The sequence below is a fragment of the Thermobia domestica genome, chromosome 8 (assembly GCF_964235325.1).
Source record: "Thermobia domestica chromosome 8, izTheDome1.hap1.1, whole genome shotgun sequence".
Classification (NCBI taxonomy): Eukaryota; Metazoa; Arthropoda; class Insecta; order Zygentoma; family Lepismatidae; genus Thermobia; species Thermobia domestica.
Window position 1 is genome coordinate 242,219,767 of NC_137461.1, and position 144,179 is coordinate 242,363,945.

The following is a 144,179-nucleotide window of genomic DNA, read 5'->3' on the forward strand; positions in this document are numbered from 1 at the left end:
ACATATACTATACGGGTACTGTACGTGCATTGTGCTGTCTGGGATATTCTTCGAATCAAATAGATATTCTAACCGTTAATTTACATTCAAAATATTCACAATATTTTTTTATTTTTTATTTTATTTATTATTATTATTATTATTATTATTATTATTATTATTATTATTATTATTATTATTATTATTATTATTATTATTTACTTTTACTCATTGATGAAACGTATTAACAATCTCTTTAGCTCTTTTCTTCGTTTCCAATTCTTGTGTTAATGGTGTTGTGTTAATTCTATATTTTGTGACATTATTAATCTACATAGTTTCAAATAGATGGAATGTTGTGTTACATTTTTACTTTCACCAGTTTAATTGGTACTTCTTGCAACTTTATGATCAGCTAAATTCTCCATAATGTAATAGCTATGACACTACAAGTTTGCCGTGTACGGCCCAGGGTTGAGTCAGAAGCTGGATAATAAGGGATAATACGCCGTCAAGTTCTGTGTGATATTTTGAGAAGCTTTGCAGGTGTAACTTGAGTGAAAGTTTGTTTGACAGCTTCTGTCAGTTTGGCAGTAGTATCGTAATGATTTTGTGCAACCATACCTTTTATGAACCCCCGTAGTGCATTATCAGTGGTGGTGGCCAGGAAAGTGCTGCGGGTAGATCCGGATTACCACGACCAATCCAAGATTTCCGTAAGACATTCACGTACGGAGAGGGAATGATGGACAGGTGCCCCATCATGTCTCTTTGATTCCGTGCTCCTCCAAAAAAGTTCTGCAACATGTGCAGATTAGTGGTGGGCACAAAAACCGATTTTTCGGTTTTCGGTTTTTAGAAAAACCGAAACCGGGCTTTGAAAATTTTCAAAAACCGGTTTCGGTTTTCTTCAAAACCGGTTCGGTTTTCTCGGAAACCGGTTATCGGTTTTCTTCAGAACCGGTTTGGTTTTTCAACTGATCCGGTTTCGGTTTTCTTCAAAACCGATTCCGGTTTTTTTCCAAAATTTGTTCTATTTCTGACCAGAATGGTGTTTGGTTGTTCTCCGGAAACCGAATCCATTTCCACAGAAATAGTTTTATGTGTTTTCGAAAAGTTTTCACCGAAACCGGTGAAAACCAAACCGGTTTTGGAGAAAAACCGAACCGTTTTTGGAGAAAACCGAACCGGTTTTTGGAGAAAACCGAAATGTCGGTTTTTGGGGTTTCGGTTTTTATAGAAACCGGTTTTCGGTTTTTATAAAAACCGGTTTTGCCCATCCCTAGTGCAGATATCGCTGGTGATTGATAACACCCCCGAACATGCGTCTACTGCCTACGCCTGCCCACATCATCACTACAGGGGATTCTGTTCCAACTCTTCATAAGAAGTTGATTGTCCTTCAACCAAAAAAAAAAAAAAAAAAGTGCCCGAGAACTGCGTAAATTGCACACTCATCGATAAAGATCCCTTTTTTTCGTTTTTTTATTGTGTCGAACGTCTGAAGGAGTGCCTTCAGTCTCCAATCCATGTCTGGGTCCTACAATTCTTGCACGGGGGTAGGTCGATATGGGTGCAGGCTTAAGTCTTGTTTTATGTGAATTTATAGAGGTGTAACAGGAAAACTTAAATTAACATTTATCAGGGTGTAAGGGGACTTAGTGTCCACCTTGTACACAGCAGAGGAAGCAGCTATACTTTGCGAGAACGCTAGCAATGTTCTGGTTGTGCGACTACAGGCTTGTATTTCTAGTAAACTAGCGATAAAACATATTCTTGGCAATAAGTAGTAAAAATTTTGACATTTTTCCAACTATACGAATCTTGATCTTATTTCTGTATTAAAAGACAGTAACAATCATAAAATCTTTCGAGAAACTTTCTCTGCACTGATACACAAAGTTACACTGGTGTTTTTCATTAACATCTCTGTAAATTATGGCCAAAACCTATCCAACTTCTTAAGTAGAACCATGCTTTGTCCGTTGTTGTCAGAGGCGGAATATTATCCTACAAATGCAGATTGTGCTTCCCTCAAGTTTAGGTAAAGTAGACATCATTAAACTTCAGGAAGAAGGCCAGCATGAAAAATATTTCTAGCTTATTTATATCTTGCTAAATTATTCTAGATACAAAAGAAATAAATACACTGAATCAAATTTTCAATAGAGGACATTTTTTCTTCACGTTTATTGATCTTGAAAGGTTCCATAGATGGCCGAGTCCTCAAATATTGCGGGGTTTTGTTGTATAGTTACCAAAATGAACAGTTCCATACACAATTGGGCTCACTCAGGTGAAACAAGAATTTTCGATTTTTCCATCAAAAGTATTTTTGAGATAAACGCTTATTTTAGAAACGACAATTCTGCAGCTAAAATTTCCATTTATGTTCAATAAAACAGAATGTTATTTGTCAGCTGACAAGTTGTTATTATCTCTTTTCCTAAGATCAGCTCACTAGAAAAACTGCCTAATTTTATTTTAAATCGGAAAGATGGATTGGGAAAAAATTAGAGTATTTTGCATGAAACTTGAATATTTTTTTCTTTCCTAACGGAAGTTCTCGTGGGGCATAATTTTTGTAATCATAGTGGGGAAGCAGGCCCTTGCTGGCCCACCGGGACACCGGGACGTGTCCCGGTGCGCCCTCCGAAATATCACAGTATAAATAAAGGTACAAGTTTTTAGTAATAAATTCTTACAGTTTTATTGGTAAAGAACCCGTGAAAGGTGCAGTGCGCCCTTTACATTAGGCGCCCTTCCGAGACCAAATCAAAGATGAACGATTTTTTTTACTCTTCTGTATAGCACAGTTCTGTACAATAAATACACACAGTTACTGTTGGCGAAGAACCCGTGAAAGGTACAGTGCGCCCTTTACATAAGGCGCCCTACGAAACATCACATTATAGATAAGTGTTTTTAGTTATCCTGTATACCAGCTTTGTTTAATAAATTCAAAGACTGACTGCTAGTACAGAACCTGTGAAGAATACAAGGCGCCCTTTACATAAGATGCCCTCCGAAATATCACATTATTATTATTTTTTTTTTTTTATTCGTCTGTATTTCAGTTTTGTATTATAAATGCATACAGTTGCTATTGGCAGCACTTACAAAAATATTATAAAGTTATATAGCTATAAAACGAAACACTGTGTCGGATAGTCAACGTACGATGCATTTATGTAATACTACACTGACACTAGTCTCTAATTTAAGATATTTACGGCATCGTAGCTTTCACAGCCTTAAGATGCATTCATATATCCGAGCATATTGATTGTTCCAGTGTGTTTTAAAGCAGTGTTCGGATAATCAGTACCTGTTGTATTTCTGAAATATAGCTGTATTAATTTCCGTAAAATGCGGTCTTCCTGTCACCACGGCACGGCGCGTCCTCAGGTTGAGGATCGAGGAGAAGGTCTCTGGGATATAGAGGTTAGCTGCGAATATACTGAGTAAGCAGTCGCGGACAGACAAGGGGTGATAATCCAGCTTGAGAATTTGGTGTGAGGCTAACAACCTCATCCTGTAAAAAAAGGATTGTTCAGATAAGTTCGCAGAATCCTCGGATCAGAACTGATAACTTGGCACGAACTCCGCAAAGTAAAATCGACATGACATTTGGAACATGAAATATAAGAAGTCTCTATAGGGCAGGCGCGTTAAAATTTGTAAACAATGAGTTTAAAAATAGAGGTTGGACCTAGTGGGATATCAGGAAGTTAGATTAGAAGGAAATGGAGGAGTCAAGTCGGGAAATTTTAACGCGCCTGACCTATAGAGACTTCTTATATTTCATGTTCCTTATGTTTCTTATAGTTCTTTTACGGGCAACAAATTAAAAATTACCAACTAGAAACAGGGCTTTCCGTTCACAAACGAATACGTAATATCGGCAATTACATAGGTTGAATTTGTTAATAATAGATTTTCTTTTACGTCTCTTAAGAGTCGGTTGTGTAATATTATTGTTTTAAATGCACACACCCCAACAGAAAATAAGGATGGCGATTAAAAAAATACAGTTTTTACGAAAGAATAGAACGGGTATTTGATCATCTCCTGCAATACCATATGAAAATTCTGTTAGGCGGTTTGAATGTGAAGGTAGGACGAGAGGGTATTTTCAAACTGATTATCTATATATATAAAAGAGAACGCACAAAATCCTTTGTCCGCTCATCACGCTAATACGGCTGAACCGATTTCTTTCATTTTTGGGGGGTTGTTAGGATTTGGACCCTAGATGGTTTTTATCATATCACTTTAATTTTCAATTACCAGTGTCTTGAGATAATTGACCAATCAGGTGTCCATACGTACAAAAAATCCTTTGTCCGCTCATCACGCTAATACGGCTGAACCGATTTCTTTCATTTTTGGGGGGTTGTTAGGATTTGGACCCTAGATGGTTTTTATCATATCACTTTAATTTTCAATTACCAGTGTCTTGAGATAATTGACCATTCAGGTGTCCATACGTACAAATCCTTTGTTATTAGTTCATCATAGGTATAAAAATAAACGTATTTATATGCAACCCGCATGACCCTGAGACTCGGCGGGTTAACATAAATGACAGGCGCTATAAATCACTTGAAAGCGAAAAAGTAAAAATTATCTAAGTAACAAAGTTTATTGCGTTCCGGGATGACCGCAGCGAAGCGGGGCGGGTTGGGGTGACCGCAGCGAAGCGGGGCGGGTTAACATAAATGACAGGCGATATAATGTTAACATTAGTGCAATCTTCTATGGTTTTTATCATATCACTTGAAAGCGAAAAAGTAAAAATTATCTAAGTAACAAAGTTTATTGCGTTCCGGGGTGACCGCAGCGAAGCGGGGTGAACGCTGCTAGTAGGGAATAAATGTTTCCATAAGGAAGGTTGTGACAACTGCGTTAGACTTGTGAACTGTGCAATATCCAGAAACCTTATCGTGAAGATTACAAAATTCCAACATCGCAACATTCATAAATATACTTGGACTTCATCAGATGGAAAAACACACATTCAATGATCGTGTTTAAGTATACAGAAAAGAACAGTCTATCACAACTGATGTTCGGTCGTTCAGAGGAGTTGATTGTGATAGTAAGAGAGAGACTATCGTTGAATAAAAAAAATATTCAATATCTGAAAACGGAGCGGTCTATTTTTTTTAATAGATGAGAGTCAGGTGAGAGGAGAGCCAGATTGAAGTGTCGAAAAGATTCTCGGTTTTAGAAGGTTCGGAGTGCACTAGTGTTCAAGATACTTGCTTGAAATTAGAGATAACATTAAAATTTCAGCAAAAGAAATAATGGAACACGCAGAAATACATAGGGCAAACCATGGTTCAACCAGGAATGTACTAAAGTAGCAGAGAAGAGAAAACAGAAGAAACTGCGTTGGCTACAAAATCCGAACGAAATAACTACATAAAATTTCATTGTCATCTGGCAGAAAACTTCTAAAACTGTTAGAACAAAGAAACGCGAATTTTGAAAGTTAAAATTAATTAACTTGAAGATAATAGTGAAAACAAAAACATTCGGGTCATGTATAAATGCATCAACGAACTTAAGAAAGGCTATCAACTTCGCGCTTATATATTAAAGAAGCCTAAAGGAACAGTTCTCACTGATACAGATAGCATCTTAAATAGATGGAAAGATTTCTTTGACGATTTGCTTAACACATAGCCAAAAACTAATGGACGTGGAGAAAGTGAAATTCATGCAGCATAACCGTATATTCCAGAGCCTAATCAGACAGAAATAGAAATCTCTATTTAAAAAAATTAAACACACATCTACGGGTGTAGACTAAATTCTGGTCGACTTAATTTTAGCTGGAGAGGAGAAATTGTAGAGCAAGATACACAAACTCATTCTCATTATCTGAAACAAGGAGAATTACCACAAGAGTGAAGAGAATCAATCATTGTTCCAGTTCAGAAGAAAAGCAACAAAACAGATTTAATAATTTTCGAGGCATTTATCTTCTGTCAACATGCATTAAATCCTCTTAAACACTGTATTAGCAAGATTGACTCCATACGCATATGAAATTATTAGAGATTATCAGAACTTTTTTTTAGGTAAAATCGATCAACTATCGACCAGATATTTACCATTCGACTAATACTTGAAAAGAAATGAGAGAATACAACATCCTAGCATCAATTATTGACTTTATACTCTGGTAGGGGGGAAACATTGTATATACAAGATGCTTACAGAATTTGCAATACCGAAAAAGGTAGCTTAATTAAGATATGCTTAAATGAATCTCAAAATAAGGTTCGAGTAGAGAAATTCATGTTCACGAGCTTTCACGTTGAGAATGACCTGAAACAAGGAGATGCGTTGTCGTCATTATTATTTAACTTTGTTCTGGAGAACACGATAAGGAAAATCAAAGACAGCAATCAGGTCCTAGAGCTGAATTGTATTTGCCAGGTTATGGCGTATGCTGATGATGTAAATTTAATAGGTAATGATAGAATAATAGAAACGAATACAGAACTCTTAATTAACGCTTGCAGGGATATAGTCTTAAAAGTAAATGCAGAGAAAACTAAATAAATGGAAGTTTGTCGGGATCGTAATGCTGCATTTTATCGATGCGTTAAAATACCAAATAATATTTTCTTTCAACAAAGTGGATACTTTCAAATATCTAGGATCATTATTAACAAATCAAAACCATAATCACTAAAAAAAAATGATGTCAACTGAAAGCAGGGATTTCGTGCTATTATTCAGTTAAAAATCTTTTGTTGTCGCTAATTCTGTTGAGGAATTTTTAGCTCAAAATATAAAAAGATAATCATGCCTGTTGTGCTGTATGGTTGCGAAACATGGTCACTGACTCTTAGGGAAAATCGCAGACTGAAAGTATTTGAAAACAAGATTCTTAAACCAATATTCGAACTCCAAAAGGAACGGGAATGGGGAAAGGAGGAAATTTCATAAGGAGGAACTGCATAATTTTATACCGTTTACCAAACATTGTTTGGGTCATCAAGTCTAGGAGGCTCAAATGGTCAGGTTATGTAGCCAGAATGGAAGAAATTAGAAACGCTTTCGAAGTTGTAACTGGAAATGCAAATAGGAAAATGACCGTTAGGAAGACCGAGGCGCAGATGGGAGGACAATGTTAAGATGGTTCTCGCAGAGATTGAAATATAAAATAGAAACTGGGTTCAGTTTTCTAAGGACAGAAATCAATTCAGAGCTTTTGTAAACGTAGCAATAAGCCTCCTGCGTCTAGAGGCGTGCTATATTAAGTTGTTGATACATTTAGCTTCTTTTTATTTGACAGAAATGTTATTACAGGAACTAAAAAGTTTTTTCTGTAGTAAAGAGGATTTCGATTCGAGGTTAGCTATTTACGTTAATACTAAAACAAATTTGGTGGTGATTTTGATATAAAACGGCACCCATACTTTCTTTCAAAGTCTCTCTCTCTCTCTCTGTATATATATATATATATATATATATATATATATATATATATATTCCTGTTTGTATGGGCGCCCTTCTAGTAGACTTGTCCACCGCCCTCATTAGTATGCCAGCAAGGCCCTGTGGGGAAGGAGTAAAATACTAATCATATTAGGGATAGAGTAGTCCCTAATTTCTGTACTGACTTCAACTCCAAGCACTGATGAGTGTGGGAACACAAATAAATATAAACAACATATATTGCTAGAATCTCGTATACGCATACGTTTTACTAACCTTATTGTAGGATTTATTTTAGACCAGAGGTGATGATAAGTTCACTACCGCACTCTCAATTTGTTTTAAATACAAATAATGAGTAGTATGTGAAGCCTTAAGATAAATGGAGCACACTGGCTCAATTAATATTATTACACTTACGTAAGTGTACAATTTATAAAATTGATTTCTAGGGATGCGCACAAGACAAGATTTGAGGCTGTCTCGTCTCGAAAATGTGGTGTAAAAGCGATGTCTCGACTCGAAAAATGTATATTTCTCTGTTGGAAGAGCTTTGTCTCGACTCGAATTTTGTGAGAAAAATTCTGTCTCGAGTCGTCTCATGCGTATCCCTGTTGATTTCACCAATTATTTTCAACCGATTTTAATCCGAAAATACTCAGAAATTCTAAAATAAACGATACATTATATTTTATCAAAATTAAATTATCTTTTTATTAAACGAAGTTTTTATCCATACCTTTATTCTTCACAGATTTTAATACTATGGAGAAGGAATGATTTGGATGCTTTAAAAGAAAATAAACACAATATTGATTCTATATCGAACATTTTTTTAAAGGTAAAATTAATTTGGAATTCATTTTCTTTATACGTGGAAAGTTTATTTTCACTCTTTCATTCTTATTTTAGTAGAGTATGACTCCGAACTGTAAGAATGATCGTAATGTCCTATAGACACTATAAAATATGTTTTGTTCAAATCGAGTAAATTTTTACATACAATAAGAATGTTTACATACCGGGGTTACTTTGCACCTCAGGGGTTACTTTGCACAAAATATGGAAAGAATTGAACAGTCCTCTGAAGGTAAAACCATAAAGTGTAAAGAGAAAGTTTCAATTGTCATCGTAAGATAGAACATCAAACTGTATTTTGGCTATAATGTTGGCGGTTAACATCAGTTCTAATTACCTGGAGGGTTTGTTGTTGTAGAGATATGGAAAGCAGTCACTGTAAAGGGCGACAAAATTTGATATATCACCTACAAGAATTTCTGTCCAAGGTAACTCAGTTTCGTAGAATACTACTATGTATAATGGGACTTTGAAGCAATAGTTGAAATTGAAGTTGGGACGTTTTAAAGTTATAGAAAAAAATAAACCTGGGAGTAGGTGGTTTCAGCGACTAATCGGGCACCGGTCCAAAGTAACCCCTTAGATAGGAAATTATTATTACCCGTCCCTCCTGCCCCTTACCTTGAGGTAAATTTCATGTTTAGGTAGATGCTGAAATCGCTTTCTTGTTGGAAAAAATTACGAACAGTTGCGAATCCAGAAAAATAGTTTGAGAGTGGCTTTGCTCAGAAAATCTCTGTTTTTTTAGAAATCAAGAGACTTTTGGGGGAGGGGGAACTTGAAGTTTATACACATAGGAATGACTGACATCAGATTAAAAAGAAATAAATCCTGCAATTTGAGTTTGCATTAGCCTTGAAACCCCGTAAATCCTTCATTGGTTACAGTTTTGATAGTTCATGGTGAATTTTGCTTGTTTCTCGGTTAGCACTTTTGTGGGACATGTGCTAAACTGCCAGAAAATGGTTCTTGTGCCGGTACCAGAAAATACATAATTATCTTTTGAAAGATCGACAATTTATACGAAATAGCGATACTGGTATCATCATTCTAATATCAATATTTGTAAACTGCATGAAGTTATGTATAGAAAGTGAAATATATATAATACTGGAGGGAAACATTGTACAGAAGAATTATGTTCGTACGTTGAACATACCTTTTGTATGTATATCGACCGAGTCAACGTTAGAATCGAGAGAAGCTCGCTTCAATTATTGTTAGTGTAATGGTAGTAATCATCATCATCGTCATCATAGGTATTCTGCCATTATTGGCAGGTCACTTGCTGCAACTGAGAAGCTTCCATGCTACAAGGTCTTCCGCTAACCTCTTTGTCTTTGCGTACGATTTCTCTGTTTTGATATCGCCCATTAATTGTAGTCTCCCTCTCCCTCTCTTTCCTGCCACCATACCCTGTAACAAGGGCGAATCCAGGACCAACTTCTGGGTGGGGCGGTGGGTTGTCATACTGCTACTTTTAAGGGCTCCAAACTTTGGGATGGGTTTTATTTATATATATAAAATAAGAAAACTTCCTCTTCTGGGGGGGGCGATTGCCCCCCTGGATCCGCCCCTGCCTTCTAACACCCAGTTAATTGGCTCCATTCTACTCCACATTTACATTTCGAAAGCTTCCAGTCGTCTGCCATCATTTTTCGTAATGCTCATGTTTCTAACAAGTTAGTAATTGTGGAAGTAAATTTTAACTAGGCAGTTATTTCCAAATTATACATGATATTCACCTTTCATTGGTATATAATCTTTTTATACATAAATAGGTACTTCAATAAAACATTGTAATAATATTTCCTTCCTGGCTTGTTGGAGCAACATCTAAGAAAATATAATGGGTAGAGAACCAATGAAAGTTAAGATTATAAACGATGTGTTTGGTTGTCCTTGACCTCGACCGCGACCATGATGCTAATGATGAGAAGAACACTTGACATAGCTGAAAAGATAGCCATACGCACAGTTGTTAAAGAAGGTATTATGTAACAAAAGAAATTAATTCTAAGAGGCTATGAGGAAAGAAGTGAGAAATGCTGTTTGACCACTTTATTGCCAGCAGACACACTCTTTACACTTTAAGAACAAAAGTATTTAAAAAAAAAAAACGACAGTAATGAATTCTGTAATCTCCAATGTGTGACCTTCCTTCTACACTGTTTGACATCACCGGAAATTTTCCGAGAGACATTGTTCCTGTATTCTGATATTTCCCCCTTGATGAACAAACTATTCGTCATTCTTTTGTTGTTGTTTTTTTTCGTCTTCCCCCAGCCTTAGCGTTTCTTTATTGGATGAATTATATCGGTGGGGATGGTATTTTATTATTCTTTTACAGTCTCTAAACATTTTTCTGGATCGTCTCTCAAATCGTGAATTCATCTTTTATCTTGTGTACAGTGAACAACATGTGGAAACGGTTTCTTTGTAGTACTCTATGTTTATTTTCTTTCGCTCAAACAATTGTCCCGAAAGCGCGTAAGTTCTCAATTCAGAGCTTAGACAGACGTTTTATAATGCAAATAATGCATGTTTGAATTTTAGGAATATATGTGTCACTGTTAAGAGTATCTGTGCCGCAGTTAGGAGTTTGTGTTTTAATATTATGAGTATTTGTGTCACTGTTGGGAATTTGGGTCACTGTTATGAGTATGAGTGTTTGTTAAGAGTATGTATGTCACTGTTGTATGTGTGTCACTGTTGTAAGTATGTGTGTCACTATTAAAAGTTCATGTGTCACTGTTAAGAGTATGTGTGTCACTGTTGGGAATTTGTGTCACTGTTATGAGTATGTGTGTCTGTTAAGAATATATGTACCACTGTTAAAAGTATGTATGCCACTGTTAGAAGTTTGTGTGTCACTGTTGTAAGTATATGTGTCACTATTAAAAGTTCGTGCTTCATTGTTAAGAGTATGTGTGTCACTGTTATGAGTAAATGTGTCACTGTTAAGGGTTTGTGTATCAGTGTTAAGAGTGCTTGTGCCAGTGTTAGGAGTGTGTGTTACCGTTAAGGGTATGTGTTTCACTGTTATAAGTACGTGTGTCATTGTTAAGAGTATGTGTGCCACTGTTAAGAGATTGTGTGTGATTCTTAAGAGTATGTGTGTCACTATTAAAAGCATAGGTGCCATTGTTGGAAGTTTGTCACTATTAACAGTTCGTGTGTCACTGTTAAGTGTATGTGAGTCACTGTTAGCAGTAAGTTTGTCACTTTTAAGAGTATGTGTGTCTCTGTTAACAGTTCGCCTGTCACCCTTATGAGTAAGTGTGTCACTGTTAAGGGTATGTGTGTCACTGTTAACACTTCGTGTGTCACTGTTAACAGTTCGTCTGTCACTCTTATGAGTAAATGTGTTAATGCTAAGGGTATGTGTATCAGTGTTAAGAGTGTTTGGGCTACCGTTAGCAGTTTGTGTGTTACTGTTATGATTGTGTGTCACTGTTAAGAATATGCGTTTCACTCTTAATAGTATGTGTGTCGCTGTTAAGGGTTCATGTCTTGCTGTTAAGAGTATGTGTGTCTGTTAAGAAAATATGTGTTGCTGTTAAGAGTATGTGTGTCTATTAAGAAAATATGTGTTGCTGTTAAGAGTGTGTGTGTCACTGTTAAGAGTATTGTGTCGTTGTTAAGAGTGTGAGTGTTCCTATTAGGAGTATGTGTGTCACTATTCAAAGTTTGTGTGCCACTGTTACGAGTATGTGTGTCACTACTAATAGTTTTTGTGTCATCACTAATATATATTAAACAATAGATATACGATCTACTGCTTAACACTGCATATTTTAAAAGTACAGTACCTAAAATAATAAATAATATATTGTAATCGATTAAAATCTGTCAGCTACATTAAAATAGTAACAGACCATTTTAACGTTATAAGAGGTCCCCCCTTTGATTTTATCAAAAGTTATCCTCAAGTATGTCAGTTTCTTCATTTCGATGCAATCTATTAATCTATATTTGCCTTATCTTTGGATAGTATAATAGTGAAAGAAAAATTGAAGTTTAAGAATCAACTATAATTTTCGGATATTTATCTTATTAACTATATTGCATAGTGTCCTTTCCCTAGTGTAATTTAAGATCGGTATAAAGGGACAAGTTTTGCCGATAGATTTCACTAGTGTCTTCGTATCTTTCTCTCTCTCTCATGTATTTTTTTTACCTTTAACGAAAATTTACAATTTCTCCTACAAATTTCAACCTGGAGACTTCAAATTTTTAGAGAAGGAACTTCATAACCTGTCAAAGGCAACAACCCGTGTCCATTTTTCATTTAGAATTTTCTTCATTGTTGAAACAGTTCCATTGCTAAAGGTTGGGATATCCATCGCAACATTGTAGCCATTTCAACAATGAAGAAAATTCTAAATTAAAAAAAAATGAACGAATTGTTGCCTTCAATAAGTTATGAAGTTTCTTTTCTAAAACTTTGCAGTCTGCAGATTGAAACTTGTGAGAGAAATCGTAAATTTTCGTGGAATGTAAAAAAAAAAAAAGCAAACGAGATGAATACAAAGACTGTAATGACATCTATCGGCAAAATTTGTCCCTTTAAACCAACCTTAAGGAAAAAAAAACCTTTTAATGTATACTTCAGTATCACTTTCAACTTAATAATTTATCGTACAGCATCAATTTTTATGTTTTTTCTCTTAAACTACTCATGAGCATTTATCGATTCCCATACAATTTTATTTAGTTCAGTGTAACCTATTAATTGGTATACAGCTCATCCTTAAGCTTATTTTTTCGTTAATTACTAATAACATTGTAGAAAATCTATATTTGCTAATCCAGATGTATTGGTAGTGAACCATTAACATGTGAAATGGGTTTGATCGCAATAATGATTTCGCTGTGGCAGTAACACGTAAAAGTTGTTCTTGACGGCTTTTTAAGTTTTGTGATGAAGCTCTGGAGCGAAGCCCTTCCCTTTCATTGGCGTTGTTAATTGATGGTGGATTTGGCAAACTTATATGCATTCTTTAAAAATGCAGCTTACTGATGCGCTCATCCAGTTGTATTTCCTATGGCAGGTTGCTTCGTATGTTGGTTATGGTACTGCAATCTTGTAGATTCGACGTCGGTTCTGACGTTCCAATGATGGCAATGTTTCGGTGAACAAAAGGTTGGAGCTTCCTTCAGAAGCTGGCTGGTCTTTGGTTCCAACAATATTTTGAAAACGGAATCTCTAGGTCTTCAGAGATTTGTTCCAGACGAGTATCCATCGAGTGTTCGGTAATAGATCTGGCCGCTCTGTTTTAAATGATTTGCAACTGTTATAGGTGCACTTCAGCAGCTTGTTGCATTGCAGAGTGGGCGTACACCACGATTGGTCGTGTGCTCACCTGGTACACATGTCTCATAGTTTTTATTGATAAGGAGGGAGAGAGAAGTAGTGGTAGTAGTACGTTGAAGCGTTGGATGGTTTTATTGGCGACGGTTTGCAGATGTGTGGCGAACGTTAGCTTCATATCCAACTGCACTCCCAGTCCCAGGTATTGGTTTAATCTTGATTAAGGAGTGATGTTCCTGTCATAGCTTGCATTAAGTTGTTCCTCGTTCTATTTTTCGTGAAGTTTATTATAGCCGTCTTTTGTAGCTTCACTTTTATGTTCCAGTTTTGTCGTCCAGTGCTGTAAAAGTTCGATGTGTCTGCGCAGATATTGGTGAGCATATCTGATGTTCCCAAGATTGACAAAGATGATCGTGTCATCTGCCAATGTTGCTATTCCTGTGTTTGGAGTGGAAGAGTATCTGCCGTGTAGATGGTGTACAAGATGGGTGAGACGCAGGGTACCTTAGGGACTACAACTAGGATAGGTCTTGCAAGAAATCCCTTGAGTACGAGGTTGCGAGTGCAATCTCTAGTAAGGCTCATTTGAAAATGTAGTGTGAACAATGATGACAGGAAACATATTAGCTGCTAATGATTCACCATGTGCTGTGCATCAAGATGGAGAAAGAAAATACATGTCCGAGAGGTACAGAGATCAACCTTCTATGGGATATATGTGTTACACTTCACAAAATGGACATCGTAGACATTCAAGAAACGTTCAAAACAAACCATTAACACCGAATGAAAAAATGGCGCACCACAGTGAGCACAAATGTTTGCACCATCAAGATCGAATGCGAACTCCTTGGGAGTTACAAACCGTTCAGCGTGTTTAGTTAGGTATTCACTATTAAAAAATGCATATAGAATCATATTGCTTTACGGGTGCCATCACATTCCTTTAGTTCTCATCTTCCCGTTATATCTGAAGTTGAAATGCTCATTAACGCCTTAGGCGGCTCGCTCCAGTAATTACTGATCTCTAAAGAATATAACAATTCATCGAATTCGAAGCTACAATACTGGAATTCAAATATGCACTCAAATCTACACCGTAAATTGAAAAATCGGAAACATTTGAGTGAAGCTTGTTTAGAACTAATTTAAACTTATTAATCTTTACTTTCAACTTTCCCAAGTTTACAACCCAGCTATCACTCAATTTGCAACTGTAGAAACAATTGCAACATTTCATAAATAATATTTTTCTTGATGTCAATAGACATTAGAGACAACATATGGCGTTACTATGCTCTGAATCAAAGATAAAGAATACAATTAGACAAGCATTCTCTTATATTGCACTGTAGTAATCCGCAGGGTTGCAGATCTCCCCTTTGTGGTTTGAGGAGTCCCCCCCGAAAATCATAAATGTGCGTCCAGATACCCCCTCCCCGCCTAATGATTTAACTCACTCATAGTCTTTCCATGTTTTGCAAAGATAATAAAATGTAGGTCCACTTGATACAAGAACACCCGTAATCCTAATAAACAATTAAATTTATTTATAAGAAACATTTATCGCAAGTAAGATATAAAACATCAATCTGTAGTGTATTATAACATAGTTTTACGGTTTCTCCGTGTTAGGTTTATTATATCTGTATAAAGCAAATAAATATGCTTTACAGCTAAAGTTGTAAAAAAGATCGAATTTGTGCTTGGCCAGAGCTGGATTTAGATTTGGTGGGGCTCTAAGCTATTGAAGGCAATGGGGCCCTTTATGTGTCCACATGAACGTAAGCGTCCTATATACAGAAAAGAAGAAACTAGTGATATTTTAAAAATTCGGTTAGCAGAAGAGGGGCCATTTCTTACATCATAGGGCTTATACAACACTAAGCACTGTTGTCATATGTAGATTTTATCTTATTTACTGTTTCTCTTATATTTTGGAAATGTAAATCCAATTTTCTCCTTTATTTTTGGAGCTTCTAAGAGAATGGGGCCCTAAGCTATAGCTTGTTTAGCTTATACGTAAATCCGGCACTATGCTTGGCTTGTAATATTGAGCACAGAATAATAGTTACACGGAAAGTTCCAATCAAATTATGATAACACTAACACAAGAACTAGTTAGGACATCATTTGATCTACTACACATAATATGTATACAGGGTGTAAATTTACCTCGGTAACAAACTTTCTTTATGATCACATGATACGTCACTTCTGCGACTGATACTTTTGCCACATGAGGGCTCCCAGTATGTTTCCCCACGATTTCGTCACCTCTTTTCTCGTTAGAGGTGCGTTTCTAGAAAAATCGTTACTCATTACTTTGTTTTTATTTTGTCAGGAATCACCCCCGAAGTTTGCTATTGAGGTAAATTTACATCTCGTTACTTATTACAGCATTAAATATCTCGAATGTTCTGAAACTCTGTGTATAACTAACATCTTATAAGGTTGCTACACATAATAGGCTATCAGAAGACATTGCTATCATGTTAATAATGTCCTGAACTGAAATCTTCTCAAGAACATCTGATTCCTGAGTCAACTCCTTATAATAAAATATCCTCTCCGGAGTGTAATGCTAGATGAATGAATGTCTGCTAAAATGTTCTGGCATCGGAATCAGATAGTAAGACTATTCATATTTGTGGTAAATTTCATAGGAAAAGAATTTTAAATACGAAAATTATAACGAGTAAAATACAATGTTGCTAAATGGACAAGAAAATTTTATTTTCGTTTTATTGTTCTTATTTACTGGTCTTTTGACATGAAATTTGCCACATACATGTCTTTGCCGATTATACACATACTAACATTATAAGAAATACCGGGCAAATTCGTTATCAAATTATATTCCTAGAACAACATATTTATAGACATGCGACCATAATTTTGGGCATGAGTGTACATGTTATAATCGTAATACATAGTTCAAAACATAAGAGAATAGTCTTATACCTATTAGTCCCTCTAAACTAGATCATGTTCGTGTTTCCAGCATATTTAAGTGATGAAACACAAGAGAAAGTGTTTCTTTAGCAAATCTGAAGTGATTTTATTATTCCATAGAAAAGTTACCAATTACTACAATCAATATGCAGCTCAGGAAAGAGTCCATGCCTCGTAAAAATACTTTGTTCACAGTGAGTAAACCTGACAAATGCAATTGAGTCGCACTTGAAACATTTGTCGTACACAATTCTGTCAAAGCACTAATCGTAAGGAGCGACTCAACTTCCAGGCTCCTCATTCAAGTATAGGAAGCGAATCGAATCATGTTGCGAAAAGAAGAAGCACAGAACTGGTGAATTGTGAACGACTGAAGTTGTATGAACCTGTCACGATGCCAAACATTCACGCCGCTTTTTGTTATTGTTGTATCAGTGATGAACAATGGTTTTGCATGGACGGAACAAGTGAACATCCAGAAGCTGAATTATGGTAGAACATCCACCAGATATCAGCCGTTTGATCAATTCAAAGCCTTCTGGCACACACACTGACGAAAAACTGTCGTCTTTGTTTGCAGACCAGGAATAAAATAACAGGGGCACTTTCTTCTTATCACTTGGAATGATTTTCCACATGATGTCGGAATAGAAACATTTGATGCCATCACACCTTCTAGTGGCTGTATCTTCTAAACCCTTTGAGCTTTGCACCTAAACTTCCCTGACATATTGAGCGTATTTAGCACAACTCTATCGCATGTGTCTTGAGGAGCAACTCGATTCACCCAAACGTAGCATTTACTTCAAGTGTTTCTTCATCTTCTGCTGTGGATGATGTACTGCTGTTATCGTCAAAATATTTGTCAAAGTTTTCGTGTGTTTTATTGACTTCGTTACTACAAAAATCTGTAATATCCAAATTATGATGACTTGCCTTGTCCACTGAAGAAAACGTTTCCAGTTCTTTAGCAACAATAATAGCATTCAGCCCATAGTTTTCACATAAATTCTGTATTTTCTTCTCTTTCACAGTTACAGATTCACTTACTGCCGAGGGAATAAGGTTACTGTGAGTAAACAGGTTCATTTCCTTTAATATGGCAATGTTATATTCACTGAAGTGATCTGTCAACTGCAACATCATTGAATCCAGCAAAGTGTCGTACACCTCCACACGAAATGTCAGCAGAACATTACTAGGCCGCTGATCATCCACTCCTATTTCATCAAAAAAACGTTTCTGCTTCCTTGAACGTCTTTCTCTAATCATGATGCTGTGCTTATAGCACAAATCCTCAATTTTTTGTGCTGTTGCAGCCCATCTCCTGTCAGAGCGAAAAGTGTTCAGATTATCTTTAACTTAAGAAATCAATCTCTCTGCAGCACAGAAATATATAGAAATAGACTGCAGTAGTGCTGTCGCAGGAGCAAGAACTCTGAATACTTTGAAACAGATCACTTGTTGGACAGTGTTCATGTCTATCCCATATTTTGTACTGTACCACCCCATACGAAATACCAGGTGAAGGATGTATCTCCCCACTTATCAAAGTTTCTTGCAGGATAAATTTTCTGGGGGTCTTTACGGAGAGAGGTAGGTCAAAGAGGCAATGAGAGGAATAAAAGTCCAACTTTTTATTTACTTGAGTGTTACTGGCTCCGTTTAGAGTTTACCCCTCCCCCCCAAATCACTCTTGTTTCCCCGTGGAGATTTTGCCCTTTCCGCGTCAGGAAATTGTCTGGAAACGCTCTGAGAGGGGTATACTTAAAAGTGGGGCAATTGCGTAGAGTGAGCACGAGTAACTAGCTTGTTGACAGGATTTTTATATAGAATTATAATTCTGGTAGGGAAAAATGTTGGTGGAAGAGCAGTTTACCTCCCCCCCCACGCCCCTCAAAAATCGACTTGAGGAGCAGCTCCTCAACTTAGTATTGCGTCTGCACCGTTGGTAATCCGTTTTGATCGTTTGTACCATGAAAAGAAAAAACAATAAGTGTTCGATTTAGTCACAAGAAGTTTACGCTGCCATCATTTTTTGGTCGGGATGTCGTAGGTTGTCATAGTAACCAGCATGCTTTTGTCTGCATGTGTTAACATCAGATAGGATATTAACACTACTTGATACGTATATTTTAATCAAACGTCTCTACATTGTAGTCATTAATGCTTAAATAAATTTATTCTGTTAGTTTTTTGAACTAACTGTTTGAACATTCATTCTCGTGCTTATCATTTTGTCTGTACACACTAGGGGTGTTTATAGGATTGCCATCTTTTGAAAATGGAAATACCGGACACCCTTCTAGAGTATGTATATACTCCTAAGATTGTAACATCATTGCTCATCAAAAGTGGTTACTTCACATAAAATTAAGCGATTCGAATTTAATAACTTTAGTTACTAATTGGTTCATATTACCTTTGCTCAGTAGCGGATCTAGAAGGTAACAACTGGGGGGCAGGCCCAAGGGCGCCCATGTTGTGGTTTCCAAGGGGGGCAAATATAAGCGAGGTTTCAAATATAGTTTCAAATTTTGCTATAACTAATGTAAAAAATCTATTGGGCTTTCGATATTCCCAAGTACGATTTTTACTTAGGAGGGGCGACCGCCCCACCTTGGCCCCCTGATGGGCGCCCTTGGGCAGACCGGAACTCAGACTATGATAAGTATATCATGAGTTTACTATGAACTTTCAAAATATATAAATAATAGCATAAATTATTTTTGTCGTTCAAAAACGAGGGGGGGGGGCTAGGCACCCCCAGCCCCGGGCTAGATCCGCCACTGCCTTTGCTATCTTATATAACTTGAACTAGAAATACAGACCACTGAACAAAGTAATTTATTTTAAAATAATTGTGTAATAGTTTCGCCAACTAAATGAATATATTAGCTTCATCAGGCAATGATAGTCTTGAGAAATAAATTAGTACGATTCTTTACAATGACAGCTAATATATTCATTTTTATGTGGAGCTATGGAGAAGCAAGTATTTTTGGAAATCATTTAATGACAAATAAAAAAAAAAGTCAAAAATGGCAAGAGTTCCATAAAATCACCTAAATTTAAGGTTATAAGCATTTCATATATTTGTGTGGCTAAATGCCTCTCCAAATATGCTAGATGTAGCCAAAAGTAGGCTAAATTCGCATCACTGTTACTTTGCAAACTATAACATTAATGGGAAAAAACAACAAATTCGTTGTCAAATGGAATTGCGCTATGACCGTGATCAGCCGGTTGTCAAATGCGGTTCATTTTATTATATAAATTCAACTAAATCTACTTTCCACGCAATTAGAAAGTTATCTGAATAGGACTAGTAAAAGGGAAAGAGGTTTTGAGCCCGTACCAAACACCGAATAAGGTCAAAAAGCAAACTTGGTAAACGTAAAATACCGGACGGGGTGGTTACCCTAGGTGTTTAGCCACATATAAGTTCATGGCTAGATTCAGAATTTTCACACAGGTGACATCAGACTCGGGAGCATTTGACTTGGCGGGTGAAATTTGAAAGCTCAGCAACAACTCCAGCCCTCTGATTTCTCACTAGAACTCATCACATTTATTCTTCAACAGGTGATCATGGCATGCGAATTGCAAACATGGTTACTGTTTTAATTTATTCCTGTATTCACAGGCGGACTAGACTTAGAGTATTGAATCATTTTTAAATAATGGAGGGAATAGTGATAAGCGTCAAGTGGTATACAAACAGGCTCTTGAGATTGTCTGTAGAAAATGTCTCAGGGAGGTATTTTAGAAACGAGACCTAGCAGAAAGCTGCTAATCTCCAGCATAGTGATCGCTGCGTTTCCACGTTTCAAAAGAAAATCGTTTTTAACTGTTGTGTAATTTAATGAACTGTACAGAAGTGTGAGTGCGAGGAAAATTTAAGGTCGGGTCTCCATCAATCTTCTTATCTTCGGCAGGGTTCCCACATTCTGGAAAATCAGGGAATGTCAGGAAAATGAAAACATGTCTGGAAAAGTCAGGGAAATAATGCATTTTGCTTAAAATGTTATTGAAAGTTAGGGAATATAAATGTGCAAGTGTAACATCATTTTTTCTTCAATCTAACATTTGACATGTGAAGAGGACCACAATGATACAACATTCACATGAGTGATACAGTGTTGCTATTTCGTACTGAGGGAGTGAGGTACTGTGTGTGTGACAGAGAGGGGATAATTGATCATGTAAAAGCAGAAATCGAAGTATGACTTGTCATCTTCGTGGACATTGGTCTTAAGACAGAAAAACTACTGAAAGAACTGAAAGCATCAGATAAAAATACACTAGCTTTCAGGCTTGACTATTGAAACATTTTGCTAGGCACAATCAAGAAGATTGTGGAAAGAAGCCCTCTGAAGTACAAACCGGTACGTGCTCTGTCAGCTGGGGATACGGACAAAATCTCGCGGCCGAAACATCGCCGCCCAAAATCTCGCCGGCCAAAACCTCGCGGGACAAAATCTCGCCGGGCCAAAACCTCGCGTGGCCGAAACCTCGCCGCCCAAAACCTCGCGGGACAAAATCTCGCCGGGCCAAAACCTCGCGTGTCCAAAACCTCGCCGCCCAAAACCTCGCGTGGCCAAAACCTCGCCGCCCAAAACCTCGCCGCCCAAAACATCGCGTGGCCAAAACCTCGCCGCGAATGAAACTTTTCTTTAAAATTTACCCAATGAGTTTCTTAATATGCAATTCCACATTACAAATAATAATAATAATAATAATAATAATAAGAAGAAGAAGAAGAAGAAGAAGAGATAAAACATCGTGTGCGTGGGCTTTCTCGGGTTATTCCCGTTTCCTCCCACTTTCTTTATTCGATCATTTCCTTCATCCTGGTCATCTACGTCTCCTTTAACCTACAGGACATAATCAAGGGACGTCGTAAAAACTGATATATTATTTCATACTTTCATAAATATTATTAGATTTTTGCTAACATTTTAAGTTTTTGGATGTTCTAAAGTTCACGAAACTAACACCGCTAGTTGTTATTGCTTTCCTTATGCAGACTTTCTTTCCCTATAACCAGTTTAAAAACATCCTGTCGCCCTACCTTCACATTGAAATCCTCTAATACAGAAATAGAATTTTCATATGTTATCGCTGGACTTGGTCAAATAACCGTGATACTTCTTCTGAAACAGCGTCTTTTATACCGTCATCCTTATCATCTGTTGGAACATTTACATTTTGGTCAGGCGAGATTTTGGATATGGCGATATTTTGGGGCGCGAGGTTTTGGAAGACGTGATTTTGGCAAGGCGAGGTTTTGGCCCGCGAGGTTTTGGGTGGCGAGGTTTTGGCCCCGCGAGGTTTTGGCCCGCGACGTTTTGGGCGGCGAGGTTATGGCCAGGCGGGGTTTTGGCCCGGCGAGATTTTGTCCCGCGAGGTTTTGGGCGGCGAGGTTTTGGCCAGGCGAGGTTTCGGTCCGGCGAGATTTTGGGCCGCGAGGTTTTGGGAGGCGAGGTTTTGGCCAGGCGAGGTTTTGGTCCGCGAGGTTGTCGCCGCGAGGTTCTGGCCGCGAGGTTTTGTACCCAAACCAAACCGTCAGCTGTGGACCCCAGGCTGCAAAAGAACAATCCAGAACTTGCTCAGATTAGAATGAAACGCATCCTACAAACTCTGCATGAGCATAACAGAATATCTGATTCTGTATCTGAGAAAGTAAAGTTTCAATTTATGTCCTTCTATACTGAAATTCAGGGGTCTCCTGACCTCAGAGAATAGGAAGAGAAGATAGACAGTATCAGGTTAGATGAATTCTTTGCAAAGGTAATGCCCAAGAAACAAGAATATTCTGATTTGTGGAATGTTGTGAACATATTTAATTTTATCCCACATCAATGCCTTAGTGAAGGGCGGGTTCTTAGTCAATAAGACACTCATTGTAGAAAACCAAATCTAAGATTCTCTTGAGCACAGAGGGTGGGGTGGGGTGGGGGTAAATGATGCAGTTATGTACTATATAGGTGTAGAATCTGTTCCTGTTGATCGAAAAATTCTTCTCTCACTTCATTAAGCTCTGAGATAGTAATAAGTCTCAGGGAGACTTGGCAATATATTCTTAAATGCATGTTATATTGGTTTTTATTGTTTTTTTCGAGCAAAAATATCTGAAATTTCAAGGTATATGATACTGCATCATATATATATGATACTGCATCATATATATTATATATTATATATTATATACTTGCATGATAAATTTTGCGTAAATAACAATTACTCATATTAAACATAACAAAATTGTAAATTGTAATTAAAGGAATGTGTTAGTCATAGAATGTCATCGCAATGACTTAACTAACGATTGCATAACACAAAGGAGATTACCTATATCCGTAACATTTCATATCCATATTGTTATTAAATATCGTTTCATTATTAGCATTTGAAGTGCTGTAAAAATGTTTTGTGTTAATTGAGTTTCAGTGGTTTCGCAAGTCCTAAAATTTTAATTTTCAAATTGTGGGCCTCATTTACCTATCGTGGGGTAATAAGAACATTTTATATGTTTCTCTTTCAATACGTTTTTCATACATTTAGCACAATGTTTAAGTTAAAGTAAATATATCGTAAGATAGAGACAACATTGACAAATAAAATGCATATAAACTTTTGTCTATTACGTCATATGTATTTAAGAAATTAAGTATTTATACTTAGGTAGTCCTTATTTGCCGCAAATACCTTACCACCTACCAATGGCGTATTTACGATTTTGTTTCAGGGGGAAGGGAGCTTTGCCTGAAAATGTGAAAATTCTGCAAGATATTTCATATACTTTACTATAGTAAGTAAGATTTCGGGGGGGGGACTTAAGCCCGGAAGTTCCCCCCTAAATACGCCACTGCTACCTACGGTCTGAATAGAGCGTTACCGGTAAAAGATAAGATGGAACCAATCTTTGCAATGTTGTATTGATTCCGGAAAATCGCTGCTCAATATCTCTATTCGTTTTTACTATGATATCTGTCTATAGATGAATATATAGGTATAACTGTTCTATAAAACTTTGGATACTTAAGCATAGCATAGATTGTAAGTCTAATAAATGGCACGAATTGATTTTGTTTGTTTAAGAAACTTGGCAGTGTACGAAAGGTGATATACTATTGAAGGTGGAATTCGGACCAAAATAATATATTCAATGGTCTCCCACCAGTAATTGAACCCGACAACCCGTGCATCAATACGACAACAGTTCTAAGTACTGAACCAGCTACTTACGAGTGCTACCCAAAATATCCGAGAAAGTCAGAAAACTATATTTACGCCCTAATGTTCTCCGTCACCTTTAAAGTAGTCCCTTCCGTTGCATATGTGCAACGATCCCAGCGTTGTTTCCACTTTTGGAAGCATTCTCGGAAGTCCGCAGTGTGAAGGGTGTTCAGGACCCATTGCGGTTGCTCTTGAATGTATTCAATGGAGTCAAAATGTCCTTTCAACGCAAGTTTAATCTTCGGGAACAGGTAGAAGCTACACGGGGGGAGGTTAGGGGAGTGGAAATGCTGGGGGCTATTGCCAAGTTGTTTTGGCTAGGAATTCCCTCACGACGAGCGAGGTGTGCGCAAGCGCGTTGTCATAGTGCAGCAACCAGTCTTTCGTTTGCTACAGCTCTGGCTGTTTGCACAAAACATCTTCCTTCAATGTCTACAAAACCTTGCAGTAAAACTTCCCATTGGCATTGTGGTAAGTGAAACAAACTCCTTATGCATAATTCCTCGGAAATTGAAGAGAAAAAATGCGGAATGTCGTATTTATACTGGTTTATCTGTTAAAAGATTCTCGGATATTTTGGGTAGCACCTCGTATATAAACGGAATGGTCATCTGCGGATAGATTATTACCATAAACGTCTTCTGCGCGGTAGACTGCGGATCGATTCCAATCAGTACATGTGGTTCAAGCCCAATGGTAACCTGTGGGGGAATATTTTATGTAGCGTCCATACTGGAAAGAGACATTAATTGAATGGACAATATGCTATAGATGAAAAGGATGAAGTAGAAGAAAAGCGGAATGTCTTCGTGATGGTGTCAAGGGAAATTGGTCTCCAAGTAAACGTAGTGGCAGAGGCGCGGTGGCTCAATGGTAGAGCGTTCACCTATGTCGTATGGGATCCCTAGTTTGACCACAGCCCGTGTCAAGTAGGCTTTCTGTTGAACAAACACTGAATACATTTGTTCGGGGTTCTGCCCCATTGATTATCCATCTCATCATCACCGTCTCCCTTAACCTCAGTGCATGGTAGTGGGCATTAAACTAAAAGCAAAAAAGTAACAGTTGAGTGTATAATGCACATGCTTTGTGTGAGAGTAGTTTCGAGTTCGATTCCCGGTGGGTATCGTTACCTTAAATAAAATCCTAGGTAGTATCTCGGATCCCACTTTAAATAGTAGATCTCGTTTGATATGGTCTTAGTACTGGAAACACGCTAAACTCGAGTCAACCAATTACATGTGAATGTAGGTTAAAGGAAGTACATGTACAAGTAGAGATCGTGTGCCTGGAAACATCGTACCTAATAAAAGCAAGTGAGGTTCGTTTCACTTCGTTAAATTACGGTATGCGAACTCAATACTAGGGATAACTTGTTCTCCGAAAAGCTATTTCACGGTTTTCAAAAAATTCTTTTTTGAAAAAAAAATCGTCATTTTTTGTTTACTGAAAAAATTCGTTTTTCGTATTTAAAAAAAATGTTTTTCGAAAAATTCATTTTTGGACATAGTATTTTTCGTTAGAAAGAAAAAGTGGTCATCCCTACTCAATATTGAAACTGATCTTAATGGAGTTATAATTTCCAGTTGTAACACACGGATAAGGTTCGAGATGATTTTTTTATCTTGAGATGTGAGATCTAAAAGCTCTTTCTTGCTACTTTTTAATTACACTTTTTCCTATATAAAGCTTTTGGTTCCACGAAGTGTAGTCGCTAATGACCCCGTCCTTGGTGCGAGTAGTCCTGAGTTCAATTCCCGGCGACGAGACTTAGTGGAATAGGTGTACCATTTTCTCCAGGCCAGCCCTTCTGAATGAAGTTTTTCCTGACTTTTTCGCATTAACACGAGGCAAATGACGAGATATCACCTTAAATGTAGGTGTCAGGCCGCTTCGTTCCTTCCTCATTCCTGTCTTTCTTCCGTTTTCCCCAGAAAGTGTGTTCGCTAAAGAATATCATCCCTCATATGTAACGGGTTAAAATGCATAGATCCGGTAATACACTGAAATATGCATAAATAAATAAATAAAGGTAAGCTTATATGAAGATTGACATTCAAACCAAAAGCGTTACTAGACTTCTCCACTTCTTGTTTTAATAGAGACATTCAGTTAAAGATATGATATTTTCTTTAGACACTGAATTGATTTAAAAAAAGAATCTTGTTGCTAGCTATTACGACATTTGTTTTATAGCGATTGTTGAAAACGGAAATTGTTAATTTCTACTACTTCCGATATAAAGAGAGAGTTAAAGGAGGAGAAGAACCCTGTTCTTGGGACGCTGATTGAAAGAAGGACCACTTCTCGGCACCTCTTAGGGTTTTCGTTCTATAGCAATCGATGTTGAAATTTTAAATGTCTAGTTTCTATCATTTCAGGTTTGAATATATGGTTTAACCAGAGGCGGCTCGTGAGAGAAGTAATGCCGGCAAAATTAAACTTTTTATTTTTAGCTTGAAACTAAAGGAAGAAAAGGTTATATTAACTTTATTTCCTTAGCTTGAAGCGATAAAACTTTTTTTTTTTTTTTTTTTTTTTTTTTACCAGTGTGACTTCCATCACAAGCCGCCTCTGGATTCAACCAGTAGATGGAACCTATTAGGACGCTGAATCGAAAAAAAGAAATAGAAAAGAATAAATTAATTTCGTTTCTGTTACTTTAGTGGCCACGTACAGAGATGGAGCGGGTTAGTGGATCGTTGGGTCAGTGGGTCGTGGTTCAACAGCATGTGACTCATGCGACTTATCACACACCATGACCCACTGCAACTCACCACCCACCATGACACTGCGACCCACCCCCACCGTAACCCACTTCGATCCACCACCCAACTTGATCCACTCTGACCCACCGACTCATTCTGGCTTACCTAACTACTCTGATCACTGCTTTGGAGACAGCATCTTCTAAACACTGATGAATTTGTTTACGTTTTACTTTCAAGGCCTCCGCTTCTCTTCCTTTTTCATTCGTTCTGTTTACCTTTCTGAGATGAGTATATCTAAGTGAATAAAAAACTTCAGGCACTTTTAGATATTGATATTTGTAATTGTAATAATAGCAATAGAACTTATACTATTACTTGGCATTCGAGACACACAGCCTATGAGGAGTTAACTACTGAATTTTTTTTGAAATACTATAATATATATAATATTATATAAAAATTGAATGTAACTATACATGCCTGATCATCACGGTCAAATTGAAAAATTAAGTGAAATGACTTTTGGTATACAGTTAAGTCTTAATACAAACTGGGATGCTGTTATATCGCTTTCATTATAATACATCCTAAGGTGGTAGTGGGGATCCAAATTTTTGCGAAAAAAATTGAGTACTTGGTATGGATGGGCACGAGCGAGTTCGAGTGAGTTTTCTTTGAAACTCGACTCGACTCGAAAAATTTCCTCTAACCCGACTCGAATTTGGGCCGAGTTTCGAGTCGAGTCGAGCCAATTCGAGCTAAACCCTGTCTGTAGTTCCAGGTACTCTTTTCAAGTATCATAGATATACAATATAATTATCAATGATACTACTACTACTACTGCAACAACTTCTTCTTGTATTATTAAATAATAATAAATATAACAACACAGTGTATAACCATGAAATGTAGGCGGTTTGTATCTGAATATAAAAAACTACATAGTTGGCTGTAGATCTAGGTCTTGGGAAAGTCTTTAGGAGGCAAGGACATCGGTCATAGGTTCTGGATTTGAGTTCCAGAGGAGTAAGTATTAGGACTCGAGCCAAAAGTTGATAAAAGTTATAGGGCACCAAGCAAAAATGTTCAATACTTCTCGGCCCGGGTTTATGGTTGTCAACGGCTCGATCGGCTCGACTCACACTATCTAGCCGAATCGAGAAGTGACCCGAGGCAACAGCTCACCTAATCAGAACCGGCTCGAAGCGATGGCTTATCCGAGCCGAAACAAACCGAACTGATTGCTCACCCTACCGAGTCAGTTCGAGCCATCGACTCAGTTCAGCAGAGTCGAACCGAGCCAATGGACTTGTTTCAACGGAGCTGGCTCGAGGCGATGACTCACATGAGCTGAGTCGGTGGCTCATCCCAACCTAGCTAGCTCGAGCGATTGGCTCAATTGAGCCGAATCGTTGGCTTGTCCCAAAGGAGCCGATGACTCATCCCAACCAATCCGGCTCCAGCAGCTCGCTCAGTTGAACCGAGCCGAGCTGGTTGACATCACTACCCGGGTTGGACTTCTGCTTGGACTCAAAAATTCGCCCGTGCAGGTCTGAGCCTTGATGGTAAGAACTACATACTTATATTAATATATATTTATATTGGTGCTGATGACATTTGAAGCTGTCTCGTTATAAAAATCTATTGATGTTTTGTTATCGAGACGAGACGAGACACACTAGAAGTGCCCCACAAGTTGCACCCCTGTCGTGAGCAACACTAAAAGTATTCCGCATTACTGCTTACATTTATCATGGCTTTCATTTTCCAGCCTAATCAGGTCATGATTTCAAAACGAGTTAAAACGAGCTGAACGAGCGAGCCATTTATCAAACTCGACTCGACTCGAAATTCAACCTCAAAACAGTGACTGGACTCGGAACTCGACTCGAGAAAATTACCTTTGACTCGATTCTAAACTCCCTTTGAGTCGACTCGAAAATTACCTTTGAGTCGAGTATAGTTATAGCTCGACTCGCGACCATCTGTTAAACTTACGGAGCTGAAATTCAGTATATTAACTCTTTATTGAAAATGAACAGAACGTGTCGTAGCATTTTTAAAAATTCTCCTTTATTGGGAGGCGGTACTTTCTACACATGGAAAATTGGTAGTGGGTTGGCTTGTAAAAATAATCGAAAACGATCGATATTAGTTGAAAAACAAATTGAAAAACAATTATTAATTGAGAAACAAAAAAATACAGTGCTTCGCTTCATATACCCATTGCTTTCTACTATAATAAGTGCTGAAGCTTAGAGCACAGGGCAAACAACTCATAAGGTTGTGAGCAAATAGGCATAAATTCTGAACTGTAAGCTTAATTACAGGAAATGTTTAAGTTTGGACTGTACCCTTAATTATATGAAAAAATTTACACTTTTTTTCATTAAGTTGGTCTACTTACCTTGATTTGGGATTTTCAAATTTCATCCTTTTTTCCATAATTCAACAAGGAAATAATTATACCATTTTAATGTAATTAAAATTCATGACAAACACTTTACTATTTTATATCGTAATGGTCAGATCCACCGTTATTGTAACAGAGTGGTGCTTGAGCGATTGACCGTAGAAATTTAAACTCCGATTAGTGATAGTTACACAACCTGGTTTTATTTCAAGTGTAAACTCTTTAGTTAGTAGAGAAGAGACCGTGGGTCATGTTTCAGAGTTGATGACGATGTGTTTTCGTGGATCAGAGTGGATGACAGTGAGTGAAAGTAGTTCATGATAGGTGGTGGGTCGCGGTAGGTGGTAGGTCAGTGAGTCGTGGGTAGTGGCGGATCCAAAGGGGCGATCGGGGCAACATCCCCCCAGAAGAGGAATCGTTTAATTTTATATATATAAATAAGACTCTTCCAAAGTTTGAAACTGTTAAAAGTAGTTCTAAGTAGCAGTATGACAACCCCCCGCCCCCGCGGAAGTCAGTCCTGGATCCGCCCCTGGTCGAGGGACAAGTTTTCATTGGCTCACATAATCTCTGGCCACGTGTAGCGTAGTCGCTAACTCTCTCCTCTTTGGTGCAAGCTGTCCTGGATTTGATTCCCCGGTTAGGGTCACTCCGTCGAAGAAATGTAAAAGCAGACCAGCCTTCCTGAGTGAGGTTTTTCTAGGTTTTTATCATTCATACCAGATAAATGCCGAGATGGTAATTAACATGTAGGTCCCAGGTCTCTTTCTTCCTTCCCTTTCTTTTGAAAAATGTGATCGCCATGAATCACCATTCCTCATACGGCAGTGGCGGCGGTTGGACGTTAAAAGTGGGGGGGCAAAACATGATCTGAACAACTGTATATCAGTGTTAGATTTCCTGATTGTTTCTAACACTGTTTGATGAAAGGTTGTATAACTAATAGGATACTATCTTTTTTTTTTACTTAAAATACCGCATATCGAATTTCTATTTTATTAAGTAAATTCATAAGAGCAATACAGGTAGGTATTTACCCTTTATACTCTTAAAGAACGAAAGTGTAACAAGAGATTTGAATTCTTGCTCATGAACATCTTAAAATTCTGTCTGGAAAATTGTGGGATTAGATTATTTAATAAATTTGCAAAACAAATAAATACAAGAGACAATATTAATTATAGTAATGAATAATGACGCTTGTTTTGCATAAGTTATATTGAAACTAGGAATTAATGAACAACTTATACTTTTAATTCCACACATGCCATTAAATGAATGTTTTTACTCTTAGAAAATGAAATACAGTAAGTACTGCAGGCATATGTTATGTCATTTAAAGAAATATGCAATTGCAATATTAATTGCTTTGAATTGCAATTAAAACGCAATTTCTGTAGTTTTCTTAACTCAACGCAAAGACAAATAGCCAATACGTACTCACACAACGGCAAATATATGGCACCATTTTTTCTCTGAAACAGTAATACATACAAAACCTTTACCAGGGTCCTCATTCTGGAAAATAAGTGAAAGTTAGGAAAAGGTCAAGAAATAAAAATGTATCAGGTGAAGTCAGGGAAATGGTAGGTTGGTCAGGGAAAGTCAGGGAAAAATCGATTTAGGTTCATTGTTTAATTATTGAATTTATGAAATAGAGTTGATTTCTTTACTGTTAATGGATGCAAAATCTGGTGTTCTCAATGATGATATTGAGAGAGTCAGTGTTCTCTGATATAGTTGTTGAAACTAATTTTCTGCGAAAAACACATATCTAATTGCATCCTGGCATATTTGCTCAAAAGGGTGGACGCTGTTCTAGAAGAATTGCATGGTGCCAAGAGGATATCTGGACAAGTGGCTGTGAACGCGAAGAAATAGTATCTCCAGGTCACAGTGAAAGCTCAGACTGAAGAATATAAGGAACACTCGAGTGAATTCATAGCCAATGACAGAGATTGTATTGGACTTGATGAGTTTTTTACTTAGTCTTAGGAAATGGGAAGAACTTCGTTGACTTATGGTCAGTTATGAAATTGTGTTTTATCCTCTTTCACGGAAACGCATTTTTTGAAAGTGGTTTTCACAATAAATAAAATTCTCATTGTTGAGAACTTACAAGAAGAATCTCTGGTGGCTCAACGGATCATATATGATTCTGTGATGAGAATAGGTGGACCATCAGAATTAAAAATTACAAGAGGTATGACAAATTCAGTGAGAAATTCAGTGAGACAGTATCAGGTGTATTTGGGAAAGAAAAGAGAAATAAATGCTGGAGACGAGAAGAGGAAGGAGAAAGGGAGATTCAGCAACAACTAAAGGTGTTGGAGGAAGAAGTAAAGAAAATTAAACTGCGGAGACAACAAGAAGGATATTCAGATCAATGAGAAGAAATCTATGCGAGAAAGGATGAAAACAAATTTCTAAATGGGTAGCAATTAACAACTGCACCAGCAAAAGTATGTGTTACATAATGTGTGTGTATGTCTTTTTTTTTTTTAGTAATCGATAAAATCATGTATGAACTATTTATTACTTGGTATTATAATGTGTATTTTTTCCATATCTTAAGTACTCTGTATACTGCACACTTTGTAACTTTACAATTTATGTAATATGTGGGCCAAATCAATAACGCCCCAATGCACATGTTTGTAAATTTACATTCGTTTGGAAAAAAAAATTGAAAAAAAAAAAACAGAAGCGGAAGAGAACAAGGCCAACTATCGGGAGTGTAGAAGGTGGAGTTTCTTTCTTTTTTCTATATTTTTAAGTTATTCAGAGGTCAGGGAAATCTGGAACTTTCATGGAAAGTCAGGGAAAAGTCAGTTTTTTTTCTCCAAATTGTGTGAACACGCTGTTTACATTTCCAAATAAAACTATACAAATTTAGGCGTCACTTCAAAAAAGTGGGGGGGCAACTGCCCCCTCTTGCCCCCCCTAATCGCCGCCCATGCTCATACGTGACGAGCTAACGTGGCTATATATGCCGAAAGCCCAGAAATCTAATTCCTAATTCTGATGTCTAACATCAAGGGCGCCGATTTTTCTGTAAATTTTTTTGGGGGGGGGGGCATTCAGATGTAGAAGGCATATACCTAGGTATATGAGGATTTTAAGACAAATTGCATTCAAATTATGCCAAATATTGTATATTCATAAATACAATGCGGGGGTGCACATGAGCTTTGGGGGGTCTCCGCCTCCCAGGATCGGCGCCGTTGCCTAACATAATGCTCTATGCAAACCAATATTGAAGCCAGAAATAGTAGTAAATTTCCATCATTTCTGGTTTTAGTATAGATGCTGCTAATGATATTATCTTCCCTTGAAACGCTGAATCGATTCCAAGAATCCGCTTGTCGCTATCTGTGTCATCTTTTTCTACGGCGATCAACCGCAAAAAGTTAAATTTCAACCATTTACGGTTTTAATAGAGCGTTAACGAATCAGATATAATCTATTCTTTAGACGCTGAAGCGATTCCAGAAAAACTCCCCTCGATATTCTCTAGTGTTTTAGTTCTTATATTAGTTGACAGACAGATGTAGCTATACTACTGATAGATGGAAATAGCCACTCTAATGTAATGGGAGTTTCTATGCTCATGAATTTGAATGTTGAAGTGTAATGAGTGCAAATACGAATAAAGTAATGAAAATATATAATAGAATAATAATATGAAATTCACATTACTACCTTATACCAAACGTTTTGTCGTCATAAAGTTGAATGGATTTGAGATAGTCTCTTATACGTCTCGACTCAACCAAACTTGAACTTTCTGACTGTTCTTTTGGTCACATAAAAGAAAGTTCAATATTATATTTTATTAAGCACAGTCACTGTTCGTTTCTTTCCTTAAAGGAAAGAAAGGAAGAAAGAAAAATATATTTATTTCTGCTGAGAAATTTCAGATGACAAAAACTTCACTTACATTAGTTTCGAATGAGATCTCAGATCAAAAAGCCTACTAGTACTGTATTAAGTAAGTTCTTAAATTTGCCTTGAAAAGTATATTCAAACAGTACTTTCTGATTTTATTATGTAATACTTTGTTTTCCATCTTCCTGGATATAATGCAAATCGTAAGTTTGGTTCATCTATATTTTCAGCTCATTTTCTGATTCCCTGCAAAAGAAGTTCGACAGACTTGGACGACTGTGTAAAAACTTCAGTTGAACATTTCATTCCTCATTTGGTTAAAGGTGAGCAAATTCTTTTCTTCATGTTGAATTAAAATTCTTGTTGTATTATTATTATTATTATATTCGTATTATGACTCCTTTGTACCAGACACACACACACACACACACACAAAAAAAAAAAAATGACTGAATTTGGATACAGTAGGCAGGTTATCGCTCAACTTCGTCTCACTCTAAGCTCTAAATAGACTGAAATCACTGTGATCGCGTTTTTCTCCCGTTGTTAAAATTCTGTAAACCTAAGCATTCTCAGCTTTACTACGGCAGATCACGATCAAGTCCGCACTTATATCTTACTGAAACAGAAGCTGGGCACACAGATCAATAAAACATAAGTACCGTAAAATAAGATACGTGTAAATGACTAACTTTAGCACAAATACTAACAAATCATTCTACAATACGATACAAATTACAAAACCTGGTTAAACTGTGCAAAAAATATAATATTACTGAATATGAAATACACAATTAAAATGACACTAAAAGATTACAAGCAACTTTTTGTTTAGCATTCTTTGATCGTTTTAACCTTTTATTTTTTTTTAATCCTATTTGATTTCCTTTAATGAAGAGGTGGCTATTTAAATTTGTTAATAAATTACTGTTTCACTTACTCACAGTCAATCTTCGACCGGTCATTTAATTTATCGCTGATACCACTCGGGCCCTGGCGTCGAATCCGCTGGACAAAAGATCCACAAAAGTTCCTGCATTGGAGCGGGACTAAGTTAGGATCAGTATTGATTAATTTTGAGGTTTTAATCCCGTTTTTCGCTAATAGGGGTAAGCGAGTGTCCTTGGTTTTTGCTACTTGATAGTCTGAACTTAAAAGTTCATTACGAAAATTGAGATCACAGACAATCATGAAAGTGTTGGCACGTATATAAATTACTTTACTTGAGATTTTTGTACACTGTTGAAATACTTATTTTCTACGGATACATAGAATGTGACTGGCGATAAATTATGAAAAAATTAAATTTTCACTTATAAATATTACAATTCCGTGCGCAAAGCTCAACCCTTCTAAGGGGAGCACTTTTGTATATTACTTTTGAAAAGTAGTGCACACCCACTCGCCTTTGTGGGTGCTCTTTAAAGAGACAGGCATATGCGCGTACCAAAGAGACACCGGGGGGCGCGGTGGCTTAGTGGTAGAGCGTTCACCTCCGGTGCTTGGGGTCCCTGGTTCGACCCCAGCTCGCGCCGTGTGGACTTTGTGGTGGACAAACACCGTGCTCGTGGGTTTTCTCGGGGTTCTCCCGTTTCCTCCCACTTTCTTCATTCCACCATTTTACTCATTTCTCATTATCACCGTCTTTAGCCTAACCGGCATAACCGTGGGACGTTAAACTTAAGGATTTCATTTCATTTCATTTTCAAACAGACACCGAGCGTTTTAGTTAACAAATCAAGGCTTGTATATGGCCAACCGGGAAAATCCCTATTTTCACTCCTAGCGTCGGGACCAAAATTATTGTCCAATGAGCTTTTGGTTATAAAAGTGAGTAGGTGGAAGGTGATTGTCCCGAAAATCAGACTCAAAGGAACATTCACTAAGCACGTTATCGTCACGTGAACAGTCCTTGTTCCTCGACCATATATGGCCGTAAAAATCGAAGTGAGGCCTACCAACACAAATGTACAACGTAGGCCTACCAAACTGATGAAGAAAGCTTCGAGATTGTTCCTTTTATATACGAGGGTTGGTTGATAAAATTTGAAATTAAGTTTGTCTTTCCCAATGTTTTTTTTTTTTTTTTTTTTTTTTTAAATTTGAAAAATGAGCTTCGGGTCCGTGATATCACGTATACAACTTTGTAATGGTCGAGTGTGATATTTTAGCATATTTATTTATTTATTTAATACATATATTTCATTTCTTACACTGTTAAATTTCATAAGTGTTAAAAATAAATGTGACATTGTATATACATGAAACCTGCTGCAAATACTGCCACAAAAGTACTCAATGCAACCTTTGGTTAGAATCAATATATTGAAATGTTTGTAAGATGAACTTTATTTCTACTTTAACCAAATCGTTCTCCGTCTGAGGTTTCCTTTGGTGGTAAATCAATCCTGTAATCATCGATTCATTTACTGTAGGAAGCTGTTGTCAAGAAAATTCCTTAAAGAAAATTTAAGTTTAAGAGACGCAAATCTTGATAGGTGAAGAATTTGACGAAATAAGGTTTGGTTGTTAATTGTTTTTCAGCTGTTGTAAGGCATGATTCAGGTTTATTGTTAGAAATCAAAGGAAGGCAAAATAATAATAATAATAATAAATGAAATACTTCTCACAAATCAGAACTCTATATTTCATAGACTATATTTTACATAAAAAAAATTAAAACCTATTGGAACCAAAACCATATGGACTTTTTTATATGGCACAGCTCAGTTGCCTATTGAAGTAGTCAAAAAAGGCTTTTCCGTGATTTCCTGACACCTGTTTCAAAATCCGGGAACAACTATGTTTAAACTGAGTAAAGTTCGCACAAAGGAGGATTTTAGTAACACCATTCTTTTTTACCAACGCACACAGAACCACTCAATAGGTCTGCACGGGAACACTTATATTAGGTTGTCTACGAGCGCAACATATGGAATTTGGGTGTCCTCCAGAAACTAGATGGTGCTTTTTTACCTTGTTGAGTCAATATAAAATAAGATCGGTAATATTTAAACTACTTAGCCAAGGCAACAGAATTTCCCGCAGACACTGAGAAATATGGATTTCACTGTTCAGATTTTCGTCGGTCAAAACGCTGGAGACTGTCTCCCAATCCCTTGTCATTGCCTGCCAGACCATAATTTTCTTTGGAAATTTAGATTTCGGTATAGTACTATTGTTTCTATAGGGGATTGTACACCTGGAACATTGGAGACATCAGTAGCGTCCCCAGGAATTTATTTCGGGGGGGGTCCAAACTAAATATGTAAGGTATTTTATATTAAAATTCCTAAAATTGCCCCTAAAATTAGGCAAAATTTTTAAAAAATTCGAAATTTCGGGGGGGTCCAGACCCCCAGGATCCCCCCTGCGTACGTTCCTGGGAGACATATTCATTGAAGCATTCTGTTTGACATTTTTCATCATCAATGAAGAAGAAAAACATACCTCCCAACAGTATGGCTTGATTATACAATTTTCTACAATTTCTATTTACCTTATCGATCCTTCTTTTGTATTCTTGCCACCTTCTGTCTTCTACGGGCCTGAATTTCGGATATGTTCTTGTTTCTCATCATGTAAGTATGGGAAATATTCAATTTTGAGTAGCCCGGCGTGTTGATAAGTTTGATTGTTGCAGAAACAAATTCTTTGTTTTATCAAGTATCATTTGGTTACACGCTGTGGGCTGGGATAAATTTGTGTTGTATCGTACATTGCCAGTTTCCAGAGCACGTTTGATGAGTCGATAACTTTTCCTCTTATTTACACGTTGATTTTAGAAGTGGGATATTGTCACATCACAATCGCGATTGCACGTCTGAAAAAACTTGGCAATCTTAATGTTTTGCATTTCTGCATCTTTTATTTTCGGCAATTGTCTACGTACACCACACATCGGTAGAAAATACTGACTGAACCCCGCAATGGCAGGATACATACATTTCTCTCTCCCATATCCAATGATGCCAACTCCAGGTTTATGACAATAAACATGAATCACACCTAAGGGACGGAAAGAGGTCTTACGACATTTTCCTTTCTATGTAGCCTTGGTGCTAGTATTAATACGGTTTCTGAGACAAACTTCACAATAAAACCACTGAAAGATCAGGATATGAATTAAATTTTTCCAGGTGGTAAATACGTTGTAGTATACTTTTTACACTTACAATAGTACTTATGCGAGCTCATAAAAATATACATTTGAGTGTATTATAAAGAAACGTGCCAAATACAAAGGTTCGACAAGTAAATCTTCAATTTTAATCTGCATACGAAGACTGGGTGCCTCAAAAATCACAAAATTACTAAACATGTGGTTTTGTAGGGGTACGTGGTCTTTGACATTAAGTGACCTCTGCCATCTGTCTTCTTCACTACTCAATCAGTCTCCAATGAAACTCGAAGGCAATGGAGACATGACAAGAACATGTAGATCATTTGCCAAAATAGGAAGTAATAAGGAAGGATTTTGTACTGGAAATTCCTTTTTCACTGTTGGATATATTTTACTTCCTAATTTTCCTTGTAAAGATGAGTTTTCGCCCTTACTGTACATATGTCGGAGGTCCGCCTCACCTTTGAGATTTTTTAAAACTTTACTATCTTGTAGGGATCGGTTTGAGAGATGAATCAAAGACAGGGAATAAGTGATTTCTCTGGAGCCAGAGTGGTGGCTATAAAATCTCTATTATTTTCTTTAATATTCCTAGGAAGTAATTAGGACTAGCCTCAGTAGTGGCTAGAGCAAGAATTAAGTGATTTCCTTGGATCAGGGTCGTGACCAAGATAGTTTGAAGTTAATTTGAAATTTTAGTTTAGCCAGGAATAGGCCTAAGCGTGAGTGATAGCTTACTGCGATGATAGATTCCCATTTTTTCCACACAGGAGAGAAGTAGGTTTTGTGCATACTCTACCTATTTTTTTAAGCTTAAAGGCAGAAAATACTTTTTAAAGTTGTTTCTTAGATTTTCTTGTTAAGACACAGAAGTCAAAGGAATGATCTTCTCTTTAGAAACAGATTTTGATTTGATTTTGAGTTTAACTTCCCTTTCAGCAGCGAGGTTATATGAGACGGAACCTACTGATTAACGTGGAATCCGAACCACATGAGCTCCCACGGGTAATCGAATCTAGGTCTCCCACGCCAAAGGCGCGTACGCTAACCGTTTGGCCACGAAGGAGCTCCCTTTAGAGAAAAAGTAACCGTCTTTGAACTCAGTGGTGTCCATTGAAAAATCCGGTTATTCTTAATATATATACAGGGTGGAAGGTAACAACACCGATAAACGTTGGGAGATGATTCCATATATGAAATGAAACATAAATTTCTAATAAACATGGGTCGAAAAACGTCTCCTTTAAGTTATGAACCGCCGAAAATTCGAGAAACCACGTTTCAAAACGTCCTGACTTAGAAACTATAGGAACTATCCTAAGCGCTTTAAGGAATTATACAGGAACTAGTATGCGTTCTATCTAATATCCATGTTTCACCATCCTCCGTTATCGGCGAAACAAACCGTAAAAAAAGAAGTTGAGGTATAGGGATACTCCTTTAAATACTAATGATGCGTTTGTTTCGCTGGTGCCGGTGAATTCTGAAACACGGATATCTAGACAGAACTCATACTAGTTCCTTTGTAATTCCTTAAACCATTTGGGATAAACCTTATAATTTCTAATCCAGTGTAAGAGGTTACTGGTTCGTTTACTTAATCTTCAAAATAATAATTCTCAACGTGTTTTACACTTTCTTATCTGGCTTTTAATATTTGATCAAGCAAAGCGTACATAATCGACTTTTCTACACATACAATAAAATATTTATACTTTCATACACACTTCTTTACTCGTCAATATGTCTACGTATTAGTACAATTATTTATGTCGTTGCTATAGAAACATCAACACTTATTTTTGTTACTGATTACATAAATAATAATCTCGAAATCTCTATATATCTTTCTTTCTCTTTTATACATTATAATGTTCACATAATTCGCCTCTGATCCCTTTCTGAGAATAGGCACAGATTGCCAATGAAACATACAACGTTATCGTTGTACCAGGACGTTTTGAAACGTGAATTTTTGAATATTCTGCGGTTCATAATTATGAAAGGAGACGTTTTTTGACCCATGTTTATTAGAACTTTTTTCTTTCATTTCATATAAGGAGTGACCTCCCAAAGTTTTTCGGTGTTGTTACTAGCCACCCTGCATATATATATATATATATATATATATATATATATATATATATATATATATATATGACAGAAAGTTGTAGTCAGACACGTGGTTTCACCTCTGGTGCATGGGGTTCTTAGTTCGATCCCAGCTCGCGCCGTGTGGACCTCGTGGTGGACAAACACCGTGCTCGTGTGTTTTTTCAGGGTTCTCTCGTTTCCTCTCACTTTCTTCATTCCACCATTTCATTCATTTCTCATCATCACCGTCTCCTTTAGCCTAGCCGGCATAACCGTTGGACGTAAAACTTAAAGATTTCATTTCATTTCATTTTCAAATCATAAGGAGGAATTTGTGACGAACGTAAATAAATGAAACCCATGGAAATGACGTAGCTACATTTCTCTTTTGAAACACCTTTTCTCCCCTTTTGTTTCATTAAAACATAAATTGTGGATTTATGTCTGCCGCATCTTTGGGTTCCACCTAGCCTGGATTTAATTGTAATATGAAATGAAACGGAATCTTTAATTTTATGTCCCACGATTACGTCGGCTAAGCTAATGGAGACAGTGATGATGAGAAATGAAGGAAATAGCGGAATCAATAAAGAGAGAGGAAACGAGAGAATCCCGAGAAAACCCATGAACACGGTGTTTGTCCAGCACAAAACCCGCTTGGCGCGAGCTTGGATCGAACCAGAGACCCCATGCACAAAAGGTGAACGCTCTACCACTGAACCATCATGCTATCTGCATGTAATTGTGTTCCTGTCATTTGAGGGTTCAAGTAAGTCAAATAAAAATAGATAGCAATACTGTTTTTTTTTTCTCTTTCTAAAAAGATACAAGTTTTATTGCTCAATTGAACACTTACGAGTTCGAGTCCTGAAGCCTGTTGTTCTGACATTATTTTTCATGTATGTTCATCGTTTCCTCTAGGTAGTAAGTTCATTGACAAACATTAGTTGTCGTCCTCCCAAAATGTTATTCTTAGCTCCAAGTTTCGAAATTTCCAACATAAACTAACTGGACGATCACATCCGAAGCTCTCTTAAGTAAATCAATATATTTAGCATAATAATTTACCTTAATTATCTTTACTTTTGCAGGTTTACCAGAATATGATGTTCCTCCAATTGACCCACTTATTATTCCAAAGATAATAATCGAAGAAAGCGGAGGAAGACATTATAAGCTATCCTTCGAATTTAGAGATCTTTACTGTTATGGGTTGCGCAATTTAGAAATTCTAAAAGCAAGGTAAATGTTAAAAAAATAATATTATGAGAGATAGTGAATCATATTAATTATTAAGAAAGAACTATTTTTATTTTCTCGTATTTTAAAATATTCTAAATAGCATATACTCTTGAAAACTAACGTACTTTTAAGATTTCATCTATTATATAGGATAGTTTGTCATGTGTTGCTTGTTTCTCCGAAAGGTGCCCTTAAATGTTTCTTTATCTTGGTCTTCAATCTCGAAGGATTCCGTGTGTCCTATAAGCAGAAGAAATAACGTATATGGAACTCACGCATTCTAGTACCATTACTACAATTATTATTAGACTTCCAAACTATTATATGCATAAGTGTCGGAAGTCTTATATGGGGTGTTTTAAAACAATACCGACAACGTTTTGGAGGTTATTCCTGACACCAAGATAAGACGAAAAGTATAGAACAATCTGGGTGATCAAATGCTTCCTTTAGGAGTTATAAGTTGCCGAAAACGTAAAAAAAAAGAAAAAGAAAAAAAGAACTTTAAAGGTCCATAGCTCCAAAACTATGGGACCTACCGTAGTCGGGTCAAGATTTCATTTTAGTATCTGACCTATCCAAATATCCAAGTTTCAGAATCCTGAAGTACTTCTGCAATACATTTATAGAGGTAGTTGGTGAGTATTTCAGATTATACGCCGGTAGCTGAACTCCCTGTATAGAGATTGTTGCGTGAGTAGCGCAGGATTCTGAAACATGTATATTTTGATAGTGCACATATTAGTTCCGAAGCGAAGTCTTGACCCGACAACGGTATGTCAATAGTTTTGGAGCTATCGACTTCCGAAGCCTATAACTCCGAAAGGAAGCATTTGTGCACCCAGGTTGGTCTATACTTTTTGTCTTATTTTGGTGTCAGGAATTACCTCCCAAACGTTGTCGGTGTTGTCTTGAAACGCTCTGTATAAGAGCTTTGTCCGTTCGTCTGTCTTTCGACAGGTATCAGAACAAGAACAGTAAGAGATATCGAGATGCGGGTTTTTGCAATCTATTCAGGGTCCCAATGATAGGACCCATCTCCTCCAGTAACTTCCTATTGAAATCAAAAGTGATTCAAGTTAGTCACTCCCGGTTTGAACATTTCTCGCACTAAACCAAAAATGGTGACAGAGAGCGAGAAACGTTTTTTTCTACAAACGATTCCGCGTCACGAGAAACGAACTATAACTATCTCGAATACTCTACCAAACCGGAAGTAGTTCTAATTAATATTACTTTCAGTTTCAATATTGATTTTACAGAACCAAAATGAAAACAGATACCGAGATGTTTCCTGCGGTCGATTCAGCGTCCCAAGGATAGTTTCCATTTTATCCATTAACCCTGTATTCAAATAAAGAGGGGTTCAAACTAGTCGTTTCCGGTTTCAATGTTTATCACCATAGAACGAAAATGGTAGAGGTGCGAACGTTTCAGCGCCTCGAGTCAACACACCATGACTATCACAAATACTCTATCAGAAGCGGAAGTGGTTGAAATTTACTACTACTTCCGATTTCCGTATAGCAAAAACGATATTTGATCACGAGAGTCAGTTTCTTACAATGGATTCATGTTTCAAAGTGTAGGCTATATCTCTTTCTTTAACCATATTTCCAACTGGAAGTGGCGCAAATTAACGATTTTCCGTTTCAATCTTTATCCTAATAGAACAAAAATTAGTAAGGCATACCAAGTAATGGCTTTCTTTTAGGGATTCAAAATCCTAGAAATAGGTTATATCCTTGATCTCATTTATAAATTTGCAATCAGTAGTTATAGATGCACTACTTGAAATTTGAGTATTGAATTCCCCTAGTTTGGAAGTCTATCGTAGTTTCACACTGTGAAATGAAATTCACTTGTTATTTAGTATTTTTCCTCTCGGCAGGTCCAGTGAATAACGGAATTTTTTTTTAACTCATTAAGGTCTGGAAATGTTTCTTTCCCGGTTTGTTATCTGCAGTTCCTCCTTTAAATTCCAATGTTTTCTCCTACTTTCAAAATTATCTATTAGTTGTGTTCTTCTTCTTCATACTCTTTGCTTTTGTTCTTTCCCTATATGGTGTAATGAAGGAAATGTCTTTACAAGATGTGTCAAATTCGATTGCCCTATTTACAAAGGCTGTTGATCAAAACGGTCTCTTAATTCCTACTCGTTTCAAAATATCTTCCTTTGTTACTCTCTCCGTCCATTTTATCTTCTCGATCTTCTCCCAACACTACATTCGAATTTCTCTTGAAGATCTGATAAGATCTGTAACTGATGAACACAATACCTTTACCAAACCTGTCTCATCAACTGTGTTACTCATGTGGCAAATAGTGTTTGTAACGAAATTGCTTCTGTTCCGTACATTTTCGTTCCATTAGATACCCGCAGAGGAAAGAATCTCATTGCGGTTTTACAAATGCTGGATTTTCTGCCCACAACAGTGATAAAGCATACCAGAAACAGATTTGTTCCTTCAATTAGTTACGATACAAAAACGTTACATGCTTGAATAACGTTACTGCCTCATAACGAAAATATGTTATGTGTTGTACCCACCGAAATTAAATAACCAATAATTTTGTTACAGAGAGCTATTTTCGTTACGTTACAGTTACGTTAAGTTATCCACCCCTGGATATTTCTTCACTGACTTCAGTAATGTCCAAGTCTCTGAACCATACAATCCCATCAGTAGCTCTTTCTTATTCCAATTTAAGCCTCTAGTTACAAGTGACCTTTTCTTTTTTATGTGTTTCCGGTTACGGTAATGCCTGACCTGATCTCTTTGATGAAACAAGAGTCTCTCCTCAAAATATAAAAGTAGCCAAGAATGTTTTGTCGCTTTTTCACCAACCATTTTCAAACATCGATATATCACCTAAGACGTATCTCGTAGATTAAAAATAGTCCCCATCAGCATCGACGACCTTCTGCCAACGTTATAGAAGGCCGTGGGTTCCATCGCGATATAACTTGGTGGGCCGTGAAGCGAAGAATTTATCAGTTGCATTTTGCACCTCTACTAGGGATTTGAACTGGCGTCTTCTAAGGTGATTTTCCAGGGAATGGAACAGGTGATAATCGAACGGTGCAATGTCCAAGGAGTATGGCGGATGCAATATTGTTTCCCATCCAAGGCGTAGAATGATATCCCGAGTTATCCTAACCACGTGGGTCTTAGCGTTGTCCACTAACAGGAGGAACCCTTTGCGATTCAGAAGTGCTGGTTCCAGAGTTTTGAGTTTTTCTTGAATACGGCTCAACTACTAACAGTAAACAGTTGGATTGACGCTCTAACCAGCTGGTAGCAGTTCTCGATACACGATACAGCGAGCAGTCCACCAAATATACAGAAGGACCTTCTTCTAGTGCAGTGCTAGTTTCGGCTGTTTTGGAACCGGTTCATGGTATACTAAGCAATGATGGCCGCGCATTGGAGCTTCGTACAGGACCCAATTCTCATCACATGTTAACACCCTGTCCAGAAATAGCTCCTTCCTTAGACGAGACAGCAAAGAAACACAGGTGTCTGTTCGCGTTGCCTTCTGACCCGAAGTCAAATCGTGTGGGACCCATCGACCCAAATTGTAGTGCTTTCCAAGTTTTAGGAGGTGGTGCAGAATGGTTTTTCCACTCACACTGAATTGTAGTTCCAGTTCTTCCTCACATGTCTGGCCACTGTTCGTCTTAATTTCTACCTGAAGATTTCATTGTGGACATGTGTTGGTTTGCCGTGACGTAGTGCGTCTTCGAGTGTTTCGTCACCGTCCTTGAACTTGTTACACGACCAACCACCGCTGTCCGCATAGTACAACACTCTCGTCAAAATTCTGGCATATCTTCGGCCCCGCTGCAGCGGCGTTTGACCCTAGTTTGAACTCGTACAGCATACATGCCCTTACACGCTCTGTGGAGGTCCCATGTTCACTCTGTCCTTACGCAAGTTCACGGTATAACTGAACTGCCACAACCAGGTAGTATGTTGGATATACCCACACCAACAACATATGCTTGCCTGTATGTATTCGCATTCAACTCACAGTGTTAGGACCAATGGAACATAGACCTCCGCAAAAAGCGACAGAACTTTCTTGGTTACCTTTATACTTCTTAGATATTTGAAATGATAGAGTTCCTAAATCCCTCTTTCTTCTACTCTGATACATAAAGGTGTATTTTCACTAGATATCTTTTTAACTTTGGATTTTTATGTTGATTTTCATTTGATGTTGTTCCGGAGTATCAACTATTCTGTCAACCCTCCCCTGTAGTATTTTCTCGGTTCTAACTATAATAACCATGTATTAGTATACCTCACTTTGTTAATGATCTGAAGTACAATTTTGAAATTTGTAACTTCTGTTCATTCTTTCTTCATTAAAAGTTTGCTATAAACGTTGAATATTTATAACAACATCCTTGCTTGACTCCTCTCCCAATCTCCATACTATTGATTTATCCTTGGTTTTGGCGTTACTTCATTCGTTGTCTTGTGTTCAGGTTAGAATTGAGTTGATAATACCTTTAGTTGACTCAGACTTTTCAAGTATTTCCAGAAGTTTGATCCAATTAATCCTGTCGAAAGTTTTTGCCTGTCGATATCATGTAAGATACTAATTTATATTCTATTCTTGTCACACAAAATGGGGTGGCTAAATGGTGTCTTATCTTGGTTCTCATGGTATATGTATTCTATGTGATTTATATAGATGTACTTTGGGTTTACCCATTCATTTATATCATATAGGATGCTTATTCATATCTTGGTCTTTGTTTCCGAAGCTGTCTGAGATGCTAACTTATCTTGGTCTTGAACCACTGTGTATTCCGTGTATCGTATACGGTACAAAGAAATAACGTTCCTTGTAATCATGAATTCAAATAATGTATAGGACAGTTAATCACATTTTTTTCTATAACCAAAAAAGCTATAATTAAAAATACGTCATCATCTCTCAACATCTGTGGGCTCCTTGTGTCAAATTCTAAATGCTACTTTGAATTCTGCAATTGTCTTTCATCTTATGCTTTCTGTTTCTTTTGGAAAGCTGAATTTAAATGCTACTTTACCTTGACCGCAAACCTCTTAAGATATCTTGTGTATTATATGGTACAACGTAAATAATTAGTTTGATTACTCAAATCATCTTGTATTGTATACGATATTTACTGATATGATACTTTTTCAAAGCTAATTGATACTGATTATATATTACGTTTCTTCAATTGTATTATAATATGGGATACTTGCTCATTTGTTGCTTCTTTCAACAAAATTTTCTTTAATAACGTCTCTTTGTTTTAATTTCAACATCTATATATTCCGCGGTCGCATATGGAATAAAGTAATAATAAACTTTCTGCTTATAAATTTTCATATATCGCATACGATACTTACATGTAACAGTTCCCAAGTATAACACTCCTATTTTGATAAAATTTGGCAAATGGATACTACACATGAAACAAACGAATACGTGTTTTTTTTTTAAATTTTCTTCGGAAAAACGGTTTTAGGGGGCAAAAGCCGCCACACAAATTTTTGAAAGTTGACACCCGAAAAGCAAGAAGAAATGGACCAAAGTAAATGAAGTTGTGCACAGATATTGTAGGCCTGAAATGAGGGAATAAGTTTTCATATCTTCCTGGAAAAAAAATCGGATGGGTGGGGTACGGACCCCTACAAACCTTTGATCACGAAATATCAAAAGTGCGAATAAGTATATGTCAGAAGTGCCTAAAGGACATGAAGAACTGCAACGAAACTTCGTGTAGGAGCAATAAGCAAACAATCTGCGGAAAAACAATGTTGGGGCCAAGGCTTCCTCCGAAAACAGAAAAAGATACCGTAGAAGCGCAGGAAGGAGTGGACCGAAGTGAATGAAATTGTGTGTAGATATTGTATATGTAAAATAAGGCAATACGTGTTTCCCAAGTGTCCCCATCAGATTTGCTTTAAATTTGGCTCATCAACAGTAAACAGAAAATAAATTGATACGTTATTCCTTATGCGGAAAAACATTGTAAGGGAGTAACCCTCATTGAAATATTATTATAAAATATGCTATAGGTAGGAAACAGCTAGTGTTATAATAGTGAAAATTTGCAAGTGCATAGATGGTAGAAAGTAGGGAATACTTGTTAGTTTGTGTCCCCGGCTGGTTGCAGAGGCAAATAACTCTTCATTTTATGTCTACAATATCTATGTACAATTTCATTCAATTTTGTCTCCTTCTTCTTGCCTTTTGCGTGTCAACTTTCAAAATTTTGGGTGGGTGAGGGGCTTTTGCCCCGTAAAACCGTTTTTCTGCAGAAAATAAAAAATAAGCATTCGTTTATTTTTTGCGTATTGTCCCTACACAAAGTTTCTTTTTAATTCTTCATGTACTTTAGGCATTTTTGACATAATTATCGACTTTTTTGATATCTCGTAATCAAAGATTTGGAAGGGTCTGTGCCCCACCCGACTATTTTTCCGGATAATTCGGAACATGTGTTCCCTCATTTTATCAGGGATGCAAATAACCACTCTCCCGGGGCGAATACTTAATCGGTGCGGGCTAGTATTAAATATCATACTGAATCTAAGTAAATGATTTTTATTGTGGGATGTGGGCTAGTAGCTTTTTCCCTGGGCTAGTAAAATTTTGTTCCTTATTTGCAGCCCTGGTCTACAATATCTATGTACAATTTCTTTCATTTCGGTCCACTTCTTCTTACCTTTCGGGCGTCAACTTTTGAAAATTTTGGGTGCAGGCTTTTGCCCCTTAAAACCGTTTCTCCGAAAAAAAATAATAAATAAATAAATAAATAAATAAATAAATAAATAATAATAATAATAATAATAATAATAATAATAATAATAATAATAATAATAATAATAATAATAATAATAATAATAATAAAATCACGTAATCGTTTATTTCGTGTGTAGTATCTACCTGCCAAATTTTATCGTAATGAGAGTGTTACACTTGGGAAGTGTTAGATGTTGGTCATAAGTTGCTTTTTCACCAAAAGTCGTTGTTCATCGTTGCTATCATTCTTTTATATTTCTTGTGTTGTATGCTATGAAGTATGAATGTTTCTTGGGCTCATCATATATGATTCTTACTCATATGGTGCTTTCTTCAAAAAGTTTTAGTTAACTTATTACTTATTTACGTTAGCCCTCAAAGTCTGAAGTTTATGTGTGTCTTATATAGTACAAAGGAATAACGTGGCTTAGATTCATTAATTATAGTTTTTGGCACTTAATCATGTTGTGTTTCTATCTCTGAAAGCTATCACTAAAGACTGTCTCATCTTGGCTTTCAACCTCTATGTCTTCTGTTTGTTAAATATGACTTTAAAAAATAACGTACTTTACGTGTATTATTTACTTTTATATTGCTTCTTTCTCCAAAAACTGTCGTTAAATTATGTTATCTTGGTCTCCAGACACTATGGTTTCTGCATGTGTTCTTTGTGAAATGAAATATGGTAGCCTATAACGAAATAGCGTTCTTTATATTCAACACATGGAATATCATGTAAAACAGTTCCGTAACTTAGATTTTTTCTGGGAGGGGGAGAACAGTATACGTGTATTTGGGCCCCTAGAAAAATTGTTTTTTAAAATTTCTTGGGCCTCCCTCTTTCCATCTTTCTCTTACTCTTTATGGGCTGCACGGAGTCTAAGGGACTTCCCGCACGGCAAGGTCTGCGGGTTCCGTTAGTTACGCCGCAGGGCCCGTTCCAGACATGACAAATTAATTGAGGGGACAATATTGATAAATCTCAAAGCCATATGAATAAATATTATTTCTAGCTCCCCTAATAGTAGATATTTTTTTACTGAAAAGGGCCCACGACTCAATTTTATTGCATTTATCTTTTGCGTGCTGTTTTGTTTAAGTAATGTAGGAAATCTGATGCTTTATTTATAATTTCATGTTCGTATCTATATGGAGTAAGAATATTTTTTTCGTAAAATGGGCCCTCTTCGAACGGCGGGGAGCTTCCCTTGGGGGCACTTTCCTCTCCTGCCTTCCCATAAGTTACGGCTCTGATGTAACATACAGGATACTTGCTCATATACGCAAGTTTTTTTCTTATTTTAATACCTGTTGTTAAATTCTAGCTTATTTTCGTCCTCAGTCATTATGGTGTGTATATTGCGTAAAGAAACAACTTATTTCGAATTCATAATTTATCTTCATTATAAAGGACCATTACTTTCGTGTTGTTACTTTCACTAACAGATAACGCTATCGTAGAAGTCAACCCCTATCGATTCATTGTGTCACATATTTCATAAAGAAGTAACATATTTTCAGTTAATCAATTTTTCTGTATTATGCAGGATACTTACTCAGATACTGTTTTCTTTACCAAATGCCGTTCTTATATACTACCTTATTTTGGTCCTGAATCTCGAGGTATTCCAGTTGACTCAAATGAAGAAATACCAATATTTTATCGTCAAGTATAATTTCGTATATTGTGTCTTATTCATTCCTTCTTTCTAATAGTAAAATTTTGAATTCAGTGTTCTTATCATGATTTGTATTTTGTATATAGTTTTATATGTAATTTTATATTTATATTTTGTTTCTATTAGTACTGTTTGTAATTAAATGGTGCGTGATCTTGATTTAAACTTATATTGATTATCCTTTTTTTCTTTGTATTTGGAGCAAAGAATGTAGCATCACTTAGTATACTATTTTTTTTATTGCTTCTTCCCCGAATAGATATTATTTAGCGTTTTTGCCATATGATGGATCTCAATCTTTATGGATTTAGCATTTCATAACGTTCTTTTATTTTATCAATTTTCTTACATGGTATAAGATATGTATTCATATCTTGCTTCTTTCACCTGAATTCTTTGCATTTTCGCTTTGGAAAGAAGTATAACTTTATTATTATTATTATTATTATTATTATTATTATTATTCACGGTGGCTCAGGGGAAGAGTGGTTACCCTTGGTATGTGAGGCCTCTAGTTCGATTCCAGGACAAGTAAATTTGTGGTGGACAACATTGTGTCCGTCTGTTATCTCGGGGTACTCCCGTTTCCTCCAACAATCTCGTTCCCCCAATTCTTTCATGGTCATTCACTTCCCCTAATCTTTGTCTCCCTTTGCCTAAAGGGGATAATTGTGGGGCGATAAATTGAAATATTTTATTATTATTATTATTATTATTATTATTATTATTATTATTATTATTATTATTATTATTATTATTATTATTATTATTATTATTATTATTATTATTATTATTACCAAATCAAACACTTATAAGTACTAATGTGTCTTCTAGTTTCGGCAATATACCATTGCCTTTATCACAGGCTCTATAGATATAAAAGTACATTCTACGGTTGCAGATTACTTATTTCATAAAATGAGAGAAGGTAACATCTAACAACCAATGAGATCAACCGATAAGGTATACAAATTAGAAGTAATAAGTGTTTGCCTTTGTGAAATTTTATGATTTAAGTTCTTCCACCAACAACTGTCGTAAATTCTGACCTTAGGCTGGTCCTCAACCTCATTTTGTATTTCGTATATGGTGTAAAGGAAATTCACATATTTTAGGCCTTAATTTTCTTGTATTATATAGGACACTTCCTGATATATTGCTTATTTTAACTACACCTCACGTAAAATCCTATTATGCCTTGTTCCTCAACCTCTATTGATTTTGAGTCTTATCTTGTATCATATAGGATACTTATTCAAATGTTTATTCTTTCATCAATATGTAGTTGTCATTTAATCCTATCTTAACCTGGTCCTCAACCTCTATGAAAAGACGTACGCCAGATATTGGTCCTGTGTACCCAGACCCATATTCCCGAAACATATTCCTGCATAGATGCCTGTCTCTATGAATTCTGTGTTTTTTACCGTACAAAGGTTTAACTAACTTTGAATGCTTTAGAACACGAACTGATATATTGTTTCTTTCACTGGATGACGTCCTTAAATATGTTGATAAGCAATTTGGTTAGCAATCAGGAGGAATATTGAGCTAGGTATGCAATAAAGATTTTAGATATTCCGATTCCAAGATAATATTAAAATTTCTTTATAGTCTGTTAAAATTAGTCATAGCCATGCAGTATATATATTTAAATTAAAGCTCAAAGCTAACACCATAAAAAAAATCTTTTGTTGACTAATGTATAGTACTACCGTGTGCATATTCAGTTCTATTCTTATTTTTATTATTTCTCAGGGTGAATTTGAAGAACTACGTTTTCCATTTTGATGTGAAGCTTCCAACATTCAGAATGGCAGGAAAGTACGAAATAGGTGGTCGAGTTTACAGAATACCAACCCATGGGAAAGGAAACTGTAACATTACATTGTGTGAGTACATTTTATTTGTTATTTCTATTTTTCATGTTACTGATATTCCTAACGAAATTAGTGGTCGAATGAACAGAATACCTACTCATGGGAAAGGAAATAGTAACATTACATTATGTGCATACATTTTATTTATTTCTTTTTTATGTTACTGATATTAATAACGAAATTGGTGGTCGAGTGAACAGAATACCTACTCACGGGAAAGGAAATAGTAACATTACATTATGTGCATACATTTTATTTATTTCTTTTTTTTCATGTTACTGATATTAATAACGAAATTGGTGGTCGAGTAAACAGAATACCTACTCATGGGAAAGGAAATAGTAACATTACATTATGTGCATACATTTTATTTATTTCTTTTTTTCATGTTACTGATATTAATAACGAAATTGGTGGTCGAGTAAACAGAATACCTACTCATGGGAAAGGAAATAGTAACATTACATTATGTGCATACATTTTATTTATTTCTTTTTTTCATGTTACTGATATTAATAACGAAATTGGTGGTCGAGTAAACAGAATACCTACTCATGGGAAAGGAAATAGTAACATTACATTATGTGCATACATTTTATTTATTTCTTTTTTTCATGTTACTGATATTAATAACGAAATTGGTGGTCGAGTAAACAGAATACCTACTCATGGGAAAGGAAATAGTAACATTACATTATGTGCATACATTTTATTTATTTCTGTTTTTCATGTTACTGATATTAATAACGAAATTGGTGGTCGAGTGTACAGAATACCTACTCATGGGAAAGGAAATGGTGACATTACATTATGTGCATACGTTTTATTTGTTATTCTTTTATTTGTTATTCCTTAATTTGTTATGTTCCGTTGAAAGCATATAACATACATAAAAGAGGAGAAATGGGAAAAAATAGATATCCCACTTATTATCGACAACATTGGGCTCAGACAGCTTGTAAAGCAGTAACTACAGCATATAAGGGAATACTTCGCATAACATGATTAATGGGTTATACTGTGGAAAACAGAGTTCTCTGAGGTCGGTTTATGATGGGTTGTAACTGAACTAGTTCATCACCAAAATTTAATATTAAAAACGTTTAGAAATTGAAAATTTACTTAGGAGCCTAAGAATTTTCACGGACATTATGTTGTCCACCACGAATTCATATCACCTAGAATCAGGGACCCCACGGAACAAAAGGCTAATAATACTGTGCCACTAAGTGTTTTGTTAAATATTTATTGACAGATAATTATGAAATATATGAGAAAAATATAGATATATATTTTGATTCTTCAATGAAACTGAAATTCAGCAGTTAAGTGGAATATATTTTATTTTTATCTTTTTTAAAGGCCTACTAATTCTTAAGTTAAATCTAGTGAGTTAGATTCTATCACTGAAACGGTAGCTTGTGAAGTACTTTCGGTTACACGCATAAGAATGTTTGATATGTTGAATCCATTTCCTACATTAATTCATCGTAACCACCATTCTTCAATTGCAGTTAGTTTCGTCATGAGCTCCCTTCTGACTAAACGGTTAGCGTACGCACCTTTGGCGTAAGGCTCGGTGTGGATTCCCAACCAGAGCTTACGTTAAGCTGTAGATTCATGTCTTGTATAGCCTTGCTACCGAAACGGATATCACAAGACAAAGCTTGACTCGATTTTACACAATATTCCTCTTTATACATACATAGTGATATTTTCTGCTTTTCATTTATTATTTTTTAAAGATTTTGATTTATCGAAACATCTTTATATTTTTATCCCATTCGCCCGTCCAAGAAAAAAAAATAATGCGAAAAACTACTCGATCAGTAATCAGCAAATTTGGTCAGCGTGGCGAGGGTGAAGAATTTGGGAAATGAGTTTGTTTCTGAACCTGATATTCAAACTGGAAGTAGTAGAAATTATCCATTTCCAGTTTTAACTTTGATCGTTATAGACCGACACACACTCATAGTCAACGTCTTGCGAATAAAATCAGAAAAATAAACACACTGCTGAAGAAGACTACTCTTCTTTAAGATAAAAACACATTTACACGTGACGTTTCGATCTTCTAGTCAAGATCCTCATCAGACGTACACTGAGTGGTACAAAAAATTACTCAAGGATATATACACACACAATTAATCTCTCTATCTGCTCTCTCATTGGCCCGTTCAAACAGCCAATCAGAAGCGTGGAAATCTATCTGAACTGACCAATGGGACAACATAACATTCTACCAGAAAGAAACAACAAGGAGCAAGCAACCATTGAATGCATTAATTCATATACATTTTTCTGTATTTATCAATAATATTTCTCCATTCTTTATTAATGCTGATACCTTTGGTCCAATTCATTAAGTTTACATCCTCTTCTTTCTCTATCCACCAGGCCTCTTTCCACTTTCTCGGCCACAATCTTTTTTCCCGTTCCAGCACAATAACTTCTTCCCAGTTCACATCATGTCCCTTTTCTTTTACATGTTTAAAGATTGCGTTTGTTTCTCTGCCATATTTCACATCACTTTTATGTTGTTTAATTCTTTCTTTCAATAATTTCCCTGTCTCACCAATATATTTCATATCACAATCCTTACAATTTATACAATAAATGACACCTTTCTGATCTCTCTTTTCTTTTTTCTTCCCTTTTCTTTTGACCATGTCCAACAATGTTCTGCTACCTTTTCTATACACCTTGACCCCTTGCTTTCTTAACATCTTTTTTAAAATCTCGGTATCTTCTCCTAACCCTATAATGCCTTTCCATACCCCCTCATTGTCCTCCCCACTTTTACCTTTCCCCGAGTAAAATGAGTAAGGAAGGAAAGAGCATTAAGACTCAATGGTATCAAAAAGAATGTAGTGCTGGTATTCATTGTAATAAGAAAAGTAATGTAGATAGAAGCACAAAAGCTAATTTCATAAGAAATATGTTAGAAAGAATTTCCAAAATTTGTAACAAAAATGTAGAAGAGAATGTGGAAATCTTTAAAGGACAGCTGTATGAGAATGGTTATAGTAAAAGGGATATCGTTAAAGATCTGTGGTCTCGGGGAAAGGTAAAAGTGGGGAGGACAATGAGGGGGTATGGAAAGGCATTATAGGGTTAGGAGAAGATACCGAGATTTTAAAAAAGATGTTAAGAAAGCAAGGGGTCAAGGTGTATAGAAAAGGTAGCAGAACATTGTTGGACATGGTCAAAAGAAAAGGGAAGAAAAAAGAAAAGAGAGATCAGAAAGGTGTCATTTATTGTATAAATTGTAAGGATTGTGATATGAAATATATTGGTGAGACAGGGAAATTATTGAAAGAAAGAATTAAACAACATAAAAGTGATGTGAAATATGGCAGAGAAACAAACGCAATCTTTAAACATGTAAAAGAAAAGGGACATGATGTGAACTGGGAAGAAGTTATTGTGCTGGAACGGGAAAAAAGATTGTGGCCGAGAAAGTGGAAAGAGGCCTGGTGGATAGAGAAAGAAGAGGATGTAAACTTAATGAATTGGACCAAAGGTATCAGCATTAATAAAGAATGGAGAAATATTATTGATAAATACAGAAAAATGTATATGAATTAATGCATTCAATGGTTGCTTGCTCCTTGTTGTTTCTTTCTGGTAGAATGTTATGTTGTCCCATTGGTCAGTTCAGATAGATTTCCACGCTTCTGATTGGCTGTTTGAACGGGCCAATGAGAGAGCAGATAGAGAGATTAATTGTGTATATATACTTGAGTAATTTTTTGTATCACTCAGTGTACGTTTGATGAGGATCTTGACTAGAAGATCGAAACGTCACGTGTAAATGTGTTTTTATATTAAAGAAGTGCAGTCTTGTTCAGCAGTGTGTTTATTTTTCTCGTTATAGACGAAAACCGGTAATAGAGAGAAGCGATTTCTTTCGATTGTTTAAGCTTCCCAAGCATATGTTTTAACTCTGTTCTTAAATCTGTATTAAAACCGGATGTAGTAGAAATCCACTACAACTTCCGGTCTCGATATTGATTTACTAAAGCAGAAACGAGTATTTTTTTTCTGGAATTAAGTCGGAGTTCTAAGAAAAGGCAAAAGCTTCTCTCTTAACCCCTATCGGATTACGAAATCATAACCGAAGTAAGGGCAAGAGGAAACAAAAATATATTTGAAAAATTGCATTTGAACATTCAGAGTTCACACCTTTGAAACCCATAATTATTAAACTATGCAAGATTAAGAATACTAGCAACAAACTAATTCACCCAATAATTAGATCTATATGTGAAGCATATGTTAATTATCCCTATAATAATCTAATTATCCCTAAAATTTTTTGCTAATATTTTCATTTCATTCACCCCCCTCCAAGTAATTTTTTAGTGATACTGGTAACCAATATTTCACCCAATACTTAGGCCTTCATGTGAAATATTAATTAGCCCTATAATTTGCTATCTTTTGCTAACACCAAGGGCGGATCCAGGACGGATTTCTGAGGAGCGCTGGCTGTAATACTGCTAATTAGAGCTACTTTTAATAGCTCCAAACTCCGGGATGGGTCTTATTTATATATAGGTCTAAAATAAGAAAGTTTCCTCTTCTGGGACGGCAATCGCCCCGATCGCAACCCTGGATTCGCCCCCGGCTAACATTTTTATTTTGTTCACCCAAGTATTTTTTAGTGAGGTGCAGGTTTCTACCACAAATATTAACTAGGAGTACTTTGCTCTCACTTCCCAGCATTTTACTCCATGGCTTCTCTTCAAGCCGTCTGATCACCATAGAATATAAACCGTAATAGATGGCGAGAAGTGGTTTTCTGTAATCAGTTAAGCGTTCCAATAGTATATTTCATCCCCACTCTAATCTGTCAACTGAATCAGAACTGGCAGACAACAACTACTTCCAGTTTGAACGTTTATTACCATAACCATAATTCAATACTAATAGTAAATGCTCGCGTCTACAATCCACGTGACTAGTTAGCATGTATTTCGTAATCCTACATTCTCACACGTTTCTGACAATTTATTCTTCCTTTCTTCAGCAAATGTAGATGGCTCAGTTATTTTAAAAGGACAAACACGTGAGAAACGAAGGAACGTGTATATTGAATGGAAAAATTTCAACGTTTCTTTCATACCAGAAAAAACGCATGTTAACTTTCAGAATTTATTTCGTGGGAACAAAGCATTAGGTAAGTTAATGTTCAGGTAGAGTATTGCAAATCTTCTTAATAACTTGCTTAAATATTTTACTAAAAGTCAATCATTTCATGTTTGTTTATATTTAAGTAATTATTCCTTATGAAGGTGTTGTTGATTACTGTTTAGTGTCCCTCTCAGCAGCGAGACTGTATGCAACGGGAGCCTACAGATTAATTTGGGATCGAAGCCACATGAGCTCATATATATATATATATGTAATATACCATTACAGTCTAATGTGATGATGTCTTTAATAGGAGGGTGCCCGAAATTTTTTGCACCGACTGTACTTGACGTTTAACAAAAAATTTCTGGCTGTTCATATAATTCGTAATTTTGTTTGTTATTCTATTTCAAATTAACATGGAAAACTGTAAAACCTCATTAGGAATTATAGTTTTGGGAATCGATATCTTTATTTATATATTAAATTAGTTATAAGTCTTGTATATGGATATGTAAATGGATTATTACAAGTCTTACGGTGTCAGTGCTATCTGAAAATAGAGGTCCGCCATTGGACGGAAATTTTCGAATAAATAACCAATCTAAAATTCGGCAGAATTTTCTGGACCACCCTTCACCTCTCTTGTAGATATCTATGTCCTTCTGATATCTAGTTCAATCCAGATTTTACCAAAATTTATTCGTTTCAAAGCCCCACCGCCAAAAATGCTTTGTTTTGATTGGAGGATTCACCCACGCTATGATGTTAGAGCGCGATTATTCCTATTCCCTGCCTAGAATCTTGCCGAAGACAGCAGACCCAGATTTCCCAGCTCTGGAAAAGGTAGAAATTAGCTAGAAAAACTGCATTAACAAGGTAAATTTAGTTTAATAGTTGAACAAATACCATCCAGGAAGCCATGGAGCCATAATTCACTAAATTTCATAGTAAAAAACCGGACTGAAGAACTGAAATAGGAAGTGTAATTTAGTGACGCCATGTTTTGTTGATATAATTAGTGATGGACAGGTTCTACCAAGCGAAGTGCATCAGTTTGTTAGTTGCTCTTAAAGATTCATAAACAGTTTCGGAAGAGTAGTGTTTTCTCCCTTAAAATATTTTTAGTCTGATAATTATTCCTTTAGAGTTACGTAAGGCCTGCCCCGCTGCCGTTTGTGTTCGTGTATGTAGTGAACGTGATTTTTTTTTTTCTTGTACTTATCTAGTAGTAACATGGCGGTATTTAATTTCGTTGGAGTTAGGATAGTGATCATAATGCACGTGTAAAGTTTCAAGAGGGCTCCTGTTTACTCCCAACTTGGGGGTACGGCTTCCAGCAGGGATGGGTTGAACGTATAGTTGTCATAAGGTTCGTTTCCCTTCAGAAAAGGGGCCTATATTTTTATATTTTCAATAAATAGTTTGGGTATTAACCAAACAGGTTGAATTAAGAATGTGAATTAGTGAATACAAGGGCCAATTGGCCCTGTTCCTTTCTTTCCCTTTCCTTTCGAGCCGATTTTAAAGAAAATGGTAAAATCTGAATGTTGTTTATGTGAGTAAGTAGTAATGATTAATATGTATTATAACATGTATTAATGTAGTTTGTAGTTATGGATGTGGCTTGTATGTGTTTGTAATGTAGTATCATTAGTAGCAATTGTAGTTAAGTGATGGAAGAGTGTGTGAAATAATGAAGTATGGACAGTGTATCATTTACTCTTCACATTTTCGTATTCGATCAGTAGCTAAACGTAACATATCGATCTATAGTAATATTAGAAAATGAGAGTGTCATAGTATCAAAATTCAGTGTACAAGGTCACGTTCAGTGGTTCAAGGGTTGATCATATCGTCGCTAGCCCCCTAGTGTGAAAATTCAGTACTAACCGTCATTCTTATGTCGATGCTCTTAGTGATTTAGTTTCCATGGAATTGACCTTTCTTTTCGAAATAAAACCTAGTAAATATAATTTCCAGCCCATATGCATATACAGTTAGGTTAAGTGATCCAAAATTAATATTTTCTGAAAATTACAGCATTCTACTTACAAGGAAGGGTCATGCAGTGGCTCCGCTGAGGTCCGAACGAGACAATTGTGTTTGCATTTGATATGTTATAACTAGATGAATTCCAAAGTTATACGTGCCACCGAGCGGAATATCGTGAGTTACAACCTATTTTGTAATGTAAGAACTACAAAAAAATTACCTGGCAGGATAGTTTCAACCGAGTCATTTGTTCGGAAACGGTTGGGTAAGTGAAAAACTCGGCCAACACGTATCCCATCATTTTCAACGACCAACACTTTTGGGGTAAAAACTTTGTCCCAGGGTCCCTCGCAGGGTCCCAGACGGGGTCCAACTCAAAATTTTCAAATGGCAAGGGGGGTTAATTCGCACATCATTTGAAAGCTGTTGTAAAATGAAAGAAAATGCAGCATGTCTCGACTCTCTACAACAACCCTGTGCAAAATGGCGACGTGTCAAAGAACTTAATTGAAAAGTCCATGGTCACCCCCATAAATCGGAAACGGTAAGACAAATGTGAAAACAGGAAAGGATGAGTGGCATTATTTCCAAGTACAACGATTTAAGTGAAAACGTCTTGTGCCAGGGTCCCCACATGGTCCCAGATGGGGTCCAACTAAAAAGTTTCAAATGGCAAGAGAGGTAGGACATCGTTTGAAAGCTGTTGTTAAGTGAAAAGAAGATGAAGCACGTCTCGACTTTCTACGACAACCCTGTCCAAAATTGCGGTGGGTCAAAATGTAAACAAAAGCTTAATTGAAAATCTATGGCCACCTTGAATCCAAGAGGGCCGCTTAAAACCTATATCGAAAGGATAAGCATACCAAACTGCTGAAGCTACGAAAACAAATTTGGCATTAATGTTGATTAGTAAGTGACTAAAATATGCAAAATGTTTAAAAACGCAACAAAAGTGTTGTACTTCGAAAATAATGCCACACTCCCTTTCCTATTTTCATATTTGTCTCACCGTTTCCGATTTATAGGGGTAACCATGGACTTTTCAATAAGTTTTTGTTTACATTTTGACCCGTCGCCATTTTGCACAGGGTTGTCGTAGAGAGACGAGACTTGCTGCATTTTCTTTCATTTTACAACAGCTTTCAAATAATGTGACAGTTAACCCCCCTTGCCATTTGAAAATTTTGAGTTGGACCCCGTCTGGGACCCTGCGGAAGACCCTGGGACAAAGTTTTTTACCCCAAAAATGTTTGTCGTTGAAAATGATGGGATACGTATTGTCCGAGTTTTCCATTTACCCAACTGTTTCCGAACACATGACTCTGTTCAAACTATTCTGCCAGCTTTGTAGCTTTTATATTACAAAATATGTTGTAACTCACGAAATTCCGCCCGGTGGCACGTATAACTTTGGGATTCGTCTAATTATAACATATCAAATGCAAACACAATTGTCTCGTTCGGATCTCAGCGGAGCCACTGCGTGACCCTTCCTTGTTAGTCTAGAAGTCGAAATATTTAAGTAAATAAACAATACGTAAATTCTTAACAGAAGTCGGGCGATATGATGCTAGTTTTTCGCTTTGAAATTATATTAAATGTTCATTTTTTTTCTCCGTGGCTGCAGAATAATTTCATTGTTGTCAGAATTTTATAAAATTAAATAATATCGTGGAGAACTCTACTTTCTGTGAACATACATATTTTTTCTTCATGAAGCTACGAAGTATAACATGCGTGGTAAGGGAGTCTTGAGTTCGAGGGATGTTTTGTGAGGTGGCCGGAACATGAAATGTTGGCAATGATTTATAGATTTAGAAGTATATGACGAAGTGTGCATATAGTTTGGGTGTAGTTAAAGAAATAGGGTGTTTATGAAATACGACTTTGTAATAAATGAATAAAATGATAGTATGAATATATTGTGAAACAAAATGAATGAGACGCCCATATACATATATAGTTATAGATATATATAAGCCCAGTTATGATTAGTCACGTTTCGGTAAAAAAGAATAGATATATATATATATTTAAGGATTATGTATAGCTAGCAACATCTCGGGTTCTGGCCCCTACACCGGAGCATCCTGCGAACATGTGGGTGAGATATTGCCAGACTATGTTAGTGCTTAATAGCTAAATTTGTTATTGCAGTCGTATTCGTTCATAATAATCTCGTTTAATAATATTTGTAGCATCATATAATCGCTGACTGGACATATTTTAATAATCAATTATGGAAAAATAATAGTTATACAACGGGGCTTTAGTGAATTATATTTTTTGGTCGGTTTTAAAATAGAATATCCTGCTCCGTGAGATTTTTTTTTCTTTCTTCACGTTACCTACTCGGGCTAGCTTACAATATTCATGAAGGCGACAGCTCTGACAGGGTTACAGAATCAAAACAATTAGTTATTGAAATTTAATTTCGCGTACCCGGATGTCGACCCCTAGTCCCCTTAAGTATTTTCATTTCTTTTCTTAGTTTAATTAGATGAGGGAAATTAACAACATCCCAGACTGTGGCATGTCTGCGCAGGGGAGCTATCGGTGATGTTTTGGTAATTGAAATCACCGATCCAAAATTCAGTTTATTTAATTTTTTTTTTATTTTGGCAAATCACTAATTAGGGATATCTTAGCTATTATTTTACTCTAGTTTCATTACTATTCTGGATTCTTTTAGTTTCCGAGAGGTCGGATGATTTTTTTTCTTTTGAAATTCTAAATTAGCGCCTTCTCTAACCTTCCGGGAGATTCCGGGATCTCCAAGGACTCAACCGGATACAGCGAGGAGGGGATCTTCCTTAAAGCTTTCGTCTTTCTGAAAATTCCCTTGCGGGCACAGACTAGTTGTGTGTTTGGAGATAACTTTTGAGTTTACGTATTTAAGTAAACCAACCCTTTTTGGCATAAAAGAGTATGTTGTATACGTAAATTCGACCACTTATCTTTCGTAGTTGTAGTGTTCTGTCTCCTCTCTTTTACCTATACTTCTTCCACTTCTTCTCTCGAGTTTTTTTTATTTTTTCAACCTCCCCCCCCCCCCCCGATTTTGAACTTGTCGCTTACAATTTATTTAACGTACAACTCTAATCTGAAATTACCAGCTGAGACGTTGCAAGACACGATTCATGGATAAAGTAGATAGTGATTGGGTCCTCCATCACATTTTGACCTATTGCCAAAATGAATAACGACTTCATATTTGACGACACTTCAATTACGTTTTTTCACCGTCGTTCCTCTAAGTTTTTTTTTAATCCATTGGTCACTTTCCTTCCGTTTTGGTTTTCGTTTATCTCGTAGTTAACCTGGGCCCAGAAATTGTATTTTGGTTCATCTATGTATATCTTTAGGAATGTTCTGTGTTACGTGCCTGCCTCACAAAGTTTTTTACTATTTATGCACGAATTGACAATATGAAAGTTGAAATTTATAGACGCGCGGTATCAGGTAAAAATCATTTTTTTTCATATGTAATGTCGGAAGTCATTTGTTTTTCTTGTACAATGTTTGCAACCTTTTCAGAAATTATTGTTGGGGTTATTAATTTAAATGTGTGCGCATTTATTAAATATATATATATATAGATAAATGAATACGTCGAAATGTACATGTGCTTAGTATGTGAATATGATGTTAAAGTAAAAGTATGATATTAAATGTATTATATGGATATATGTAAGAGCGCTCGTGTCTGTCCCCCCAAACGTGTATTGGTTGCTATAGTTTTCAAGTAAGTTTCCGACGAATATAATGATATAGATTTTTGTCAAGAATACCGCCGTGCACTCAAATAATTTTACTTTCTTCTGAATAGATGTAAATCATAACTTATGTAATCATTATTTAATGTCATGTACTAAGAAGTAACGGCAGGTCTAAATGTAACCCACATCATAATGAATATTATCCCTGAACTACCAACCTAAAACTATTGTGGAAAGTGTACCTTTAATCCCTCTCACCTGCATATGTATCCTATGACTTGACCAGTGTTTTTCCTTAATTTAAATCATTATACTCCTTACACCTGTGGAAGATCATCTTAAATCCGAACTATATATATATATATATATACAAAAGTGATCCTGGATAAACGAAAGGTCTCATGACGTGTCCCAGTGATGAACAAGTAACTCAAAATTATCTGATTAATAAATTTGTAAATGGACTGACTAAGAGGAGAAACATCCTCTGGCGGAATGTGATTTTCAAAATCCCTAGATGGGTATAAACGTTGCAGTATGCGAGTGCAGACATAAACTGCTAATAGAGTCACAAACTAAATATAGTTGATGAATGTTTTTTATAAACCAATAGTTATATATATATATATAGATATATATATAAACACAAACTAAGTTAAATGGAGCGAAATGTTTTGGACGCTACGAGTAGTGCGTGATTTGTGATTTGAACGCTCAGAATTATTAATATTTTATTGCTCAATGTGAAGTAGAGACTCATAAGTTCTAATACACCCAAAAGTTTTTTTTCATTTCCTTTTCTTTGTCCATTTTTTTTAAAGTAAAATAAGTGTCTTCTTTGCGTATGTCGCAAATCATAATTTCGCTTTAGCATGCCTAAGATATAATATATGTAATTATTTTTTTTCTTTCCATTTGTCAATATGATCAAATATATAAAGACTTACTAAAGTATAATTCTATGTATTCTATTGATATATAACCAAGAACTTGTGCTTCTAATATTTTTTTATAATTATTATTTTTTTCTTTTCACTATGAATGTAATATACTATTTGTACCTTTGTAGTTAGCTGGTTTCCTTTAAACATATATACACTGTCCTGAGTGACTGAGCGAGTGAATGCATGATAGATCTAATTTAAGTAATTTTAGTAATATCATTTGTCATATTAATGTTTATAATATATGTGTCATGTTTTAATATATGTGTTAAGGTAAATAACCTAGGTCATGAAGGACCGCTACTAACGGTTTAAATCGGCTCTAGGAGTGAGACGAAAATAGCAGGATGAGCCTAAATACGACATCTTTCTTCCAGGAAGTTGAAAGTCTTATTGATACGATACATAAATTTATATTGAGTTTATAACTTTGATTTTTTTTCTTTTCTTGGCTAATTCATATGTGTGGTCGATCCTAGAGATACTGGATGGTTATCAATCATCGTTTGGAATAACATTACAAAGAATAATTTTGATTTTCTCCTTTCCTGGTCTAGGTCCGGGCAACCCCACGAACGTGGTGCCTGGAGCTAGGTCGGGGTGGTATGAAGGAACATGTGTCTATTCCGAAGCATTCTAAAATTGATTAGTCGTTAATAACGCTTAAAATGATTCATCTTTCAACGACTTTCCCGACTTCTTACTATATTTCCGGAATTATCCAGTAATCTGTTTCTTATTAAAATACCCTATTTGTTTTCTTTCTTTTTCCTCCCTTTCCTACCTCCTTCTTTTACCCTTCTACTTTCTTCTCTTTCTTTTTCTATTTCTGAATGAAAGAAAACGGAGTCATGACTGAGAGTAGTCGCTATTGGCACGGTCAATAAGTTATTTCGATGAGTTTTCTTCGGAAATCCGATATGGGATAATTAACCATGAGATGAGTATGCATTGAGGGACGAACAATAACAAGAAAGTTTATTGAAAGTTACTTTATTGGAAAATAATCATGATTTCAATTAGTAGGTGATGTTTCGTAATTGCCTTTGTTAAAAAATTAATTTAGCGACTCCTCTACACTACATTCAGTTCTTTCTTCGTTTACTACTACTTATAGTTTTTTTCGTTTTCTTTCATATATATATATATATATATATATATATATATATATATATATATATATATATATTAGGGTGATCCTTAATGTTCGATTTCCGAATTTCTTTGCTCCCAACCCCTAAATTGGTTCCATGTCGGACCAAATTAATCTGTGAAAAAAATGGGCTCAATCGAAGAATATTTAACCGACCCCCAAGCGACCTAAACATCTGAATGCATTTACAATGTATAGTATATGGCAAAAGTTTGTAATAAACTCTTGTAACTTAAAAATGGCTGAGGGAAAGGAATCATATCTTGGATAGAGGTTGTAGAAGTAGATCCATACCTGATACTGAGTAGTGACCGAGATGAGGCATATCTTTACGTCCACCATCTTGGATTCGGGCGCAAAATTTTAAATAGAAATGACCTCGTATGATATATCATTTTGACGTAGCTTTTGACGACAAACAGAGGTCTGCCTTTATTTTCCGCTTATCTCTGCACATGTAATAATAATCAATTATGGAAAATAAATGCTCCCAAGTAATAAAACTTAATATTCTGAGAGTTTTATCTCTGTACGGGCTGCAGATTTATAAGATTGTTGAATAGTTTCCCTTATTTGAATCAAACCATAAAGCAAAGAAAGAAATGCACATTCGTTTCTCTGAAGTGCAAGAAAAAGTAAATATGTTTCTTTCCTAATCAATAATTTAAACAATATGTTCCAATTTTTCACTGAAAAAAAAAATATTCAGAATGGTTATTTATCTCTTAGATAGGGGACTAGTAAAATGCATATCTGGCAACACTGAAACGATAACAGCAATGCTCAGCTCAGTCAGTTTATTTGAAGACTTCGAGAAAGTACGATTGTTTTCCTATGCGATTGTTTGTTTTAGTTTCTTCGCACACAGTAGGCCTACTTTTGAATTTGTACTTTTTACGAAGTGTAAATAATTTATGCAATGAAATGGCATTATCCCCGAAGTTAGCTTTGCGCTGTTTACGCAAAGACTACGAATGCGCCATCATTTCCATGTAAAATTTTGGGTCCGAATACAAAATTGCGGACTTCAAAATGGCTGCCATCATGCTATTTCCCAGGGTCAGATGTGGATTACTTCCGATCCCTGTATCCAAGATTTGGTCCCTTTCCCTTCAGCCGCTTTAAACTAAGAAGGGTTTATTCCAAACTTTTCCTATATATTAACATATTGGATATGCATTCAAACTTTAGGTTGCTTGGGGGTCGATTAAATATTCTTCGATTGAGCCAATTTTTTTCATGGATAAATTGGGTCCGACATGGAACCAATTTAGGGGTTGGGAGCAAAGAAATTCGTAAAAAAATATTTGGCCATGTAAATAAGGACCATTTATATATATTGACAACCTCCCTGGCTCGTGTCTAAACTTGGGGATGTTTGTGCGAACCTAGAGAAGTTACCTTCCACTCACTATCTGAAATGAGTGGGGACGTTATACACTACTATGCGAGAGGTAATGGTTTGGTTCATGATATTACGGGGATTTCAATATCTGAATAACAACTCAGGATTTTGATAATTAAATAACTGTTGTATTTTCATTACTTGGTGTAAGTAAGTGTAAAGTGTCGTGTGCTAATTCGGGTAATTAGAAGTTTGCCAGATCTAACATTGCATACCAAACATTGAGCTGTCGACTAATGTTTAGAAAGCAGCACATACCTCTCGGTGTTCTCTCGGCTACTCCTGCAGGTGCTGGTCCAATGATTCCTTTCTATCGTCAGGCCGCAGGCTGGGCGGTGTCTCGCTGATGGTCTCTCCACTAGATGGAACGGAGGTTCGAACTACGAACAAGCTGCGGTCTATGCTGAATGCACCGAAGTTCTGCCAACGGCTAGCATATTAATTATTCTCATAAACGTATAACGGACTTTCAGAGTTCGTCTAGTTGAATCGCGTAACTTAAGGAAAGCTGTTCTAGACATTCTATTAGATAGAATCCTTTAACTTCAAACTTCGACTCTCCGTCTCCAACTATTACGACTGACTCGATCTGACCCTCTGGTCTCTCACCTTCGATCTTCCTCCCTTGACCTCTGGTCCTCTCGGTTTTGTGAAACTTCCTCTGATCTGGAATCTGCCGTTTCTGCATGACGTCAGAGGCGTGTGCTCTTTCTTGTCTAGGAAACGCAGTCGTTTCCTCATTGTAGTCGACGACTGGCAATCTTTGGAATGCTTCGACTCACGATTCCTGGCAATTCTAACATACCCGAGAAAGTGTCTGGTGTTCACAAACATCTTACAAATTTACTTACAATGAATTTTGTTAATTCTTTCCGGTCAGACATTAATTGGATTTTATCTTTAATTTCCTGTCATGAAAACAATTTGCTAAAGAAAGCGTGCTACTTACCATTGTTACATAAGTTTTAAAAGCAATGACTACAACGTTTATGTAATTTGTTTTTCCATTGATTATTGTTTCCCTGTTACTTTGCTGTTTTTATAAATCTTAAAACTCAAAATTTAAATCTTTAATAAAATATGATTAACTAAAATATACTTGAAATAAATAAGATATACGGGCACTGCCACAATATATATGTAATTGCTCTAAGTTGAACAATTGTTTTACAAACACCGAACCATTATTTCCCTATTAGCATGTGTGTTTTCTCTGTCACAGATCTCATATCTTGTAGAAAGGGTCAGAATGCGAATACATTAATATCAGCGGTGGCTTAGTGATAGAGCGTTTAACTCTGGTACTTGGAATCCCGGGTTCAATCCCAGCCCCTGCCAAGTGAACTTTGTGGTGGACAAACACCGTGTGTGTGAGTTTCCTCGGGGTTCTCCCGTTTCCTCCCACTTTCTTCATTCCACCATTTCATTCATTACTCATCATCACCGTCTCCTTTAGCCTAACCGGCATAACCGTGGGACGTAAAACTCAAAAATTTCATTTCATTTTTACATTAATATTAGGGCAACATTAATTACCCGTATAATGTACCCATACTTAACAGATGTGAGGGGAAAGCAGTGGTAACAAGTATTGCCGCTGGAGGAAAGTTGCTAAACCTAGGTGTGTAATTTAACTTGTAAAATACCTACCTTTTTAGAGATTAACGACATTTTTGATTATTATTAAACGATGATTCGGTATTTTATTTGCAAATTTAGCTACTTTTGTGCTGCGACTGTAACTTTACCTGTAATCTAGTACTATTCTTCAAATTCGCTTTGATCTCTCTTCTTAATTTCCATTTATTTTAGTCAGCGCAATTGATGATGAGGTAGGAAGTACATAAAGGTGACAACCCCTCCAGAATCTTTATTTCTTTGTGTTACACTTTACTCTCTAACGGACGACAATTCCAATCTTCAATGTTCTTTAACTTATTCAGTTCCTTTTGCTAGTGTTTTCTTTGGTCAAATATTACTTTTATTTAAGTTATACTTGTTCTAAAGCTAAAATGAGCCATGTTAGTTAAAACTGTACAATATACGTAATTCAGACCCTAGCTAGGGAGGGGCGAGAGGGGGTACTGTCATCTAAATTATTTTTTGCCCCCCCCCAAAAAAAAACCCTAAAGATAATTTTCAAACTGACTCAAAACCAGTGAAATTCTTGCAATTATATTTACCAAATTAAATTCAACTTTGCGAATTCTACTCATTTTTGTGTAAAATTATATGTTTCTTGCAAGATGCACCAAACATCTTCCGTTGCCTTTGCCCATTTCAAGAATTTCAAACCGTACCCTATTACTGCAACCACGACAAGGATCCAAGGATACCAGGTGCACTTCCAAACAACAGTTATCATAGTCCACAATATATTAATAAATTGTAATGTATCGCGTATTTTGGAAGGTAGAAAATTGAGTGCAACGTTGAATAAAATATATAGATATTTCTATTTTGTATTGATGTAAATCTAAAATTACTGTAGTATAATTTTGTTCTAATGTTTCAAAAATAAATACTTCAATTTAAATTATTAATATGAAACAAAATACCTCGCAAAGAGCTTGTACGTAAGCACACAAAAAAGAACAAACATTTACGGTTTCGATTCTTCAAAAATAAATACAGATTCTCTAAATAATAAATAAATGTACAATTTTATGGAGTTCTTTGATGTATTTGCCATTGCTACCTCAGTCTTCGTTTCTGCCCCCGCCCTCCTAATAAATCAGGCTGGCTTTGGGCTTGACGTAATTACTTTATAAAATTAATTGTGTCGAAAAGATAATGTATCCAAGTTAACGTTTTGGCAGTCCTCATTTTAAAAATGAGCGAGTTAAGTATAGAATATACGAAGATTATTTTTTATTTTATTTATTTGTATTGAAGGCCTGTGGCCCATAATACAATTCTACACGTTTGTGACACACTCCTAATGTGAATATACACAACAACAAATACAAATGAATAGGTACGGTACACTAAAAGATTAACTAACAAATGTTTGTTTTCTTATGATGGAGTAGAGAGAGCATTGTTGTTCGCAACCTCTTTCAAAGCTTCTTCCCGTAAACGGTAGAATGACTGCAAAAATTTCGCCAGGGTTGATAGCTTCTGTTTATCGCTTGCATTTAGAATTTTGTTTAATTCTAAGTTTTTGCCACGGATCCTATCCGCTATCCTTCCCTTATTGCGTTCTTCCTCTAGCAACTTACATTCGAATAAAATATGTATTTCATTTTCGATTTCTCCACATAAACTGCATAAATATTTTTGGCTTTCATCTTTCGGACTTTTCCACTTGTATATCCACATCCGAAATATTGCAATGGCATGTCTTTGTTCCCTCCCTAGCTCGAGATATTTTTTTTGCCGCCTTATTTGTTTTCATCTTTCCATATGTTGTCAAAGATCGCTTAGTCTCTCAATTAGTTTTCAAATTTTCACTTGCATGTAAAATTACTTTTTCTCTAATTGCTTTACACATTTCTTTTGATTTCTTATTTCTTTTTTCTAGCAAGTCGAACATATTTATCTCTTACAATAGTTTTACTACTCCCATTATTCAAGAGTTATTACTTCTCTGTTTCATTTAGTAATCAAAGCATTTTTTTTTCTGAATTTCCCTCCCGTTTTCTGATTCGCACAAGTTTAACCAATACTTTAGTACCCTTATTTTTATGATTGAGCTCACGGGATATTTCCCTGTATCGAGTAGGACCGCGCTGTTAGGTGCCGATTGTGGTACCCCTAATATTTGTTTAATGAACTTGGTTCCTGCTCTATTAATTATGTTATCAGCACAGTTTGTACCCCAGACTTCACACCGGTACAGAAGTATAGGCTGCAGTAGTGTATTAAGTGCACGCGTTTCCAATTTGAAGGATACGTTGTTGTGTCTGTTCAAGGTTTTGCGTGTTACGAATATGCTTTTTTTCAGTGATGGCCCACTCTTCTCTGGTGGTCGATCCAAGTTCCATTATACGATATGTTCACTCCCAGATGTTTAAAGCTTTTAACTATTTCTAACCCCTCCCCCTGATATGACCACCTCTCTCCTTTTGATAGTTTGTACCCCTTTTTAAATATTAGACCCTATTACTTTCGTTTTGTTTACGTTCACTTTGAGATTCCATTCTTTGCAGTACACTAATGCATTTAATGCTCTCTGTAATCCTACTACGGTTTGTGACATAATTGTCGAAGCGTTTGAGTTTTATATCCAGCATACTGGTGTTTCTAACTTGAATTGTTTTCAAATACAGCTCACATAAGTGTTGTCATTGTTTTTCTGTACTTCACTCACTCTTTTTTAAAATGAGAGTTGCTATTGTTTTCCCCTATGAGTTTCAATTATTAATTGATTATGCGGAAGTCAATATAAAAGATACAGACTCCACCACAAAAATATATATCTGCACTCTTTGTCGTCCTTTATCAGGATACTGGCATAGACAATTGTTTTGAAAATTAAGTATGTTGTAATATGGCTTTTCGCCCAACAGATATTAGCACTGTCAAATGTTTTCAGTTAAAATTAAGTTTCTCATAAGTAGAAAATTTGCTTGTATTATAATTAAACAGAAACAAACTATTTGCTGAACAAAACCATATATTCACATTTAAAAACTACATACGTGTGACAGTTTCGCCAACTAACACTTTGGCTTTATCAGGCACTATGTAGTTTTTAAATGTCAATATATTGCTTTGCTCAGCAAATAGTTTGTGTTTGTTTGGCCCCGTTATGTTGTAGTACGGTTTTCGCTCAAAAGATGTCGGTATTGTAAGCACGATTAGGGAACAGGCAGGTGCACAAGTGACGTTCGATTGTTACGCGTTTGATTGTTAGGCGGGTTGATGGTTCAGTTCCAAACTCCCCTCTCCACTGACGTTATGACGCGGTAATGGCTTTCTTGACTTGCTTAACTTTGGAATCACTTTAAAATCAAATTTATTGATGCAGGTGATCTATTCACCGGAAGTGGCAAAGAATCAAGCATTTCCGGTGTTAGAAATCAAGTTTGTTGATGCAGGTGATCTATCCACCGGAAGTGGCAAAGAATCAAGCATTTCCGGTGTTAGAAATCAAGTTTGTTGATACAGGTGATCTATCCACCGGAAGTGGCAAAGAATCAAGCGTTTCCGGTGTTAGAAATCAAGTTTGTTGATACAGGTGATCTATCCACCGGAAGTGGTAAAGAATCAAGCATTTCCGGTGTTAGAAATCAAGTTTGTTGATACAGGTGATCTATCCACCGGAAGTGGTAAAGAATCAAGCATTTCCGATGTTAGAAATCAAGTTTGTTGATGCAGGTGATCTATCCATTGGAAATGGTAAAAAATCAACCATTTCTGTTTTTAAAAATCAAGTTTGTTGATGCAGGTAATGTACAGACCGGAAGTGGTAAAGAATCAAGCATTTTCGGTGTTAAAAATCAAGTTTGTTGATTCAGGTGATCTATCCACCTGAAGTGGTAAGGAATCAAGCATTTCCGTTGTTAGAAATCAAGTTTGTTGATGCAGGTGATCTATCCACCGGAAGTTGTAAACAAGCAAGCATTTCCGGTGTTAAAGTTAATCATTATAGAGCAAATAGGTCACAAAGCGAGGTCATAGGTTCCCTGCAATCGATTAAGCATCCAAAGAATACCTTTTAATTTCTTCCGTGCCTCTCTACTAAAACCGGAAATGATAGAAATTCACTACATCTTCCGGTTTGAATATTGATCTACATACTGCAAAAATGATATGAAATTGCGACAAACGTTTGTCTTTTCTTTTTTGGAATCGACTTAGCATTCAAAGAATAGTTATTGTACCCATCTGATCACAGGGCCAAACTTCTATATTCAAGCCGGAAGTGTAGAAATCAACCCCTTCCGTTTTAATGTTGATTGCTGTAGAGTAAAAACGGTAATAGATAACAGAAAGAGGTTTTCTGCAATCAATGAAGCGTCCCATGAATGTAATCTATCTTTACTCTAATATCTCTACTGAAACCAGCAATAATAGAAAGTAGCCACCATTTTTAGTTTCAACATTAATTGAGAAAATATCATGCCATTCAAACCAAACTTCTTCGCGTGGTGTGCACGTGACACTGACTCTCGTTTTCCTGTCATTTTAAGCTAAAGGAAAAATAACACATCGCCATGTCAGTGATCTCCTAGCTTCGTTACCCCTTCCCTTCTTGTTTGCTGGGGTTAGTGTTCTCGTACAGAACACACATCAAATATACTATTGTTCATTAACAACGGATGACGTGCTTTTGCTATCAAGTCAAATTTGGCGCCCAGTAGGGATAATATGACTTGCGTAAAATCTTGAGAGGTGGTTGGAATCTACTTTCAAGCAATAGCCCTAGTAGCAAAATCGGTTGGCCTAACGTTGGCAAAATGATGACGATTTGACATACCAACGATGGCCCAACGTCAGGTTTGGCAACTTTGGCAACTATTTCCTACCCATTTCCCAACCAAAAGAGCGGTTCCCCGACATTTAGCCAACGCTAAAGTAATGCATTTCTTGGTTGGGAAAACAATCAATTCTAGCATCGTTGCATGAAGGTCGGGAGAATACTTGGTTCACCAACCATACATTTAACCAACGTTGGGCCAACGTAAGTATTTCCGCTATATTCTTGCACCAATCATCACCCACGGTTTTGACCAAATCCCATTCAATCCCCAACGGTGAGCGAACAACTTTGGTACTAGGGAGGTTCTATCGAATTTAGATCCAGTGTTGGAAAGAGCTTTAATCAACTAGTCACCATCATTAAGTCTTGATGTCTATCTCAATTAGAATCAACCCATTAACCCTGCTCGACTGAAATTTAATTCAATTAACAATAATGAGCGGAAATTCAGAATGTCGTTAAGGTTAAGTGTAAAGGAGTGTCTTTCGTCAACAGATGGTGTTACATTTCCCTTATTTCACAATGCTTTTTTTTTTCTAGTGGAGTAACAAATGTTCACAATAAATTCCCTCTAATTTAAGAGATGGAAGAAGCAACTTCGTCCAAATTATACCAATAATCATATGATAATGTGTGTATTCCTTTGATATTTTGTTTCGTCCATTGGTGAAAGAGTATTATTATTTATGAACATATTATTGGGGTGCAAATAAAAGTATTCTTAATAATTAATAAGAAAGAATAATAATAATTAAAAAAGGTACACGCATTCAGAGACGGATCTAGGAGGTAAAAACTGGGAAGCCTGCCAGAACCCAGTCTATGATAGGTATATCACGAGTTTACCATATCTTAGAAAAATACATAAATGATAGCTTAAATTATTTTTCTTACTCAGAAAATTGGGGGGCTAGCCTCACCAGCCCCGGGCTAGATCCGCCATTGCATGAATTATTTTTAAAAGATTGATCTAATTAATCTTTGAGTGAAGTTTAAAAATTTATCTTTTGAATTCAACTGCACTGAGCAAAATCCGTCATCTGCACAGCGGTATATTATATATACAAATATATGGAATCCTTATTTTTACTAAGGAAATCGGTACGGAGGATACTTTACCCATATGCTACATATGTACTGCCCTTAGATGTTGCATCATGCCGTTGCAGGATGTCTGCAGGACATCTAACACTCTTCAGTATATTACATACGTATACGTATGTTACATATGTCAGCCATATGTTACATATGTCTATTTGTATGCGAGATCCTGATCACCTTATATACTGTTCTTTCGTTCGTACGGAAAGTACGTTTATTGGAAACATTTTATATGGGAAGTACATGTAAAACATACTTTTTAGCTATACGTTTGCTGTACGTTAAGTCCAAAAACTACAGGATTTACACATGTAACCTATGTTTTTAGTACGTCATATACATTTTTTTTCTTTTTTCTTAGTGTGGCTTTAAAATCCATACATTTATAAATTCTGCTACAATTTCTGCATTAAAACATTACCTTCATCAGAAATATTGCCTAACAATCCTTTTGGGATAGAAACACAAAACAATTTTATAAGGAATATAGAAATTATTGAAAACGAAGAAAAGAGAGGACAATATATAGAAAGGTTTCTTTCCTTACAGAAGTTAAAAGCAGATAGAGTATGTGAGTGATCAGTGGCGTATTTACGGGGGTGGCTTCCGGGCTCAAGCCCCCCCCCCCGAAATCTTACTTACTATAGTAAAGTATATGAAATATCTTGCAGAATTTTCACATTTTCAGGCAAAGCCCTCCCCGAAAGTTAGCAAAGCCACCCCCGAAAGAAAATCGTAAATACGCCACTGTGAGTGATAAACGCATTTTGCTTTGCCAAAACTGTGAGATACGTTATAAAAGTCATAGTGTTTTAAAACCTAGTGTCTTATTCAGAGCTTACTATTTTATTCATAAAAACACAAGGTTAAAATGAGTTTTTAAGGAATAATTTTAATTCGTTATATTCAAACAATTAATATTTTAACAGTCAATTGATTTTATTATATCTAAATAACTAATATCATTTTCCAACAGTTAATGTCTGAAAAGTTGTTTGAATTAAATTCATATCCAGAAAAATATCAAAACAGATATTTGAATTTGTCATAGTAAAAATAACTAATATCCGAACGGTAATTTAAATTTATTGGATCTAAATAACTAACACCTAAACTCTTAATTGAGTTTATAACATCGGAATAACTAACACTTGAAGAGTTATTTGAATTCATTCTATCCAAATAACTAATATTTTAAGAGTTATTTAAGATAGTTTATTCAAATAACTAATATTTAAACAGTTATCGTAATTTATTCTACAATAGTTATTTCAATAACTTTTAAAATAATAGCTTACACTTATTTATTAGATTCTCTTACGGAAATAAGCTCCTAGTTAAAGATTATCATCTGGAAATCCTTCATAAAATTTTGAAATTATCACCAAATACTTACAAAGAAGAGCTTTACTTAATACCAAATGTGTACACATTTCCAACTATATGTATCATTAGTGAGAATTATTTACAGTTCTTCTTTTATTCTGTTATTAAATGTATCATATTTTGTTTTGTAGGTGAAACAGCAAACAATTTTTTCAACAACAACTGGCAAACTCTTTATGACGAAGTGAATGATGCTTTTGAGGAAGCATTTGGACAAATATTTCAAAACTTCATGAATAGGATTTTCTTAAAAATACCAATGGATGATTATTTTCCACTGTAACGCTGTAAATTATTGAAAAAATATATACAAAAATTAAATAAATTTTCTTTGTTTCTTACAAAAACTATTTGTTGTATATTTCACTATTTACTAGCTTAAATGCCCATTCGACGCACGGGAAGAATATGTTTTTGAAAGAACTTTAACCCACTTTTCTCCTTAGGGCAGGCATTTCAATAAGAGCGGTATGGTAAAATAAAATCGTAATGCCACTCACATTAAACCTGCACCGATGCTGAACTTGGAATTAAACTTCATCTGGAGTATCACTATTCATCTTGTTGACCTCAAAAACTATGGATTAAACACAAATATCAGTCACTTATGATTAGCTTCACACGTCAACCTCTTTGTACCCCCTCGAGGTGATCGGAGTGTTATACCCCTCTTATTTGTAAGACATGTGTAACAAATTTGGAAAATTGGCCTAGGCGTTCCGGATCTATGCTGGAACATCCACTAAAACATACATACACTACATATACTGATGATATAAAACACACACAAAAGTGACATTGGAAATGTTTTAGGTAAATAAATATTGGATTTCTCAACACTGACATTTGGATTGTTTGTGATTCACGTATATATCAGATTGTCTGAATGTTTCCTGCACCTTAGCTACAAACTGCCACTTAAGAAATGCCAAGTCTGTGGTGAAGAAAATAAAATACATTGTGAGTAAAGGGAAAAAATGTATTCCGGACCAATTCAAGATGGAACTGGGCTCACTAGTCTACAATCCTAAGCCAAAATTTGAAAGCATCAATGATAACAAAATCTCCAGTCATTTCTATGCAAATCAGGAAATGTCAGCAAATATTTCTGGCATTGTTGTCGATAAAACCAGAAGATATAAAATGGTGCTACTAGCTACCATGAACAAGAAGTAGATACAGAAAAGTTTAATACTTACGCTCTCGATAGACCTAATATTTTTGTAGAGAAGAACCCTCGGTAGCCTGTGGCCTCAACTATATACAAAGTACTTCTCTATGGTTCGATTATAGATTCCAATATTACAACTGATCGAAGAAGTTTGCTTATTTCATTAGACTCGATGATTTCAAACTCGGAGAAAAGCCCGCCGAAACAAGCATCAACATTTGAAAGGTAATTATTCGAGATGTTATTGTATCTAGAAGTTGATTCAGCTTAAGACGGCAGAGAGACTCCGAGTCTGAAGCTTTAGCTTGAAGGCAGTCAAAGTTTTGTACAATTATAGAAGTATAACATTTAAAATTTGGAAAAATTATGTTGAAATCATTAAAAATGTGAATAAATGTATTTACTAATGCATATGTGTGTTATTATTACCATGTAAGAAGGAACTAATCTCAAGGGTAGCTTTTGCCAGAAATTCGAGTGTTTGGCTACAATGTGTCCAAGTTCCATTCCTTAAAATATCTCATATGATTGTAGATACAAGGGTGTATCCAAAAGTTTCATTACAGTACTCATTACATGTAAACCACTTGCAGTTCACGAGTTTCCCGCTAGGATGTCCTGCGATGAGTCTTGTGAGCCAATGTGCCGAGTAGCGTGGTTTGAAGTGGAAGGTGCATTTCGCCAGCTTCCCCCCCCCCACCTTGGAATTTCGAAACGAAACCTATGCCAATCGTTTGTGCTACGTTTGTGCCGGAATGTACCGCAAAAATTTTCATTTGTACCACTTCCGGTACGAAGTTATAAAGGTTTTAAAGTGGGGGGGCTGGAGAAACGGCAGCCTCCAAACTTGGAATTTCGAAACGAAAGCTATGCCAATCGTTTGTGCTACGTTTGTGCCGGAATGTACCGCAAAAATTTTCGTTTGTACCACTTCCGGTACGAAGTTATAAGGGTTTAAATGTGGAGGGGCTGGAGAAACGGAAGCCTCAAACCCTGGAATTTCGAAACAAAATCTATGCCAGTCGTGTGTGCTACGTTTGTGCCGGAAAGTACCGCAAAAAGTTGCGTTTGTTCCACTTCCGGTACGAAGTTATATGAGTTTTCAAGAGGGGCTGTGGTAACGGCAGCCCCGCACCCAGTAATTTCGAAATGAAACCTATGCCCACTCTTTGCACTACTTTTGAACAGGAACGTTTCGCTAAACTCTTTTCTGTACCACTTACGGTACAAAGATACGAGAGTTTCAAACTACGGGGCTGCCGTTTTCATAACCCCTCGGAATTTCGAAACGAGACCTATGCAAATCGTTTAACAGCATTTGTGTCGGAATGTATCGCAAACATTTTTGTTTGTATCACTTCCAGTACAAAAGTATGACAGTTTTAACTAGGGGGCGGCCGTTTCCAGAACCCCCCATCTTGGAATTTCGAGATAAGACTTGTCAATCGTTTGTGGTACGTTTTTACCGGAATGCACCGCAAAAAAAATTATGTGCCTGAAGTTGGCCCCCCACCTCTCCCAAATTACACCAAACGTTGCACATCGTTAATGCATCGTTAGTGCACGTTAGTACATTTAGAACAAACGTTAGTGCTATAAGCGTTTACGAGATAATGAAGATTTTGGTGGGGACCAACTTCATATGAAGTTAGCCCCTCACCCATCTTTATGCAGACAGATTTTCACTAAACTTAGCGCATCCTTAGTGCATCGTTAGTGCACTTAAAAGCACTAAGCACTAACGTTAGTGCTACTTTATTTTGGGATTTATTCAAGATTTTCGGTGGGGGGGCCAACTTCAGAAATATCAAATTCTATACAAATAGAGGTAGAAACATGGGGTTGACGGTAATCGTTAGTGCATCGTTAGTGCACTTAAAAGCACTAAGCACTAACGTTAGTGCTACTTTATTTTGGGATTTATTCAAGATTTTCGGTGGGGGGGCCAACTTCAGAAATATCAAATTCTATACAAATAGAGGTAGAAACATGGGGTTGACGGTAATCGTTAGTGCGTTGTTAGTGCACTTAAACGCAATAAGCACTAACGTTAGTGCTACCATATTTTGGGATTTATTCAAGATCTTTGGTGGGGGCCCAACTTCAAAAATATCAAATCTTATACAAATAGAGGTAGAAACATGGAGTTGACGGCAATCGTTAGAGCGTGATTAGTGCACTTAAATGCACTAAGCACTAACGTTAGTGTTACCACATTTTGAAATTTATTCAAAATTTTTGGTGGGGGCCAACTTCAGAAATATAAAATTCCATACAAAGTGTCAGTATTTTCAGGAATCAGTAACGAATGCACTAATTACTTTGTTAGTGCTTGAAGAGGGCGCAAATTCACGCTGACCACCAAAGATATTTTACTTGTAGCACCTACACTAATTAAGCACTAACGTTAGGGGTTGTGCACGAAGAAGCACTAACGATGCACTAAGGATTGTACTGGAAATGATCATTAGTGCTTTTTAATTTGGCAGAAATTTGACACAGTGAAAAACTCCCCTTAAATTTCTTATGTGAGTTTCCTGAGATGTAACTGGCCATAACTACACTAATAGTGAAGCACTAACGACAACGGCTCTAATTTGTTCGTTATTGCTTGAAGTGGGGCGCCAAGTTCATGAAAGCTTCCAAAGGTTCTTTTACTTGTAGGACCTACATTAATGAAGAACTAACGTTAGGTGTTAATGCACTAAGAAACACTAACGATTTCACTAGAAGAGGTCATTAGTGCTTTTGATTTTGGCGGAAATTTGACGCAATGAAAAATTCCACATGAATCTCTTATGGGATTTTTGTGGCATATAATTGGCCATATCTACATCAATAGTTAAGCATTAACGGAACTATGAGTGTTTTGCAGAAGCGCTAACGATACATTAACGAATGGACTTATTTTTCGTTACTGCTTGAAGTGGGAACCAAGTTCACGCTGGCCCGCAAAGGTTTCTTACTTGTAGCACCTACACTAATGAAGTACGAAACTTAGATGTTGGTGCACTAGGAAGCACTAATATTACAAGGAAAGAAAACTTTCGAATTTATCGTGAACTTAGCCCCCACTACAAGCACTAACGAAAAAATTAGTTTTATACGTTAGTGCATTGTTAGTACTTCTAGAAGGTACAAGTAGTTTCGTTAGTGTTTCACCATTAGTGTATAAATGGCCAATTATAAGTCTCAAAACTCCCATAAGAAACACATGAGGAATTATTCATTGTATCAAATTCCCATCTCATTCAAAAGCACTAATTACCTCTGTTAGTGCAATTGTTAGTGCATCGTAATTGCTTCTTAGAGCACAAACACCTAACGCTAGTGCTTCATTAGTGTAGGTGTTACAAGTAAAAAAACCTATGGGGAAGTCAGCGTGAATTTCGCACCGACACTTTAAGCACTAACGGAAAAAATAGTCCAATTCGTTAGTGCTTCTATAAAGCACTAACAATTTCGTTAGTGCTTCACTATTAGTGTAGTTATGGCCAATTATATATCACGAGACTCACAAGAAATTTAGGCAAATTTTTCATTGAATCAAATTTCCGCCAAATTCAAAATCAATAATGATCTCTTCTAGAGCGATCGTTAGTGCATTGTTAGTGCTTCTTAGCGCATCTACACCTAAGCTTAGTGCTTCATTAGTAAATGTGCTACAATTAAAATACCTTTTGAGGCCAGAGTGAACTTAGCGCCCCCACTTCAAGCACTAAATAAAACTTAGTGCCATTCGTTAGTGCATTGGCAGTGCTTCTGGAAAACACTAACAATTTAGTTAGAACTTCAATATTAGTTTAGTTATGGCCAATTACATGTAACGAAACACATAATAAATTTATGGGAAATTTATAATTGCGTCAAATTTCCGTCAAATTCAAGAGTACTAATGATCTATTCTAGTGCAATCGTTAGTGCATCGTTAGTGCTTCTAGAAAACACTAACAGTTTCGTTTGTCCTTCAATATTAGTGTAGTTATGGACAATTACATGTCACTAAACTCCTATAAGACATTTATTGGGAATTTTTAATTGCATCAAATTTCCGCCATATTCAAAAGCACTAATGATATTTTCTAGTGCAATTGTTAGTGGTTCTTAGTGCACCAACCCCTAACGTTAGTACTTTATTAGTGTAGGTGCTACAGGTACAATATCTTTGGAGGGCACGGTGAACTTGCGTCAACTTCAAGCACTAACAAAAAATTAATGCCATCCATTAGTGTATCGTTAGTGCTTCTAGAAAGCACTAAATGCTTGTATGAAATTTGATATTTCTGAAGTTGGTCCCACCAGAAATCTTGAATAAATCCCAAAATATGGTAATGCTAACCTTAATGCTTAGTGCATTTAAGTGCACTAACGATGCAATAACGATTGTCTTTAACTGCATGTTCCTATCTCTATTTGTATAGAATTTGAAATTACTGAAGTTGCCCATCCCACCGAAAATCTTGAATGAATTCGAAAATATGGTAGCACCAACGATAGTGCATAGTACGTTTAAGTGCACTAACGATGCACTAACGTTTGCCATTAACCCCATGTTTCTATCTCTATTTGTATAGAATTTGATATTTCTGAAGTTGACCACCCCACCAAATTTTTTGAATAAATCTCAAAATATAGTAGCGCTAACGGTAGTGCTTAGTGCGTTTAAGTGCACTAATGATGCACTAATGATTGCTGTTAACACTATGTATCTACCTTTATTTGTATAGAATTTGATATTTCTGAAGTTGGCCCCCCCACCAAAAATCTTGAATAAATCCCAAAATATGATAGCACTAACGTTAGTGCTTAGTGCTTATAAGTGCACTAACGATTCCCGTTAACCCAATGTTTCTATCTCTATTTGTATTGAATTTGATGTTTCTGAAGTTTGCCCCCCACTTTAAAACTATTATAACTTCGTACCGGAAGTGGTACAAACGAAAATTTTTGCGGTACATTCCGGCTCAAACGTAGCACAAACGATTGCCATAGATTTTGTTTCGAAATTCCAAATTTGGAGGCTGCCGTTTCTCCAGCCCCCCCACTTTAAAACCCTTATATCTTCGTACCGGAAGTGGTACAAACGAAAATTTTTGCGGTACATTCCGGCACAAACGTAGCACAAACGATTGGCACAGGTTTCGTTTCGAAATTCCAAGATGGGGGGGCTGCCGTTTCCCCAGCCCCCTCACTTTAAAAGTATTATAACTTCGTACCGGAAGTGGTACAAACGAAAATTTTTGCGGTACATTCCGGCACAAACGTAGCACAAACGATTGGCATAGGTTTTTTTTCGAAACTTCAAGGTGGGGGGGCTGGCGAAATGCAACTTGAAGAGGAAGCGTTTGAATGTGTGTGTTGCATTAGGCGTCTGCGGTTTTTCTCTTCTCTGCGGTATGGCGGAAGTTGAAGAACAAAGGTTATGCATCAAATTCTGTATCAAATCCTTGTGAACGTCATTACAGGCGATGAGAACCAGTATGCTTACGACCCAGAAACTAAACTGCAGTCTTCTCAATGGAAGATTCCTGGGTCTCCAAGACCCAAAAAAGCATGCATGGAAAGAAACAAATTGAAGACGATGCCCATTCGTTTCTTTGACCAAGACGGAATCGTACACCGGAAATTTGTCCCACATGAAAGCACGGTCAATGCAGATTTCTACTGTGATGTTCTAAGAAGGTTGCGTGAAAATGTGCGTCGCAACAGTCACAGAAATGCCATAACGGTAACGTCATCCTCCGCCACGGCAATGCACCTACCCACCGGTCCGTTAAAGTGGCACACCTTTTGGCTAAGAACAACATGACTGTGGTTCTCCATCCCCCATACTCACCTGACTTGATAATTTATTACTTTTCCCCAAGCTGAAGCTTCGGATGAAGGAGCGAAGATTCGACACCAATCCAGAAACTCAAGAAGAATCGCAGAGGGTACTTGACATTATTCCAAAAAAGGACTTCCAGAAATGCTTCCAAGCATGGCAGAAACGTTGGGACCGCTGTATTAGTGCAAAAAGGGAGTACTTTGAAGGTGATGGAGGAATTTAACTTCAAAGGTAAGAAACTTACATTTTACAGATTCAGTCCTGGAACTTTTGGATACACCCTTGTACAATGGAAATTGAAGAACAATAAAGGATAAATATTAAACAAACAGCAACAACATTAAACAAAAAATAAGTATAATGCCAATGTAGAGCCTTTTATACTGATTATTTTACAATTATTAAGCATGAAATTGTGAATAAATTATATGATGAAACATGAGCACTGTAATTAGTCATGACGTCTGTGGCATTCTCAGTGGTGCCATTTAGGGAGTGAAGTTCCTCCAGAGTTTGAGAAATATATATTGTAAACAATTGTGACTGTGAATAAGAGATTTTGTGGATGCGCCTGCGGCGGGCTCTTTTTGCACCCATATGCAACGACCTAGCAAACACAAAAACAAATTAAGACAAAACCCAATAATAAAACTAGAAATAAGTTAATTAGAATACAAGAAAAGCAACCACACACGAACTAAAATTAAATTCCTTGAAAAACGTTAAGATCTCTTAAAAGTAGCAGCAGTCCAGGGAGAAAACGAGTGTAGTCACCAAGCAGCAAGTTCAGGTCGTCAGGAAGCTTGTAACGTTGTCGGTGCCGAACCAGAGCGGGGCAATCGACAAGACGATAATGAATTGAAAAAAAGGTCCACACAAAACACATTCTGAACTGCAACTACACATAAAAGATATGCATTCATCAAATGACTGTGCCCAATACGCAGTCCAGTTAAAACTATTTCTTCGCGACGAGGCTGTCGGAAACTAGAGGTCTAGACTCCTAACTGTGGTTTAATTGTATGCACTTTGTTAGCATGTGCGTGTTTGTGATATGCAATTTGTTGTTTGTGATCCTATTTCGACTGCCATTGTTGGAGAAGACGAGATATGAACACCGATTAAAGATCAGTTCAAGGGAGGGGCGTCACTAGTGAAACACCATGAAGAGCTGCATCTTTTGCTATAGAATCCGCTTGCTCATTACCAAAAATGAAATGAAATCTTTAAGTTTTACTTCCCACGTTTATGCCGGTTAGGCTAAAGGAGACGGTGATGATGAGAAATGAATGAAATGGTGGAATGAAGAAAGTGGGAGGAAACGGGAGAACCCCGAGAAAACCCACGAGCACGGTGTTTGTCCACCACAAAGTCCACACGGCGCGAGCTGGGATCGAACCAGGGACCTCAAGCACCGCAGGTGAACGCTCTACTACTGAGCCACCGCGCCCCCTGCTCATTACCAAGAATGTCTACATGGCTAGGAATCCAACAAAAGTGGACAATTGAGCTGCCAACAAGCAGAGAATGAGATTTTAACAAAATACGTTGAACTAGAGGATGCCTAGTGTAAACATTACTAAGGCTAGTAAGAGCACTCTTGGAATCAGACAAGATCAGAATACGGGTAATGTTATGGAACATAGCATAGTCTAAGGTTTCAAGAATAGTAAGCAGCTCAGCACTGAAGATAGATGCAAACGAAGGGAGTCGGTACCCATAGCAGGTATCACAGCCAACAGAGTCTTCTCGTTTCCAGATATCTGCATAAAATTGTAAGAATTCAGCATAGTGTTAAAAATAATTGTTATACTAATAAAGTAACGTGAAATCACTGTAAGGGTAGAGGACGTTGTCTACCTAAGAATAATCTTAAATGAATTGGGTTTCAATAAATAAATACTCCATGTTAATGGTAAAATTGGCATGCTGAAAGAAAATATACCTTATTACATAGAAAACTTCGGCAACTGACGACAACGCAGAAGAGATATTCGTCTTCAATTGACTTCTGGGACACCAAACATCGACAAGTTTTGTTGTAAGAAGCAGATATTCGTAAGAATAAGAATAAACGTATTCTTTTGTCGTAAGAATAAACGACTAAAATACATTCCTATTTTATTCATAACAGACATTATATATTTATTTTATTATTCAGAACATTGACAGCTTAGAAGGGGCATTTTGGAGGCTCACAATCATCTGCTCTTTAGAAAGGACTCCGTGTTTGAAAAAGTTTGAGGACTGGTTATGTAAATGTAATATTTCTTTTATATTCTCATCGTAAACATTCAGCAAAGAAGACGAAGCTCTAACTCTGAAGAATTATAGTTTTTGTTATTCCAGAACTAATCTGTGGCTGTAATTTTAGTTGAACTTCAGAATTGGTTATTTTGTTTAAAATTCATACGGTTTTATAAATTTTATTCTTTCTGGCCATCATCTTCTCAGGATTAACTTTGTCTTATTCCAGAGTTCTTCGATTACTTGTTTAGTAATAATTTCAAAATCGTTTATTTATTTATTTTTGTTGTTAAAATTACTTTCATATTAAGATTTCTCAACTGGTTTCTCACCGTTTCTTCACTTTGACCAAGTACCTCACAGTTCCATTACACATGTTTCGGTATTTGTTGTTGTCCACAATCACATAGGAGGCCCACAGTAACATTTAATCTTTTCAGATAGCTTCTAAAAATGCCGTTACTCGAAAGGCACTACATACTCTTTATTTGAGACTTATCCTGTTTCGTTTTTTATTCGCAATATTAGGAAATGCTCTTTTAATGTCCTACCTTTTTGTGTGGTTTTCCAATATTATTGTAACTTTACATTTCTATTGCATCTAGAGCTTCCTTTTGTTTTAGATAATTTTCTTATAATTTCAATAATTTTAGTATACCTCCTATTTTGTATTTTCTGGCATATACACTGAGTGGTCACTGAAATGCAACCACTTCTCCACAGAAGGAAGTATGGCCAGTACCCGAGCTGAATGCATGACCACCGCGACTGGCAGTTTTGGAGAGAAAGACACACTCGATGCTACATGTTGGCAGAGAGCACACGTTTATAATGAGAGGTGGGCAGAGTTTATCCGCATTCCAATAGGACATACTTGTGGATACCCGTGCAATCGGTCCATCAATAACCGAGACAGTAATACTTGTCGGAAGCACCCGTTCCTGTATAGTGGTGTACAAGGTTAGGGAGGAAAATGGATTAACGGTCTGGAAGAGACGTAACTGCAGGCGCGAACGAAAATTGAAAACCTGCAGGCTCGAACGAAAATTCAAAACCCTGAACCCTAAAAACTTGAATCAAGTAAGATAACTTTGAGACACGGCTTCCAATAAACTTACTCACTTTCTGAAAAAAAAATCAGTAAAGAACTTTCCAAGGATTCTATAAAAGTCTTTCCTTGTACTTTTCAAGGAAGTGGGAATTCTTGAAAGTCAGTCTTGATGACGAGTACAACCGAGAATAAACTACTGCTTGTGTTGATGGCGCAAGTGATTCAGAATGAGAATAATACATTTCTTCACAAGAAAAGCGAGTGTAAAACGTGTTGCAAAAGTTCTCCAATGTGGCTTTCTAATTTTACAAAGTTGTAATTTGTACAGTAATGCGTATCCAGGTTTGGTACTAACATGTAAGTTTCTATTAACTTCGCCCGTAACTCAGGTAACTGTAAAAGAAGTGTTTTCAAAACTGAAATACATTAAAAATAGGTTAAGGAGAACCATCTCTCAGCAATATTTGGAAACGTTTATGTTGATGTTTATTGAATAAGATTTGTTAAGGATTGTTTCGAATGAAAAGGTGATAGATACAGTAGTATCAGAAATTAGTACACTAAAACATTGCTAATTTTGTAATATATTATACGTACTCCTTGAATTTTATGTGATACTTTGAACAATTCAGAATAATTTGCTGTTGAAAGAATATAAAGGCCTAATTGTTAATACTATTGACTTCCTGTAGAAAGAAAACTGTGCAACTTCATCTGTGTATTGAATGCTAGTGACCCTTGTGGAAAAAAATGCCCGCGCCCCCATAATGATGCCTATCCGCTCCTGCTTACTAGGACATAGCACTTGATAGGCCATGTGACATTGTTGACGAAGAACAAGTGTCTACTTTCGTGCGATTTTTGGATATTGAAAGTAAAGCATTTAAAGAAAAAGTGCTAGCAATAACGTCGTTTAAACGCAAGATTCGCTTAGATTTATTCAAAGCTTTTGATGACTTCATGACAAAATCAAACATTAGTTATGATAAAATGGTGTCTCCTTCAACTGATGGGGTCTCAACGATGATTAGCAAAGAAAATGGGACTACCTGGGTAGTAAAGAGAATCAAGGATAATCTTATAAGTGCATAATTGACCAGGCAGTCCTTTGTGGAAAACTTGGTGCCACTCTGATAGAAGTAATGGACAGCTTAATCAAGTTGATTAATTTTATTCTACTCGTTCTACTCTTCAGCACGGACAGTTCAAAGAGTTTCTACCTGAGTGTAATTCGGCGGATTCTGGCTTACTGCAAAGCAATAATTTTCTTTAGCTAACAAGGGAACTTTTTCTGCTGTCACATGAAATGTGGAACGAGACTATTGTCAATCGATTTGTCTTAGTGAACACGAAAATCCATAGGTGGGAAATATCCTCGGTCTCAACCGTTTCGTACTTATGATGGAAAGAGTAGGGGCACTGCCAACACAACACGTTGTGAATAATGAGACGACAAATGGCGCGAGTTCGATGAAAATCTGCATAGAAGCGCAGTTAAACATATACTACAATGTGACATTACATTCGATAATACTCTGACAAGTTAGGGCAGAGTGTAGCACGTAACGACAGAGGGTAACGTGGAGTATAGCGTAGGGGAAAAGTACCATAGAAGGTTTGGACATATACGAGCCAGACTTGAGGAGAATAGCATAGTAATACATGATGGACATCAAGGTCAAGTACATGGGTGGAGAGTAGAAAGGCAAGGGGGCAACGGCGCCCACCTTCCTGAATTGATTTTTCAATGTATAGTTGTGTATTGGACTTGGCAGTGCATTCACACAGGGGTGTATATTGTTGTTTTACTTTTATGTTATCATCATCATCGTAAACATATGAAAATGAATGCCTACATGTATACATCAGTCTATACACATCGGACGTTACGATGATAGGGTGCCCGGACGCTACGGAAAATCTCCTCCATAGCTCTCTTTCTTCCATTTCTGTTTCAAAGTGTCGTCTACAGGCTGCCTATAGTTCGTGATTGATTATTTATCCATCTATTATTACTGTACCATTGCCCTGACGTCTTGCTTCTCCACTTTCTTCAATTATATGACCATTTTTACTTGCAATTACCCGCCCCCTCCTCTGTTGTTATGTGCTACGCCTCTGCCCTCACTTGTCAGAGTATTGTCGAATATAATGTCACATTGTAGTATAAGTTGTGCTTCTATGCATATTTTCATCGAATTCGCTCCACATTTCGTCTTATTATTCAGAATGTGTTATGTTGCCAGTGTCCCTACTCTTCCCCATACGTACGGAACGGTTGCAATCGAGGGTTTTTCCCGCATATGGATTTTCGTGTTCACTAACACAAATCGATTGACCATAGTCTCGTTCTACATTTTGTGTGACACCAGAAAAAGTTCCCTTGTAAGTAAAGGTCAAGTGATTGAAAATTATAGGCAAATAAATGAAGAAAATCCCTTCTTAGACAACTTGGATACACAAGAAGCAAGAAATCACTGAAGTTCCTAGCAATCGAAAGCAGTATGCTAGCTGTGACTTTCCTGAAAGACATTCTGAAACATTTAAATGTGCTCAATACCGAGCTACACGGAAATGAGAAACTAATATGTGATCTGATACAAAGTATATTTTCTTTCAGTAACAAGCTGGATATCTTTGAAAAAGACATTGCAAGTCCAAATTTTATTCACTTTCTAACAATTCTTGAATACCATAATAATTTTGAAGTAGACATTGCAATATTTTCAAATTTTATGTTAGATCTTAGGAAGGAATTTGCAGAAAGATTCCAATAATTTCCAGAGATAAAGAAGTTAGAATCGACTCTTGAAGTTTCTCCAGCGGCAGAATGGTCTGACATGGCTGAAAATTTGTTAAGCTTTCAAAGGCTTTACTCCAAATGAGCTAATAGATTTGCAGGAAGACTTTTCTTGCAAATGTATAAAACTGTAGCCGCCGAAGAATTTTGGAGTAAGCATGACCCAGATAAATATGAAAATTGTAAAAAAAAAAAAAAAAAAAAAAAAAAAAGCCATTTAGCTGGCCACTATGTTTGGCTCCATATATGTTCGTGAAACTTCATTTTAAAAAATGAATTATTTGAAGAACGAATATCGTTCCAGGTTAAGGCCGCCCATCTTGGAGAAGCTCTTCGCATAAGCTGCTCTCCACGCGAACCAAACTTCGAATAACTGGCTCGAGAAAACAAATATAATTTCTCCCATTGATTTTTGAATACAATTATGCCTATCTCTTGTATTTTACATTATCTTGTAACTGTAAATTAAATTAGAAAATAGTAAGGAATATGACTTGCTGTTTTCAACATCGACAAAAATTTTCAAATGTATCTGAAATTACTTGTCGACCCCTGATCTAAAGTCTCATTTTGCTATTGTTAAAAGTTTATGTGCTATTTTCTTTTTTCTTCCTGCAATCTCATCTACATTATGTTATTTTTAAATAACTTTTCTTCAATTCATATTACTAGGCACTAAAAACCTTTATTGTTTTTATTCCAGTTTTGTTTATTTTCGGTATCGGATTTCTTCGTAATGTTTGTCCCATTATCACAAATTTTGTTTTATTCGATGATAATTTAATTTATTCTTGCATTATTCTTTACAACGTTTAGTATTTTGTTTTCATTCTGTTCTAATCTAGAGGATGCAGCTGTAGCTATTGCTATGACATCTCCAATAGCCCACTACTCTTTCTGTTCCTTGATTGTATCAAATGTTTCAAGGTAGGACTAGATTCTTTTGCCTGACAACATTGGTGCACAAATTGATCCCACTTTTCCAGGACTTACAACATCGTATTCAGCAATTTATAGGAGAGGACATGGCAGAGGACAAAGTTCAAGGAAGTCAAAAGATATTTGTTTTTGATTGGCTAAGACAAACAAATATCAACAAATGTTTATCTCAGATGGACCGAACGGCTGCTCATGATATTAAACGGAAATAACATTGCAGATAAGGAAGCCATACATACAACCCAACTGGCTCAATATAAACTACAAATAACTACCAGCAATAATAACAAATATTAAATTTCATCTTATCTCAAATATATCAAAAAACTCTCCACCTAAAGGTACGTAAGTAATATGAACACTTTTTTTTTTCTCAATCATGGCCTCTCGCTTTCCTTCGCCAGAAAATTAAGAAAAATTAATTTTAAAAAAATATCTACGAGCTTTTTCATTTTGCTTAGTTGTTTTCTTTCGTTTCATTTCAGACAGATAAGTTGTACCTCATCTTTAGTCTTTAAATCGTTACTTTAAGGCGTGGCTTCTCAACCTGGAGGGGGTTTCATGAGAGTCGCCAAGATAAACGGAAGATATAATTAGAATCTAATATCACAAAATATTTTTAAATATTATTTTGAATTTTGTTCTGATAGGCATATTTTCATTTTTATACATACTTTTAAGAATAACAAAAAATAGTTCTACTAAACATTTTGAACAGGTGCAGAGTTATTTAAAAATCAATTTAAATGTCAGAGGCATGATGTAAAACTAGTGAGAGCTGCATATTGAAATACCAGAAATATATGAATGCAACAAAACCTGCAATTGAAATACAATTAAAATTGAAAGCTAATGAGATACCTGAGCATGGTGTGATTTCACTAATGCGACAATGTCCGGTTCAATCTTCGTGACGCACATTATCAAGTCATTTAAAATACTCAGTAACTTTTAAACAACTGTCCAAGTTAAAAAAAAATAGAAATAACTATTTTTTTATCATATGACCAAAAATTAAGTGAGTTATGGAGTTTAAATCTTTTCAAACTTGCTCCATTTTCAAACAGTCGACGGACTTGATTCGACATTTGTAATATGAATGAACTGATCAAATTTGGTTTTAATTCATTCGATTTTAGGGAAGTTACTGTATCCTATATGTAAGAAATAAATTTTACTATTATAGAAATAGATGGATATCGTGAGATATACCCAATAGGTATATTAAAAATCTCATACAACTTATTACGAACCAGAAATTATAAGGCGGTCGCTAGCAAGAGGATGTGGCAAAAGGGGGTCGTTATAGAAATTAGGTTGAGAGCCACTGATTGCTTTAGGGTTATAGCTACAATTATTAAATAATTAAAGTCAATACCCACGGTAAGGAAACTCCACCAAGAACAAAAAGTTCGCAACATTTTTAATATTAATATCAATTTATGTGCATACGTAATATTACAATAACAACTGTAAATATTAGGAGGTATTATTCAATGATTATTTAAACTCTTCAAATTTATGAAAGCACGTCAGTAATTGAAGCTGTTGAGTAGTCTTAAGGTAATTTGTGACGGTAAAGCATCTTATTATTCAACCTTCAAGCCGAAAGCAAAAGTAGATTGATGTGTTTTGTGTTTGTTTTTTGTTTGTTTAATATGGTTTTTAGTATATGCGATGACGTCTTAAAAACCTGTCCCATCTATTATATAAGAAATGTTCTTGAAGAATTAATAATAAAATTTCTCAAACATAAATACATTACGCACATAAACAAATATAAAATACAACATAATACCTTCTTTCAATTTGTTTTTAAGCTAATTGTTTCTAGAAGTAAAATCAATCCTGATTTTGGACATAAAATATGTATTAGCTTAATGCGAAATTATGTGAGTGAGTTCCCATCAAAGTTGTTTACTATGGATGCTATATAAAGTCATAACATGTAGTGTTTAATTCTAGACTTCTCTTGAAAGTGCGATCTCTTAATTTTAATATTCTAGGAATTTGCAGACAATTTGGTAAATTCTTGTATGATCGTTAAGAAATATAAAAACTTTTCAATATTCTGTTATCTGAAAAAGGCTAACTATAATAGTGCTAATAAATAGTTTTCAGTGGTATTCCGTAAAGGTTTACCTCCACGCAACGTAAATTTTGCGTTTCAGTTTACATTGTTTTTTTTTTTTTTTTTTAATTTTGTATAGTTAGCTTTGCAGTTATAATATTACTCGACACAATATTTGCATTGCGTTCTGTAAGTATTGAATGAGGCTCTCGGAAATGTGCAAAATTTACAGGAGACAAGTCATTATCACAGTTACAGCTATTGTCCCGGATTGCTCTGTGTCACCATTGGAATTCCGTTGAAAGCCCAGAGAGATCCAAGGCATTAGTAGCAAGCGTTAGAAAATTCCAATATATTTGAGTCGACAGTCTTAAAATCAATAAATATTGAACAACCATTCTAGAGGCATATTAATACAACATCTATGCTATTTCGTCAAAGAAATTTACATGATATTGTTTAACCCACATGATACTGTTACATGATATTGTTAATTTACAAGAGATTGTTTATATTTTATACTAAACCAAAATGCGCACAATCTCTTTGTCAGGGAATAAGTCCAAACTTCTTGTTTTGAAAATATTTATGTATTGTGTTGGGATGCTTATTTACTGTACTTTAGAGAAACTTCTACCCTATTACCTGAATGCATTTAATCTAAAGAAAAGAAGACACTAAGGTTTCGATAGTCCACCGATTCCACTCTTGCACTTTGTAAGTCGGGCTTTATGAAGCAATCAAAAATGGTTTTCAAAGAAGCAACAATATTTGTAGGTAACATGAAAATCTGTTTATCTTCACCCAACATCTGGCTGTTTAGGTTAGTGGATATATACGATATAAAATCAATAAATTGTAGCTATGTAGAATTTGTTGTAAAAGTATTATTTTAGTCTCAGAAGCCTACATTCTACGGCTGGTAGCATAAATATCAGAAGATACTACTATGTTTAAAAATCCATCAGTACTTTTGTAGATAACTTTAGGAGACCCACTGAAAAATCAGAAGAGTTGCGACACCTTATGTTAATTTAACGTCACTTATTTATGTTAAAGGAAGCTAAAGGAGACAGCGATGATAAGACGGAGTGACTAAAGTGTGAGAAAACGGGAGAACTCTGAGGAAACCCCTCATATTATATTTACTCACCACGAAGCCAACTTGGTGGTAAATATTGGCGGATTCAGACTGAGAGACGGGAGTGACCCTTCCCCTAAAGGTACTTTTTCTATTGTCTTATATAAAAAAATATTGCACTGCTTTATTCTGATTTCGTGAAAAACTCCGCATTTCAAACCTATATTAATCGTCCAGAAGGCACCGTGTAAATAATCCTTCTGCATCCGCTAGTGGTGGTAGCTCGGATCGAACTAGTGACCCCACTGGTGAGCGTTCTCCAACTGATTAAGTGATCATTGCGGCTCCAAAATTCAAAACATCTAACAAACCTGTAATTCTGGACCCTGTTACATAATATGAGATGGTTGACAACTTATCTAATAATCTGTCCTTGCTATAAGATTATCAGGTTATTAACTTTAAACTTGTTTAAACAAACGAAGAAATAATAAATAAATAAATAAATAAGGTGGAAGGAAAACAAGAGAAATAAGAGAAACTACAATATTGATAAGTATTAAAACGGGTATTTTCGTCAAGATGAAAGGATCTGCTAAAATCAAGATATGTAGGAACTTCTTAACTGATTAGTCAGTGGCGACAAAATAGTTGTGATGATAATGATGATGATGACTACGGTGATTCATACAACATATACAGCTTTGGTGGACAGTGATTCCTTATATTTTTCCTGTACTCTTGTTTATACGGCTACAAAATATTTTCTAGTCTGAGTTTGTGAATAATACTGCCTTATATAATACGACATGGTTTTACTATCTATATATATAAAAGAGAACGTACAAATCCTTTGTTCCCTCATCACGCTAATACGGCTGAACCAATTTCTTTCATTTTTGGGGGGTTATTAGGATTTGGACCCTAGATGGTTTTTATCATATCACTTTAATTTTCAATTACCAGTGTCTTGAGATAATTGACCATTCAAGTGTCCATAACGTACAAATCCTTTGTTAGCTCATCATAGGTAAAAATAAACGTATTTATATGCAACCCGCATGACCGTGTCACTCGGCGGGTTAACATAAATGACAGGCGATATAATGTTAACATTTACTGCAATCTTCTATGGTTTTTTTTATCTAAGTAACAAAGTTTATTGCGTTCCGGGGTGACCGCAGCGAAGCGGGGCGGGTTAACATAAATGAGAGGCGATATAATGTTAACATTTACTGCAATCTACTATGGTTTTTATCATATCACTTGAAAGCGAAAAAGTAAAAATTATCTAAGTAACAAAGTTTATTGCGTTCCGGGGTGACCGCAGCGAAGCGGGGTGAACGCTGCTAGTATATAATATATAATAAATGCCTTAATTTAACTTAGTGGACAAGGGAGTAAGATTCGTGCTTTCATTACTCAAAACACTAAGTTCGATCCCGGAAAATGTGATTTCTTTGGTAAAAGAATCAAGGGTACTATTCAACCACTTCTAACACTATGTAGAAATTATATATTGGTTCCTTAGGTTCATTATGAAGAAGATTTGAAAGTCTTTTATTTATGTATTTATTTATTTATTTATTTGTGCCCTCAACAGAGTAAAAAAAAAACTTCAGTTACAGGAGATTAACATGTCCAGTTACCCAGTAAGAATAATAATGATAAATAAGTTTAAATGCATACATAAATAAATACTTAATAACAGGACAAGACAAATAAAATACAATAAGTGTACAAATAAGCCAAGAATCATAGGATTTCCAAAACTTGGTTCCTGAAGCGACGCTCTTTGTTACTGAATATATCCAAAAACACATTCTCTTTACTTATTGCATTGTAAGCAGCACTAATTCTCCAAGTAGGTGACATAGCCTATACAGTATATTTGTCCTTGCTTTCTGGCAAAATAATATGTTATTATCTTTTGCACGCGTTTTGAGGGACGGGGCTTGAATAAATAGATTTTGTAACAGCGCTGGACAGTCAATTTTATTATGCAGAAGTCGAAAGAGAAAATTTAAGTCAGTTAGTGTTCTTCTTTGTTCTAACGTCCTGAATTTAAAATTATCAATAAGATTGGTATAGTACTCAAATTTTGGATAAAGACCAGTCTGTTTGTAGGTAAAATATCGTAAGAATTTATTTTGTAATTGCTCAACTTTCTGGCATTCAGATTTTAAGTAGTCAAGTTAAGTGGAGAGACAGGTTATGTTACACATTTATTTTTATTTATATTGATATTTCCCGAGTTCTTACGTTATCATTATCTTAATAAAACCGTCTAATATATCCAACAAGAGAAACAGAATGTCTAAATGAGTAAGACACAAAAGACGAAACAAATCAAAGGTAGGTTATTAGTTCCAGTATACAGAAGATTTATGATGGATGATAGGAAGAAACAGAAAACTGTCGCACGAATTTCTTCAATAATATTATTGAATGAAATAAGGTTATTGTCACGTGAATTAGAAAAAAAGTTTTGAGGAACACTGATTTTCTAAGCTTACAAAATCACTTAAACCAAATTAACTATGGATAGGATTGTAAGACACCCTGTGTATACGGATGTCCTGATTTTACAATCTATTTTCCTATCCTATATAAAAGTTGTACACATGGTCGTCCTCAGTTGGGGTAAAGGGACAGTCCCCCCACCCCTTGGATTTTCGAAGAATGTAAAGTTCTCAGAAATATATGTCCAAAAATGCTTTCACACACTATAGTACTTCATGTATTTATATTAAATACTACTGTAAAACGAGGCAACTGTGACACTGGGCGTTACCTTGACATAGAGCAGGGCTTCTTTGATATGGGTGATTCTTCTTTTCTGTGAGCGTCGTTGCATCTCGATGCATCTGCTCCAGCCGCTGGATATGAATGTGTATTGGAAATTAAAGAACTGGAGAGCCGTAATGAGATTATGGCGGAAGAGACCCGACGAAGTGGATCGATTCCCAAGGAACAGTTTCCTGATTTATTGTTCCGACTCATGGATTCCATGGCTTCCACCTTAGGTGAGAACTTGAAGGCAGGATTTCGCGCTACAGGTCTGGTTCCCCTAAACGTTGAAGCTCCCATCTCAAAGTTACTTAATAGGGGGCGCGGTGGCTCAGTGGTAAAGCGTTCACCTCCAATGCTTGGGGTCCTTGGTTTCTATCCCAGCTCGCGCCGTGTGGACCTTGTGGTGGACAAACACCGTGCTCGTGGGTTTTCTCGGGGTTCTCTCGCTTCCTCCCACTTTCTTCATTCCACCATTTCACTCATTTCTCATAATCACCGTCTCCTTTAGCCTAACCGGCATAACCGTGGGACGTAAAACTCAAAGATTTCGAAGTTGCTCCAAGAGCTCGATTCTCGATAGCACATAGGTCGAGAAAGACATAGACGGAAGTCTCCTGCAATTTCTTCACGATTCCACAGCGAGGACGAGCGGAGGGAAGCGAGAGAAAAAGATCTTGATTTCTCCTGGAAAACGGTTGATCCCACGGGAAGAAGAACCGGAAACTGGGACCAGATATGAAGGTGGAAGAGGGAGACGTCGGAGAGCTGTTGTTGACGGAAAAGGTAGACGTCGAGGAATCCCTGATAGAAAAACTGGAAACCGGACAACTATGACAGCTCCAAAAGAAACCCCGCCAGGTAAAGAAGGCGAAGAAAATAAAAGGGTATGATGAAAACTCCTATGACATCTGTATGTGTGACTTTCGAAACTACAAGGGCGGAAAGAGTGGATTCTGCGTGTCATGTGCGAAAAATGGGTGTGTGGGTTTTGCAATATTGGATCCAAAAATCCACAGTATGCCTGTTACGATTGTGACGTTTACGATTAAGGTTTTCATTCCGTTGTTGCATGTAAGGGTATGTTAAAAGTAAAGTTTTAAGAAAAGCTTGTATATGTATGTTGTATAATGACGTAAAAAAAAATCAAGATTTCCTGGTTTAAAAGCATACAGCATATATTACGCATGACCAAAAGAATGTTCACAGGGGCGGACTGGCCCACCCTGCTACCCTGCAAATGCAGGGTGGGCCCCCAAACAGGTGGGCCCTCTCCACCAATTTTTAAAAGATGTGCTCAATTAAACCTACCGGCATCAAAAATATGGCAGGGTAACTCCCGCAAACTTGTGTTTTGCATAAAAAAGACGTAAAGTTAAACTTTCCTGAACAGGCCTTATTCTTCTTCACGTTTATCGACTTGAAAAGGTTCCGTCTATGAGACAATCAGGCCCTAAAACATTGCGGGGTTTGTGATACAGCAGCTATTAAAAAGGAGCACGTTAAATACTACTTTTTTAAATATAAGAAACACAGTAGATTTCAGGCTGTTATTGGATTTGGATACCATTGCCTACTCCGGTCCTTTTACAAGTCGGCGAGTGGCGATGTTTAAAAGAAACAATAGTTTCGTAGATATTGTTATTGTGGAAAGTGGAGGTGGAGCCGGAAAGCTTTTGAACTGCATTGTCCTCAGACCAAGCTTCGAAGAAAGAAATCGGATCAGGCTTCGTTGGTTTTTTTTTTTTTGTTTTTTTGTTTTTTTTTTTCAGTGCGGTAAAGCGAAAAGAAATTAGTCGCCACTATCAACGATTGTTTTATACAAACCTCAAACAATTACTATGAAGTTGCTGCCCTTGGCTCGTGTTTTATTTGTATATTACATCGAAGAGCAAATCCGATAGCATCAATTCAATTATTGGAACACCAGTTACGTGTCGTTTGTCGTGGAAGACAGATGGGGTTGTGTCAGTATGGATGGTAGGAGTGATTGTAAGATTACTGTAAAGAAAAAAATATAAAAGTGGTGCTAAAAAGCGAGAACACAAACGAAGATGTGATTTACAAAAAGCTGCATCTGACCCAAAACAACGTAGGCTATTTGAATCTGTGAAACCCGAAGAAACAAATGAGCGTGATGTGACTCATTCGAGTACTGCAGGACAGTTGCTAGGTATTTTTTTTTTTTTGTTTGTTTTTCTGTCTAAGGTGTTTATAAATTATAATGTATATACCACGTCTTTGGATGATTTCAGTCAATTGTAGCTTATCTTTTATGGCTATTTTTACTTGAAATTACACAACTTTAACAGGCGAGCTTTCAAACGGGTCAGATCAGGCTTCTAATTAATGTTTTGCTTTTGTATGAATATATGGGATACTATTTATGGGTTCGAAGATGGACTTTTTTATGTAATACATATGAAGAATGCCAAGTACATTTTTTACATTTTTATACAGTGGGCCCTCATTTCAGTTTAGCAGGGTGGGCCCTATGGTTGCCAGTCCGCCCCTGAATGTTCACACTGGATTTACATTAATTCCATGTTATAGTATCCCCATACGTTGGGTAACTTAGCCTTACGCAGCAAATACAAAAGGTGTCAAAGTAGCCCCACCCCGGGGGATATTTGACAGGCAATTCTTTAATTTTATCCCGCCAAAACTTACTTGCAGAAACTTAAGTTCAGTAGGGGATGTGATAACCTAGATATCTATTGTTATGATGAGAATAGTATCATTGACTGGTTGTAGTCAGTGTCCCCTGTACGTATCTAAAATAGTACAAATCTGTCAATGTAGCCCCGTTTTACGGTATATTGTTATAGTCTATTTATTGTAACTATTAGGGACATGGGCCTTAATTACTATTGTTTTATATGTATTTTTTAAACACTAAACTAACGTTCTTTAAATTGAAATGGTAGGCGAGGAGTTAGCGCCATCTATTGAGCATCTTTACATTTAGAGAGGAATATATGACAAGTGCAGTCTTTGAGACCTTCACATTAGTTACAAGTTAATGTGGGTTTCAGGAGTTCGTACAGCACTTATAATGCTTTCACACTAGTAACGTTACACTTGTAAACATAAAATATGTACATCTTTTGTATAACTTACTGAGCATAAACGCTCCGCCGGCCGGTGCAAAATAATATCTAATACAGTCATTTTTTGTATACACTCAATTATTTAAACCAACGTCTCTCAATCTTTTGTTTTTTCCTTTCGATCACACAAAAATACGTTTCAAACTTTCGCGACAGCTCTGCAAGTGATTTTTTCGTAGATGCAAAAAAAAAAAAAAAAAACCCAAAGACAAACATACACAATACATTTGTATTATTATTACCTCTATTATGAAATGACTATGAGGTACAAATCTCACAAGCAAATTACGTAAGACTCTTGAATAAAGACATATTAACATAAAGAAACTTATGGCTCTTAAGTAGGAATATGAAAAAGAAATAATAAGAATACATCAAAATTAAAACGAATGAGATATTTGTCACTACCGATTTTTGTAAAGCATATCTATGTATGAACTCTTGACGGATACATTCTCATACCCAGCGTTTCTTTCAAAAGAAAAATGAACAGAGTTAAAAGCAAACTTTCCAGCTTCAAGTTTGGAAGACAAGTGTGAAATCAAGTCGATTAGCAATAAATTTTTATTTTCTTCTAAAAATTATTCTTTGCGGAAGATCTTAAAAGACATTAAAAGTCTCGCGACATACCTGACCTGTATTCGCAACACAGTGGTTGAGAAACGCTGATTTAAACCATTGTATAGCACTTGTAATGGTTGCAGATTAATAACTTTACGATTGTAAATATTAAAAGAAAAAGAGTCAGTATTACAGTGTACAGAAATAGTCTACCATTATAAATTAATATCTAATACTTTTCTCTTTCATATGTAGACGTACTGTCATTTTAGCCGTAAGATTACCAATTTTTTGTGACGAACTATTGTAAGTCTGGATCGTAATTAATATTTGTGCTTTTATTATTACTTAGTACATTCTAGTAGAAGCAGTAGTACAATACGAGGGTCACTACGAAAGTTTTGAGATGTGAAATAACTTACATACTTAAAATCAATTTAACACTTACATTTTCTCAAAGTATTCACCATTACACTGTACACACTTTTGCATCCTCGAAAACCACTTTTGGAAGCAGCGTTGCCAGTCTTTTTCTTAAAGTGTTGAAATTTCATTCTCGTAAGCCACTACAGCTTCTTCAGAGCTGCAAAATCTCTCTTCCCACGCATGCGATCTTTGATCCTGGGGAACAGAAAAAAATCACACGGTGCCAGGTCAGGGCTATACAGCGGATGAGTCATAAGTTCGACCTCTATAAACTGAATTGTGATGTTGGCCGTGTGTGTGCACGCGTTGTCATGATGAAGCAGGATCCCACGCAATCCAGTTCTTGGACACCGTTCCCGAAGCTTTTGGAACACTTTTGTTAGGCAAACAGTGGTGTACCACTGAACAGTAGCAGTCATTTGTTCTTCAAGTGGAACAGTTGCAACATGGCCAGATTTGGAGAAGAAAACTGCGACCATCTTCTTCCCCACACTTCGCGGTCGCTTCACTTTCGTGGGTGGATTTTCGTCTGGAAAGATCCACACTGTATACTGGGGGGTTTATTTTCAGGGTCAAATTGATAGATCCAAGTCTCATCACCAGTAACAATGTCAGAGACGAGTCGAAAATTGCCTCCATCAAATCTTGCAAGCATTTCTTCACACCATTCCACACGCATGCGCTTCTGCTGTTCAGTCAAAGTGTGAGGCACCCAACGAGATTAAACCTTCCTGAGCCTAATAATAATAATAATACTAATAATAATAATAATAATAATAATAATAATAATAATAATAATAATAATAATAATAATAATAATAATAATAGTGTCGTGCGTTATAAGCAGACATCATTGGAAGTAAACCTAAGCAGATTGTATATAGAACATAAATTTATGTTGCCATAGTCCTTTTGATTATGGATTGTAAACTTTACATTATAAATTTTCTAGATCTTATTTATAGTCACATATTAAATTAAACTCAACGTTCATATGTTTAACGATGAATAACGTCAATTTTAAAATGCTAGCAAGTAGACCTTCCAGTTTTACTTTAACATATTTTAAACTGGATAATAAGTTTCTAAGCACTGTATTTACATTTCATAATTAGGGTCTATATAAATTGAAATATCGGGTGTTCAGAAAGTAACTATGCAGTGCCATGTTGTGGTGTGCTAAGTGATGACTAATATGATTGTCAATTAATAATACAACATTTTCCATTGTTAACCATATTTGAACCATATTTGAACCCTATTTGACCAGGTATTTGTTCACAGGTCCGGTTTGATTGAAGACCAACGTCTTGTGTGACATCATTGTGATCCAGGTAAACTGCATAATTACTTTCTGAACACCCTGTATTTTTAAAAGGAAATATGATAACACTTGAGAGACCCATCCTTTATTCAATCTTACATGGAATCTAGCCAAATGATATTAATATATTACTAGACTAGTCTCTGATTTATATATATATAACAACACTTTTGGCTTCAGCAAGGGTATGTGTACATTTTTTTAAAATTATATTTTCCGACCTTCAAGTTTTATTATGTAAGTCGAAGGTAAACATCATTGGATTGAATTTGAATAAAATATTTTATGATTTATGAATTAAAAAAGTCTTATCTTGTTAACCTTCATTCATAAAGCTATTCTACCATTACTTACATGTTCCTTGTCACAAATTATTAAAAACGAAAAAAAGAACTTTGAAATACTTTCCCGTATACGCTAACGTTTCCGTCTTGTATAACTTGTTCGTAATATCACTTGGCAAATAACACTTTTGTTTTCATTCTTTTTTTCTCTTTTGCGTTGCCTCGTTTCTTGTTCAGCAACTCCTACACCATTTTATGATTATTTTCTTCCTATCCTTTTTCTTTTTTTTTTGTCTTCAGTATTTTTTCTAATTCTACTTACCTACCTCACTTCTACTAACATCATCTGTTCCTTCTACCAACACCACGACTTGCACTGTTCCTTTCTTACTTCACGGTAGTTTGTTTCTTACAAGTATTGTAAATTGATGTTCGATCCTTTATTTAGAATTCCTCTGCTATTTCATTTAGCTTAAGGAAGACGTATTGTAAGTGTTAATGGACTGATAATGGATGGAAATATTGAACAAAACGAAAGAAAGACAAAAAAAAAGAACATTGTATCTTTCCATCTGGGTTCGAAGCAGAAACCTTTTTCTCTCTGAACCACTTTGAGCCATGGTTGATTTGACACTCATTTTCCTCTCCCTTGGAAAGAAAGTTTGCACTTACAACTTTACATGGGACTCAAACTTCTTGTACTCCACCGGGAATGGAACCGAAGTTCCCATTCAGAAAGCATTGGTTGGATTGGAAAAAATGAAATGAATTTTTTCAGTTTTACGTCCCACGGTTATGACGGCTAGGCTAAAGGAAGCGGTGATAATGAGAAATGAATGCAATTATGGATTGAAGAACGTGGGGGAAACGGGAAAACTCCGAGAAAACCCATGAATCATACACGATGTTTGTTCGCCACAAACTCCACTTGGCGCGAGCTAAGCCCCAGTTAGGGACCCGCGCAGCAAAGATGAACACTCTACCACTGAGCCACCGCGGCCCCGATCATTAGTTGAATTGGATTTCAACGTCTCTTTGAATAGAGGCTATATGAGAAGCGTACCTACAGTTTAAAATAGAATCCAAGCCAATGTAACATGTTCAACTTTCAAAGTACTTCCTCCGGGGATAGAACCCGAGACGTGGTGCACCAAAGATGAGCACATAGCTACTTGACAAACTGGGAGAGCTTCGAACACACACACACACACACACACACACAACGATAACGCTGGCCGTTCCAGATGCCACCAGTAGAAGGTATAATTTACGGTCTACCTAATAATGAAGTTAAAATTTTCATCTATCAACCGTTTGTGTAAATTAATGCAATATTGTCACTCCAAAGATTGACTCTTTTTAAACACTGTATGCAGCGGACCAATGACCTAACGTTCCTCCTTCAGTAGAAAGTGAGTATTAGCTCATGGAACTGTGATGCAATATTATATACAAGTATGATGAAATGGAGAATACATTTGTTGAGTTCATATGTTTATATGTCCCAATTTCGCGTCTCCTTCTTCTTTTTCCTCTTCATCCTCTCATAGTTTGTCATGCCCTTGTTTCTGTACCTTTCTCTATCATTTGGGGACATAGTGGGTCAGTGGGAATTCATGGTTGGTCAGTTCTTATTTCTGTTTCGAAGAAGACAGTTGGGTGGCCAGAATTCTCCCATAGTCGTCGTATCTTTCATTACATCAATATGGCAACGAGACTCCAATTAGGCATTGCACAAGTATTAATTCTATTGACACAAGTACCAATTCTCCTGGCTGACCTTGAATTACGTAAGTTACAATTATGTTATTACTTGAAAAAACAATTTTGATGTTTTTGATCAAGCAATTATCACAAATTGTTAAAATACGTAATTCCCAACTATTTTAATTAATTATAAAGAAGACAATTTTCAATGGCTAATAAGCCACAGTGTAGGTGTATCGCTTGATATTTTTCTGTAGCCGAATTAGTATGAGAGGTCTTTGGTTCGATTCCCGATGGAATTGAAATGTGAACATCAGCCCGCGATCGAAACTATTTGATTGAGAAAGAACAAACTGTGGATCATATAAAACGTTGACACTCCATGCGTCAATTACAGATGACCAAGTATAATGTATGTTGTCTGGCCTTAAACTTCGATAAGACCCTCCCCTTTCCACGAAGGGAGAGAAAGATACCTGACAATAGTTGCTAATTTGTCCATGGTGTTCTTGCAGAACTGTAGTCGTAACTTCCAATAGCTCCTAATTTGTCCACGGTGTTCTTGTAGAAATATTAGGGTAACTTACAATAGTTGCTAATTTCTCAATGATCTTCATGTAGAAATTTTGCGGTAATCTCAAAATAGTTGCTAATTTGTCCATGGTTTTCTTGTAAAAGTTTTATGGTAAACTTACAATAGTTGCTAATTTGTCCATGTTCTTCTTGTGGAAATTTTATGGTAAACTTACAATAATCGTATATATTCCTTTTATAGAAATACGATTGTAATTTTGAAAGTGGCACAATATAAACATTATGACAGGGCTTAAAATGTAACTATTGTTCTTCTCTCTTAGCGAAATCATAAATAATGCAGAGATTCTTTAACAGCAATTCCTGATCGCAATGGGATGTGTATTTCTTTAAGTCTTCGTGTAATTTTCTTCTCTCTTTTTCAACTTTGGAAATTCTTCTTTTTATAGATGAGTGTTCAGATTTTAGTATACGGTGTGGAATTATTACGCGATTGAGATTGTGTACTAATTGTGTTGCTTAAAGCTTGATATTATATGATTTATGTAAGCTCGTACATTCCAAGATACATTTATGGACAGGAAGTAACACATATGATTGGTGGAAAGTAATATACTGATGCTGCAGTTGTGATGCTTCTCTAAAGTGTCCTAACACTCTCGATATTTCTATTATATTAAATCTCCGTCAGGAACCTGATTCTCGGAAATATACGAAGACGAATTGCCTTATACTAGAAGAAAATGTAAATTCATGTGTGAATTAATTCTTGATTGAATTGCATTGAATTGATTGAATGTGCGTTTCCAGCACAAAAACTGTATCATATGAAATCTTCTGAGTAAAATAGAATCTGAGCCAGTGCTCTAGTTTGTATTTGAAGCAAGGATCTATATTAGAAGAAGAGCCCGGAACCACGCCCACAGAAAATATACGCTCTAGCCACTTGGCTTCGAGAAAGCCCTATGCAAGTAAGATTTTGTGTAATAAAGCTTTGTACTACGTTCTTGTTACGTAGTATTCCTAGTTCGATCTCTCGAACCAGCTTTTCTCAATCTTGAGGTATAGTGGCTCAGTGATAGAGTCCCTACCTCTGGTGCGTGGGGTCCCTGGTTCGACGACTGAACAAATAATTTTCTAGTGGCAACATTGTGTACGTGGGTTTTCTTGGGGTACTCCCACATACCAATTCTTCCACCACCGTTCACTTGCCTTAATCATCCATCTCTCTTATCATTACGGGGAGTTCCTTTGTGGCCAAGCGGTTAACGTACGCGGTTTTGGCGTGGGAGATCCGGGTTCAATTCCAGGCGGGAGCTCATATGGTTCGGATTCCACGTTCCACGTCCCGTCTCATATAGCCTCACTGCTAAAAGGGACGTTAAACTTAAAATCAACTCAACTCAACTCTTATCATGACGGGCATAAGCGTGGAACGTTAAAAACTGAAAGATTTCATTTCATTTTCTTCTCATCTTATTTTGTTTCATTTCATCTTACACAAAAACAGTTTATGGTCTCCTGATATTGATGTCATTATCTAACCAATGTATCAAACAATAATCTCCTGGGTTTCCAAAGAGATATGTTCTCTGATTTGTTCGATCGTAATATCAATGTGCAATAGGATAAACCACAAGTTGAGTATTATATCATATGGGGCCCTCCGAAATACTTGATGGGCGTTCCTGATGGTTATTCGAAAAAATTAAACCTTCAAAACTACTACTACTATTAATAATAATAATAATAATAATAATAATAATAATAATAATAATAATAATAATAATAATAATAATAATAATAATAATAATAATAATAATAATAATAATAATAATAATAATAATAGACTGAAGCAATTAGATACCACTGGATACCATTAAAAGCATTGGGATACCATTCTAGAGGACCCGTGGTCTCTTACTTCTCAGAATCACAAGAAACTTGCAGAAGAAATTTTGATTCTCTTTTATCAATCCAAAAAAGTGCATCAAAAGATTACGATCTTGGCCAATAATTGCTTTTTAGATTAGGGTTCCTAAAATTTTTGAACAGTCCCTAAATCAAGTTTTCGTATTTTCTACGGAATAAGCACATCATACTGAGTTAAGTGATAGTTTGGGTTTGGCTACACTATATGTAGTTCTCCAGATATAAGGCGTACAAGAAAATTTCTGTTTGAAAAATATATTGAATCTTGGATCACGAGCTACAAAATATTTGCACGGCCCAAGTGTCCCTATTTTCTACGGAATAAACTCACTATACTGAGTTAAATGATAGTTTGGGTTTGGCTACACTGTATGTAGTTCTCCAGATATAAGATGTACAAGAAAATTTTTGATAGAAATATATTGGATCTTATGATCCAAAAAAATGTATGTGATTTAACTACAGACTGTGATGCAACATAGACTAGTGAAAATTTATTATATAAAAGGCTTGTTTAAAATGATATGTTTCCTATATTTTATTGGTATTAAGTAACTACCTGAAAAAATATCCTACTTTAATTATACAATCTCATAATTTCTTTATTACAATTTTGCATAGAATTTACTGTTCCGATTATAAGCGAAAGTAAGCATACTCATACAGGTAAATAATTGGTTGATAATATAGTTAAGCGCATGAACATGTTCGATTTCGCTGAAAATTATAACAGTAAATGGTGTGGAAACCTATAATAGAGAAATTATGATTTCTTGTAATTGAAGTTGGATTTTGCAGGTAGTTTTTTTAGTATTACTAGATAACATGATTCTAAACAAATTTTTGATGTAATAAATTTTCACTGCTTTATGCAATATCAGTTTACGGTTCCACTTCTGATCATCACAAGCAGATCTAGATTAATAGCCCATTGTGATTTAACAGCTTTGTATATTAATACAAAAGCTTATAGGCAGGATCGTGAAATTTGCGCCGCTGAAGCAGTAGCAAAGAACAATTATTCGGGAAAATATTTTAGTAATGAACAGTTACTCGAGAAAATATTCTAATAACGAACAATCATTAGGGAAAATATTCTAATAACGAATAATTATTTGAGAAATCTATATATATAAAAGAGAACGTACAAATCCTTTGTTCCCTCATCACGCTAATACGGCTGAACCAATTTCTTTCATTTTTGGGGGGTTATTAGGATTTGGACCCTAGATGGTTTTTATCATATCACTTTAATTTTTAATTACCAGTGTCTTGAGATAATTGACCATTCAAGTGTCCATAACGTACAAATCCTTTGTTAGTTCATCATAGGTAAAAATAAACGTATTTATATGCAACCCGCATGACCGTGTCACTCGGCGGGTTAACATAAATGACAGGCGATATAATGTTAACATTTACTGCAATCTACTATGGTTTTTTTTATCTAAGTAACAAAGTTTATTGCGTTCCGGGGTGACCGCAGCGAAGCGGGGCGGGTTAACATAAATGAGAGGCGATATAGGCTCGGTTCAGACGTGCAGAAAAGTCTGTTGCGGGCCCGCAACAGACTCGCAGCAGACTCGTGCGGGCATCTCAGCCCAACCACTTCACATAGACATAGAAAACAGCTCATTTTATTTTCAGCTGCAGTTGAATGAAGACGGAAATTGAAAGAAGAAAACGTGCTGTTTTTGTATACTTAGCCAGTAATATCCTAAGGAAGAAACAGAGACGATACTGGGTTCATCCGTACGTAAGCTCACGACTGCTTAAAGGTAAATTTTCTTCCATGTTTATTGATTTCCGCAATGACGAAGAAAAGACCTTTAATTATTTTCGCATGAGCATCACTTCATTTGATGAACTCTTATCGAAAATAAGTGATAAAATTAAAGCAGAAGATATTTTCATGAGACTTGCGATACCACCAATTGAAATGTTGGCTGTTACATTAATGAGTTGATTTTGAGTTTAACGTCCCGTTCAGCAGCGAGGCTATATGAGACGTGGACCTACTGATTAATGTGGAATCCGAACCACATGAGCTCCCGACGAGAATCGAACCCGCGCCTCCCACGCCAAAGGCGGGTACGCTAACCGCTTAGCCACGGAGGAGCTCTGGCTGTTACATTAAGGTAAGTTAATTATGGTAACTAATTATCGTTTGTAAGAGTACAGAAAGTTAAACATTCGGAGACCTATTCATAGACATTTTCAGACTTTATTAGTGGCCACTAGCGTAGTTTAACAATTGCGTGACTAATTTCGATTTTTTGACATAGTTGGTGGCCTTAAACTAAAAATGAGACATTTATTTGAGACTTCCCGAATATCTCGCTCAAGAGGGGGCGTTTCAATAATAGTAAAATTTCCCTTTATTTATTCACAAACTACCGAATGTGAGGATTCGCTTCAGTTAGAGATGTAAAATTCGGCACGTAAACTCATATTAAAAATAATGGAGCACAGGTTTCAGTGTCTGAAAATTTTCTCTTGAAGGGGAGATGGGGGATTTCTATAGTAGTGGGATCCGATGGTTCAGTGATAGTGTGTTCACCTCTAGTTCGAGCCCAGTTTGCGTCAAGTGGGCTTTGTGGTGCGAGAAGCACCGTGTGCGTGAGTTTTCTCGGGGTTCTCCCGTTTCCTCCCACTTTATTCATTCCACCATTTCATTCATTTATCATCATCATTATTATTTCCTTTAGCCTACCCGGTATAATCGTGCGAGGTAAAACTCAAAGATTTCATTTCATTCCTATAGTAGTGACATTTCCCGTTATATATTGAGAAAGTATAGGACTCGCTTAGATTGGAGATGTAAAATTCTTAATGTAAACTCTTAAATAAAAATAATGGATTTAGTGTTTCCGAATAATCCATTTATAAGCTGAGAAAAAGGAAACATTTTTATAATTGTGACATTTAACGATAGAAGGTTTTGAGGAAATCCCCAATACGTGTAGCACACCAAAAGGAGGCAACGCAGCAAACGGAAGCAGAAACAGATGGGCTGATTATTTTGTAAGCGACATAGGTAGAGTTCCATGGCAAGATAACTTTGTTTAAGTTGTTCTTTATGTAAGAAAACATTCAGTTGTTATCTCTAGAATAGCAACGACGTGCACAATATTATCAATTGCACAAGAAACGAAAATATTTCTGTTACATCTCGAGCATGCTTTTTTATTTTTTAATCACATGAGTACCCTGATGTTCAACAATTTTCGTGTTAACTCTATTTTTTTTTTAATTTAGGACATTAACAAATAAAGACAACAATTGTCAGCCGAAAAACGATGTTTTTTCTTTCTTTTCTCTTCTGCTATTATGTTGATGGTTGTTTTGGAGTTCAGCGTCCCTTTTGAGCACAAAAGCTATATAATACGTGACCTCGACCCAAGAGCGCCCATGTTGTGGTTTTCAAGGGGGGGGGGCAAATATAAGCGACTTTTCAAATATAGTTTCATATTTTGGTGCAACTAATGTAAAAAGTCTATTGGGTTTTCGATATTCCCAAGTACAATTTCCTCTTAGGGGGGCGAACGCCCCCACCTTGCCCTCCCTGATGGGCGCCCTTGCCTCGACCTAAAGTATAATGCAACGTACGTTATAAACAGTCGGTTCATTCCGGAGTGAGTGACAAGAAATCTCATCAAAGAAACTGCATTAACAATAAAGGCTTTTTCTCCAAGCGTATTTGTTGTCTATTGTTATCACAAAAAAGTATTCATAGCCTCTCTGCTGGAAAGGGACGCTAAACGAAAATCAAATGTAAACACTACATGAATATTAGATTTTTACATTGAAAAGTAATAATAATACATAGCAATGCTGTTTTTTTTTCTTCTGTTTTTTCATTAAATTTCTCACATAAGGTTTCACACACCTTATTCCATGCATCCAGTTTTTTATTTCTATCTCTATACATTTCGCACTTTAAATTCCATATCTCGTGATATTTTTGTATTTCGTTAATGAATATTTCTTCATTCAGTTCTTCGCTTTCCATTTCTGCGGGCGCGGGAAAGTCTGCACGTGTGGCTTGCCTCATTGCCAGCAATGGTTTTCCGACCCGCAACACCTGTGCGGACTCGCTGCGAGCCAGCAGTCCCCGCAACTCAATTTTTGCCCGCTGCGGGTCCGCAGCAGAGTCGTGCGGGAAAGTCTGCACGTGTGGCGTGAACGATAAGAACCAATGTATTTCCGGCTCGCGCGGGTCCGTTCTGTTGCGGGCCCGCAACAGACTTTTCTGCACGTCTGAACCGAGACATAATGTTAACATTTACTGCAATCTACTATGGTTTTTATCATATCACTTGAAAGCGAAAAAGTAAAAATTATCTAAGTAACAAAGTTTATTGCGTTCCGGGGTGACCGCAGCGAAGCGGGGTGAACGCTGCTAGTATTCTAATAACGAACAATTATTAGAGAAAATATTCTAACAACGAACAATTATTAGAGCTAATATTCTAAAAGCGAACAATTATTCGAGAAAATATTTAATAACGAACAATTACTAGAGAAAATATTCTAATAACGAACAATTATTCGAGAAAATATTCTAATAACGAACAATTACTAGAGAAAATATTCTAATAACGAAATATTACTGGAGAAAATATTCTAATAACGAACAATTACTAGAGAAAATATTCTAATAACGAACAATTATTCGAGAAAATATTCTAATAACGAAAAATGATTCTAGACGCGTATGATGCGTCTGCTGCAATGGCTGTTTTGTAGCGTGCTCTTTGCATTTCGTCCACACGAATACCTATGAGATTTTGTATTAATATACAAAATTGTTAAATCACAAAGAGTTATTACACCTAGACTTACATGTGATGTCCAGAAATGGAACCATAAACTGATGTTGCGTAATTCAGTGAAAATTTATTACACTGCTGTATACAAAAGTAGTTGTGTGTGTGAAACTTAATGGCACCAATAATGAATCGGTTTAGCACTCTTTGATCCACACTTCAGTTGTTCCAGCATAGTTAGAAATATTCAAATACCAACCAATTATATTCTAATGTATTATCCCGGCGGGAGCTCATGTGGTTCGGATTCCACGTTAATCAGTAGGTCCACATCTCATTTAGCCTCGCTGCTGAACGGGACGTTAAACCCAAGATCAACTCAACTCAATAATAAAAAAATATGTTGTTTGGATACTTAAAAAAATGAACATTTGAATAATGAAGAAAAATATATATGATTAAATAACTGAATAATATTGAGAGTATTATTCGTTACCTTCAATTGCAGACATTTATTTTTTCTGAAAGAAATGTTTCAACAGAGCACTGAAAATAATTTGATTGAAAAATTACCAAAGGGAAGGAACGAAAGAGCATGTTCCTATGACATACATAACTTTTTTTCTTTGATCTAGTGTGAGTGGCAACTGTAGCAGTAAATGACACAAAAATGTGTTAAAGTATGTTTTATGCTACGGAAGCCCAATTGAAACCTGTAACGGAAGGATTAAGTGCCACGTGCTACCTCCTTGGTTGTCAAGGATAACTGCTTTACCTAATCCTCTCGCTTTCCCCTAAATGTCACGGCCGTTCATATTATGTTGCAAGTGCATGTGTTTGCACAATTAAGAAACACTTCCCTTCTTTCTTGTCTGAAAAAAAATGAAGACATACCGAAAGGTCAGTTTGAGGGTATTGTGCTACTAGTTTAATTTCCTAGTTTCCTAGAGCGGCATCTGGCTAAAAGAGCTGCTCTATTTGAATCTGAGCAGAGAACGTGATTTTCTTACTTAATAATAAACCTTATAATAGGGCTCAAGTCTCTCAGCTTCATATTATTTCTTGCACACATAGTGTCTTAATGCCAGAATGGTCACCTTCGTTGCGAAGAATCCTTGCTTCAATTTCAGTAAACGTGGTTTTGTGGTTGTGGTGCACAATATTATATCCGTGGGTTTTCTCGAGGACCTCTCTCTTAATTCTACATAATCTTTCATAATCTTTCATTTTTTCATAATCTTTCATTTTCATTAATCGCTCAGCAATGGCTCGGTGGTAGAGCGTTCACCTCTGGTGCGTGGGGTCCTTGGTTCGATTCCAGTTCGCGCCAAGTGGACTTTGTGATGGACAAAAACCATGTGTGTGGGTTTTCTCTCCGAGTTCTCACGCTTCCTCCCACTTTATTCATTCCACCATTGCATTCATTTCTCATCATTACCGTCTTCTTTAGCCTAACCGGCATAATCGTGGGACGTAAAACTGGAAGATTTCATTTAATTTTCATTAATCGTCGTCTTCTTTAGCCTACAGAGTATAATGGTGTGACATAGAACTAAAAGATTTCATTCCATTTTTTTTTCGTATTCTTTTTGAACTTCAGTCTCACACTACATGGTCCTCTGCAACATCACTTATGGTTTCCCATATGATGTATAGGGAGCTATCTATTTGATTTCCCCATATTTCCTCGAATTTTCGTCAATAACGCGATGGTAAACTAATATTGGCTTTAGTGACACACAACTCAAAAATTATATAGTAAACTGAGCAGGAGGTACGGTGGCTCAGTTGTAGAGCGCTAGCCTTTTGACTGGGGGCCCCTGGTTTGATTCCCGGCCAAGTAAATTTGTGATGGACAAGTTTTCGTGCCACATTCTCATCCCACCAATTCGTCCATCATCATTCACTTGCCTTGACCATAGCTTCCTTTAGTCTAAAGGCCATAATCATAGGACATTAAACTGAAGAGAAAGGACTCATAAATTGAACACTCAACAATTTTCTATTATATTATTTGGTAGTACACTATTTCTAAGTGGTTTACTTTATGAGTTTCCATTCTTTTCTACTTTTATTAGTTAAAATTTACAAGAGCGAAACTCATGAATGAGAATGAGAGTGAGAATGAGAGAGAACGAACGAGAATGATTTTTTTCCTTCTTTATATCACTAGTGGGCAATAATATGCTCGCTACTAACTGACCCTTACATCAATGGTGGGGAATAATATTGACACTAACCTGAGATTCAATTAACTATACTGACAAGTAGTGTCATGCAGTAACAGGGTAAGAAACGAAAAGTTTCAAAGAATGTTCTCAATAAGGCCTCATTTCCATGAAGGAAAGTAAAAATATTGCACTCCGGGCTAGAGGTCTGTACGGGTTCGGTCCTACAAAGCATATATAACTTTGGGCCCGGGCCGGGCTCCTGCCGTAAATTTTTTAATATACAACCATATTTCTCGGGCCTTTTTGGTCCTCACTTTGTAAATATACTGTACAACGATATATATTGCACCGTTCTTTCTGGAGAACTTTTAAAGCACAATTACAAAATTAAACCTCTAATTGCTGTACATAAAAATACAAGTTTGCGTTAATTAGTATATTAAGTTTCTATAATTCGGGCTTATTTCGGGCTCATTTGATTATTATACGAGCTCGGAAAGGACTCGGGCCTAAATGTTAAAACATATTTCGGACTGGAGTCGGGCCTCACATTGTAAATTCACCATTCACGGACCGGGCTCGGGCTAAAAATTCCGACCCATGCAGACCTCTACTCTGGGCTGCCACACTAATCCTAAAGTTGATAAAGATCAAATGAATAGGTTGCTTCTCAAAGATTTTTGTTAGGATGATTTTACAGTTTGTTTTAGAAAGCAGCATGGTTTTGGGCAATGTTCAACTGAAAGGGAAGATGTTGGTTATCGTAGGATATGAATTTGAGAAAATAACTAAGGTGAAGAAGTTTTTTTTTTTTTCATAACATCAATTAAGATTTTATATCTTCAGATGCTAACCTAGATCCCGGTCACTTAGTACATCCTGAAGTAATATTGTTAGCAATTATTTCGTACCACAGTAAATTCAATGTATATCATTAATGACTTTAATCAATGATTATGAAAAACAGCAGAATTCAAGATGCAGAGATTATAACTGTATCAGCTAGGTAATCAGTCTCAAAGGTAAAGGAATCCATTTTTGAGTTAATTTTCTTAGTAAAAGATAAAAAAAAAAGCTTTGAGAAGATTTTGAAATATTTAATGTAACGTCCCACGGCTATACCTTTCAAGTTAAACCAGTGGTTCGAAATATTTTTCGACTGACAGCACACTTAACCGAAAGCCCATTACATCGTGACATATTTAATTGATTTTTTTATTAATAATAGTAATATAAATTATAATTTATATAGTACTGAAATTTGTTGCTGTTGCAAGCAGTGTTTTTTCTTTCAGAAACTATGTTCCAGGGGGGCACACTTCGTATTCCGGGGGCACTGCTGATACTATTGTATTTATTATTATATTATAGACGTATTATTTTAGTCTCCTCCGGGAACACTCTCAGAGCTACGGGGGGGGGGGGCAGTGACTCCCTAAAAACATGTCTGGAAGAAACCTGGTTGCAAAACGTCTTGATATCTCCACTGTTGGATTAAATGCTCCCCACTGTAAACTTACTCTTAGTTACACTAGCCTACTCATTTTATTAGAAGTATTTGTTACAGAAAGAAATAAATATGAGGAAAATTTAGTTCAAAAAATTAAAATCCAATAGACCTCCGGCTATCGTGTGTATTGTGGTGGAAGGACAGGCTGGTAAGCTGGAGTTCTATAATTAGAAATAATCACTTCCTGCTCCACCAATTTTATTAAAGCACACATTTTATAGCAAAATCCGGTCTTAGTCCTACCGCTTCAACTCTTAGTACGAGTCAGTATTTTATTAATGTTTTTTACGTAATGTGTAGTAAATTTTAAAGAAGTTACTACAAAAGCGGTCCGAGAATAAAAAATATTATACAAAAGGCCTTTCCTAGTAAGATAGTGAAATCGAAACTTGATGCAAATTGGGTCGTTATTACTTTTGACCTAAAACTACCTCCAAAAAAGATTCGCCCTCCTACCCTGACTTTTACCGAATTATCGTATCATATATGCTCAAAATTTAATATTTAAAAAAAAAATCTGTTTGGGGGTGGTCCAAGTAATTCGAAAGTTTCACAGATTATAGATTCTATGTAGGTGTAAATGAGAATTTTCTTTTTAAAAAAGTCACACTTACACCTAAATTACACACACCTAAAAAAGCCACATTTGGAAAACTCCCACCAGACTTTCTTAAAATATTATATTTTGAGCTATATAATACGATAATTCGGCTTATATATATTTTCTTTTCTTCTATAATAAGCTTTGAGTTATGAAATTCATTCTTATTTTAAATGAAGAGTGTAAAGACTAAATTTCATCTCTAACTGTAAGAAACTTCGAGATGTGGGTATCTTATTATAGTAATTATTGCAACCTCTTTTCTTCCCACATCTTTTCTTTTTTCTTAGAACAAATATTTTTTTCCACAAATACTAAAACACGTTCTAAATAATTTGAAGTAAAAAAGCCAAATTTCAAATTTCGTTACTAACTTTAAGGAATTCTGCCATCTTATTAAAATAATTGCAATCTTCACTTTTTTCCTGTCCATCTCATTTTCTTCCCTTCTAAGCCAAGTATCAAGAGACGCTGAAACACGAAGGAAAGTTTAAATACAAAATGTTATGTTTCTAATGGGCCCTTAGTATAATTATTGAAATCCCTTCCTCTTTTTTTCTATCCACCCTGGTTTCTTCTTTTTTAAATTTAATATAAAAAATAACGCTGAAACATGTATCTAATTATTTTAGATGAGAAGTCCATATAAAAAAAGTATATCTGTCTATCAATCAGAGATTCGAATATAATGACTTATTATTTGCCATTTCTTTTCTCTCTTTCTTATCGAATTTCCAAGAAAGATTCTTGCTTAGTGGTAACTTTCATCACAAATCCTATCTACTGTCCAATTTTGAATTTTCTATCTTGAGTGGTTTGGTCTGGGTATTGATCAGTCCGTTACTAAGGACTTCTTCTATGGAATGATGATGATCCGTTTGGCAGCGGCAGATCCAGGGGGGGGGGGGCGATCGGGCTTATATATACCCCCCTCAAACGAGGAATCTTTCGTATTTTATATATAAATAAAACCCATCCCAGAGTTTAGAGCTCTTAAAAGTAGCTCTAAGTAACAGTTATACAACCCCCCCCCCATCCCCCAGAAGTTCGTCCTGGATCTGCCCCTGCCGTTTGGTTTGGTATGTTTTTCAAAACGATATTTTAAAATTCGAAATCATTTATGTATTGGTTTTATTACATTGCAAAATTTCATAATCATCGTTTCAGTTAATATTGTTTTACCGTTGAAAACGATTTTTTTTTAGTCTAACATAAGTAGAAAAAAGCAATTACCTTGTAAAATAGTAAACTAAAGCGTTCATGGCTTTTATGTTTATGTAAGTATGTATTTAAAAAAGAGAAAAGGTATTTTTTACGAACTTTTTCCATCCTTTTAGCAGTTAATTTGTATTTTTTCTTTTTAAATTCTATACATTGTTGAACGTACCTACATTTCCAATTGTTTCCTTAAAATTTCAAAATTTCCCCCAAGTGGAGCGCACACCCCACTCGAAGGTCTCGGACTTGGGATAAAGAAATGAAAAGAAAATCAATTTGTAAATCTCTTTTATAAATATAAGCTTTAATAGTAGTTGTTTGGTTTGTTAAGTTATCGTTTAGGGACCTTCCGCAGAAAATCGAACCCGATACGTCAACTAATTAAAAATACTATGTGCATCATTGCTTTGTGAGTGAATATCACTATTAGAAGACAAATATACAGTCTTCTAATAGTGTCCTGTTTTTTACACAACACACCACATAACTAAATAAACATTCTAGCACAAAAGAACTTTCAACTTTCTGTTTTATTATTTGTAACTAGAGTTAAGTGTCCCTTTTAAGCCGAGATCATATGAGACGCGGACCTACAGTTTAAACTGGGATCCAAATCAGATGAACCTCCGCCAGGAATCGAATTCGAGTCTCCAGCGTCGAAAACTTTTGGTTTAACCATATAGCGAAGACGGATCTGAGGGATCGTTTTATTGACAACAAGAGATATACGCATTTTAGTGCCATATAAATCATTTTTTTTGGGATTTGCCATTTGTCCTCAAGCATGTTGTTCAAGTTTGTGTCAGTTAACGATTGATAGAAGGGTAGGGTAGGGCTTCTTGACGTCCACTTTAGACGGGACAGTGCCATATTTATATCATCTGTCCCCCTCACCTGAAAATTGATCAAAACTCAAAATGTCCCAGCAGGTTTTACAAGATTTTTAATTTGATAGAAACAAAACAACAAATATTTCTCACTTGCCATTATGAAAAAGTAATTCCAATTAAAACATTGAGATGGAAGTTAAAATTTTCAACTTCTAAACATAATTTCTTACTTTTAATACTGTTTGTACAAAGTTATCAAATGTATTTGCGAAAAGCAACTAAGCAACACACTCACCCACTCCTTACCTTTCTCTTGCCTAGTCAAAGGCAGTCCCCACAATAAAAATAGAACTATATTGTGAATAGAATCGAGCACAGCCCTTTATGACAGTGTTCATAAAAGATTTTAACTAAAAGGAAATCTATCAAAAAATAATGAGATTTCCATGAAAACTTATAACATGTCCCGCCATTGATATGCACCCACACAAATTTAGAAAGTCGGCGCGGTTGTTTGGGTTAACATTCATAACCATAGAGTAAAAGTAGTAATTGGTAACGAGAAAACATTTTTTTTCTTTCTTTTTTCGTAAAGATTAGTTTCATTTATACCCTTTTCTTGTTACTAAAAACTAAAAACCTATTGACATCTATTACCAGTTTCTGGTTTCAATGTTGATTCTGAGAGAAAGGAATCCATAAAATATCGGTAAAAGTTGTGTTTTGACATGCATACAGGATGACAAAAATACAAATTACAATTTCCGGTTTGAATTTACTTATTGGTTCTAGTAGGACAAAACCTGATAAAAGATAGCAAGAAACGGTATTTAATGTTGATTAGCGTCCTAAATCAAATATCCGTTTCCCCACTCATCCTTCTTTTTTTCTCCCTGTCTTTCATTCCCATCTTGTGATGGGCGGGCCGCAGAAGGTAACGCCTTCTCTGTGGCCAGAGTGATGATTTTACTGTGTGACGAGTATTATTGTGTTGGTTTACAGGTTGCTAGTAGATTGTAGGTTCAAGCAGAAATCTTCTCAGCAGTAGTGGTGCTTGTCCAATTATCGGAGGTGCTTCGTGGGAGTTGATGGGTTATTTTGAGGTTAAGTAGAGTGGTATGGCATAGGTGTCATGGGAAAGTATGTATGGCGACTAAGCTATTATCGATAGATATGAAGATGGGTTTGGTATATTCGACGCTCAGGGTTGTAGTCATCGGAATTGGTTTCTCTTTCATATATCGCTAGTAGATGGTCTATTGGAGGATATCCAGTACGGGAGAGTGCAGGGGTCTGATCTAAGAGGCCTGTGAGTGTTAGATGTGATGTTGCTATGCGGTGAATAATGTATCGTGTTCGTAGGCGATAGAGGTGATCCAAGATAGGAGGTATTGCGGTGATAGAGCTCGTCATTGGAGGTTGATCCTTCTTTAGAAACCAGAAGTCATAAAGGAACCACTTCCACTTTCAATATTGAATGGCAGAGTTTAGAAGTGCATTGTACTTTTATATGGTGATAGAGACGGTACCGAGAATATTTTTACTCAAAATTCGTGTACTGTTATGTTTCGTATAAGACGGCGGAAGGATTTCCTTTGGGTAGCCATAGTCATGGGCTTATACACGATAGAATAGGGGGACAAATGCCATCTCCGACCTATTAAAAATGCAACTTTTGAAAAGCCGCTATTATTGTTGGTAGCACTGAAGTTAGTAGTATTGAGTAAGTTGGTAGCACTGAACGTTAGACTATTTACATCTGTTGTCCTCGTGGTTAGCAGTCTCTGACCGCCGAATAGCATATGATCGCCATCTGTTTTTCCGTACGAGTAGGAATCTTGCACTTCACGATGAAACAGCGTGTTGTCATAGCAGTGTTGCCACAGTCCTAGCTCTGAAGTGGGCTGAAACATAGTACCAAATTTAAACAAAAGGGCTGAATTCATCATTATTTTATACCAGTGTAATACATGGCTCTATAACACGAAACTAAAACGGGTAAACTTCTATAACACTCCTCCCCCTTCGAAGAGTCCAAATCAACAAAGTGTTCTTTTTAAAAATAACTTTTTAAAACCATCCAAATAGGGGGACCCGGTGTAGAACCGTTTTCTTGTAGAATCTTTGCAACGGCACATAAATTACAGACTTACTTGAGCACGCACTGGTCTTCTTCAGAACATTCAACGTGTGTGTGTTTTTTTATTTATTTATTTAAAGTTAAAATGTCCACCACATTGCTTCTTTCTCGTCTTCATGCGAGGCGCGGATGAGCCCATCTAGCGTCATTTGTTTCCCAGTATAGTTTGAATTACGATTATTCCACAAAAGGTTCGTAGTCTTATGCGGTGCAACGTCACAGAATGAATGTTCAACATAATTTTTTAAGAGCCCAATATGCAGTATGGGTAACGTGAGATGTAAGAAGAGTCTTACTGACACTTTTGAAAATGTAACAAGTACTTGTTAAACGGTGCTGAATTGGGTAGAATTGTACCAATTTTTCACAAGAGGGGCTGAAAATGCCAGCGTGGTACCAACGGGCCGATGAATGACAAAAAGGGCTGAATTTGGTACAATTGTACCAAGTGTGGCAACACTGTGTCATAGTGAAAAAATGTTGCAAGGTTTTGCACAACCAAACCGGTTTTCTCAAATTTAGTAACCAGGCTTATCTCAGACGACGTATTCGATGCCTTACGTTGATCAAACATTCCACGGAGTTTGCGACCAGTCTCTTGCATAACATTTAGCACATTTGTAGTAAGTTTTCACGCGGGCATTTCAAACGTTGCGCTCTTTATGAGACACTCTTTATATTGAATAAGCAATGCTACCAAGATATTCTGAAGCGTAACTTTGTAACGCACGAAAATTCAATCTTCCAACAATATTACCCCACACAGTTCAGGAACATACCCAGGTAAAAATATGTTTAAAAACACTATTGTTTTACTACAACTGCTCGTATAAATATTGATACAAAAAATCCTTCAACCCTATTGTGGGCATTGGGAAGTAAACTCACAATAAAAAGTGTCTATAAATATGATTTTATTTGCCTCATTGGGAAGTGTTATTTTCCATCACAAACCATGGGTCTTTTTCACCAGAAGAATGAGAGTTACACTAGAAAAATGTTTAGCATATGTTGCGTAACATGGAAAAGGTATCGTGCTGTCACTTCTAGAAAAAGTGGGGCACAAAAGGGTTAAAACTCATATTAAAATTGTAGAAGAGTATGAGCAGAAATTTTGGAATAAAATAGGGCAAGATCATGGAAGAAGAAAAGAGTATCAAATTAAAGCTGAGAATTGATTAGAATTATTATCCTGTACTTTACATTTAACATGTTTTACTAAGCCAGAAAAAGCAAACATTGTATTTGCTTCTCTTTCTTTATCACGACGCAAACTGTAGTTTGAGATACAAATCCAATATTTGTAGTGAAATTACGGATTTTGTGTTGCGGTAATATCTAGTACTACATGGTAGAGCTACTTTATAGAAAGTTACAGGTTTACATTTTTATATATAAAAACAAACGCGTCGTGTGTAGTGTGGCGTTAAGTAAAGTGTATTGTCGGACAGAAAAGGTTGGGGATCACTACTATTATCTACTAGCAGCGTTCACCCCGCTTCGCTGCGGTCACCCCGGAACGCAATAAACTTTGTTACTTAGATAATTTTTACTTTTTCGCTTTCAAGTGATATGATAAAAACCATAGAAGATTGCACTAATGTTAACATTATATCGCCTGTCATTTATGTTAACCCGCCCCGCTTCGCTGCGGTCACCCCAACCCGCCCCGCTTCGCTGCGGTCATCCCCGAACGCAATAAACTTTGTTACTTAGATAATTTTTACTTTTTCGCTTTCAAGTGATTTATAGCGCCTGTCATTTATGTTAACCCGCCGAGTCACAGGGTCATGCGGGTTGCATATAAATACGTTTATTTTTATACCTATGATGAACTAATAACAAAGGATTTGTACGTATGCACACCTGAATGGTCAATTATCTCAAGACACTGGTAATTGAAAATTAAAGTGATATGATAAAAACCATCTAGGGTCCAAATCCTAACAACCCCCCAAAAATGAAAGAAATCGGTTCAGCCGTATTAGCGTGATGAGCGGACAAAGGATTTTTTGTACGTATGGACACCTGATTGGTCAATTATCTCAAGACACTGGTAATTGAAAATTAAAGTGATATGATAAAAACCATCTAGGGTCCAAATCCTAACAACCCCCCCAAAATGAAAGAAATCGGTTCAGCCGTATTAGCGTGATGAGCGGACAAAGGATTTTGTGCGTTCTCTTTTATATATATAGATAATTCAAAATTATTTTCCTAGTTGTAGAAAGAGGGACTTCACTTCTGCTGAATTATATATAGGGTGTCTATAAAGTCCGTTGCCACCCCCTAAAGTCGTTTCGACTGGGAATATGAGAAAACACAAAAACACGTCCATTATTATTTTAAGGGGCTTGAGTTTTGAGCTATAGAAGGTCCAATCCACACACCCCCATATAGGGGTACGTGGGGTCAACTTGAAAATTTTAAATGACAAAAGGTGTCGAGTAATATATTGTTGGAAAGGTCTCGACAAGAGAAATATTTTGCCTGAAATTTTCAAGTCCCTATGTTGTCCCCATCCAAAATGGCGGTGTTCACGTATATATATATAAAAACAGTGAAATTAGTATTACGGTGTTGTTAAACAGATTATTCCACATCCATGAAAAAAGGAAACAAATTCTCATGTTTATTCTACTCAGTAGTTTTAGTTCAGAGCAGATACACAAAAGTAAAAGGTAGAGAAACTCTCCCCGTTTGGGTGAGGGACAATGGGAGTACGGCATCAGACGACTTCCACTATTCCACTACCTCGGTATTAAGAATAGCCGATATGCATTAACATAGAGTTCGTGAATGCTTGTAGTGAACACATCAGTTAAAGAAGAATATAACGGATAAGAAATTAGAAATTGTAAAATATGAATTTTAGTCCGTTTAAATACACTCTTACTGCTATGAACTGCATTATCTAGTGTATGGGATTAAATAACACTGATTCAACAAGAAGGGTACAAGAAAAGAGCATTAAGAGCTGACAGTTTGTTTGTCGATTGATTGATTGACAGTTGACAGAGCTTAGAAGGCAAGGTGGCTCGATGGTAAAGCGCTTATCTCTGGTGCGAAGGGGTTGCTGGCTCGATTTCTCTCCAAATAAGTTTGTGGTAGACATCATCTTGTCAGTGGGTTTTCCTCGTGCTACTCCCGTTTCCTCCCACTTTCTCATTCCACCAATTATTCCATCATCATTCACTTGCTTTAATCATCTTCTACATTAGCCCAAAGAGCATAATCGTGGGACGTTAAATTGAAAGAAATTCATTTAATTTAAAGTTAAATTATATAGCCAATATTCAGACTTTATGAGACAAGATTTATTACTTTAAATGAGATGTAGATTATTAGTTGGATTTTATCCAAGGTATGATACACTCATTGAAGATTGAAATAACGAACACACCTGTATAAAGTATTAGCGTTAGCCACTTAACTATGAAGGGGTACGCGACCTACTATAATTCTGCAGTCAGGAATAAAGGAAAATAAATTAAGCAAAATAAATAAATAAATGTGCACACACTATGAGTAAGACTATCTACTTACAGATCTTAAATTTTCGTAGAATTTATTTTGAAATTATCGAGACGAGATCGTGACAGATATTTGTCAATCGAGGCGAGACAAGGATCTTGAAGTGTCGTCTCGACACCAACGTTACTGTGTGAAACCTATCATATCTATAAAGACTAGACTTTTATGTTGTTTGAATTTCTCTGTCTCATGCTAAAAACATTGTTTAGTAACATGTACATGTAAGCATTACCAATAACAACGAAATACTATCTTCTTTAAATTTGTTACAAGGTCTAGGTCACGGTGTTGTATAAGCCTCAAGGGTTATGTAAAAATCTCAAGAAGACTTTCTTTTGCTAATAGATAGGTTTTGCAACAATGTATAACTTGGAAGACGCAGTAATAATGGCTAAAATTTATTATTACCATTTGCTAAAACATTACGTTTTCATAATTTATGTAAGAAATGACTTTGCACAAGAGACTTTCCAACAATTCAAATACAGTAAAACCTCGATTATCAGCGAGTGCCATATTTTTGTTTTTTTAAATCTTGCTTCAGTCGTGCTTAATTATTTTTCACAAGTAGTCGCTGTGGACTGACACTCTGCATGAAAATAAGTACTGTATGTTCTAAAACATAAAAATAAATTGCATTGTAAAAAAACAATATTTCTAACAAAAGTGCAGTGATTTAGACGTCGAGTTTTGCTATTTGCAGTGCATTGCCATCCAATTCTGAGGATAATCGTGGTTTTACTATATATTTATATCATTTCTCAGCATATTTACTAGTGAAGTGATTGAAGTGTTGGTTTTAATTTTTACTTAATTGTAATTGCATTGCTAAAAATTCACTGAAGGATACTAGATACTTCCTAGATACTAGGTTCAAACTTCAGCTTACTTACCACTCAGTCAAACTTTGATCCATCACCTTCACATAATCCAGATTGGAAAGTTCTTGCCTCTCACTGTCAGGTAAACGTAAATTCTTTTTCATCCCTAACACTTCATCTCTCTTCACTCCGTGAAGAAACGCTTACCTATCACCTCATTCCTCATGGAACTACTGATTTCATTTTACCTCATCTATAACGAAATTTCTGACTTAACTTTATCTCATTCCTCATGGAACTTCTGACTTCATTTTACCTCATCTATAACGAAATTTCTGACTTAACTTTATCTCATTCCTCATGGAACTTCTGACTTCATTTTACCTCATCTATAACGAAATTTCTGACTTAACTTTATCTCATTCCTCATGGAACTTCTGACTTCACTTTATTTCATCCCTCATAGAACTTCTGACTTCACTTGATCTCATCCCTCATACAACTTCTGACTTCACTTTATCTCACCCCTCATAGAAATTCTGACTTCACTTTATTTCATCCCTCATACAACTTCTGACTTCACTTTATCTCACCCCTCATGCAACTTCTCACTTCACTTTATCTCATCCCTCATGCAACCTCTCGCTTCACTTTATCTCACCCCTCATACAACTTCTGACTTCACTTTATTTCATCCCTCATGCAACTTCTGACTTCACTTTATCTCATCCCTCAAACAATTTCTGACTTCACTTTATCTCATCCCTCATGCAACTTCTGACTTCACTTTATCTCATCCCTCAAACAATTTCTGACTTCATTTTATCTCATCCCTCATACAACTTCTGACTTCACTTTATCTCATCCTTCATACAACTACTGACTTCACTTTATCTCATCCCTCTTACAACTTCTGACTTCACTTTATCTCATCCTTCATACAACTACTGACTTCACTTTATCTCATCCCTCATACAACGACTTCACTTTATCTCATCCCTCATACAACGACTTCACTTTATCTCATCCTTCATACAACTACTGACTTCAGTTTATCTAATCCCTCATACAACTTATGACTTCACTTTATCTCATCCCTCACACAACTTCTGACTTCACTTTATCTCATCCCTCATGCAATTTCTGATTTCATATTATCTCATCTCTCATGTATTTTGCTTCAATTTACCTCATTCGTCACCTAATTTCTAAATTCACTTGACCGTATCTTTTAGGGAAGCCCTTCACCTTTACCCTAACTCATTCTTCATGCGAATTTTGCCCTGCAAACTTATTCTGCTCTGAGGTAAACTTGCTCTTCTCACCTGATTTTACGCCACATTAGTCCGAAAGAAGTTTCCAACCCCCTCATCTCACCTCATATACCTATGAGAACTACTGGATTGTTACCATATCACACTAACATTGTTGACTGTAAAAGATATCTTCAAGAGAGAGTCTCATAAGAGCGAAAATCTCAGGTCGTTGACTTCAAACCTTTAGTTCAAGACCATAACAGAGAAATATCAATTCTTAGAAAGAAAAATCCTAATTAAACTTCAGAAAGAGATTCAGAATAAATCTGCAGTAGAAAGATAGAAATTGTGGAAAGTGGAAATTATTCTGAATATCAAATTCTGGGCACAGTTAAATTTTCATCTGGAAGAATATTGGAATATATCATATTGTTTATTTAATTATGGTATATTTCACCTTATTAATTTATTGCAAGACACAGAAGGTCGAAGTATCCAATTACAAATATCTAGAAGTCTGTCATAGTTAATTATTATAATCTGTCATTTATGCGCATTTTAACCATTCAAACCATTCTAACAAATTATGTTTCCGAAAACAAATTTTGAAGTGTTCTACATTCTTTTCCCCTTTTAGTGGTTGGTTCGGTGTGAAAGAATAGTACAGATTCAGTTTCAGACTCATTTAATACAAACTCGTTTATCTCAAACCATTTCATATTTATCAGGAACCTTTTCTATTTCTTCGTTTTCTTTTCTTTCCTTTCTAATGATTTTCTTTTTTATTGGTTGGTTGATTTGGATGTTTACATCCCATATAGCATTCGGTTTAACACCAAGGCTATGTAAGTCCTAAACCTGCAGTTTGACATAGGATTCCAACAACATGAGCTCTTAGCAAGAGTCGAATCTAGGTCTCCGGTGTCACAGACGCGTAAACGAACCATATAAGTATGAGAGTGTTCATTTTCTTTTTTAGTTTATTTATTTATTTATTTATTTATTTACAAGAGTGTTTGTGTGTCAGAGTACGAAACAGTCTTTGGCGGATCTAGCACGGGGCCGGGAACCCTAGACCCCCAGTTTTTTGAGCAAAAAAAAAAAAATAATTGAAACTATTATTTAATATTTTTTTAAAGTTTGTAGTAAAGTTTGCCTTTTATTCTTTATTGAAAATGGCGTGGGAGACCCGGGTTCGATCCCCGGCGGGAGCTCATGTGGTTCGGATTCCACGTTAATCCGTAGGTCCATGTCTCATATAGCCTCGCTGCTGAACGGGACCCTAAACTAAAATCAACTAGACTCTTTATTGAAAATTTTTTGAAACATTAGATGTAGTTTCAGTTACAGTTTTTCTGTTATGCAATGTGAAAAACAATACTTGAGGTCCACAATATCAACCTCCAATATAACCAAGGGCGCCCATCAGTGGGGGCAGAATGGGGCGCTTGCCCCTCCCCCCCCGAGAAAAAATTTTACTTGGGAATAACGAAAACCTAGTGTTTACATTAATTATTTGAAACTATATTTGAAACGTTGCTTGTACTGCCGCCCCCCCTTAGAAACCACAACATGGGCGCCCTTGAATATAACCATAATATCCATCAGGAGAGAGTTAAGTTGGTGACTTCTGCAGGACCCATTCAAAATTGTAAACTCATGATATACCCATCATATTCTAGGTTCTGGCTGCCTCCCTCCAGTTTTTACTTTCTAAATTTACTGGAAACAGTTTGTATACTTTCTGTTTATTCTGGCAGGAAATTGTTGGTTAGTTGGTTATTATTGGTGGTTTGTAAACCATGTGTTCACCTACTTTTAATGAGAAATTTACATAACGAATTTCATCTCCCTACCTGGAGTGAGATATATATTCTTGGCACGTGCGTCTCTGGCGGGGATACGAGGGGGACGCGTCCCCCCAATATTTTGAAGTACAAAATATTCAATATTTTATTCTAATTTAATTTATTTGCTAACCACAGAATAATATATAAATAATAATAATAATTACACTTATTTGGAATATAATATTCAGGCTGTGAAACGATTATAACAGAGTTTTTGATATACCTTAGGGGTCCATGAAGGTAAGCAGGAAAGTAACAAATGGAATCGAAGCTAATAAACAGATTGGGCTACGTAGTACCATTTAAATAACTTTCTTTGATGTTCCCACCAAGGGTACATGCCAGAGACGCCAGTGATTCTTGGCATACATTATGAACTCATTTTTCCCCAGTACGATATGTATTTGAGTCGGCACATCAAAAGCCCGGCTCGAGGACAGCGCTAAACAGTGAAAACGCCAGCATTAGTTGTTTTTTGGTGAGGCGGCAAACGGATATGAAATCTTTAAGTTTTACGTCCCACTTACGCGGGATAGGCTAAAGGACACGGTGACAATGGGAAATGAATGAAATGGTGGGATAAAGAAAGTGGGAGGAAACGGGAAAATCCCGAAAAAATCCACGTACACGGTGTTTGTCCACCACAAAGTTCACTTGGGGCAAGCTGACATCGAACCAAGGAACCCATGCACCAGAGGTGAACGCTCTACCACTGAACCACCGTGGCCTCAAAGAGGGGACAAATGAAGCGCGCTAGATAATTATTTCGAGAGTTAACTAATTTGATGTATACGCAAAGGGATAATTTTATTATTACTTGACTTATGATACAATATAACATGCCTCGAGGGAATATGAAGCCACTGGAGGAGACTAGCCCGCATGTCCTTCCTTTGGTGTTGTCACTGATGCTAGATTGCTTTAAATTTCAAACGGTTCAACTGTTTCCAAGTACGTAGTGACGTACAGCGGCCATTCCATAGGAGTACTTGACCTTAAGAGCTTGTTCTCGATACTTTCCCACATAAATAATAATAACAGTGTACTTGCAAGACTTGAGGCAGATGGCAAGGTATTGAAACTACTTATTATATAACTCTCGTGCGCCCTTCATTCAATTCAAAACGAAAAAGAAAAAAAACGAAAAAGAAAAAAAAATGAATGATGAAGAAGCAAATATTATGTCATCCTCTGAATAAGCTTAAGCTATTAAACTGTTTAAAATATAAATTAAGTTTTTTTTCTTTTTTTTTCTTTGATACGCACGCATAAACAAAGAAACAAAAAAAAACCGGTCACGAGGTTGTCTAACGCAAATAGCTTAAAACAAGATTTAGGACATGTATATATACATATATACAAATAGAATAGCCTACCAAATAAAGAGTATGGTAGCTACACATATACAGTGAAAGTTGTTAAACATCTTAAAACTGCCTAACTGGCGGCCACAAAACAATTAGGTTTGTACTGGTAAATTGTATATGAATACAATTTGGATATATTGCTCAACATACGTTATAATAAGACTGTGTTGGATTCTACATACGTAATTAGTTGAGGTAGGTAAAGGTTGATGGTTCTTTGAAGTATGTATGCTGTGCCAATCGGGTGTAAGGATTGGTTACTTTTCTCTTTCTGCTTCTTAACAAAAAAAAAAAAAAAAAAAAAAAAAAGGAGAGAGAGAGAGAGAAAAATATTACCTTTCTTTTGACTGTCCTTCAGGTTATCAGCAATATACACGTATTAATGAGTGTAATAGCCGCGTCCTTATTTATTTATTTAGCGTGTGTGTGTATAGGCTACAACTAGCCTAATGATAGGCATTTCGTATAACTTGCGCTTTGATGTGTAGCTAATTCTTTGTATGAAATGTTTAAAATTGGGACTACCGCCGGCTACAACTTGACCGTGCAGTAGTCAGCTTTTGCACTATTGATTCCAAATGAGTTATCCCAGGGCATTAATCTTACTCAGCATAATTACTATACAACATATTGCAACAGCTTTAAATAAGAAAAAATAGCTACTGTACACATAGAAATGAGAACATCTATACTCTGCAATCACGTTAAAGCTATTGCGTGTAATAACACTCACTGGCGTCTTTGGCATGTAAAATTTGGGGGAGGGGGAGGGCATCAAAGAAAGTGATTTAAATAGTACTACCTAGCCCAACCTGTTTATTATCTTCGATACCATTTCTGCTTACCTTCACGGATACCCTGAGGTATACCAAAGACTATGTTATAATCGTTTCACAGCCTGAATATTATATTCCAAATAAATATAATTATTATTATTTATATGTTGTTCTGTCGTTAGTAAATAAATTAAATTAGAATAAAATATTGAATATTTTGTACTTCAAAATATTGGGGGGATGCGTCCCCCTCATCCCCCCACCAGAGGCGCCCGTGATAACATCGTTTAAATCTAAAGTTTAATATTCATGCACAACAGCCATAGGATCTCGTAGCAAAGTTTTCTTTACTTGTGCAAAAGCATATGTCTGCAATTCTACCTATTTATTTCTTTGAAATAAGAAATTTTTCTACCCATTAATCACAGAAAAGTTTTATTTTCAGATTGTTAGAAGTTACTTTTTTTTTTTTGAGGGAACACATTGTTGTTTACATCAATATGTACCGTATTTTAAGGACTATAAGACACACTTTGTTCTCCGGAAAATTGCCTCCAAATTCAGGTGCGTTTTATACTCGAAATAAATATAAAAATGTCCAGTGTTTTATTTAAAATTCCCGCCAGTCTTAAAAATGGCCATATAGGTTATTCGATACCGCAGGAAACCTCTCTCTATCTGGCAACATTGGATTCAACTGGCAGCAGCAGTGCACCGATGCGACGAACATTAGTTACAGGTATTCACAAGCTTGCTAACACTGTCTCCCTCCCGTCCCGCCATATAATAATAAAAATCGTAAAAATGATACGGTATTTTTTAAAAAAATGCTTAAAATATGAGGTACATCTTATATTCCGTAGCGTCTTATAGCTCGTAAAATACAGTAATGAATCTCTTACAAGCCAATTAATGGGTTTCGGAAGACTAACGGTGTTTTAAGAGGAGTTGGCTTTCCCCGACCACACTGTAGTTACACCTGTATTTACTTGTAACAGCACCCTGTATCATCGGCAGGGTTGCCTACGTCTCGTCTCTAAAACGTAATGACAACTGATGTGTTGTCTCAGAAAAAAAATGTATATTTCTATTGTATACGTTGTCTTCCTTATGCCTTGTGGACAACCCATATCACTGCCGACTCATAAATGAAAACACTCAAGTTTAGTTATAAACTTCAATAGTTCTTTTGGTGAAAAAGCTTTCAGTGTAATGTTCCATTATTGTGCTTCTTAGGCTAAGGGAGACGGATGATTAAGGCAAGTGAATAATGATGTAAATATTGGCGGAATGAGAATGTGGGAGGAGACGAGAGTATCCCAAGAAAACCAACGGACACGAGATTGTCCACCACAAACATACTTGGGCAGGGATCGAACCAGGGACCCCACATATCATAGGTAACTGCTCTACCACTGAGTCACTGTTCCCCCCTCCCCGTTCTTTTGGTAACCAACTTTACTATTATATATATACAGGGCCGGATCCAAGGTTTTCTGAGGGGGTGCACCAAATAACTGCCAGTATATTTGAATTAAATTTGATTTTTTAAAATGCTTTTAGGCATCTGTGATGTGAATGAGGAATTGCACTGAGAAAAATGCATAATCCAGTCGGCATGTAAATGCTGTTTTTACCAGGTTACGCGCGTCACCACATTAAGTAATGTTGTTTCATCCTTAGTACGATCTACACCACCGTCCAGCGAAAATTTTGTATTGTGGGACCACCATTTTAAATCTAGAATTAACGCCATACCCATTCCGACGGTGGTAACTTACGTATATAATGTTGTTACTACCTTCCTACGAGTGCCCCCTCTTGGTTCTTTCTAAATCTGTGACTCCCTACCTTACGAGAGTAATAGTTTTTAACACGAAATCCATCATGTGAATAAAATTATCCAATCACAGCGAGTCTAGTTCGACACCGAACTCCAGACTTGGCATGGTGTTCCCACCTGCTGTACTTTTATACATGAAATTACATTACTTAAGGAGCGCACCCTCGTAAATACGATGTATCCACACAGAAATCCTAGTCCTTTTCTTCTCAGTGTGCCCTTGAAATGCTAAGTGTCTGCTCTCGATGAATCCTTTTCCTTCAACCTTCAGAAAATTGACTTAAACTATTGATTTTGCAAAACTCACTGCCAGCTTCTCATTTTAGGTAGTGTATATTTACAACGAAGCGGGGGGGGGGGGGCACGTGCGCTTTTGCACTCCCCCTAAATCCGGCCGTAGGGCTATATATATATATATATATATATATATATATATATATATATATATATATATATATATATATATATGTGTGTGTGTGTGTGTGTGTGTGTGTGTTTTATTAAACGTCATAAATAAGTAAATTATTAACCCTAAAATATAAAGTTCAAAATGTTTGGAAATGTTATATTAAGCAATACTTTTATTGAAAGCCACAATGACCCAGTAATACACTGAACATGTATCATTGACTTAAATACGTAATTATCGTTTAGCGCTAGAAATTACAAGGACAACAAGCTAAGATAATTATTTTGCATTGAGTAAAAAAAAAAAAAAGTAGTTTGCTCCATATAATTTAAATCAAAATGTTCTTTAAGAAAAAAACAAGATGTATTAATTAAAGGAGATAGTTGAATAAGAATGAATAATTATTTAAAAGCGAATAAGTGAGATCTGTTCTACGTCGTGTGACTTCAGTGGACTTCCTATACTATAAGAACTTACAACTGTTCTTCAAGTAGTGACTCATAGTCATACGAGCTGCTGAGCACGAAGCCATAAATAAGGATTTCTTGTCTCGTCAAGTAAAATTTTGTAGAATGTAGAATGTCTCGTCTTTCCGCAGTGGATCAGTAATAGAGCATGGCCGCTGGTGTATGGGGTCTTTGGTTCGATTCTAGCTTGCGCTAATTGAACTTTATTGTGGTAATCACCGTGTATGGGGTTTTCTCTGGGTTTTGCCGTTTGCTCCCACTTTCTTCATTCCATTTATTCTCATCATCGCCGTCTCGTTTAGCCTAGTCGCCATAATCGTGCCATGTAAAACTTAAAGATTTCTTCTCGTCTCGATTCGTGAAGAATTCTTTCTCGTGTTGTCTCGAGTCACGTAACCCTTTTTCTCGTTTCGTTTTGTAAATTTATGTACAAAATGTATGATATGATTTTCTTCTTAATTACATCTAGATTAGCGGCGCAAATATGTTTTCAACTTGGGCGGGGGGTGAACAGTAAGACCTTTACTTTTCTTTTTTTTTTTTTTTTTTTTTTGTTGTTGTTGTTGTTGTTGTTAAGCGATGCTCAAAATATTTGTGAAGTTGGAAAACAGTCCTGTGGAGGATCAAGGAGCAGAGTTGTTTTTAACATTGGGAGGCGGGTAGATTTTAGGCTTATTCTGGGGGAACATCAATTTCATCTCACTTTCCTTTGTGGCAATCGGACACAAATCATCACATTTCCCCCCAAAAAACACATTTAAAATATGATTATTGAGGGGGACAGTCCCCCCGTTCCAAGATTGGAGGGGACATGTTCCTCTATTCCCCTCGGGATTTGCGCCAGTAATCTAGATATTATTTTCCCGTTTTTCGTTACTCAAGTAGTTTCGTCAAATCTGACAACAAAACACGAATGAACAAATAAGTACCGTAATAATTAGTTATCAAAATTCTTGATTTTTAAATTATTATTAATAATGAGTACGTACATTCTTTCGAAATAATTTACTACATTTGTGAAAATCATATCAAGATAAACGAGTAGTAGCGGGTGCGGCCTAACATCATTTATCAGCTGACAGTTGGTGGTCGTAGGTGCGTAAGAAATATTGGAATTCTTAGAAGCCGACGTAACATATTGCGACGTGAAAAATTATTGAACCTTCCACAAAACAGAACTGTGTTTTACAATTTTCTTTCGAAAAAGTCGCAAAAGTAGCGCAAACCTGTAAACATATGAGTACAGTTTATGGGCAAGATTCGTTATCAAAAACAATAGACAAAAGATGATTCGTTCGCTTTCATCTTTAAAATGACGATGTTCTAAATGCTCCTTGCAATGGGCGACCAATCACAGAAAAAAAAATATGTTTTGGGAACAATTGTGGGAGACCAATGACCATCGCCAATGAGCTAAACGTCCATCACCAAACAGTATTAAACATTTTGGAGAAAGCTGGCTTCAAAAATGTTGTCAACCATTTGGTATTACGCTACCCGCCTTTAATTGTTGAATTACTGGATGCAGCATATTTTAGAACAAGTTTTTCTTATTAGGATTGCAAGAATTTTTTGATTAAAAACAAAACATTTTTTATCAATTTATACGTATTAACCTTTCTTCGAAATTACATATTTTTTTATGAAAACTGCCTCGAAATATGACGAATGTTACTCAATACAATTGCGAATATTCCTACAAATAAATACTTACAGGTAGAGGAGGATCCAGGGAGGGGGCGATCACTCTGATCGCCCCCCCCCCAGAAGAGGAATTTTTTTTCTTATTTTACATATACATAAAACCCATCCCAGAGTTTGCAGCTCTTAAAAGTAACTCTAAGTAGAAGTACTAAAATCCACTGCCCCCCCAGAAGTCCGTCCTGGATCCGCCCCTGTTTACAGGCAAGGGAAAAGTGGATCTGAAGAGGTAGAGTAACGCCTGACGTCACGCCATTCCCAGTGCCTATCTTTTGCTATTGTAATTTCTTTAGAAAGTGGGGTGACGCTATAGTTATTTTTTTGGAATTGGGGGAACGACGTTCGCCTGCGTCCCCTCTCACTTTTACCCCTGCTTACAGGTGAAACTGAGAATCTCTCTTTCTCTTGAATTTGGTTAAAAAAGGTAGCCACTCTTCCATCGATTAACAATATGTAAAACTTACTTCTTCTGTAGAAACTATGAAACAGTATACACTGAAGGCAACATACAAACATTCGATCTAGTCGCCTATATTACTGAAACGTATTATATAATATAGAGTTCCGTAGCTCAATTTGTTAATACAGTCGATATATCACATTCGTTTGTGTATTTGTTTCTAAGTGAAAGTTGTTATTTCGTTGCAAATCTTCATATAAAGTATAAAAATCCAGCAATGTTTAGACAATATATTCGTCATAATTTGTGCAGCTTCAAATACCTATGGTAAATTACCAATTTGTTGAATATTTCCCTTATATATATTTTATGTTATTTTTTAAAAAAGAATTAATTGTACAGTGGGTGGACAATAAGGAATTTCCAAATATGGTTGTAATTTATGATTTTATTTGTTTGCTTCTAGTATTTTCAATTTTATAACGTATTTTAAATATTTGTATTCAGCGTATCCAGCATACTTATTCTTTTACATCACGTGGAGTGGGTAATACTTTGTTGCATCATCTTTTGCCTCAATAACAAATTAGAAATGTCTTGACATCCTTTGGGTGCTCCATGACACCATCTTTGAAATATTTAAAATCTTGTTGGCAAAATTTTTGTAGATACTTTTTCAGTTAGGAAATATTAATGCAAAGGAGACTGCTGACTCTGTTGTTCCCCATACCTCTCTCCCTTTCTATTGGGTTGAGGTCTGGACTCTTCCCTGGCCAATTCTATACTTTCACTCCATGCTGTTGATTTACGTACAATAAATTTGTAAGTATGGTACAGTACCTTATCCTTGATAAAAAATCCATCTTCTTCTGGATACCATTCCTTAATATGAGGAGTTAGACAAGTATCCAATACATGTTTGAATCGTTTTTTTCCTCATGATGTGCTCAACAAACTAAAATACTCCTGTAGGTTCCAGTGATGTAACATTCCATACCATTACTTTACTGAGTGAACACTGCATTCAAGGTTGAAGTAGAGATTACGTGTATAGAAAATGAACACTTAAGCTACACGACCACAAAAGAGCCACGTAATGCTACTCGATCCACTGTGTTTTAGCTTGCACTAGTCAGTCTAAACCTTTAATACCATAATACCATAAAGCCAACTTTCATTTATTACTTCAGCTCTGAGAATCCTTCGTACATGTTAGCTTTTTTTTAAGCTTTACGTCCTACGGTTATGCCGGTTAGGCTAGAGGAGACGGTGATGATGAGAGATGAGTGAAATGGTGGAATGAACAAAGTGGGAGGAAACGGGAGAACCCCGAGAAAACCCACGAGCACTGTGTTTATCCACCACAAAGTCCACTGGGATCGAACCAGGGACCCCAAGCACCGGAGGTGAACGCTCTACCACTGGGCCACCGCGCGCCCCTTCGTACATGTTAGTAAACGCGCCTACTAACTGGGAGATCCTGTTTAGCATCCTAACGCGAGCTTACATGGTTTTGGCCTTACGTTGAGATGTATCCCACATCTTGCATGTTACCGCTACTGAAAATAGATGCTAAACTACGACTCAAACAAATTACGAAATGAAGGTAAGGAAAATATTACTTAAAAGTCTCTCAAATACTTATAATGAAACAATTGACACATTGGAGCTACCGTATCAAATATTTTATACCACATAGAAATTTATTTTTTAAATTGCATGTATTTTTATATACATATCAATATACAAAAATGGATATATGCTGTATATCTATTAAAGCACTACTCTGAAATGTTTAGAACACTTTCTGCTACATTTCTTACATATATAATCTACAATCTGTAAGAAAATACTGTTGGCTAAAACACTCTTAGCGCTTGCAGCAAACTGGGAAGGGAGTGTCATGGAAAACTAATCAAAACCCAACGAATTTTCGTTCAATACCTAGTTTTCGTGACCTCTGAGATGAATACTGACACTGCCGATGCTGCCTGAATGGCAACACTGCAGAAATCCAAGTTCACTCCATCGGTAATTGTAAAATGTTGAAAATGAACGACTTTTTTAATGATATTGACATGACGTTATCTGTCTTTTATTCCAACATAGAAAAATGATGAACCGTTTGAAGTGCATTTTGAAATGTATCTCACACGGGAGGGTCCCACAAGTTGTCGTTAAAATCTGATTACCACATAGCACATCTGATAGAGCATAATGAGAAATGAACATGAGCAAAATTTAAGGTGGTATGGACCAGAAGGATAGGAGTTAGGGGGATTCAAAATTTAAATATCCAAGGAATTATAGAATAGAATTATGTACGTTTAAAGTAAAAATCTTGAAAACCGTGCAAGCAATCAAAACAAAAGTTGCACAATATAATGAGAACCAAATACCCTATCGAAAACTATAAACAGTGTTGTCAACTCAGCACAAATATATTTTATTACAAATAGCACCATATACAAGTATGCACAGATTTAAAATGCACTATTGTCACTAAACATAACAGTGAAGTGTAGTGGTACAGTGTTGTACACTATTGGAGCTACTTGTGCTGAAAATACACAATGGAGAAGTCTCATACCTGGCAACAGATGGTAATAAAGGGATCTGAGTCTCATACTATGAATTACGTTCAAATGCATAACACAGATAATTATATTTCCAATGTAAATATGGCAATATTACGGTGTACAAATATAATCATATGATATGTAGGAGAGAAAGTAAAAGAATATGTTACTTAACTCGAAAGACACAAACCAAGAAAGTACTCTTCCAAATATTGATAACATGGAGAACCAGTCTACAGAATTAGAAAACATGTGTTTCTTTCCTCGCGTGTATCATTTTGTTTTCGCGAGTTATCTACTTATTCATCAGGGCTACAGAAGTATATTGCAAAATTCTCACTTTTTTCTAATGCATTATTTTATTAGACTTCTGCATTGTACATTTTTAAGACATGTAGCACCAATAGCGTGCAACACTGTACCACTACGCTTCATTATTATGTTTAGTGATAATAGTGCATTTTAAATCTGTGCAAACGTGCATATGATGTTATTGATAATAAAATATTTTTATGCTGAGTTGGCAACACTGCTTCACCTATGGCAACACTGTTTATGGTTTTCGATAGGGTATTTTTTTTCTCATTATATTGTGTAACTTTTGTTTTGATTGCTTTAATGGTTTTCAAGATATTTACTTTAAACTTACATAATTCAATGATATAATTCTTTGGATATTCAAATTTTGAATCCCCCTAACTCCTATCCTTCTGGTCCATAGCACCTTAAATTTTGCCCATGTTCATTTCTCATGATGATTTTAGAGACAACTTGTGGGACCCTTCCGTGTCAGGCTAGAATTTTGTCATGCCATTTTGTTTAAAGGGAATAGAGAGATACAAAATATAGCAATCCCTAAAATAGATTATCTTATGAGTTTTTACCATTACAGTTTCAATGAGGATTTAAATATTTTTCAAAATCTACTTTACCTATCCAAGGAACGGGCATTTCTGCTAGTTATTATAAGGCATGAGTTCTTTTTTGTTCAGAACGAAAAAGTAAAATGGAAATTAAAACCAAAAGTAAAAACTTAACCCTCTCTCTCTCTCTCTATACATATATATATATATATATATATATATATATATATATATATATATATATATATATATATATATATATAGTTTTCACTTTTACATATATATGAGAGAGAGAGAAGAAAAAGAAGAAGAAGCCATTTGAAGCAAACATTCAGTTAACGAGAAATATTTTTCATCATTTCTACTTCACATCTTGATATGCCTTTAAATATTATGGAAACAAATTCTTTAGCGAAAGATTTGAACAAAACGACGGCATATTTATATGATCGTAGTTAATTTCCTAGCGATCAACAATGTGTGACGTAAATAAAGAAAGTATTGCTATTAACAAAAGCCTCGAGGGCATCAATCCCAGACAATTTGAACTTGATGGATATTCTTTCATGTTTTAAGATGTTCTCCTCCTTAGATCTTTGTAATTGTGTCACTTTGTAGGCGTTTCTGATTTATTTCTAGCCTCTTTTTTGTGTGTGTATTTTTTTCTATATTTTAGTAGAAACATTATGTTTCATTACCATTTCACACTGTTTTAAGTTAAAACACTTCAATATTATGTATATTTCTTTATTTTTACTTGGAGCCAAGTCTTTCCATTTACTCATTACTGTTGGATCCCTCTTAACACTCTCAGCCCCAACCCTGTTTGAGTAAATTTCATCCCGGGACCAGGCTACAGTTTGCTATGAACACTGTCAGCCCATGTGTATCTATTTGATACACGTGGTCCATCAGTAAACCCTCACTGTGTATCAAAAAGATACACATGGGGCTGAAAGTGTTAATACCCGTATCATGCTAAATTAAGCATTAGCTTGCTATAATTCCCATACAAAAGGAAAAAATACCACAAAGTATATTGCTTCACATTAATTTCTACGTAGACAGATGCTCCAGGTGTGTGTAATGGTGTTGGAAGTTCGTGAAATGAAATCCAAATAAAAATTCCTGATTCGTTGTCCATTCATACTGTATGATTATTTGATGTTTGATTCTCCTTACATTGATACGAAATAACTTCTATGAGGTAGTTCTTGTAGGAATTACTTCTAATATGAGTTACTTATATAAGAATACAGTTTTAGACTTTATAATTTTAGTAACTAACCACAATTAGAACATCAGATTGTAGTAAAAGATAAAATAATATTTATAAAATTCTTATTTTTTAAAATACAAATTTCATAATCATGAACTTTCACATGTATGCGTCATTTGCATCAAACTTCACTGAGTAATATTTTATTATGAATACCGTTATCTAACCTGTATCGAAATGTAAGCTATGTTTCCATATAACGACTACAAAATATTGTATACATAGAATTTTTGCTACTATTGTGGCTTCAAATTCTAAAATTAATAGTGAAAAGTAGGGAAAATATCCAGAGATGAGATATGTGTTGAGTTCGATTTTGAGGTTAAGGTCCATTTCAGCTGCGAGGCTATATGAGACGGGACCTACTGATTAACGTGGAATCAGAACCACATGAGCTCCCTCCGAGAATCGAACCTGGTCTCCTACGCGCTTGAGCGATTGATCGTAGAAATTCAAACTCCGATTAATGATAATTTCACAGCCTTGTTTTATTATAAGTGTAATTTCTTTAGTCAGTGGAGAGCAGTACGTGAATCATGGGTCAGAGTTGATGACGATGGGTTTTGGTGGATGGTGAGTCAGAGTGGGTCATGGCGTGTCTTGGGTCCAGTGGGTCATAGATCATGTTGTGTGGTGGGTCAAGCTTTCATTGACCCATGCCATCTCTGGTTAGTGGGAGTCTTGGAGGAGAATAGTCAGTGGAAATATTCCTCTTTTTTGAAGCGAATATGCATGATTATGTCCTGACTTGTGAATGAGGTCTGTGTTATGTTTATATATACGTATAGAAGCAACGAAACAAACACATATACTATGTCACTCAATTTTCTTTGTTCTTGCTTTTCGTTCATATTTTTAAAATCTGATATTTTCTCGTTTTTATTTTTGTTCTGGTAGCGGGAATGGTGGTTTGGTGCACCTCACATCCCCATTGAGCACCTTAGCCCCACGCTGACCATCCGATTGGGTACTTGGCAAACGGATTGCAAAGAGACTGGCGTTTGTTCATCTTCTATGTGGTATAGTGTTGTGGTTACTATTCACTATTTTCCATTATGATTTAAAAGTAAACGCATTTTATGTTCAAATAGATTTTTAACTTCGGATCCGAACTCACTCTCTAGAAAAAAGCCAAACATCTTACCTGAACGAGACCGAAGATCAATCTACTGAAGATAATGTGAAAAAAGACAGTTAACACCATTCTTATCTTGTAATTAAAGAAAAGAATGTTGATTGAGCGAGTGTTAAATCCAACTGTTCAAGAATTATCAATGTCCTGTCTCTTTTGCTATAAACAAAATTATCACCTACACAACCAGATAAGCTGAAAGATATAAAGATATTAGAAACTACGTAATGGCACTTTGTTAGTGTGAAAGGTAGTTGAGAAGCTACTTCAATTGGGTAGCATTGGACCGGTTCCCGTATCAGTAGAATCTCACGGTCTACTGAATGTCATTCGGGAGTGGTTTCATGTTGGGATCTCGTAAACGTCACTGAAGAGAAGATCAAATCCGAGATAGTTGATCAACTTGTCATAGACGGAGCTCGTAAAAAAGTACGAAGTCGGATGAATTGGTTGGTATTCAATTGATTCATACTTTTAGTTTGTATATTCTTCTGGAATTCGTGAAAAGTGAATATCAAATACACGTTTGTACCTGCATTCTCAGTCCTCTTCGCCGATTGCAATGGTGGGCACACCAGCACATTGAGTAATGTGATTGCTGTTAGTTTTGCTACAGGAGTGTAATGGTGCAGATCTTCGTATAGCGACCAATCGCTATCGCGTTAATTCTAAGCGTGATCAGTCTGCATGGCCTATGCTTAATATTCACTCCTGAAATAACAGTAGTTAAGCTTGATGTTGATCACGGAGTTCAGTTTTCACTCCTTCACGTGTTTATCTGCCCTGAATCACGAAGCTTCACTATACAAACATACGGGATATCTTTAAGGGAGATCTCTTACCGCAAGACAATCTTGAGAGATGCCATTAGCTACAGCAACAGAACAGCGTGGTTGTTTTCTTCTGGTTGCCGGGACACATCGGTTTTTTTTTAGAAACGAAAGTCCCTGCTCAGTATTCAAGAATGCGACATTGGCAGCTGTTGCATTGGAGCACTTTTTCCAGTGGTCGGATCTCCGTAGTTGTTTTGTCCGACAGATGTGGTTTTCACTGGCAAATAGAACTGGCAAGTGGAAAGAACCAGGCAAGTGAAAAGAAGTTATACTCTCTGAAATCTATTTCGAACAATTGGCAGACGTCATCGCGCACTAGTTGACTAGAGTTGACAATTATCCTGATTCGACTGTGCATCGGACAATCTCATATCTTGTATTCTTATCTAATACGCGGCACAGACTGTTCATATTATGCACTATGCAGATTGTGTCGTCCCTCTGAATGTTACGCACATTCTTGAAGAGTGTCCAGAATAATCTTATATCAGAAATAATTAATACTGTCTAAATTTAATGAGACTTTGTGGGATAATGTGGTCTTAAATGAAGGCTTCAATAAATCTCATTTTACTTTGAGAGATTAGAATAGTTAACCCCTTACCGCGTGCCGTGCCATATATGGCACATACCCTTTTTTCACTTTAGCTTTTTTTTTATGATTTATCAAAGGCACCAAATGACTGTTTTGTCTGCTGTGTGAAATATTGACGTGTATGATTAAGAGATTTTGGTGTCATTTGGCATGTTCTTTGTGAGTTGTAAGTGTGTCATATATGACACTTACTTATTTCTCGTCGGAATTAAGTGAAAAATCTAAAATTCAAGTTTTAATTAATTTTTTAAGTTCCCATATGAGGATTTTCAATACTGATTATTTTTTTCGCTAAAAGTAAAAAATCATGCAGAAAGTGGTTAACGTAGTCTGTTTTTTTTTCTAGATTTTCCTTGTAACGTGTTTGTTACTTTCTAAATTATTTCTAGTTATATGTACATTTTATATTATATTATTTATTCCTTTTATCCTTTTTCATGACCATTGTCTTAATTTTCATAGCTCTTTTTCTATTTCTTCTCTTTAACTTTTAAAAAACTTTAATGAGATTATCCCCTTTTCAAACAGATTTTTTAAATTTAAATTTTTAACATGCAACTTGCGTAGATAACTGGTCTCATCATGACGTTAACAGATATCCTGGCTATTGACATACTCAATAAACTGTGACAATTAATCAATCAATAATATGGATATTCGTCGATCCAATGCCAAAACCGCGAATGTGCTGAATTTGATTTTGAGTTATAAGCATTTTATTATTCAAATTACCCCGAAAAATCAGTATATATACTTAAGTACATGCTTTAGGAATTGACGATAACTTCTAATATACTCATATTTCACAAATTGGACATTGATATTGGAATTTGTGAGATCCAAATAACATAAAACTGCACTTAGGTGAAAATAGCAAAATTTGCACATTCGCGGTTTTGGCATTGGACCGACGATATGTAAATCCTCATACATAGTTTTGGGGAAAATGAAAAAGGAAACCGAAGCTATACGATAACCGTGCAACCTATTAAGACGATATTGCTCACAGTTGGTCGCTATGAATTTAATTTATGTTCATCGATAATATTATGCAAAGATATATCATTTACTCTACGAACTGAGGTACCACTTAGAGCTGAATAAAACGATATATCTTTGCGAAAAATTCTGATGCTTACTTTATGAGAAAATTACGAAAAACTATTGTTTTTGGCGCTAAAAAGTATGTCATTTATCGCCAATATTAATTGATAGGAAATCTTTTAGTCTGCTGGAACATTTTATTTATTTATTTATTTATTTATTTATTTATTGGAGTACTGTTTACGTAACGGACTAATATACTGATATTAGGAGTATGTGCATCGTTTGTATTCTCTTAATGGTGACACATGTACTCAAAATACTGATGCGCATGCTGCTAACGATGATTTGTTTATTTATGTTTTTTGTATGCAACGTTGTACTGATATTAGGAGATTGTGTATAGTTTGTGTTCTCCTAATGGTGACACTACTAGAGACAGTGACGCACATATTGCTAACAGTAATTTATTTATTTATTTTGTGTACTGTGTATGTAGCGGTGTACTGATATTAAGAGTGTATGTGTCGTTTGTATTCTCACAGTGATGACACATATACTCCAAATACTGATGCACATGCTTCTAACTGTGATTTATTTACTTATTTATGTACTGCATATGTAACGTTGTACTGATATTAAGAGCATGTATGTCTTTTGAATTCTCCTAATAGTGACATACTCGAAGTAGTAACGCCAATGCTTCTAACGCTGATAATCATAGCAGGCTTATGTGTAAATGTATTCGTATTGTCACCACAATTCAATGTTTCTTTCTATATTATATAAATAACTGGATTACTTATTAGATACCTTTATATTTTCAAGCTACTTACTCTAATGATATAAAATTCTATCTACTTTCTGCTTTCAGCTGATTACATCACTCCATGCAAAAGAAGTGATCCAAATCTTGCGGAATGTATAAGGAAGAACGCGGAGATAGCTCTGCCACATTTAGCTAAAGGTAATTTTGTACAGTAGTATTATTTAAAACAATTTCTCAACCATACAACCATACCATTTTTAAAGAGCAATTACAATATTTAAAATACTTAATTAAGGAATATTTAAAGGTGTACAATTGAAGTATGTAAGGAACGGCTTAGATATATCTCATTTTATTTTTTTATGTTGGTACTCCTAAGGATAAGTAGGAGAGTCATCTAGATCGCTCAGATGCCAAATGGAGTAAATCCATAATAATAATAATAATAATAATAATAATAATAATAATAATAATAATAATAATAATAATAATAATAATAATAATAATAATAATAATAATAATAATAATAATGTTATTGCATACTGGGCATTACAGACTTATTTGTCCAATTACAATTTCCATTAAGTAGAAATAAAAACATATAAGTGATGACAATGAGCAGAATGTAAAATAGAATACAATTAAGACATGCACATAAAAAATACAGAAATCATATATAAAACAGATCATACACTTATATGAAAGAAGGTAATAATTTCAGCTGCTTATAAAGTGAGCATACAAAATGTCTTTGAATAACACTGAAATTATGTTCAAAAATAGTAATAATATTAGCAAGATCATTGGCCACTGACACAGTTTTATACATGAGTACATCATTGAATCAGTGAATGGGTCTAAGAATTTTGGGGTTTCTTGTATGACAGCTGGTTGCATGTAGAGTTACCATTGACAATAAATTCCAATTACCATGAACAATTGAGTGCAACATTTTAACATCAACGATAATCCTTTTTTCAGATAACTTCAACATACCCAAAAATAATCTAACTTTGTTTAAATACCTACCTTTATAACACTTGACTTTCCAACGTAGCCAGGCAAGAAAAATATTTTGAGCCATCTCGAAGGTATTTGATATAGAATGTGTACTTCTGTTCCACATATTTGAGCAAGATTCGAGATGACTTCTGACATTAGAATAATAGAAAACAAGGCAGGTTTTGACAGAATAGAAGTCTTTGGACGTCCATTTCAGAATGCGAAGATTCCTTCTCGCTTTAGAATTTTCGTATTGTTAGAAGTTACAGTTGTATATTCTCCACACGTTGTTCAAAAAGTAATTTACTGTCATAAAAAATGCCTAAATCTCTAATAGCATCTATAGTTCTGACTGGAGACTCATTTATGTTATAAATAAAGTAGATTGGATTTGTTTTGTTCGTAAAAACAGTGAATAAGTTTTCTTAGAATTTAAAAGTAATGCATTGTTTTTAGATCAATGTAGTATTTTATTAACATTGTTTTGTACCACCAAAAATCATCTAAATTTACAATAGTTTTAGATTTTCAGGTCAACTGCATACATGAAACACTTACAATCTAGGTTTTCAATTATATCATTAATAAACATAAAGAACAGAAGTGGTCCCAGGTTTGGTCCTTGTGGAACACCGGAGTAAATGTTATATACATCAGAATAACTACCTTTATATCTAGCAAAAAACTCTCTGAGAAAAATATGATGCTAATCAAGCAATGAATCAAATAGAAAGATCATAGGATTTCAATTTATAGACCCTACATTAAAATGTCATACAGCAGCTTATCAAAGGCTTTAGAAAAATCAAAGTAGATTATATCAGTCTGCCCATTACTCTTAAGAATAGGAAGAACATCAACCATAAAATATGTCAAGTTCGTTGTGGCTGATCTTTCTTTCATAAACCATGTTGATACATAGTAATTGTAGGATAAACATGATTGTACAAATACGAGGGGCATTCTGAAAGTCGCGAGCAACATTTTTTCACAAAAGTAATCTTTATTTGTAAGTGAAACCAAATATATAATCTCAATCTACAATCCTTCCTTTCACTTTTCCACATAGTCTCCGTTCTTTTACACACGTTTTCCCCATCGTTCTGCAAGTTTGAGAATACCCTTGCGATAGAATTCTGTTCCAGCTGCCCGTAGACACTTACACACTGCTTGCCGAATATCTTCCAGTGTTTTGTAGCGATGGCCTAGCATCTGTTCCTTCACAAAACCGAAAAGATGGTAGTCGGAGGGTGCCATGTCAAGCTATATGGAGGATGTGGGAGTTTTTCCCACCCAAATCTCTGATCTGCTCCATAGTGACACGTACAGTATGCGAACGCATATTATCCTGTTAAAGGATGATCTTCTTTCCAAGATGTTTATCATGCAAGGCACAACGGAATTTCAAAAGTGTCTGGATGTAGCGGGCAGAATTTATGGTTCGTCGAGGCTCAAGAAAGTCAACCAGAATGCAACCCTGTGCATCGCAGAAGACGCTCCCCATAACTTTTCCTGCCGATTGCAATGTTTTCGCTTTTTCCTTCGGTGGCGAATTCAAGTAGTGCCATTCCATACTCTGTCATTTTCTTTCAGGTTCATAATTATGGAACCAGCTTTCACCTCCAGTCACAATACTCATCAAAAAGTAGTCATCACCTTCATGTCGAAATCTCTGAAGAAGGGTTTGGGCAATGGTTAGTCTCATACGTTTGTGGTCCTCGGTTAATAAACGTGGGACCCAACTAGCACAAACCTTCCCATGACCTAAGCTGTGAATCATTTCTTGCACCGCACTATGTCCACCACCAAGTTTTGCAGCGATTTCATTCACAGTGATACGCCTATCTCCCCTAATCAGGTCCCCTCGCCTTGTTGCGTTCCGTGGAAGCAGTTCGATGCGCCCGCTGGGAGGCTCATCTTCGATACTCGTGTTTCCATCTTTAAAATGCTTCACCCACCTCCTAACACTGCTGGCAATCCGTAGTCACGCTGTAGTCTGCGGTAAATTTCAGAAGCAGATTAGTCCTCTTTAACAAGGAATTCAATCACAGTACGCTGTCGAAACGAAACATCGCTGCCCACCATTTTGGAAATCCTGCCTGTGGTCACGTGGTAGCAACAAACAGCGTCAACGTTTGGAAAGAAAGAATGAGAGTTCTGTAGATTGAGATAAGACACTTGCTTTCACTTACGTACAACTAAAGATTACGGTTGTGAAAACATGTTGCTCACGACTTTCAGTATGCTTCTCGTAATTATCTATCAATTTATCAAAAACTTTAGGTGTGATACTGAACAGAAATTGATCTATAGTCAGTTAGATATGTATCCACAATTTAAGGAATAGAAACAACAACAACCGTTTCCCATTGATCAGGATAATAATAATAATAATAATAATAATAATAATAATAATAATAATAATAATAATAATAATAATAATAATAATAATATAATGGACTAACGGTCCACGGCCCTCATTGACTTCTATACGTGCGTACTTTTTAAAAAAGATTTTTGTAAACAGTAAATGATAAGAACATGAACTATTAGGGTCTAATCCTAACATTACAGAAATATAAATTGTTTATTAGGTGTTGAACTTCAAATTTCCCTCCTAGAAAATCTCAATTTGGGATTTCGACCATTTGCCATCCAAGAGTACCATTTG

The 144,179-nt window shown here is 36.0% G+C and overlaps 2 protein-coding genes across 2 annotated transcripts in view; both read left to right on the plus strand.

The window, feature by feature from the left end:
• Positions 1-10,627: 10,627 nt before the first annotated feature.
• LOC145693510 (protein takeout-like) lies at positions 10,628-75,431 on the plus strand. The gene is made up of 6 exons (XM_081769577.1): positions 10,628-10,785; positions 33,049-33,141; positions 40,127-40,277; positions 50,507-50,640; positions 55,661-55,810; positions 74,026-75,431. Exons 1-6 carry the CDS (start codon positions 10,716-10,718, stop codon positions 74,175-74,177), a joined length of 750 nt encoding a protein of 249 aa, XP_081625703.1. The 5' UTR covers positions 10,628-10,715; the 3' UTR covers positions 74,178-75,431.
• A 25,758-nt stretch (positions 75,432-101,189) lies between these two features.
• The window catches only part of LOC145692524 (protein takeout-like), a 73,411-nt gene continuing 30,421 nt past the window's right edge, over positions 101,190-144,179 (plus strand). The window contains exons 1-2 of the mRNA XM_081767831.1: positions 101,190-101,366; positions 140,612-140,704. Of these exons, the coding sequence (XP_081623957.1) occupies positions 101,282-101,366; positions 140,612-140,704 (178 nt within the window). The 5' untranslated portion in view covers positions 101,190-101,281. The remainder of the gene's footprint in view (positions 101,367-140,611; positions 140,705-144,179) is intronic.

What these genes read in the sequence shown, in the direction of transcription:
- LOC145693510 (XM_081769577.1), top strand. Translation starts at nt 10,716, where the DNA reads ATGTGGAAACGGTTTCTTTGTAGTACTCTATGTTTATTTTCTTTCGCT. An exon ending in TTAGAAATTCTAAAAGCAAG is followed by an intron (nt 40,278 to 50,506) that starts GTAAATGTTAAA and finishes ATTATTTCTCAG; the next exon opens with GGTGAATTTGAAGAACTACG. An exon ending in AAACTGTAACATTACATTGT is followed by an intron (nt 50,641 to 55,660) that starts GTGAGTACATTT and finishes TCCTTTCTTCAG; the next exon opens with CAAATGTAGATGGCTCAGTT.